Raw genomic sequence first — 144,179 nt, 5'->3', positions numbered from 1 at the left:
GGCTGTCAATTCGGAAATCTCCTGATGTATGTTATTGTGGCTAATCCTTTGGTTTGCGGCATGTCCTCGTTCCGTTGTCTTTCCCTGAGGCATCTGTTGATGAAATTGCGCGGATATCCGTTTTTGGCGAATTCATTGTATAGGTATTCTTCTTCCTCTGTTTGCAGTTCTGGTGTTCTGCAGTGTGTTGTGGCCCTTTTGAACAGTGTCTTGATACAACTTCTTTTGTATGTGTTGGGGTGGTTGCTTTCGTAGTTCAGGACTTGGTCTGTGGGTGTGGCTTTCCTGTATACCTTTGTGGTGAATTCTCCATAAGGTGTTCTCCGTACCATCACATCTCAGAATGAGAGTCGGTTGTTCTTTTCTTCCTCTCTAGTGAATCGGATTCCTGTGAGTGTGGCGTTGATGATCCAGTGTGTGTTTCAGTTTAGCAACAGCCTGACATAGCCATACTCACGGGATCATATCTTATGGAAATGACAAAAATTAACATAGACGAAGGAGTCCCTCACTGATTACCATGTAACGTCGTTCCTCGTCTGAATCAGTCCTCCTCCACGTTAAACAACACTTGGAGAAAGCACTGACTGTGGCAAGGGCACGAAGTGTATTCTGACCGGGAGATTTCAAAGTCGACCATCAAGAGTGGTTTTGGCAAAATATACGACTGATGACGCTGGACGGGACCTAAAGGACATAGCTACTAGATTGGAACTGCAGCAGATGGTGAGGGAAAGAACGAGAGGGTAAAAAAAAATACCTGACCAATCTACTAACTGCAGATGTATCTGTCCATGACAGTATTGGTAAAAGTGACCATCACACTGTCCTTGTGGAGACAACGTCTATTAGCGTCCATAAGATCCTGTGGACCATCAATAGCAGCAGAACTATACTCCTGCACAATCTGTAATGTCACGACCCAGCATGTCCCCCACTCAACCATTACCATCAAACCAGAGGATTAACCCTTGTTCAATGGAGCATGCAGGAGAGCATGCCTGGAGCAGAACCAAGAATATATAAAAATAAAATGTTCATCTGCTGAAGCTTCCAAACAGAAATACTTCGTGCCAGACAACATAAACAGCAAGGGACAGACAGAGCTTAGCGATCACGGAACCAATGCGTCAGAATTAAGCTCTGCAGTCCTCATAATCCGATCGTGAATGGTGGCGGACGATTAAACAACTCACGGAGTCGGAGTCTCCATAAATATCCCCAACCCCAATGATGGAAGAGCACAGCACATCAGTGCAAAATATAAGTCTGAAGCTTTCGTTGCAATCTTCAGTCAGAATTTTTGAGTGGATGATCCATTTCGGCCTCCTCCGGTGGTCCCCATCATTACAAATAGCATTCTTCAGCAAATTCGATTAACTGATATCAAGAAACGGTGAAGGCACTGGATACTACCATGGCTATGGGCCCTGATAACATGCCGGCAATAGCCCTGAAGACTTGTGCTCCAGAACATCCCATTCCCCTAGCCAAGCTGTTCCCGTATGTTTGCAAATCGACAATGGGGAAAAAACTGCTCAAGTATGTTCTGTACTTAAAACGCAGGATAACTTCGACCCGTCCAAATACCGCCTAATCAGTCTACTCTCTATCATCAGTAATGATGTAAGGTGTCATCAGCAGTGCTATCAAGCAGCACCTGCTCAAAACTAACCTGCTCAGTGACGCCGAGTTTGGGGTTTGCCAGGGTCAGTCAGCTCCTGAACTCGTCATAGCCTTGGTTCAAACATAGAAAAGGAACTGAATTCCACCCCGGGACATCAAGGCTACATTCTGCCAAATGTGACATCAAGGACCCCAAGCAAAAACGGTGTCGCAGGCCAACATGGCATAATTGGAGTCATACCTGACAGGTAGGAAAATGGTCTTTGTTGTTGGAGGTCAGTCATCTCAGCTCCAGAACATCACTGCAGTAGTTCCTTAGGATAATGTCCTAGGTCCAAACATCTTCAGCTGCATCTAATAACAGAAAAGTTATTAGACCTTCCTTCCATCATAAGGTCGGAAGTGGAGATATTCGATGATGACTGCACAATATTCAGCACCATTCGCAAATGCTCAGATAAGGAAGCAGTCCATGCACAAAGCAACAAGGTCTGGACAATATCCAGGCTTGGGCTGACAAGTGGCAAGTAACATTTGCGCCACATAAATTCAGACAATGACTGTCATCAACAAGAAACAATATAACCACTTTGTATTCAGCAGCATAATCATCTCTAAACTCCCCCACTATCAATATCCTGGGGGTATCATTGACCAGAAACTCAACCAGACCTTCCACATGAATATGAGAGCAGATTAGAGGCTAAGAGTACTCCACGACTGACTCACCTCCTGACTACCCAAAGCCTGTACATCATCTAAAAGGCACAAGTCAGGAATGAGTTGGAATATCCTCACTTGCCTGAATGGTGGCAGCCCCAACAACACTGAAGATTTTTGACACAATCCAGGACAGACCAGCTCATTTGATTTGCACCACATCCACAAGCATTCACTCACTTCACCATAGTCACTCAGAAGCAGCAGTGTGCACTATCTGCAAGACACAATGGAGAAATTCCCCAAAGATCCTCAGACAGCTCCTTCCAATCTCACGAATACTTCCATCTGGAATGACAAGGCCAGTAGACGTTTGGGAACCCCACCATCTTCACATTCCCCTCCAAACCAGTCAACATCCTGATTTGGAAATATATCGTCTTTCCTTCACTGTTGCTGCGTGAAAACCCTGGAATTCCCTCCTTAATCACTAGTGGGTCATTGCCCAGCAGGTAGATTGCAGCAGTTCGAGAAGGCAGCTCAGCACCACCTTCTCAAGAGCAACTGGGGACGGGCAAGAAATGCTGGACACATCCAGCGATGCCCACATTCAAAAAAAGACTTTAAAAAAAACTAGTTCCAAGTTGAGCATCTCGATGGGACAGGTTATCTGGTTTGAACATGAACAGGAAAGCAATGTTTCTAATATTGAACATTTTAGACTTTTCTGTTATTAAAAGGGTGTTCAGTATTCGATGACTTATTGTTGCTGAGTGCTGTGATAAATTGCATCTGTTTTGTTTAAATCAACAATACTGGCGTAACAGGATCAATCTATCAAAAATACCAGACAGAAAATGTCAATCATCGTCGGGAGAATGTACTCTCGCCAGATGAGACTCGCTGATAGCAGCTTATATTCAAAATATTAATGGTTTACTGGCTGACACTGAATCTTTCCAATGTCCATATCGCAGGGGTCCCATTGACCAGAACGTGAAGTCAAATCAACATACAAATACAAGGGTTACAAGAGCAGGTCAGATACTTACAATTCTGTACTGAATAATAGACCCCATGACCTAAACGGCATGAGATATAGCAACAGATTTAGGCCATTCAGCCCGTTCCTTCACTCTGACATTGTCATTTTCTCTATGAAAAGTGGAAATATTTTCTACACACTGACTGTATCAATCTTTGCAGTAATGCATTAGTTTCAATCAGACCCCCCAACCCCCCTAACAATTCTTCTAAATTCCATCGAAGACACACACTGCCGCTCATATGACAAGCCGTCATTCCCAGAATGGATCACCTCCAACACCAGCAGATCTGTCTCCAGAGATAGTGTCCAAAACAGCTCACAATTGGCCAAATGCCGTCTATCCATAGCCCGTTACATTCTCAGCAGTATGTCTCCGGTCTTGCATTCTTGCTCTTTTGAAATGAATGCGGACGTTGCTTCTGCTTACCTAACTGCCAACTGAACATGCACATTAACCATAAGAGAGGACGAGTGCTTCAAAATTCTTTTCTGCTTCAGAATTAATGGATCCTATTAGAACATAGTGTCTCCTCTATTCCGCCTACCAAAGTGCATATTCTCACACGTTCCATATTGTTCCATCAGCCACGTGTTTTCCACAGACCTAAATTGTTCAAGCTTTTCTGCAGCTTCCCCACTTCCTCAATATTATTTGCAAACTTAGTAAATCTGCCCTCAAGTCCTTTGTTCAGTTTGTTCATACATAATACTTCTCCTGGCTCCCTAAGGACCGTTCACCATCTCCAAGACACAACAGTCAAGATGCTTGACTCCATTCAGGTTGAAGCATTGGCTTGACTTGAATGACACTTGTAAAGTCTTCACTCCCTGCCTCGCTGACTCTCAGTAGAAGCACATCCTACCCCCTTTTGTTGTGAGTTTACTTCATTATGGCGCACAATCCCAGTCTATTGATGTCACTCCGTCTCAACACTAACTGAGTGGTGCTCACACCAACCATGTCGCTGTGTATTGATGACGATGGAGGGAGGTCGGCGAGGGGATGTCTATGACGAATAACTGTGTGACAGCCAGGCTGAAACCTGTAACGACAGCCTCGGATGTACCTGTGCCTGCTGTCACCGCTGCAGGCATGATCACTCTTCCTGCAGGTCAAATCAAGGAAAGCAACGGGCCTGGATAGTGTTCCCGGCTGAGCATCAGATCCTGTGAGGACCAACTGGCAGAAGTATTCACATATAATTTCAGCCTTTCCCTCCCACAAGCTGAAGTCCCAACCTGCTTCAAGAAGACCAACATCAACCTTGTAAGTGAGAAAGCTCATGCTTTAATGACTTGATTATCGCCCAGTGGCTCTAACCACTATAAATATGGAGTGATTTGAAAGGCTGGTTATGGCCCACATCGCCTCCAATCTCCCAGCCTGACTATATCCCTTTTAATATGCTGACTGATGTAACGGGTCCATAACAGATGCCATATCCCAAGCCCTGCATTCATCCCAAGGACATCTGGACAACAAAGACACCTACACCAGACTCCTGCTCATTGACGACAGCTTCACCTTAAACATCATTATCCCCTCCAGACTGATCTCAAAATTCCGTGGCCTGAGTCGCGGCTTCCCTGCACACCGACGGCTGTGTCCTCACCCTCGACTGTACTCCCTGAACACCAAGAGATGTGCCCTCAGCCCCCAACTGTACTCCCTGTACACACACAGCTATGTCCTCGGCCCGCTACTGTACTCCCTGTACACACATGGCTGTGTCCTCAGCCCCTACTCTACACCTTGTACACCCACAGCTGTGCCCTCAGCCCCTTACTGTACTCATTATACGCCATAGCTGTGTCCTCGGCCCCCTACTGTACTCCCTGTACACACACGCTGTGTCCTCAGCCCACTACTGTGCTCCCTGTACACACACGACTGTGTCCCTCTGTTCCATACTGTACTCGCTGTACACCCACGGCAGTACTTGTAGCCCCCTACTGTACTCCCTGTACACCCACGGCTGTGTCCTCAGCCCACTACTGTGCTCCCTGTACACACACGACTGTGTCCCTCTGTTCCCTACTGTACTCGCTGTACACCTACGGCAGTACTTGCAGCCCCCTACTGTACTCCCTGTACACCCACGGCTGTGTCCTCAGCCCCCTACTGTACTCTCTATGCACACACGGCTGTGTCCTCAGACCACTACTCTACTCCCTGTACACATACGATTGTGTCCGCATCCCCTACTGTACATCCTGTACACACACGGCTGTGTCATCAGCCCCCTACTGTACTCCTGTCCAGACAGGGCTGCGTCATCAGCCCGCTACTGTACTCCCTGTACACAGATGGCTTTGTCATCAGCCTCTTATTGTACTCCTGTATAAACACGGTTGTTTCATCAGCCGCCTACTGTACTCCCTGTACACACACGGGTTTGTCCTCAGCCCCCTACTGTACTCCGTTACACATGTGGCTGTGTTGCCAAATTCCAAACAATGCCAACTATAATTTTGTTGCTGGCATCACCAAAGCAAGGAGTGATTTAAAACAACGATGTGTCTGAACACAGAAAGGAGACAGTGGGTTTGATGGCATGGTGGAATGATAATAACCTCCCTCTCAAATTCAGCAAAAGTAAAGAACTGATCATTGACTTTAGAACGAAAGGAGGGGAACAAGGCCATTATCTACATCAACGGTCGAGACAGTGCAGAGCGTCAAGTCCCTCGGAGTGATGACAACTGGTAAACTACCCTGGACTTCTCACATAGGTGTGACAGTCAAGATGGTTCAAAAACGTCTCTCCTTCCTCACTTGGCTCAGGATTTTTATCATGCGCTGCTTCTACAGATGCACTATTGTGAACGGCGTGTCCGGGTGCGTGATGGCCTGGAACGGCAACACTCTCCACAGGAACATCAGAAACTACAGAAGATTGTGTTCACAGCCCAGACTATGACGGACTCCAATTTACCAACCATTGACTCTACTTACACGGCTCGTTGCAGCAGAAAGGCTGCCAACATCTATCCAAGATTACTGAGGGAAGGGAGAGAAGAAATAGTTAGGGCCTGGACCGATATCTTTGTAACATCCTTGAACACAACTGAGGTCAAGGAGGACTGGGAAGTTTCTAATCCCCTTGTTAAAGAAGGGTAGCATGAATAATCCAGTTAGTAATAGACCGGTGAGCCTGACGTCTGGGGTAGGGAAACACCGAGAGAAATGCTGAGGGATAGGATCTATTCTCATTTGGATGAAAATGGTCTTATCAGTGAGAGGCAACATGGTTTAGTGCAGGGAAGGTCAGGTCTTACCAACTTAATAGAATTATTTGAGGAAGTGACAAAGTTGTTTGATGAGGGAGGGGCTGTAGATGTCATGTACATGGACTTCAGGAAGAAGTTTGTTAAGATTTCCCATGGTCGGGTTATGGAGAAAGTGAAGTCACGTGGTGTCCAGGGTGTGCTAGCTACATGGATAAAGAACTGGCTTGGCAACAGGGGACAGAGCATAGTAGAGGAAGGGTGTTTCTCAAAATTGAGAACGTGACCAGTGGTTTTTATTTAAGATGTTTCCAGAAAGATACATGAATGGGCAGGGAGTGTATGGATACAGACCTTTAGAAAATAGGAGACAGGTTGAGATAGAGGATTTGGATCGGCGCAGGCTTGGACCGCCGAATGGCCTGTGCCTGTACTGGAATGTTCTTTGTTCAGACATTACTAAAGTCCCATCATATCCTTGTAATGATCTCCCACAACCTGCTCCATCAGGAATCCTGAAGAAGGACTTATGCCCGAAACGTCGATTCTCCTGTTCCCTGGATGCTGCCTGACCTGCTGCGCTTTTCCAGCAACACATTTTCAGCTCTCTCCAGTCATCACCCCAGCTCCTCCCATTCAGCCGAGCTCCCCTTGACCCTATCCCCAGCTCCCTGTGACCATTGTCTCTCACAGTTTCTCTCACACTGTCTATTTCCCTCTGTTTTCCTTTTCCCTGTCTTCTGTTTCTTTCCCTGAACCTATTCTCTTCCCTTCTCCCTGCACATGCGACTGTTTGTTTCCTTGTTTTGTTTCCTTTCTCTCTTTGACTGACTGTCCATCTGTTTGCCTCGCTGTGTTTTCTCTCTCTCTCCTTCCCTTTGTTTCTGTCTCTTTCTCCTTCGTTGTCAGGGTGATGGCTTCTCTATTCGTTTGAAGCATATGATGGTTCATTGGTTCGATGTTGGCAATAGAATACACTCAGCAGGGTTTTGGTATAGAGGACATAATTTAAAATTATCAGTTAAATTTCAATTGTTGTCAAAACAGCAGCCAGAACGTGGGTATCCATTTAACAGCCAATTGTTACATCTAACTATATTGAAACCGCCCGTCTCCCAGTGCTCTGCATACTGGCAACTCAAAGCATTCTATTAGGGTGCATAATGACCTGACATGGTAAGTACTCTGCCTAGGACCATAAGAAACTGCAGACGGTTGTGTGCACAGCCCAGCCCATCAGGGAAGACCACCTTCCGTCATTTATACTTGGCATTGTCGCAGAAAGGCTGGCAACATCAAAGATCTCTCACAAACCGGTCATGATCTCCGACAACCTCTTTCAAAAGGGAGGGGACTTAGAGGTTTGAAAACATGGACCAGCATGCTCAGGAACACTTCCTTCCCTACCATTATTAGACTGAAAAATTGACATCTCTCACTTTTCAAATAATGTTAATCTTGCTAATGTCGATCTTAATTTGCACACCTCCTGTGAAGCTGTAAACTTGCATGCCTCACTCTGTCCATGGAACCTGTGATGTGTGATTTCTTGTTTACGGTCATGTGCCTGCACTACCCGCAAAACAAACCATTCCATTGTACATTTGACTAAAATAAATGAAATCAAATCAGATCAAACACGTGGACTGCAGTGGCACAAGGTCTTCTCAAGGGCAACTGGAAAAATGAACGAATGCTGCCCCAGTCAGAATTCTTCTTCTGTGAATGGCATCTGGAGAATAGGAAGGAAATCACGGTTTGTTTGTGATATTCATAAATGATGATGGTGATAATGTGGAAGATGGATGGCAGTGAAATGAAAACTAATGTTGGGATGACACAAATATTAGCTGGGTGGTTCACAGTGAGGAAGAAAGGGTTAGCCTCAGGACGATATAAACAGATGATTTCTACATCCAGATTAATGGCCAATGAAGTTTAACACTGATAAATGTGAGATAATGCACATCTGAATGAACAAGACAAGTGAGTACTCAAACTGTCAAAGGCGAGAGATAAATTTGCTCCTTTTTCATTGCAGCGGGGAAGTTGAAGAGGGATCCTGGTGCATGTGTACAAGAGCATAAGGGGAATTTATAGGATGATCAGACTGCAGCTGTTTCCCTAACTCGAAGCATCAAAAACAAAGGGAAACATACTTACAGTGAAAGGCAGGGGATTGAGAGAGGATTTTTGAGTCTGTTTTGAACTGAGAGGGTGGCACACACATAGAATATCAAATTCTTACGGTGTGGAAATAGGCTCTTCGGCCCAACAAATCCACACTGACCCTCCAAAGAGTAACCCACCAAAACACGTTCCTCCTATATTTATCCCTGACTAATGCACCTCACCTACACTTCCCTGAACACTATGGGCAATTAAGCATGGCCAATTCACCTGAGCTGAATATCGTTGGATTGTGGGAGGAAACCGGAGTACCGAGAGGAAACCACGAAGATACAAGGAGATTGTACAAAACCCATACAGGCAGTGTCCGAGGCTGAAATCAAACCTGGGTCCCCAGCGCTCTAAGGCAGGAGTGCGAACCAAGGAGCCTCCGTTCTTCCCCTGGTGACATGTGTCTGGAATGCATTGCCTAGGCGGGTGATTGAGCAGGTAATCTCACAAACTTTTTAAAACGCCTTTGGATATGCACTTGTTAGTGCAGGCTTGCATTTTCATTCAATGATTCTATGTGGTGGCAACCATGAACTCTCTGATGTATTCTGAAGCAATAGCGAATGGTAGTTCCTGGTTTGCTCCATTGATAATCAGTAAGTGAGCCTCCAGTGAAGTGCTGGTGTTATCTCCCACTTTCTATTCAGGTGTTTCGGTTTCCTTGAGTTGGTAGTCTAATTTCCTGTGTCGATGATGTCAATTTCTGCCCTTTTTCCCAGAGGTTGGTAGATGGAGTCAAAATTGATGTCTTTATTGATGGAGTTCAGGTTGGAATGCCATGTTTCTAGGAATTCTTGTTCTTGTCTCTGTTTGGCCTGTCCTAGGATGGACATGCAGACCTAGTCAAAGTGGCGTACTTCCTCATCAGAACGTAAGAAATTAGTGTTGGAGTCATGTCTTTTGTGGCCAGTTGATGTTAATATATCCTGGTGACCAGTTTTGTTTGTTTTCCGTTGTAGTGTTTGTTATAGTTCATGCAAGGCTTACTTTTCCTGGACCCGAACAGACAAGGATGTGAATTTATTGTGGTGCTCAAACGTATGGAAAAAGTTACAGTGTAGAAAAAGAACGCTCTATTATTTGGTATCACATCATCAAGGACTTCTAATTTCAAGGTTGTCAGCAAAAGAGCTAGGAGTGAAATAAGGAAAAATGCCCTTATTTAGGGAGTTGCTACGAGTTGGAATTGACTGGCTGGGAAAGTTGTGAATGAAGCTTCAAAAGAGAACTGGATATGTATTTGGAAATTATGAATTTAACGGGCAATAGAGAGAGGGCTGGCAAATCGGCGGTGCTTGGGAGACATTTTTGGAGCTGATTCATACATATTAGCCAATGACCTCCTCCTGTATTTTAAAGGGAGACTGTGTTCGTGAGTTGGAGCTGGGCAGCACAGTGGCTCTGTTGTTAGCTCTGCTGCCTCACAGCACCAGGGACCAGAGTTCAAAACCTGCCTCGGTCTGTGCGGAGTTTGCACATTCTCCCCGTGTCTGCGTGGCTTTCCTCTGGGTGCTGTGGCTTTCTCTCACAGTCCAAACATGTGCAGGTTAGATGAATTGGTGATGCTGAATTTCCCTTAGCGTTTGGTGTAGGGGAATGGGTCTCGCTGGGCTGCTCTCGACTTGTTGGGCTGTAGGGCCTGTTCCCACACTGTAGGTAATCTAATCTAGGATGCGGTCAGGGTCATCCGAAATACTGAGAACTTCATAGATAAGTGCTAAAGTGTGGTGGCCATACCCAAGACACGCCGCTAGTTATGTTCCTTTCATGTCTGTAATTTTCCAGTCTAACGTTCATCTACCTGAGTTCATTCGCTGTGTTCCTGATGAAGGACTTTTGCCCGAAACGTCGGATTTTACTGCTCCGCGGATGGTGCCTGATCTGTTGTGCCTCTTCCAGCACCACTAATCCAGAATCAGGTTTCCATCATCTGCAGTCATCGTTTTTACCCAGCCTTACCTCTCAGTTCTGTTGTATTTAAATAAACACAATTTCATCCAACAGGCTTACCTTGCTTCCTGTCGTGTTCCAGGCAGAGAGTAGAAGGGCGACCACCAGGAATGGCAAAGGGAGAAGACAGGGAATGCAGGAATCCCCTGTGGCAATTCCTCTATAAACAAGGATAACGTTTTGGATTGTTGAGGGTGATGACCGTTCAGGGGAAAGCAGCAGTAGCCAGGTTGCTGGTATTATCACTGGCTGTGGGGCACAGCGGGAAAGAGTAAAGGTAAACAGGACGTTCGAGACAGGAGGGTCGATTGTTAAAGAGGGACAGAAGGAGATTCTGTGGCCACAAATGGGAAGCCAGGATGGTGGGTAACCTCCCAGGTGCTCGGGTCCAGGATGTCTCCAAGTCGCTGCAGAACACTCACAAAGGAGAGGGTGAGCAGACAGAAATCATTATTCACGTTGGCAAAAATGGTACCCGTAGAATAGGGACGAGCTCCTTCAGTGTGATTGCTGAGAGCTAAGAGAAACATCGTTTTAAAAAAAACCTTGACAGTGGTATGTCCTGAGAGGGAGATTACCGTCAGAGACTTGCACTAGGGGGCACAATATCTTGGCGGCCGGTTTTGGTCGTGTTACAAGGGAGCATTTAAAATAGATTGGCAGGGGCTGGCATCCTCCAGAGCAGGGAGGTAAGCGCGAGGCTGGAAGAAGATACCGTAATCACAGAACAGTAACATTATGCTGGAAAACGACAGAGAGAAAGTATTGCCTTTTGGATTAAATTGGAACTATTTCGATGGAAGAAGGCCAACAGGTAATGCCGATGAACTCAGGGCGTGGGTAGGTAGATGGGACTGGTATATTGTAGTCATTACACAAACATGGCTAAGTGATGGATAGGATTGACAGCTTAACGTGCCAGTGTACATATGCTTTAAACAAGACACAGATGGTGGAAGGAGGGGAGGGAAGTTGCATTTCTGATTAAGGGGAGTACAACAGCAGTAATCAGAGATAAAATTACTGATGGATCACCCAGTCAGGCTTTGTGGGTGGAGTTAAGAAATAGGAAGTGGTTGGTGACGTGATTGGGGTTGTACTATAAGCCCCCAAATAGTCAAAAGGAACGAGAGTAACAAATATGCAGGGAGAGAGAAGAGACCTGCAGGAGCAAAAGGAATATCATAATAGGGGGTTTTAATTTTTCTAACATAGACTGGAATTGCCTGAGCGTAAAGGGATTTTAGATTAGATTAGATAAAATAAGATTAGATTAGATTAGATTAGATTAGATTAGATTAGATTAGATTAGATTAGATTAAATTACATTACATTACTTACAGTGTGGAAACAGGCCCTTCGACCCAACAAGTCCACACTGATTCGCCGAAGCGCAACCCACCTAGACCCATTCCCCTATATTTACGCCTGCCCCTAACAATACGGGCAATTTAGCATGTCCAATTCACCTAACCTGCACATTTTTTTGACTGTGGGAGGAAATCGGAGCACCCGGAGGAAACCTCTGCAGACAGGGGGAGAATGTGCAAACTCCACACAGTCTATGGCCTGAGGCGGGAATTGAACCCAGGTCTCTAGTGTTGTGAGGCGCTGTGATGACCTAAAATCTGTAAATGCATCAGGAATGCTTCCTCAAGCAGTACATCGAGTGTCCTTCTCGGGAAGGTACAAAATTCGAAATTGTCTGAGGAAATATGGCAGGAAAGGTGATTGAATTAATAGTGGAGGAGCACTTTGGGACAGTAATATTAATCTGCAAATAGTTATGGAGAGGGACAAAACTGGTCCACAGGTTTATGTTCAAACTTGGGGCATGGCTCAGGTCCAGGCAGCTGGGATCAAGGGAATCCCTGGAGGTATATAAGAGATACTGGAGTCTATGGAAGAACGAAATCAGTAGGTTGAGAAAGGGGCAATAACGACCATTGGCTGAGAAGATTACGATGAATCCAAAAAGGTTCTTGAAATATATTAAAAGAAAAGCAATAGCTACAGAGAAAATAAGACTCCTCGAAGATCAAAGTGGGCAAGTATGTGTGAAACCATAAGAGATGTGTGAAGTCCTCAACGAATATTTCTACTCTATGGTTACCGTGGAGAAATACATGAAGACTTGGGAACTTTAGGAAGTTAGTAGTGATATCTTAGGGACAACCAATATCACAGTAGAGAAGATATGGGACGCAATTTCACTTTCATGTCCAATTCTTTGTAGCCCTGCAATCTCTGATGTGTCAAAATCCATTGACACCCGTTCGCACCCCCCAAAAATTTCAGTGATGTAGCCTCCCCCAACTGTCTGGTCCCAACCGTCACTACCCTCTGAGAGAAGGTGACATACCCCACACATATACCTTGGCCTATTGACATGGATAGAAGATATGAACAGAGCGTAAAGTGACGGGCCCTGATATCACGGCAATATGTGATTGAGCAAGATGTCAAGGAGACTGATTAAAATTGAACTTGATGGGAATTAGTTGTAAACTCCCCGCTGGTGGGGTCATTCAGAACACAATGTGGCTGGTGGACATCAGTCCTCTCGGTCCCTGGATATCTCTGTGGGCAATCCTCAGGGTAGCTTCTTCGGCACAAACATCTTCAGTTGCTTCATCAATGTTTTTCCCTCTGCCATACTATCAGAGGTAGGGATGTTCTGTGAAGATTATACAATGTTCATAACGATGAGTCACCTCCTCGGGTACTAAAGTATAATATCTGGACAACATTCAAGTTTGTGCTGTTCATGTACAGGTAACATTGATCAAAAACACTGCTGGACACTAAACATTTTCACGGTTAAAAAAAAGGAACCGCTACAGCAACTCTAGCTAGTTTCACAGTAGTATAAGAAAGCCATTCAACCCATCAGATCTATTGGATAACAACAGGCTCAATACATTCCCTCTCTCCGGCCTGTCCCACAAGAAGACAATTTTTAAAAAAGCAGCAGATATTGGAATCCAAAATAGACATACAGGAGGCTGTAAAAACAGAATAAGCAAGACAGCGTCAAGACGTTGAGAAATCAACGCCTAGGATATAACGCTTTGTCAGGACTGTGGTTAGGGGTAAGCGGGGCCTATAGATAAAGGGGCAATGAGTGAGGAGGAGGCAGACTGGCGAGATGGGCATAAGTGAACGCAGATAAAGGGTGTCAGCTGGTTGGTGATGAGAGGACTGAATAAAGTTGGTAGCTGGTTGAAGGGTTGATCAGAGAAAGGGAAAGGAGGGGAAAGCCTGGGAAGGGAGTCGGAGAATTGGAAGGCACGCTATTTGAAATTGGAGAATTCAGTGTTGAGTCCCCGGGGTGGAGGCTGCACAGGTGACAGATGAGGTCTTGTTCCTCCAATTTATGGTTTGGTCCATTGTGGCAATGGAGGAGGTCAAGGATGGCCATGTCAGAAAGGGATTGGGAGGGAGAATTGAAATACAAAGTGACTGGGAGGTCAGGTCAGCCCTTAGAAGCCTAATTGCGATACTCAGCAAAACATTCACTTCATTTGCATTTGGTCTTCCTGATGCAATGAAGACCACATCGGGTTCATCAGATGGAGTTCACGAGGTTTGGATCCCACCACCTGGCACATCTCCCACAAGACTGTCCCCTTCATTATTGTGCCACACTCCCCAACAATCACTGCAACAGCCCTCAGGTACCTTCTCCTGCAACCGCAAAAGGTGCATCACCTGCTGGCACACCATCTCCTCGACTTTCTTGTAGGGCTTCAAACAGTGCTTGCAGTTCAGAAAGAGGTTCACCTGCCTCTCTTCCAACTAATTTACTGCATCAGGTGCTCCCGATGTGGTCTTCTCTACATCGGGGAGACCGAACATAAACTGAAGGCACATATCACTGAGCATCACAGCCGGGCCTGCAGTGGCCAACCTTATCTCTCAGTTACCGCCCAATTGAATTCCTCTTCCCAATCCCTTTCCGACATAACCACCCCTGGCCTCTTCAGTTGCTTTGGTGAGGCAGACCATAAATTGGAGGAACAACACTTCATTTGACTGGCAAGCCTACGACCTGGAAAACGCAACATTGAATTTTCCAATTTGAAATAACCTTACTACCCTTGACATTACTCCTTTTTCTGCCTATAATCCTCCATTCCATTCCAGCTAACGACCCCGCCTTCCAGCTCCCAACTGGACTCATCTCTCCCATCGCCCAACCAGGTTGCATTCACCACTTGTGTCTACGTATCCGTACCTCACCATTCCGCTGCTCTCCCCACCCCAACCACTCCCTTCCCTCTTTATCTGCAGCTCCCACTACCCCCCACTCCCAGTCCTGAAGAACTGTTACACCTTAAATGTTGACTTTCATACCTCATGATGCTGTCTGGCTTGCTGTGTTCTTCCCGCCTCCTGTAACTCAGGAAGATAGAGTCGAGTCAGCACAACATGCTGGTCGGCAGGAACCATGGGTTGCCCATTGAAGTCCTTGAACGTCTGCCCTCGGGTCAGGAGGAAGAGCACGTGAACAGAAGAGGTCATTCAGTCCCTCCTAAAAGTTACACTGAAATACGAGGATGTCTTTCATGCTGCAAAATGACAAACCAATGAAGCAGATACTGCACAGACAGACTGCTCCATGTTGTCCCTCCAGGCTCCATTGCTATTGGGACACATGTGTTCTGTTAACATGGTTTGCTGACCATGAGGAGGGAAAGTGATTGGTTTGTACCAAGTCCCAAGGAGGCATCTTCCATCTTCGAGATGTCATGGACTAGGCTAGACCACTCAAAACATTCTTAAGCAGGCAGACCAGAGCATAACTTTGCAAATTGTTTCGGTAAGTGTACAATGAAATTTACCTGGAGTACTTTAGCTAGGTTGACTACCCGATTTTAAAACAGACAAAAACTGTATTCATAAAATTACGGAATGAAACACAAAGAGAAGAATAACGAACGCCGACAGAATTCAATCTATTCAGCTGGACTTATTTATATTGTTTCGGAATATACACAATTGTTCCAATAAGCAAACTGCCAATAAAAAAACCCAGTACAAATGGAACACATGCTTCCAGGTTGAATTTGAAGGTCAGAAAAGAGAAGGAGTTTCCACATAGCTCCCTGTTGAACTTCCCAGTTCAAGACTCAGCTGAAAAGTGCTCATCTCAGCTCAGCTAGTTCAGCTAAAAGAGCTCACAACTCCCTCGTTCATCATACAATTCACTTATAAAGAACAACCACTTTGGCCTGAAGTCTCATCTGTTTACATTTTCTGGAAATAGTCTCTCAGGAGTGCATATCTCCTCATCCCTCAGCGTTACAGACTGAGAAGATCCTGTGTCCCTTAATATTGGAACCTCCTTACCAATTACTACTGGCCTATGTGAATAAACTTTACCCTTGCATGTATATTTGTTAAGCAGATCTAGCACATCTTCCTTGATCAACCTCTGATCATCCTGTACATTCTGAGGCAGTTGTCTCACTTCCCTTGTGTTATTTGTTATTTTCCAACCAAACCCCCAGGTCTGGCTGGTTGTCCTACATCTGGTTTTCTCCTAGCCCACCAACACTGTGATTTTGTGTCGCCCACTTTATTACAATGAAAACACCGGAGCCTTTGAACTTCTTTATCCCCATCAAGGGTTTCTTGTTTGACCCTGTGGTAAATGATCCTAATGATCTTCACTGTGATCTACTCTTCCCTTTCCACGTGAGGATATCTCTTTGCTCCAATTTGTATTCTGCATGGACTGAAATTGAGTCCAGAAGCCAAGCCGAGTTTATGGACTCGTTCATAATTATCAGCCACTTCAGCTGCTAACCTTGATGTTATCACTCTCTGCTCTTCCACAGGAGTTCGCATTACTTCAGGCAGTGAATTTTTGAAATCATCCAAAATTCTTTGCTCTCTAAGGGCATCATAGGTTTGCTTTATTTTTAAAGCTCTTATCCATCTGTCAAAATTACTCTGTTTGATCCATCAAACCCAACCGAGGTTTTACCAGGATCCTTCCGAAGATTCCTGAAAGGCTGCCAATAACCTTTTGGTACAAGCTCACTTAAAATGGCTATTTTTCACCTCCCCATACTCCCCAGGTACCTCCTCTGATAGGGATGCGAATACCTCACTAGCTCTACCTTCAAGTTTCGTTTAGATCATTAAACCCACATTGCCTCTGCCCACTGCATTTGTTTATCCACCTTTTCAAATGAGTTAAAAAAGACTTCCACATCCTTCTCATCAAATTTAGGCAATGCTTACTCATCCTCACTCTCTTCCTGACTAAGTATAACCGCAGCCTTTAACTCCAGACTTTTACGCTGACTTTCCTTTTGAAGTGTCAGTTTTGTTTTGTCTTTTCAAAAGCTCTGTCTTTCTTTCTCCTCTGATGGTCTTTTTTGTCTCTCTTCTCCTGTTCTCTTTTTTCTCTGTTCTGCTGCTCTCTCTTTCCCCCTCTTCTTTCTTTAATCGTAATTCAAACTGTTTCATTTCTGCTGCCCTTTCCTGATCTCTCGCCGCTAACTCATGCTGCTTCGTTTGCAATTGAATTCTTGCTCGCTCTGTAGATTCTGATGGTTTCTTCAGCCAGTTTAATTGATGATCTCCTGCTGCAATTATCTCTCCTTTCCTCACAGAAGTAGTCAGTTCCAATTCCAGCTTCTCTGCTAATTCTTTTAACTTTACTTATTAACCTGTTGTAAATCTTCCAAAGTCACTGCGTCCACATCCAGAAAACTTTTGGCGAGTGAAAGAGCCATTACTATCTCAAGCTTTGTCTACTCAACGAAACCAATTCCCGAAATAAAGGCACTAGCACCTACCACTCGCTGTTTAAAATCCCACAAAGAGCCCTCAAACTGTGATGGACCCGACTATACCACTTAAAACTTTCTTAAGCAGGCAGCTGCGAGCATAACTTTGCAACTTGTTTTGATAAGTTTCAATGAAAATTACCCGGAGTAAGATAGCTAGGTTGTATACTAGATTTTAAAACAAACAATACCTTTATATTCGCAAAATTATGCAAGAAACACAAAGAACAACTAAAAGAACCCCGACAAAATTCAACTTATCCAACTACAGTTAATTATGCTGTTCCGAATACACACAACAGTCCCAATAAGCAAATTCCCTTTAAAACCCAGTAGAAATGTAACACACGCTTGCAGTTTGAAGTTGAAGAGCAAAAAAGACAGAGAGTATCCACACAGCTCCCTGTTGAATTTCCCAGTTCAAGACTCAACTAAAAACGGCTCAGCTCAGCTAGATCAGCTATAACAGCTGACCACTCCTTTTTCATTATCTCGGTCACTTCAAAGGCATGACCAATTTGTTCCGAAGTCTTAATCTGTTTACATATATACAGAAGGCCTTGGAAATCCTTTTCATCTATGTACCAAACCAGACTGACCGGAGTCAGGTCCTGTTTTATTGCCACTCTGAAAGAAATCACGGACACTGTCTTCTTGAGCCAAGGAACAGCTTTTAGCAAAACAAGACGAGCTTCATGATAGAGAAGTCAGGCTCGTGTTCTGTATGGAGGTCAGAAGCTGGTGGGAATGGTTCACGGAATCAGAGGGTAGCTGCTAACAGATTTGTGAACAACATCATGTTCAATACAGGGTCACATATCAACTGCACTTTGAGACGATGAGAGTTCATTCAGAACCTGGAGATCGCTCGCTACCAATATGGGATCTCCACAGAGCCACATAAACTATCATAGTTTCATAGAATCCTACAGCATGGAGACAAGTCCTTTAGCCCAAACTGGTTCATGTTGACCAAAATGTTCATCCATGCTCACCCCGTTTCCCTGCACCTGGCCCATATCCTTCTAACCCTTTCCTATCTAAATATTGCCCAAATGCAAAGACATGTATCGCACAAAACATGTTATAGTTGTTTTCGAAATAATGAATGTTGGTCCATAACGCTCAAGTTTTAATGCAATCAGTTTTTACTCTTTTGTAGCATTGCAGATTAAGGTGTCTTCACTCTTATACTTTAATCACTTTGCATGATGGACACCACACATTTAATGTGCTGATTACTTAATGCTCCATATGAATTCTGTCAGTTACTGATGGTCAAGGACATCCACATCCTTCTCTCAAAGAGAACTTCCAACTTCTTCGTCTTCTCATAAATACAAAATGAGAAGGATGATATGTTTTGTCAATATATTTCTTTGCCTTATGATACAAAGCCACACCAACGGCAACATCACCATTGCCAGTGGAGATGGTTGGAGATGCTGAGGAGGTGATGGCCGAGTTGGATTGTCTCTGGAATATTAATCCCGTGACCCAGGTGATGACCCAGACACCAGATTTGAAACCAATCACAGCAAATGTTGGAATTTGAATTCAATAGACTATCAGGAATCACAAATCAAATAAAACAATGAAAATATTGTCGATTGTCATACCTGGCACCCTCATTCCCTCCAGAGAAGTAAATCTACCATCTTCACTTGGTCAGGCCTACGTGTGACTCCAGACCCACAGCAAGGTGATTAACACTCAGTTGCAGTTTGAAATGGCCTAGCCAGCCACTCAGTTATATCACTCAATATAAACTCTCAAAGAAAAGAAACTAGACCGATGTAAGCATTGACGACTCACAGCCCACAGACTGCATTGGGTCAGGAAGGCAGCTCACCAACACCTTGTCAAGGACAATGAAGAAGGGGAATTATATATTATCTCTGCATCTGTTAATGACGAAAAGTGGATTATCACACTCAGTGAAGGCAGGCAAAAGGACATAACTCACTTTAAGCAGTGACTTTGATGTATAACGTAAATGGTCACGATTTTCAGCAATATGGAAACAGGAGAAAAATAAATAAGATTAATCTCTTTTTTTATTTCCATCCCAGCAGATCATCAATAATCCCTTTGTTTGCTTCTTTCTCTCTATCTCTCTCGTTGTCTCGACCCGGGGCTGCCAAATCTGCTCAGTTTAATTGGCACTTCCACGTTCTTTTTATTTCTGATCTCAAGCATCATTCTTTGTTTTATTTAACCTTTAATGGTGTTATAAAATGGGATGTCTGCATCACTGAAAGGGGCAGCATTGTTTGACCTCACTAAATACCCGTTACTGTGTGGTCATTATTTCAAGCAGTGTAGAGCCAAGCACATTGCTGTGGGTCTGACGCCAGACTGAAACCAGACCAGGTAATAATGCTGGATTTCATTAGCAAAGCGCACCATTGAGATGAATAAACTTATTGACAAAGGGTTGGTGATGTTATGGTTGATATTAGTGAAATTCGCTTTTATTTCGAAATCCTGTCATTTGGATTTAGGTTCTGACGACATCTGTGGTAGGGTGTGAAACAGTGTCTTTCTTGTAAAGCCTGTGGCTGTGAATTGCATGGCCAGGGACATTAGTATTCTATCACAGTGTCGCTATCATGAATTTACTTCAGAGACACGAACAAGGTTGTGATACAAATACTTTCAACTGAAAGAGTGCTTAGAAAAGAGCTGGAACGATGAAACATGAATTTAGCAAGGCATAGTTCATAGTTTATTTAGCAATAGCACTAACGCCAGATGGGTACTGGGGATATTATGGAGCGAGTAGGGGATAGATTTCGTGATGGAGTGAATACCGAGACATAAAACAATTCAGGGCAAAATAGGAAATCATGATTGTGAACTGACTTGTTCTCAGATGTTTGTGAGGAAGGTGCTTGGGGGCGCAGTGGTGGAGTACTGATAATGAATGGAGTTAGCAATTGAAACTGAAAACAATAGTTTCCGTAGTTGCAAAATATAGGTAACAGAAATAGCAATGAAGTTCACCATGGTTTATGAGATTAATATTTGGAAAGAGATGGGAACACTTACCAGGAACACCAACAATAGCGAGCATGGGATAGTAACCTGCCTGAATAATCATCAGTACACCTAATATCCGCCACGGTAATTTTGACCAATACACGGAGAGATAATAAAAACCATAGGATAGACCTCTGTCCATTGTTGGAACATTCCAGTCTAATGTTCTCAGATTCTGATCCATTGTTGTAAAATTCCAGTTTAATGCTCTCAGATTCGGATCCATTGTTGTAAAATTCCAGTCTATGGCTCTCAGATTCTGATCTCTCTTCTCCCTGACTCTGTAGCTGTTCATCCCTGTTCGTCTCGGATTGATGCATCTGCCGCGACAATGGAATACACATTGGAATAACACCCTTATTAATTGGAGAGGGAAATCCTGCAGTGACATAATTAGAAACCATGCAGACTGACATCAATCACAGAACAAACAGTTCTAGTTAACCCCTTTAGGTACGGTAACTGGACAGGATTGAATGTTGACATCGCTGTCGATTGGTCTCATTTCCCATCATGATTTGCTCTTCTGAAGTCAGTTGTGAGGGAGAATGCCGGATGTTCCCTTATTGCAGGTAGAAAATTTTGCTGTTGTGTCTGCAATGTTGTAACCACCTGAACCCACATCCCTGCTCCCACCAAAAACAAAACGCAATCAAGACGTTGTTACGGTGCTAATCTCTCCTCCAGTACACCAGGCAACAACCAATGGATTTACTGTGGGCATATTTCCACTCCAATACACAGGAGGTGTGGATTTGCCTGGGCTTTTCTCTTATTGCTCGAATGAGGCAATGTTGTATCTTCAACATACAATGCGTTTCAGCACTGCTTTATGTAAATTCACAAACACATTAATACACTTTATTGACTTCAAAGCAGGAAGTCTTACATTTTCTTTTGCGTTCACTACAAAGCCAAATGTGATTTCTTTTGTCACAAAGCTGGTCCCTTTACAAGGTTTTGTTGTAATTGATTTTTATTTTCTAGAGAAGTTCTAAAAGACCCAAGGTTCCAACATGCCTGAATTTTGAATATTTCATTTGTGCCCTTTTGTTTATACCTAACAGATAATTCTTCAGGCAGAAGGCTTTCAAGTATTTAAAATAAAACTGATACAATCAAGGGTGCGTGGACAGCTTTCTGGCTGCACAGGTCAGTTCACTTCGGGGGTTAGCTGAGTCAGGTTCACTGTTGAAACTGGACGCTGCCCCATCAATCTGCCCTTCTGAATTTGTAACATTGAAGCTTTTTGTGTCGTTTTTACTATTTATGCTAAAGAGTTTGTTTATTGGGATTGTTGCAAGCATTTTGGAACAGTATCTTTAAGTCGGGATAGCCTGTCGGTTTCAGATAGGATGAATCATTCGGAACTGTGTTCACAGTTCATTGTGTTTCATTCCATAATTTGGAAATAAGTGTTGTTTAGTTAAAACTCGGCAGCGTGACCAGCAAATTCCCTCATCGAATATGCACCATTCACCTACCTTTAAATATCACAGTTACGGTCTGGCGACGTGCTTAAAAAAGTTTTCAGGGGCCTGGTCTGGTCCTTAACAATGTACAACAACCTTATTAATTAAAACCCAAGGAATAAAGTGTCAGGGATGGAACGAATCTGATATTGGCTGGGTGAAAGAAAGAACTGGAATAAGTGGCTGAGCATACTTGAGGGGAGTACAGTAACAGCAACCAGTCACGATTATTCAACCTTTACTTTTTCTCACAAATGGAATGAACATCAATGCAGAGTGAGAGAAAAGGTGACACTTGGGAGATGGAAAGCTGAAAAATAATGTGAATAGAAAAGGCAATTTGAAATATGATGGATTGAATTATATTTTACAGATAGACTGTTTAATCACAGGCGATACAGCTTGATAAGATTGTTTATACCTGAAGAGGATAATCAGAATTTAAAAGCAGACACATAACATAATGCATGAGGCTAAAGGGAGTTACATCAAATAAGACTGGGTAAGTTGCTCATGTCGAGTTGGTACAGAGATGATGGACTGAATGACCACCATCTTTGCTGTAATTATTCTGAGAAATGTATTAAAAGCTTTCATAACCTGAGGGGACAAGCTTATTATTAAAGAACACGGACGATGTCATCTTCAATAATCCATTCCTGTTGTTTCATTAAGTGTATCTATTTCTAAAATGTCTTTTAAATCAAAATAAATTTGTTGAGATTTGCGCATTTAAGTAGATATTGGAAAAATGTTATTTTTGTATCTTAAAGAAGAAACAGAGTCTAGTTTATTACGCGTGTCACCGGCACAAGCAACGGGAACAGGTGTGGAGCAAATTGTTCAAATATAACATCTAGACCCACCCAGTAAAGTAACACATTAGAGATAATGGAAATTAAAAATACCAGCACAAAATGGCAGAGAAGTGCAATATATGAAGTAGGATCTGGAGAGAGAAACAATATTAACATATTGTGGCTGATATGAACCTGTACTGACAAGTCATAATGGACTCAAAATAGATAACCCTGTTTTTGTCTGTTCCAAAGCTGCCAGAACTGCTGAGTTTCTCTCAAACACTTTCACTTGGCGTAATGGTAGGACACAGAGAGTAATGGTGGGTGATTGTTTTTCAGACTGAGGCCTGTGATCAGCAGTGCTACACAAAGGTTGCTTCAGGGTTTTCATTGTTCGATCACTTATGTAAATGATTGGGATAAGAATATATAAAAAAATTGTTAGTAAGTTCGCGGATGACGACGAAAACCGGTGGCACAGTAGACAGTGAAGAAGGCTTTCTAAGATTACAAAAGAATCTTGATCAAATGGCAGATGGAGTTCAATCTGAATGATTGCGAGGTGAAGACAATAGTGTGTGTTTGCCGCTGTCTGATTCACTGGGAACGGAATGATTTTATTCCCCATCTGCGTTAGTACAACACAAAGATGTCCTCCTTAATCTTTGAGAGGCCTTGCCCTCTTCCGAGTTACCCTCTTCGTCTTAATGTATCTGTACAACATTTTTATATTACCCTTAACCTTATCTGTCAATGCTATCTCATATCCCCTTTTTGCTTTCTTTATTTCTCTCTAAGTAATGTCCTGTTCGCTTTATATTGTTTAAGAGATTCAATTGAATAAAGTTGTCTACATCTAAATTAAGATTCGCTTTTATTCTTGAGAAAAGTCTCAATAACTTTAGTCGTCCATTGCTCCTTAATCTTACCAGATTTACCCTTCACTCTAACACGAACATAATGCCTCTTAACTCTCATTGTCATACTTTTGAACACGTCCCAGTCGTCACACGTTGTTATCACCTACTAACAGTCTCCTCCAATCAAACTTCAAAGGTTCTTGTCTCACGCCATTAAAATTTATGGCACACCCAAAGTATTCCCACACATTTACTTCAGTCACCTACGCTGCTATTGCACAAAAGAAGGTCTAGATTTGTTCTTTCTCTAATAGGAACAACCACAGATTGAGAAAGATAATTTTCTTGGACACATTTGACAAATTCTTCACCATCCAAATCTTTAACACTAAGGTAGTCACAGTCAACGTTTGGAAATTTGTAATCCCACATTCTTACAACCGTATTAAATTTACATATAACTGGGATCTCCCTACATATTTGTTATTAATTTCTTCCTTACTATGGGGGAGCAAAGAGTACAATTCCATCAACGTGTTCTTTCCTTTCTGACTTTTAATTTCTACCAATATATTTTCACCGGATATTTGTCACAAATGAGCATGTAGCACAATCTCTTCGAAGCGATCTTTTCTTTTTAGTTTTTAATTTCTGCCTATATATTTTAATTGGATGGGTTTTTCGAAATACTTTCCATAGTTAAAGCAATAATTCATTCGTTAACCAAAATTGCCAGGCCAGCACACCCACCACTCCCCTACCCCATGTCTCATTTTCTATCCTTTCTATAGCATCTAACACCTGGAAGATTGAATTACCACTCTTGAACATCTCTCAGCCAAGTTTCTATAATAGCTATGACGTCCCAATCCCACGATCTGAAACACGGGCTGAGTCGATCAGCCTTCCTTGTAAAACCCCTTGCACTGAAGTAAATGCATTCTAGTTATTCAGAATTACTATATCATCTGATTCTCTCATCTTTCTTTTCGAATTGGCATGTTCCCATCACATTCAAACTTTCGCCATCCATCCTACCATTTACACTGCTACTTTGAGTACATCCACTTACCTTGCCAGTCTTTATGGTGTGAGCAAATGCCCCAGCTAAGATATTGGTGGCTTTCCCGTTTAGATTAGACCAATCCTTTTGAACGGGTGTGTTCTATTCCAAAAGACATTCCAAACTCCCAAAAACCTGAATCCGTCAAAAACGGATTTTCATGCCATTGATTTTGCTCCTTTAACCTTTTTTCCCTTCCCTGCTTGAATTTGGCTTTGGGACCAAAACAGAAATAACTATTTTACGGTTTTATTTTTAATACTCTACATCATCTCTTAATTCACTCCGGACTGTTTAAATCTTTTCCCAAAAATGTCATTCATACCAATATATACGATTATTTCTGGCTTCAAAATCACACCTTGAACAATATGATTGAAACTTACAGAGATGTTCATAATCCTAGCACAGGGAAACCAATAAACCATTAAAAATTTCGCTCACTGCCACAGAATCTCCTGTCTATGTCCCTGGCAGGAGAGTCCCCTGTTGCAATTATCATTTTAAATCTTCTCAAATGCTGGCTAACCTAAGAATTGTTCCAACAGTCCAATAACCGATGGCTCTTCCATTTTCCTCAGAGAGACTACCCCCTTCAACAGTACCAAAAACTGAACACCTGCTTGATAGAGGAATAGCCTTCAAAGATTTTTGAACTCTCTTCTTACATTTCCTGACAGTAAAGCATCTTTCTGTTTGATTTTTCAGGATAACAACGTCCAACCATCTCCCTCTCTACCTTACATATGGCCTTATTATCATTATACCTATTAACAGAATTTTTCACAACATTAAAATAGAAAAATATATCTGTATACATATCAAACATACAAAAATAATCAACTGCTTAGAAAATTAACTCAACAAAACGATTCCTGTTCAATAAATTCCTCGAAGAAGAAACGTCTTCTCCAGAGCTGAATGCGTGTAGGACTTTCCAGAATGAATACACATTATCCAATTTAAAATAGACTTTGAGAGATCCAAGATGGCGGCGACCCAGCAACTCTGAGTCTGCAGTGCTGCCCCCAAGACTTGGGCAAAGTGGGTCGCGCAACCCCACCACACTCAACAAATCATTTAAAATAGCTTTCACTTAATGCAATTAGTTGTTTAGTATTGAATTTAAACAATTTGATCTCCACTGAAAATGACAAAAGGGATGGGACCCCGTAGCTCTCAGCGAGTAGGCGCCCCTCCCCCACCATCTCTAGCTCGAGCAGAGACGTCTGCAGCCACCACGGGGGACTTACCTACGGTGGCGAGCCTCGTGGAAATCATCTCCAAACTGGATGCGAAGATCGACGCTTTTATTGAAGAATCCCGAAGCCGATGGGACTCACTCTCGGCCGCGCTGCAAAATCACGTCCGAGACATTCATGAAATCGAGCGCCGAGTCGGAGGGGCGGAGCTAAAGGCCGCGACCACCGAAACTACAGCACAATCGGCCGTGGATCGGGTTCGGACTCTCGAACAGCGAGTCCGGACCTTAGCAAACCACATTGACAAACAACGGGAAGAGGAAGGCCAGCTTACAGCGTTTCTTGAACAGTGGCTTCAACAGCTTTTAAATCTGGAGGCTGGATCAGGCCAGGTAATGGTGGAATGGGCCTTCTGGGTTCCAATACGCGGGCCCGGCTTAAATCAACGCCCCCGCCCAGTCTTGTTCAAGCTGCAGAGCAAGAGGGAGAGGCAGATACTCTTACAAGCATCCAAAAATCTTGGAAAAGATCCTCAAGCCATGATCTATAAAGTATCCAAACTCATGTTATTCCAGAACTTTTCCCCAGCTCTGGTCCGAAAGATGAGGCGAAGAAGTGTTGAAGGACTTATATCTTCAGTAACTCCTTGCGCTACTCAGCGATGCTACGCTTTAAGCATGAAGGATCTGTGTATAACTTCGGATCGCCGGAAAAGGCCAAGGAATTTTTGGACTCTCTTAGATACATTGTAAAAGATAACCGATGTTGGTTTGCGTTCCCCCCACTCCAGTTTACACCCCCCTCCCTTTTTTGTATATATTCATCCCTTTATTTACCTTACTTTTTAATATTATCTTGCGGGGGTGGGGAGAGGGATTTATTTATTTGTTCTCTACTTTACGATTTTCTCCCCCCTTGTTCTTCTTTTTTATTCGGCTGGGGGGTCTAGTTAATTTTGCTGGGGAGAGGTGGTTACGTTTCTCTATTTTACTTCTGTCCCTAGGAGCCGGGTTGTTTTCCCTTTTTCTTTTGTGTTATTATATTTAATTATTACTTGTTGAGGTTGAAATTTTATAGTTATATATGTTTACACATGGTATTAACATTACAAATATGTCCAAGTGTTGGTGTGGGTGTGGGGTGGGTAGGGTGTCAGTGTTCACTCTAGCTCTGTAATATCTGTGAATTTTCCTCATCCTATTGAGGAGCGCCTGGGTCAAAGCAGGGGCACTGCTTGGGAGCGAATATGATGGACCTTTGGAAAGGAAGTGATACCCCTGGGAACAAGGGGGAGAATCTCCATTTAAATACGTTTCTTTGTAAATTGAGAAATAGTTTTTTTTATTATATTGCTGTGAGTGTATTAGAGAGCCTTTATTTTTGTGCATTTTATATGCTCTATGCTCGGGATGTTCTGGATAGGGTTTCCCCTCCCGAGGGTCTCGGATTTGCCTGGACGATTATGGTTGATCGATCGGTTAAGTGGTGCACCTGAAATGTCAAGGGGAGTAATTCACCAATCCAAAGGAAAAAAATATTATCAAACGCCAAGAAATAAAGTGTTGATACAGCTTTCCTACAGGAGACACACTTATTGGATAAAGAACACTTCAAATTACAACAGTGTGGATTTGATCAGGCCTTTTTTTCCTTCTTTTAGCTCAAAAAGCAGGGTAGTTATTATTCTTATTCGGAATAATTTCCCTTTCAAAATCCTACTTCAGACAAAAGATGAATCTGGACGATATATTCTGATTAAAGCTCTTATAAATGGAGATGAAAATTGGGATTTTAAATATGTATTGACCCCAAGCACATCCTTTTAAATTTAATACGGAAGCCTTCTCAAAATTGATGCATCTCGGTGCTCGTCATACAATTATAGGAGACTTTAATTGTATTATGGATCCGGAAATAGATAGGATTACCAAGAGTATTGTAGGCGTTTCTCTCAGATCCAGACAATTGTTGGATTTGAACAAAAAAATAGGACTAGTTGATATATGGAGATGCCTTCATCCACAGTATAGAGATTTTTCTTTTTACTCTAATCCACATAAATGCTATACCAGAATCGATATGACTTTTGTCCCCTCCATTTTTAAAAAATCCATACCATTCTGTTAAATAGGCAATATAGCAATTTCCGATCTGAATATATGGAAATCAAGGTGAGGAACAATGAAACATCCCCCCGGTTTTGGCATATGGACCCCTTCCTGATGACAGATAGTAAAATTGTAAGGTTCTTCTCTCAAGAATTTAAAACATTTTTCGAAATTAATTTAGTTACAGCTAGCACCCCATCAATGATGTGGGAGACCATCAAAGCTTACGCGCGAGGTTTGATCATCTCATACTCAGCGACCCAGAAAAAAAAATAAGGGAGAACAACATCGTCTGCTTGAAGCTCGTTTTAAAGTGGCTGAAACAGCATACGGTGACAGACCTTCTATTATCAAATTGCAAAGGATTCCGGCCCTTAGGACAGCTCTAGACATCACGCTTACCCACACGGTTGAGAGGGAAATATTATTTGCAAAAAAAAGGTTATATGAATTTGGCGATAAACCAGGTAGATGCTTAGCATTTCTTGCAAAGACAAAGAAGGCCCCTCAAACTATCACGTCTGTCAAGGAGAGCACGGGTATTTTGACTCATGATCATAAAAGGATTAACACAATCTTCCGAAAATTTTATTCTGATTTATATAAATCGCAGAATTGTGAAGGCAGGACTAGGAAGATGTAATCATTTTTTTTTAAATTGACCTATCTGGATCTAACTCCGGAACAGGTATCGGTCTTAAATGTTCCCCTAACAATCCAGGAAATACTTGTCGCAATCAAGCAACTTCCGAGCGGTAAGGCACCCGGCCCAGATGGTTTTCAGGCTGAATTCTATAAAGAATTTACAGAAATATTGGCTTATGGACATGCATAACTACTCATACCATCAGGGCTGTCTCCTGCCTTTGCTGAAAGAGGCAAATAACTCTCTTCTCCTTAAAAAAGGAAAGAACCCAGAAGATTGTGTCATACAGATCAATATCCCTGCTAAATGTGGATTTTAAAATCCTCTCTGAAACATTAGCATTGAGGCTAGAAAGGGTATTGCCATATATCATAAAGGAGCATCAGTCGGAGTTCATTGAGGGCCGTAGATCATCCAATAATGTGAGAAGGGTTTTAAATATGATTCAAGCCTTCCATCAGGGAAAGATACCAAGAGTAGTAGTCTCATTAGACACGGAAAAGGCATTCGATAGAGTTGAATGGGCATATTTGTTTTACATATTGGAAATGTTTCGCGGTGGAAAGGTGTTTACCAAATGGGTCTCAACACTGTATAGTGATCCCAAAACAGTTGCGATTACCAATGGATTAGGCTCGAATAGCTTCAGTTTGAATAGGGGCTGCCATCAGGGATGTCCTCTCTCGCCATTGCCATTTACGCTAATAATTGAGCCACGAGCAGAAGCCATTTCCGGGCTGACCTTAATTTCACGGCCTCGAGGATTGGTACAGGTAAACATAAAATTACCCTTTATGCAGATGATGTTCTCCTATTCCTCAGTAATTCCTATTCCTCTGATGTCCGTGCCTCGCTTAATCCAAGTTATTAATATGTTTAGTGCATTCTCAGGCTATAAAATTAATTTCTCAAAATCGGAGGCTATGCCAATGGGTGGCCTTGCTAGGATAACCCACTTAGTGGAAGGATCCCAGTTTCCCTTTCGGTTGTCCCTGGAGGGTTTCTGATATTTAGTCATTTTCATTATCCTAGTATTTGGTCAGTTATACAAGGCTAACTTTGTGCATTTACTGTAAACGATAAGTCAGGACCTCCAGGGATGGGGAGACCTTTCAATTGCCTGGCTAGGTAGAATAGCACTAAATAAAATTAATGTTCTGCCCCGTCTCCTATACCCGATGAGAATGCTTCCAGTGATGCTGCCGAGGCTGGCACTACGTAAAATACATGTCTGGTTCGGTTCCTTCATCTGGAATCATAGTAGGCCCCTCATTAAGCTGAAGTTTCCACAGCCAAGGGGAGGATTTGATTTACCAGATTTTAGGAAATACCAGTTACGTTCCCTATTAAGTTACATAGCCGATTGTGTCTTGTCTGACCCGCAATCAATCTGGCTGGACTTCGAGGCTTCTCAAGTGAAATGCCCACTTATTAACCTTTTATTTTCAGACAAGAGGAAAATCATTACAGACCACTGCAAAAATCCTATAATACTAAACACAATTAAAGCTTGGACTATAATGCGGCAAAATGAGGGCAACTCACGTAAAACATCCCCACTATGCTCCGATAGTGGGAGCATGGGGATTTCAACTTGGGTTTACAGATGCCACTTTCAATGTCTGGAGATCCAGGGGTATCTATTGTTTCGGGGATCTAGTTATAGAAGTGGTCCTGATGTCTCTTGAACAACTGCATCAGAAATCGGATTAACTAATGGATACTTCCAAATTCGAGATTATATACAGAAGAAGACTACGTTCTTAGATAGTCTTTAGAAATCAGATAGAGAATGTCGAGTGCTACGGCCAATGGGGGTATCTTCCATAAGTAAAATTTATCTTTTACTACATGATGAAGTATCGGGAGATATGGGCAATCTGCATAAAACATGGGATCAGGATCTGGGACTAGAAATCTGTATAGAAACGTGGAATGACATTTGGGAAAACGCCAGCAAAATCACCATCTGCAACAGAACTCAGGCTATTTAGCTGAAGATACTTCATAGGGCCCATATCGTACCGGATCGATTGGCAACATTTAAGGCAGGAGCATCTCCAATGTGTCCCAAATGTAAAATAGAGGTGGGCACTCTTGTCCATTGCCTATGCACTTGTCATAAGATCCATAAATATTGGACTAAAGTAGCAAGTCCTCTGACAGAAATCTTAGGAAGGGAAATTAGAGTGCACCCTGTATCTCTCCTTTTGGGCTTTTCGAAATTACCCCCATCTCCCCCCCCCCCCCCCCCCCCCCAACCCCCCGTCCTCGGATATGCACGGGAAGAGATTATTTTCTATTCTCTGTTTCTGTGCAAGGAAAAATATTTTGGTAAACTGGGTGGCTGAGGGCCCCCGGACTTTCAAATTGGTTCAGATTAATTATGGAATGTATTCCCCTTGACTTCCTTATAAATATGGTTCACCTAAAGAGCAAATTATTCCATAAAATATGGCAGCCCTTCTTGAATTATATAAATACAGATATTTCGACCATCCTGACAAGGGCTTTTATTTAATTGAGATGGCGAACCTGGCTGGTCCGGGGCCACTTGGGAGAAGAACCCCGCGCGAATGCGGGTTTTGTTACATTTGATGTTATTACATTCTCAGCATGTATCTCACTACCCAATTTCTGTGTTATCCGTTGTTTATTTTTTTCTTTTTCTTATCAGAACAATGTAAGAGAATTAATTATACCCTCTGGGTCTTTGTTGGTTAGATTAGTAGTTAGTTGAGTTTTTTTTTCTCTCGGTATTTTTCTTTTGTTAAATTTTGGTTATTATTTATTTAAGATTCAATGTTTATACTTCGGATTTTTATTTTTATTTTGTAAACTTATAAAACTGTTAGATTTTCAATTGAAATATCTATGAAAAATAGACTTTAGTTTTTGAAACAAATAATACTTCTGCATTTTTAAAAAAAGGAAGCCTTTCAGAACATATGTAGATTTTCCTATTTGTTTTCGTCGACCACCTTAAAAAGTTCGTTAAAACAATGTTCGTGTGAATTTTTTTTTGTTTGTTTTTGTTTGTTTTTGAATGTTAATCATCAAAATGGAAAAAAATCGTTTATTAATATACTATATGAATTGCATTAAATGCAAAAAAAAACTACAATAAATCTTTAACTATTCCTGCAATCCCAGGAGCATCTGCAAGATCCATACTGCTCTAAGAACATTTATTCAACCTTTATTTTAAAGTTTGAAGAAGAGTGGGAATATGTTCTAATAAATTGCTTCCAATTCAAGGTAGTCTTGGCGATATGATTTGATCTCCTACTGGGTGTATGTGCAGCATCTAATTGAATAATTATTCTCATGTCTCCAGATCTTTCAAACAATCATATGAGTCTATGTCCATCCTGCAGATGAAAAATTCCTTCAGCACTGAAGGACATTATGCAGGGAATGTTACAAAGAACATTATCCAGGTCCAAGTCAAATACAAATCTTACAGAGGAAGTCAGTTCAACCTAGTCCAATATTAAACACAAGTAAGCGTTAGAAGTAAAACATACAGAGACGAACAGTATAAAAGGAGACTTCTGCTCCATGTCCAAAAAAAACCTGTGGCTCTCTCAGAAAAAAAGATCTCAACTGCATCACACTGTAAATTCAACAAAATAGGAAGAACAAGTGACTCGGAATCTTAATTCATCTTCTTTGAACAACATCTGAAGAACAGGAGAAATAAAACAAGTCTTATCTGTGAGCTACATAAATGATGATGATGAGAATGTGAGGGATGGATTTTGGGGGGAATGATAAATAATGTTATGGATGACACAATTATTAGATGGGTGAGGAGGAACATGTCAGCTTAAAGATTATAAAAACGGTTTGTTCAGGTGGCTAGATCAATGGCTGATGAGATTTGACTGATAAATGCGATGAAATAAATTTTAGAAGAAGAAGACAAGAGAGAGTACTCTAACGATGATGAGGGGTTGGACGTTTTTGAAGCAGAGGAGGTTGAGAGGGCTTCCTGATTGAGGTGTTTCAGAGTATGAGGTTTATGGACAGTTTGAATAAAGAGCATCTCTTCCCCTTACTCGAGGGCTCAATCAGGGACTTACCTCGGGAGTCGGGCCTCCATTTGCTGAAAGGTGTGAGGGAGAAGTGAAGGACTTCTGGGAAGACATATGTTTATGTGGTTGCGTTACCTGAAACACTACTCAGGTCGTGTCTCCCACCCATCTTCCTCCACTAACCAAAAGAAGGTTCTGTGTGCCAGATTTGTAAGGTAACAAGTTTACTTTTTATTCCTTATTTTTTCAACAGTCTCTTTGGGAATTTAGAATAGTGGGAATGGAGAGTAGGGCAGCTGAATGTTCCTCCTGCAAAATGTGGGAGGGAAAGGTCATCACGAGTGTCCCTGCTGACCACATCTGCGGGAAGTGAACCTATCGCCAGCTCGTCGAAAACCGCGTTAGGGAACTGGAGCTGGAGCTGGATGAGCTTCGGACCATTCGGGAGGCACATGGAGGTATTAAGAGGAGTTACAGCGAGGTAGTCACCCCTACCATACAAGAAAAAGGTAGATGGGTTACAGTCAGTAGACAGAAAGGGAACCGGCAGGCAGTGCAGGGATCCCTTTTGGCCATTCCCCTCAACAATAAGTATATCGTTTTCGATACTGTTGGGGGACGACTTACCGGTGGGAAACAGAGAACTCTGACAAAGAGTCTGTCCCTGCTGCTCTAAAAGGAAAGGGGAAAAGGAGCAGAGCAGCATTCATTGGAGACTCCATGGTTAGGGGGACAGATAAGAGGTTCTGCGGGGACAAGAGAGACTCACGGTTAGTGTGTTGCCTCCCAGGTGCCAGGGATGTCTCTCATCGTGTTTTTTGGATCCTTGAAGGGGAGGGGAAGCAGCCCCAAGTCGTGGGCCACATGGGCACCAACGACATAGTTAGGAAGAGAGATGGGAATTAAAGGCAGAAATTCAGAGAGCTCGGATGGAAGCTTAGAGCTAGGATGAAAAGTGTTGTTGTCTCTGGTTTGTTGACCATGCCACGTGATAGTGAGGCAAGGAATAGGGTGAGACAGAAGTTGAATACGTGACTACAGGGATGGTGCAGGAGTAAGAGTTTTGGATTTTTGTATAATTGGGGCTTTTTCTGGGGTAGATGGGACCTCTACAAGCAGGATGGTCTTCATCTGAATCAGAGAGATACCAATATCCTGGGGGGAGTTTCGCTCAGGCTATTGGGGTGGGTTTAAACTAATCAGCAAGATGATGGTAACCAAAATTCAAGTTCGTGTATAGAAAAGGTTGAAAGGAGGGATGTCCGAAATCAAGTGTCAGGGACGCAAGATGGCTTCATCAAGCAAGAATTTGGTTTGAGGTGTGTCTACCTCAACGCCAGGAGCATCCGGAATAAGGTGGGTGAACTTGCAGCATGGATTTCTACCTGGGACTTCGATGTTGTGACCATTCGGAGAGATAGATAGAGCAGGGACAGGAATAGTTGTTGCGGGTTCCAGGATTTAGATGTTTCAGTAAGAAGAGAGAAGATGGTAAAAAGGTGTGGGGGGTGGGGGGTGAGACATTGTTGGTCAAAGACACTATCACAGTTGCAGAAAAGATGTTTCGGGACTCGTCAACTGAGGTAGTATGGGCTGAGTATAGAAAAGGAAAGGAGGTCAGCCTGTTGGGAGTTTTCTGTATGCCTCCGAATAGTCCCAGAGATGTAGAGGAAAGGATAGCAAAGATGATTCTCGATAGGAGTGAGAGGGACAGGGTAGTTGTTATGGGGGGCTTCAACTTTCCAATTATTGACTGGGAACACGAGAGTACGAATACTATAGATGGGTCAGTTTTTGTCCAGTGTGTGCAAGAGAGCTTCCTGACACTGTATGTCGACTGGCCAGCAAGGGGCGAAGCTACATTAGATTTGGTACTGGGTAATGAGGCCGGCCAGGTGTTAGACTTGGAAGTATGTGAGCACTTTGGTGACAGCGATCACAATTCCGTTATGTTTACTTTAGTGATAGAAAGGTATAGGTGTATAGCACTGGGCAAGAGTTACAGCTGGGGAAAAGGCAATTACATTGCGATTAGGCAAGGTTTCAGAAGCATATGATGGGGAAGGAAGTTGCAGGGAATGAGCACATTAGAAATATGGAGCTTATTCAACTAAAGCCTCCTGTGTGTCCCAGATAAATATGTAACTGTCAGGCAGGAAAGAAGCTGTAGACCGCAGGAGCTGTGGTGTACGAAGGAAGTGGAATCTCTGGTCATGAGGAAGAAGAAGGTTTATGTTAGGATGAGATGTGAAGTCTAAGTTAAGGCGCTTGAGGGTTACAAGGCAGCCAGGAAAGACCTAAAGATAGAACTTAGTATAGCCAGAAGGAGACATGAGAAGTTGTTAACGGAAAGGATCAGTGTAAACACAAAGGCTTTCTATAGTTATTTAAGGAATAAATGAATGACGAGAGTAAGATTAGGGTCAACCTAGGAAGTAGTGGGAAATTTTGTGTGGAATCAGAGGGTCCACTATGCCAGATTGGATTTATCATAGAACCCTCTTGGAAGTCAGGTAGGCGATTGCCGAGCCTGGAGCATTGATCTTTAAAGCGTCATTGTTTACAGGAATAGTGCCAGAAGACTGGAGGACAGCAAATGTGGTTCCCATGTTCAAGAAGGGGAGTAGAGACAACCCAAGCAATTATAGACCAGTGAACCTTACTTCATTTGTTGGTAAAGTGTTAGAAAAGGTTATAAGAGATCGGTTTTAAAATCATCTAGAAAAGAATAATTTAATTAGGGATGGGCAGCACGATTTTGTGAAGGGTAGGTCATGCCTCACAAGCCTTATTGAGTTCTTTGGGAATGTGACCAAACAGGTAGATGTGAGTAAACCAGTTGATGTGATGTATATGGATTTCAGCAAGGCGTTCGATAAGGTCCCCAGAGTAGGCTATTGCAGGGCTTTTGCCCTGATGAAGGGCTTTTGCCCGAAACGTCGATTTTTCCTGTCCTCGGATGCTGCCTGAATTGCTGTGCTCTTCCAGCACCACTGATCCAGAATCTGGTTTCCAGCATCTGCAGTCATTGTTTTTACCTCGTTGATTTTAACCCTACTGTGAATTCTCTTGCAAGGATGCCTGCCTTGAAGAAGTTTTCCTCCTCTCTCTCCAAGAATCTCAGGGAGTCTCTCTCCCACTTCTACTCCCAGGTCATTTCCCCTTCCTGATGAAGGGCTTTTGCCCGAAACGTCGATTTTTCCTGTCCTCGGATGCTGCCTGAATTGCTGTGCTCTTCCAGCACCACTGATCCAGAATATTGCACAAAATGCGGAAGAATGGTATTGTGGGTGATATAGTATTTTGGATCAATAATTGGCTTGCTGAAAGAAGACAAAGGGTGGTGGTTGATGGGAAATGATCACCCTAGAGTCCAATTACCAATGGTGTACCACAAGGGTCGGTGTTGGGTCTACTGCTGTTCGTCATTTTTATAAACGACCTGGATGAGGGTGGAGAAAGGTGGGTTAATAAATTTGCAGACGATGCGAAGGACGGTGGTGCTGTGGATCGTGACGAAGGTTGTTGTAGGTTACAGTGAGACATAGATAAGCTGCAGAGCTGGGTTGAAGGGTGTCAAATGGAGTTTAATGCGCACAAGTGTGAGGTATTCACTTTGGTTGGAGTAACTGGAATGCAAAGTACTAGGATAATGGTATGATTCTTGGTAGAGTAGATGAGCAGAGAGATCTCGGTGTCCAGGTGCACAGATCCTTGCAAGTTGCCACCCAGGTCGACAGGATTGTTAAGAAGACAGACAGTGTTTTAGCTTTTATTAATGTAGGGATCAATTTCCGGAACCTTGAGGTTATGCTACAGCTGTACAAAACTTTGAGGCGGCCGCACTTGCAGTATTGTGTTCAGTTCTGGACATTGCATTATAAGAAGGATGTGTAAGCATTGGAATGGGTGCAGAGGAGATTTACTAGGATGTTGCCTCGTATGTGGAGGGAATGTCTTACGAGGAAAGGTTGAGAGACTTGAGGCTGTTTTCGGTCGAGAGAAGAAGGTTGAGAGTTGAACTAACAGAGACATACAAGATAATCGGAGGGTAAGATCGGGTGGACAGGGAGAGCCTTTTTCCAAGTATGGTGACAGTGAGCACGAAGGGGCATAGCTTTAAATTGAGGGGTAAGAGATATAGGACAGATGTCATAGGTAGTTTCTTTATTCAGAGAGTAGTAAGGCAATGGAATGCTTTGCCTGCAACGGTAGTAGATTCGCCAACCTTAAGTACGTTTAAATCGTCATTGGACAAGCATATGGAATAGAGTTGGTTGGATGGGCTTCGGATTGGTATGACAGGTCGACGCAACATCGAGGGCCGAAGGGCGTGAACTGCGCTGTAACGTTCTATGTTCTAAGAAGGGACACAATTTTGAAGTGAAAGTGATCTCACTATTAAACTGTAAAGCTTAATTGCAGATTTATGTTTAATTTAGATTCCAGCATCCGCCGGCATTTGAACCCGAGTTCCTAGAACCTGATCTGGATCGCTGCATCAGCAGTTGGCGATAATTCCACCAGGACATGTGTTTCATCTTATCATAGTCTTCTTGGTTAGGTATGGATGACGTTTTATCTTTTCAGAATTACTATTCCATTCAGGAATTAACTTTAACTGATGTGTTTTTACTATCTTCCTAAATATTTGCTACTGGTCTTCAAATATTCTGCCCTTTAATGATTATTATTTCCGAGTGCACTCAGGCCCATCCTTCCTCAGGCCTGTATAATTATCACTGCCCGACACTAAAACTCTCGCAAATGACTTTGTCTTCAATCTTTGAATCTGAATGTGAAACTCCAGCATGTTACGGTCACTCTTTCCAAGGGGATCCTCTACTACTAGATGATTTCTCACTCCTTCCTCATTGTTCACATCAAATCTAAAAGCCAGTTCTCTGGTTGGTTTCCATGACTTGCTGTTCTAAGAACCAATCCCTCATACATTCTGGGAATCGTTATTTGAGGCTGTACTTGCCAAATTGAGTAATAACGTCAACATGCATACACAGATTGCGCACTCTTGTGCCCTTCTCACAAGCCATTGTTATTCCCTGATTTTTGAAACTATATTTGGAGTTTGGGGCATGAAATTACTCCTCGAAACAGATTTCGTTCCATGTGCTTCATGTGGATCCAAAATGATTTGTCATCTTGTGCTAATGTCATTTCTTAATGCAGCCTTGATATCATTCGTAATCAATGCAGCAACTCAACCTGCTGTTCCTTCTTGTCTGAATAATGAGTACCCTTGGATATGTCACTTCCCAACAATGACCTTCCAGTAACTACTTTCCTGCAAGCCCCACCATGCCATATCTTTTTATCTCTGTTTGTGCTCTCAGCTCATTCATTTTTTCCCCTAATATTCCATACATATAGGTACAAGGTATTTATATACGTTCTATTTGAATTGTTTACCTCCTTTAATACTTGTGGCGCAAAACACTTTCCACACACTCCATTCTTACTTTTTGATCTCCGATAATACAGAACCTATCATTTCCACTCACATTTTTAAAATTGCTATGATCATTTTCCTCAGCATGGTCATTAGACTGACCCTGCCTGTCTATTCTATTGGATTCTACTTTCCGCTCACTTAACGTCCAGCTGCTGTGATTCTCAGCCTCCTACATCATTTATTTAAATCCACCCGAGATGCATTATCAAACTTCCCTGCCAGGATGTTGGTGTCCTCCAGTTAAAATGGCACCCTATCCTTTTTTTACAGGTCCCACTTACCCTAGACGAAATCCCAATGATCCAAAAATCTGAAACCGTTTTTTTCCTGAACCAGGTCTTCAACCACATATTAAAGTTTTCTATCGTCATCTTCCTTATCTCACTTTCACCTAGCACGAGGAGTAATCCGAAAATTACAACCCTGGATATCCTGCTTTTCCATTCAGGCCGATCTCCCTACACTCCCCTTGCAGGATCTTGTCATTTTTCCTACCAATGCCATTGGTACCAATGTGTACCAAAGCTGCTGGCTGTTAACCGTCCCCTTCAGTATGCCCTGAGCATGCTTGGAGGCATCCCTGATCCTCGCCCCAAAGACACTTCTTACGAAGAACGCATAGCATTGTCGAGTCCCTACATTGTGGAAATAGGCCATTTGTCCCAACATGCCCACACTGACTCTCCAAAGAGTAACCCAACCAGACCCATTCGCCTACTCTCACACTCTACATTTACCCCTGACTAATGCACCTAACCGACACATCGCTGAACACGATGAGCGTAGTAACCTGGCCCGAGCCAGTTCCCCGCCATATGTTGATTCTTCTTTCGCACCACAGATACTGCCAGAACTACTGAGCGCTCCCAACAACTTCTGGATTGTCACCAATGATAATCACATACTGATCAAAATTTATCCAACTCAGATTAGAAAAATAAACTGAATTTATCTTCTCAATAGAAAACCAAATATTTCGTCGAACAAGAATCACAGTAAGTAGCCATTAAATTATTTTTGTTTCGCATATGATTATCATTGTTCACTTTGCGAATCCATCAATGAAAGAGATTTTTTCATGTTTTGTGCATTATCGTTTCAGAGGAATTGGGGGGGTGGGGCCAGCTGGTTGCCGGGAAGGTTAATTTCCCACTAAAAAGGGGCTTACCTGGAGCATCAGGCCTGCATTTGCAGTTGCAGTAACAGCGAGAAGTGAAGTGGGAGTGGACGAATTGTTGGCTGGGAAGGTAAATGAACGGATGTATTTGGGCAGCGATTCAACCAGAGACACTACATGTGTAATGTCTCCGAACTCGAACTCCTCTTCTTACCAAAACAAAAGGAGTCTGTACAGTGTTGATAAGATGCTTCTCTTCTTTTTTTTATAAATCCTGTGATTCGTTAAAGAAAAACCCTTCCTTTTCTATTTATCTAATTTAAGAACAAGTTAAGCTTTCGAGTAAATGTGGCAGGAGATTTCATCCTCTTTTCATCCTCGCTCTCCACTGGAGTCGTACCCGAGGACTGGAGAGAGGGAAATGTAATTTCTCTCTTCAAGAAAGGAAATAGCGAAATTCCCGGCAATTACAGACCAGTAAGTCTCACGTCCGTCGTCTTCAAGGTGTTAGAAAGGATTCTGTGGGATAGGATTTATAACCATCTGGAAGAGCATGGCTTGTTTAAATGCAGTCAACACGGCTTTGTCAGGGACAGGTCATGCCTCACAAACTTTATCGAGTTTTTTGAGGATGTGACGAGAAATGTTGATGAGGGTCAATCTGTGGATGTGGTGTATATGGACTTCAGCAAGGCATTTGATAAGGTTCCCCATGGTAGGCTTATTCAGAAGGGCTGGAGGAATGGGATTCAGGGGAACATAGCTGTCTGGATACAGAATTGGCTGGCCAACAGAAGACAGCGAGTGGTAGTACAAGGAAAATCTTCTGCCTGTAAGTTTGTGGTGAGTGGTGTTCCACAGGGCTCTGTCCCTGGGCCTCTATCGTTTGTAATTTTTATTAATGACTTGGATGAGGGAATTGATGGGTCAGCAATTTTGCAGATGACACATACGTTGGAGGTGTCGTTGACAGTATAGCGGGCTGTTGTAGGCTGCAGCGGGACATTGACAGGATGTAGAGATGGGTTGAGAGGTGGCACATGGAGTTCAACCTGGAAAAATACCATGGCTGGTTCTGTTGTTCAGAAGGGCAGGAAAAAATACTGGACAGGTGAAGTCATTGAGGATGTAATGGTATAGGGAGTAGATAGGTATTTCTCTGGTCGAAGCCTAGACTCCTGAATGGTATGCTGCCTTCCAGCTGCAAGGGACAGGATGCCTCGGATTGACTGCAGAACATTCTGAAGGGGAAGGGTGAACAGCCAGTTTTCATGGTGCATGTAGGCACTGATGATATAGGTTTAAAAAATCATCATGAGTTCCGACAAACAGAATTAAGGGAGGTAGGCACTAAGTTAAAAAGTAGGACCTCTGAGGTTGTGATCTCAAGATTGCTTCCAATGCCACGTGCTAGTCCGGTTTAGAAATTTAAAAATAGACAGGAGGGACGGGTTCTGATTTTTGGGACATTGGGACAAGTTATCTGGGAGATGGGACAATTACAAATTGGACAGTCTACACCTGGGCCAGAATGGAACTAATGTCCTTCGGGGTACTTTTGCTCATGCTGCTTCGGAGGGTTTAAACTAATGTCGTAGAGGGAATAAAAACCAAATGAGGAAGTTAGTCGACAGGAAGGAAATAGCAACTGCAGCCTGTAAGGAAATAGTTAGCGAAGTGTGCGTGAGTAAGGGTAAGAGTAGGCGGGGAGTAGATGATGAACACAAAGGGACAGTTTGTCTGCGGTGCATATGTTTTAATGCAAGAAGTGTAGTATGTGCAGATAAACACAGGGCTTGTGTTAGTACGTGGGATTTGATATTATTGCTATTACAGATACTTGGTTGAGGGAAAGGCATGATTGGCAAATAAATATCCCAGGATATCAATGCTTCAGGCGAAATGAAGAGAGAGGTAAAAGGGTTATAGGAGTTGCATGGCTGGTCAAAGAGGATACCACAGCTGTGCTGAAGGAGGGCACTATGGAGGACTCGAACGTGAGGTAATAAGAGCAGAGCTCAGAAATAGGAAGTGTGCAGTAACAATATTGGGGATGTACTGGAGGCCTCCCAACAGTGAGCGTGAGATACTAGTACAAATATGTATACAGAACATGGAAATATGTGGGAGCAACATGGTGTTTGTTGGTGATAGGCGATTTTGTTTTTGCAACATTGACTGGGATTCAGTTAAAGTTAGAGGACTAGATGGAGCAGAATTTGTAAGGAGCTTCCAGCAGGGTTTTTTGAGCAGTACGTAAATAGTACAACTGAAGGAGGGTCCAATTTTGTCTTGTTATTGGCAAATAAGCATGGCCATGTGGTTAAAGTTTCAGTTGGGTATTTATTTTTGACTATGATCACAATTCCATACTTTTTAGAATACGCAAGGGCAAAGACGAGAGTGGTCATAAAGGAAGAGTGCTACATTGGGGGAAGGCCAATTATACTAAATTCAGCAGAAGTTCTGGAATATAGATTGGGAGAGGTTGTTTGAAGGTACATCCACATTTGATACGTGGGAAGCCTTTAAGGCCAGGTTGATTAGATTTGAGGTCATATATATTTCTGTGGAAATGAAGGGTAAGAATGTCAAGATTAGGGAACCATGGATGACAGGTGAAACTGTGAGACTAGCTTAGAGGAAAATGGAAGTATACATAAGGCCCAGGCGACTGAAGGCAAACAAAGCTAGGGAAGAATTTCGGGAATGTAGGACCAATCTGAAACAAGGAATTCAGAGGGGGGCTAAATAGGGTCTTTAGATACATTTAGCAAACAAGGTTATGGAAAATCCCAAAGACTTTTATTCATATATAAGGAGCAAGAGGGTAACTAGAGGAAGGGTTGGACCACTCAAGGACAAAGGAGGAAAGTTATGCGTGGAGTCAGAGACAATGGGTGAGATTCTTAATGAGTACTTCGTATTGGTATTCACCAAGGAGAAATGTTGAGGTTAGGTATGGATGCTTGATTACTCTAGGTCAAATCGAAATAAGTAGAGAGGAAGTGTTGGTTATTCTAAAAGGCATTAAGGTTGCCAAGTCCCCAGATCCGGATGGAATCTATCACAGATTTTGAGGGAATGGGGAGAGGAAACAGGTGGAACCAAAGCAGACTTCTTTGCAGCATCTTTGAACACGGGTGAAATCCCGGAGGACGGGAAAGTTGCTAATGATGTTCCCTTGTTTAAGAATGTTGATCCTGATGTTAGTGGCAAGGACGCTTCCGGAGAAAATTCTGAGGGATAGGATGTATTCACAGTTGGAAGAATATCAGTGATAGGCAACATTGTTTTGTGCAGGGTAAGACATGCCTTGCCAACTTAACAGAACCCATTGAGGAAGTGACAAAGTTGCTTGTTGAGGGAAGGCCTGTAGATGCCATGTACATGGACTTTAGTAAGGCGTTTGATAGGGTTCCCCATGGTAGGCTGATTGCGAATGCGAACTCGCATAGGGTCCAGGCTGTACTAGTTGATGGACAGAGAAGTGGCTGGGTCACAGCTCATGGAGGTTAGTAGTGGAAGGGTGTTTCTGAAAATAGAGACCTGTGACCAGTAGTGCTCAACAGTGATCCGTGCTGGGATCACTGTTGTTTTCGATATAGAGAAGTGATCTGGGCGATGGTAGAGATGGCTTGATTAGCAAGTTTGCAGAAGACATGAAGATTGGTGGAGTAGCATATAGTGAAGTGGACTGTCAGAGAATAATGAACAATATCGATGGATTGTAGAGTAGGGCAGAGAAATAGCAGATGGAATTCAATCCGGGCAAATGCGAGCTGAGGCACTTTAGAAGATCTAATTCAAGAGCGAAATTTACAGAAAATTGAAAAGTGCTGGGATAAATTGATGTGCAGAGATTTCTGGGTGTTCAGGTCCATTGTTCCATGAAAATGGAAACGCCGTTCTACAGTGTGGTGAAGAGGACATATCAATGGGGTATTGAGTACAAGCGTTGGCAGGTTATGTTACAGTGTTACAGTTGTATAAGACCTTGGTTCCCCACATTTGGAATACTGCCTACAGACATGGTTGCCACATTGCAAAAAGGATGTGGATGCTTTGGAGAGGGTGCAGAAGAGGTTCACCAGCTATGGTGGGTGCTCGCAGTGAAGGGATTTTGAGTAGATCAGCGTTATTTTCGTTAGAAATATGGAGGTCTATCTGGGAACTTGATTGAGCTCGACAAAATCATGAGAAATATAAACAGGATGGAGAGCAAGATTCTTTCCTCCCAGAGTGGGGAGCTCAATTACAATGGGTTCAAAGTAAGAGGGGAAAAGTCTAGGTGAGAAATGCGTGGAAAGGTTCTTTGTGCAGAGGCTGATGGGTATCTGGAACACGTTGCCAGCAGAGATGGTAGAGGCAGTCACGATAACATCATTTAAGATATACGTGGACAGATATATAAATGGGCAGGGGGCAAAGTTGATACAGACCCTTAGAAAATATGTGCCAGGCTTTTGTAGATGATCTAGATTGGCGCAGGCTTGGTGGGCCGAAGGACCGGGTCTTGTGCTGTAATTTTGTTTGTTCTTTGAAATCAGACAACATGGAATCTTTGTACATTTTCTAAATCATATGGGAATGTAATTGCATCTCGTTCTTTCATTTCACTCCACTTGCACAGGATCGTACACAATACATACATACAAGGGTACACCCCAAAGACACAGACACAGATACACATGCAAACAAACATAACCACATAGACCCATACACACACACACACACGCACGCAATACATTACTTTGTCGAAGAATATCAATAACATTATCAATAATTAGAATGATATCTGGAATTGAGAATCAAGGAAGGATGAGAGAAATTGTCTTATTCTATTTGAAAATACCATTATCTGAAGTTACTAAGGTAAACATCATACAACACCAGGTTATATTCCAACAGATATATTTGGAAGCACTAGCTTTGAAAGCTCTGCTACTTCATCAGGTGTTTGTGGAGTGTAAGATCGTAAGACACAAACTTTATAGCAAAATATTAGAGTGTCATTCAACTGAAATAGTATAATGAACAAACCTGGATTTTAAGACTTTCATCTTTTAGAATGGGTTGCAGTTTTCAGTTCATGAATATGTAAATCCCAAAACTGCATTGAAGTCATCTTCTCAAGATAACCTAAGGTTCTACAACAAAAGGCGAAATCCCAGCTCAGACAATGCATTGAAGATGGAAGGTCAGACTCTGCCTTCGTCCCAATCTTGAGTTAAATTGGCTAGACTGGGCGGCACAATAGCACAGTGGTTCGCAGTGCTGTCTCACAGCGCTACTGACCCGCGTTCAATTCCTCCCTCAAGCGACTCTTTGTGTGAAGTTTGAACATTCTCTGCGTGGGTTTCCTCCCACAATCCAGCAATGAGCAGGTTAGGTGAATTGACCTGGCTAAATTACCTGTCGTGTTAGGTGAATGGGTCTCGGGGGATGGTGGGGGGAGGGGGGGGGGTGGGGCTGCAGGTCGGTGTGGACTCGTTGGGCTGAGTGGAGTGTTTCTACACTGTTAGTAATTTAATCTACTTCCGCAGTGGAATTAGCAAAATATTTCATGCAATGACTGCCTGCAGTGTGTGCAATTCTGAGCACACATATGTCTCAAAATATAATGATATTATGCTAATGTGGTGGTTAATATAGCTTGTAAATTTTCCAATGCCTCCTGGCACTATTCTGTCCAACGATATTTCATCTTTTTCTTTAGTAAATCTGTCAGTAGTGCCCCCATACTGCTGAAATGTGGAACAAACTTCCCGTCGAATCTGCTCAGTCCCAAAGGTCGAAGCACTTATTTCTCCATGCTCAAGGAAATTCCTCCATTGCTTTTGTGGTTGTATTCCTTGGGATCATCCTTCCATGGTCCATGTTATGTCCCAAGAATGACACAAATTATGTTTTCTTTAAGTTTATTTCCAGTTTTGTTTTTAGGAATCACTCAAAGAGTTTTGCCCCGTGTGATCTTTCCATGAATGGCCAAAGATTACCACATCATCACTTTAAACTGGACTATTTCTTAATCTGGCCACAAGTATGTTCATGAGGTTTTGGAATGTGGCTGGTGTGGTCTTCATTCCAAAGGGCAATACGTTGAATTGATCCAGTCCATTTAGGTTTACAAATGCAGAAACGTCTTTCGCTTTCTCTTTTAATGGTACCTGTTTGTAACAATGCAGTAAATCAACTTTGTGATGTAACTGGCTTTTCTAACTTTCTCTACATTGTCCTCCAAACTGCGTATTGGCTATGAGAGCGATTTTGTTAAGACGTTGACCTTCCAATAGTACAAAGAAAATTTATAAATTCCATCAGCTATGGGAACTAACAGGATCAGCGAACTCCACGCCACTCTGCATTGGTTTAATGATGTCTTCATTGAGCATCGCATTCACTCTCTTCTGGACCTGTTGGGCTTTGAAAGGATTAAGCCAGTAAAGGTATTGTTTTACTGGAACAGTATTCGCTACTTCTACGTCATGCACTCTGGTATTATTCCTCCCATGTTTTCTGCGTATGCCAGCATACTGCTGCAACAAACCTTTCAACAGTGTTCTTTGCTCCTGAGACAGATAGCTAATTCTTCCACTCCATTCTTTCAGGACATCTTCTTACTTAACACCGAGGCACATAAAACTCCATTACATCTGGATTTGATTCCTTACTCGGCAGGACAATAAACAACACCTGGTACTCCAATTTCATGTCTCTATTATCGTAAGGTTTCAACATATTCAGATGGCATTACCGCTACAGCCTTTTTTCTGTCCAGCATCTTTATCAGATAGTTTGCCTGACTCAACTTTTTATCAATTTGGTAGGGATCACTAAACCTGCCTTTCAAGGTACTACTGGTAACAATACTAATACATTATCTCTACGGGAAAACGTATGAATTCTATAGTTTCTATCTGCCAACTGCTTCATTCTACGCTGTGCCCTACTCATTTGCTGTTTAGTTAACCCGTCTTCCTGATTTAATTGTTCCATCACCACTGCTACATAATCCAAGTGTGAGATCTCTGACTTCGATCCTATCAGATTTTTAGTTTCAAAGGCACTCTTAATTTCTGTCCAAATATTATCTCAAAAGGAGTAAACTGAGTAGATTAACTTGGAGCAGCTCTCATGGCAATCCATAAAGTTTGATACCTTTATCCCAATCATTCAGTGTATCCTGACTTATATTGTCTTCAGGGTCAATGCCACCTTTCCAAGACTCCCTGGGACTTTCGATGACACGGACTTGATTCAAAGTGTTGTATGCTAACCAAGACCTCCTTAAAAGTTTCAGCAGTGGAATCTGTCTGGGTAACCCATACCGGGTAAAGAAAGCTACCAACTCCTCCACCATCCTTTTTGTCTTAATACTCCGGAATGGAATTGCCACCGCAATCTAGTAGACATATACATTATGGTTAGCAAGTGCTGATTCCAAATCTTAGCTCTAGGAACGGGTCCGCCACAATCAATCATACCCATGTGAAAAAATCTTCTACTGATTGTATTACTGCCTGTAGCATACCTAACATTAGGCATCTGCGACATGTGTGGCAATATTTACTCACATCCTTGTGCATGCCAGGACAATAGAAGTGCTTTTGTACTTTAGCCTGAGTCCTCTTCATATCTAGGTAACCTCCTTCTGGTAATTCATGTTCTACTCCTAACACCTTTTGTCTGTATGCGACACACAACACAATCTGGTGCACCTCTGCCTATTTCACCTCTGCACTAAAGTGCTGGGGTCTCTACTTTTGTATTAGGCTTCTATCCTTCATGTCATAACCCTCAGGAATACGTTCTGATTCCTTTCCTGAGTTTACATCATAATATATATATCTTGTCATCTTTCTGTTGCAAGTCTCTTAGCCTTTCTGAACTAAACACTTCTGTCTAACCCACTGCCTGTGAAGGGTTTTCCTGTACCATTACATCAAACAGGGTGTCAGCTAACTTCTTCGTCTTTCTGTTTAGTTTTTCGTTTTGCTGAAACTGATGACAGTGGCTTCTTATTACGTCACAGACTGGAAAACCTCCATGGCATTCTTCTTACAATCCTTAGTTCTCTGATATTCCGTTGTCTTCTCCACTGCAAGAGTTGTCACTCCCACCTTGGATCCTGCTAAATAATTCCCAAGAACAAATTGTATTCCTGAAACCGACATTTTGCCACAGTTGCTTCCCCAGTCTTGATTTGGCTCTCCAAACTGATCTTACACAGGGGAACGCTAACATTCTGCCTATTTATTCAACAAATTATGACCTTCTTGGATAACAAGTTGGAAAGCGTGAAAATATTTTCATCTCTTACTATCAGAGACTGACCAGATCCCATACCTCGTGAAATACTAACTTGTTTCCTTTCTCTTCCTGTTCTTTCTGAGTAAACTTTTCCCACAGCGATAAAGTTTTTACAGAGATGTGCAACTAACTCAATATCCCACCCCTCCAAGGCTGTGCACTCTCCTGCAGCTTCTCGGCTTTTCTTTCAGTCTCCTTCACTACTTTTCCTAATACCATTGGATTAGCCTCTTTTCCCACATATTTTCCCACAATGTCATTCTTCCATGACAACCACTGTGACTTTACGTGTCCCATCTTACAACCGTGGAAACACCTGAAGCCTTTCATTTTCTTGGAATTCTTTTCATTACCAATGGAGAACTGTTACCAGTGTGCTCGACTCTGTGATGTATAATGAAGGATCTCCCCTGCTTCCAATTTCTGTCCCTCAAAGGGATGAAAACCGTGTCAGAAACTAAATTTCACGTCATGCCTCAATGCACATTTCTCGGGCGTCTCTGCTGATCTTCTCATTTTTTTTTAAAATTTCTGTTCATCACATAAGTTCTCTGGAAATGAGTTTATGAACCCTTCCATCAGTATAAACTCTCTTGACTATATTTTCATTCTCTGAACTTGATTTTCCTGACTAATTTGCAACTACTGAAGTTCACATTCTCTCTCCCTTTCTCTTTCTTCTTAGTCTCTCTCTCTCTTTGCTCAGCTAAGAAACTTCTCTCTTTTCTTTCTCTCACTCTTTTCAGTCTTTTACTCCATCTCGATTCAGTCTCCTTTTTTCTCTCTCTCACTTCTTTCTTCTCTATATCTTTTTGCTCAGCTAATATCCTTCTCTCCCTTTCTTTTTCTTCTAATTCCGTTTAGCTCATACACAGTTTACGCTTTTCTAACTCTGCTGCACTTCTTTTACTCTGATACACCTCAGTGTTTGACCAAGTCCATTTCAATTTCCTCATGTCCCTGCTCTAATCCCAAATTAATTTGCTAATTCCAAAAGAATATCCTTCCTCTATCTTTCTAACCTTCCTTGGCAATGTTGGGAAGCATCTTCAAACCTCAGAACCTCTTTAACAACGTTCAGAGCCAATTCACTCTCTTTTAATTTAACCAACCACATGTAATCAAAATGAAACAAATTATTTCACTTACGTATCATATAAAGATTTACGACACTAATCATCAAGTGTTTAAATCTGCTGGGATCTTTGATACCCCAATTCTGTTCAAACCTGTACAAATCCCAGAGCACAGCAATTCAGGCAGCATCCGAGGACAGGCAATATCGACGTTTCGGGCAAAAGCCCTTCATCAGGAATAAAGGCAGAGAGCCTGAAGCATGGAGAGATAAGCTAGAGGAGGGTGGGGGTGGGAGAGAGTGGCATAGAGTACAATAGGTCAGTGGGGAAGGAGATGAAGGTGATAGGTCAGGGAGGAGAGGGTGGAGTGGATAGGTGGAAAAGGAGCTGGGAGGTCGGACAAGTCCGGACAGGTCAGGGGATCGAGTTTCTGGAGGTTCGAAGCTAGGATGAGGTGGGGGAAGGGGAAATGAGGAAACTGTTAAAATCCACATTGATGCCCTGGGGTTGAAGTGTTCCGAGGCGGAAGATGAGGCGTTCTTCCTCCAGGCGTCTGGTGGTGAGGGAGCGGCGGTGGAGGAGGCCCAGCACCTCCATATCCTCGGCAGAGTGGGAGGGGGAGTTGAAATGTTGAGCCACTGGGCGATGTGGTTGATTGGTGCGGGTGTCTCGGAGATGTTCCCTAAAGCGCTCTGCTAGGAGGCGTCCAGTCTCCCCAATGTAGAGGAGACCGCATCGGGAGCAACGGATACAATAGATGATATTAGTGGATGTGCAGGTAAAACTTTGATGGATGTGGAAAGCTCCTTTGGGGCCTTGGATGGAGGTGAGGGAGAAGGTGTGGGCGCAGGTTTTACAGTTCCTGTGGTGGCGCCTGGAGGAAGAACGCCTCATCTTCCGCCTCGGAACACTTCAACCCCAGGGCATCAATGTGGATTTTAACAGTTTCCTCATTTCCCCTTCCCCCACCTCATCCTAGCTTCTAACCTCCAGAAACTCGATCCCCTGACCTGTCCGGACTTGTCCGACCTGCCCAGCTCCTTTTCCACCTATCCACTCCACCCTCTCCTCCCTGACCTATCACCTTCATCTCCTTCCCCACTGACCTATTGTACTCTATGCCACTCTCTCCCACCCCCACCCTCCTCTAGCTTATCTCTCCATGCTTCAGGCTCTCTGCCTTTATTCCTGATGAAGGGCTTTTGCCCGAAACGTCGATTTTGCCTGTCCTCGGATGCTGCCTGAATTGCTGTGCTCTTCCAGCACCACTGATCCAGAATCTGGTTTCCAGCATCTGCAGTCATTGTTTTTACCTCGTTGATTTTAACCCTACTGCGAATCCTCTTGCAAGGATGCCTGCCTTGAAGAAGTTTTCCTCCTCTCTCTACAAGAATCTCAGGGAGTCTCTCTCTCATTGCAACTCCCAGGTCATTTCCTCAGCCCTGAAACTCTTCAACCATGTCCTGAAACAAACTCGGTATCACAGCCACATTTGCTTCCTCAGTGCCTGTCTCCGTAACCAACTCACCCCACACGGACTCCGGACCACCTTTAAACCAGCAGAGTTCGGACCCGAACAGGACAAACAGTGCAGATTACAGATTCAAAAACACCACCAACGGTTCTCCATCAAGATCCTCCGCTCCACGCTTGCAGCAATGCGCCGGTACCTAACCTCTCTACAGTCTGCCCTGCCTCAGCTGAGGGCCACACTCTCTCAGAATTGCAAAGGACCCACTCTGTACTACATCCTCAGGAGAATTCATACTCTCAACAAACAGTATTTCAATTCCATCTCAAACATCAAAAACTGTAAGTACAACAAACTTTTATCTACCCAGCTCCATAACCAGCGCTCCTTGAACATTCCAGAAGATTCCCCTGGCCTCGGAAACGCCATTAGCCATGCGGCTGATGCAGCTACCACCCCCACGCTGATTGATGATGTCACTTCTGCCCCCATCATGGCCACTCCCACAGCCATTTCCGGCCCTCACATCATCGCCGATGCCACACCCTCAGTGACTTCCGCCACCCCTACTGCCGTGTCTGCCACCACTTCCGCCCCCACCAACGCCACTCACCTGCATTCTGCTGACACGCCCCCCACAGACCCCACTGTCACTATCCCCACCCCCCAGAACCCTGAGGGGAACACTACCCCTGCTCATGACTCTACCCCCATTCCCCCCACCATCACACCCACTCCAGGTACTGGCTCCGACCCCACTCCCAGCTCTACACCCACACCAGCTCCCAGCTCCCAGCCCTGCCGAGTTTTCACCATCCCCCCAGACCTCCCCCTCACTGAGGACGAACGATCAGTCCTCAGCAAAGGACTCACCTTCGTCCCCGTCCGTCCACGCATCAATGAATTTAAAACACGCCGTGACATCGAACAATTCTTCCGTCGCCTCCGCCTCCGAGCTTACTTTCACAATCAGGACTCCCGCCCACCTTCTGAGGACCCCTTCGCCCACCTCCAACACACTGCATCCACCTGGACACCCCGCGCTGGCCTATTACCTGCCCTCGACCTCTTCATTTCCAACTGCCGCCGGGACATTAACCGCCTCAACCTGTCGACCCCCCTCCCCCACTCCAACCTCTCACCCTCACAACGCGCAGCCCTCCAATCCCTCTGCTCCAATCCTGACCTCACCATCAAGCCAGCAGACAAAGGGGGCGCAGTGGTAGTCTGGCGCACTGACCTCTACATCGCTGAAGCCAAACGCCAACTCGAGGACACCTCTTCCTACCGCCCCCTTGACCATGACCACACCCCCATCAACAAACCATCATCTCCCAGACCATACAGAACCTCATCACCTCAGGAGATCTCCCACCCACAGCTTCCAACCTCATAGTCCGGGAACCCCGCACTGCCCGGTTCTACCTCCTTCCCAAGATCCACAAGCCTGACCACCCTGGCCGACCCATTGTCTCAGCATGCTCCTGCCCCACTGAACTCATCTCTACCTACCTCGACACTGTCCTATCCCCCCTAGTCCAGGAACTCCCCACATACGTTCGAGACACCACCCACGCCCTCCACCTCCTCCAAGACTTCCGTTTCCCCGGCCCCCAACACCTCATCTTCACCATGGATATCCAATCCCTCTACACCTCCATCCGCCATGACCAGGGCCTCCAAGCCCTCCGTTTTTTCCTCCCCAGACGTTCCCAACAGTACCCCTCCACCGACACTCTCATTCGTTTGGCCGAACTGGTCCTCACCCTTAACAATTTCTCCTTTGAATCCTCCCACTTCCTCCAGACCAAAGGGGTAGCCATGGGCACACGTATGGGCCCCAGCTATGCCTGTCTCTTTGTTGGCTACGTAGAGCAGTTGATCTTCCGTAATTACACCGGCACCACTCCCCACCTCTTCCTCCGCTACATTGATGACTGCATTGGCGCCACCTCGTGCTCCCGCGAGGAGGTTGAGCAATTCATCAACTTCACCAACACATTCCACCCTGACCTTAAATTTACCTGGACCATCTCTGACACCTCCCTCCCCTTCCTGGACCTCTCCATCTCCATCAGTGACGACCGACTTGACACTGACATCTTCTAAAAACCCACCGACTCCCACAGCTACCTGGATTACACCTCTTCCCACCCTACCTCTTGCAAAAATGCCATCCCGTATTCCCAATTCCTCCGCCTCCGCCGTATCTGCTCCCAGGAGGAGCGGTTCCACCATAGAACACACCAGATGGCCTCTTCTTTAGAGACCGCAATTTCCCTTCCCACGTGGTTAAAGATGCCCTCCAACGCATCTCATCCACATCCCGCACCTCCGCCCTCAGACCCAACCCCTCCAACCGCAACAAGGACAGAACGCCCCTGGTGCTCACCTTCCACCCTACCAACCTTCGCATAAACCAAATCATCCGCCGACATTTCCGCCACCTCCAAACAGACCCCACCACCAGGGATATATTTCCCTCCCCACCCCTCTCCGCCTTCCGCAAAGACCGTTCCCTCCGTGACTACCTGGTCAGGTCCACGCCCCCCTACGACCCACCCTCCCATCCTGGCACTTTCCCCTGCCACTGCAGGAACTGTAAAACCTGCGCCCACACCTCCTCCCTCACCTCCATCCAAGGCCCCAAAGGAGCTTTCCACATCCATCAAAGTTTTACCTGCACATCCACTAATATCATCTATTGTATCCGTTGCTCCCGATGCGGTCTCCTCTACATTGGGGAGACTGGACGCCTCCTAGCAGAGCGCTTTAGGGAACATCTCCGAGACACCCGCACCAATCAACCACATCGCCCAGTGGCTCAACATTTCAACTCCCCCTCCCACTCTGCCGAGGATATGGAGGTGCTGGGCCTCCTCCACCGCCGCTCCCTCACCACCAGACGCCTGGAGGAAGAACGCCTCATCTTCCGCCTCGGAACACTTCAACCCCAGGGCATCAATGTGGATTTTAACAGTTTCCTCATTTCCCCTTCCCCCACCTCATCCTAGCTTCTAACCTCCAGAAACTCGATCCCCTGACCTGTCCGGACTTGTCCGACCTGCCCAGCTCCTTTTCCACCTATCCACTCCACCCTCTCCTCCCTGACCTATCACCTTCATCTCCTTCCCCACTGACCTATTGTACTCTATGCCACTCTCTCCCACCCCCACCCTCCTCTAGCTTATCTCTCCATGCTTCAGGCTCTCTGCCTTTATTCCTGATGAAGGGCTTTTGCCCGAAACGTCGATATTGCCTGTCCTCGGATGCTGCCTGAATTGCTGTGCTCTTCCAGCACCACTGATCCAGAATCTGTACAAATCCCAGACGAGTCCCCAATCTGTTAAAATGCAGAGGTCGAACCACTACTAAATAAAGTTCGCAGAAACGTTCGCCTCACCTTGTCATCTGTTCAAAGTGTGAGGGACTGAAAGGGAATACGTAATTTCCACTATTTAAAGAAAAGTAACAGTTTTGTTTCCGAACCGAACACTAAACAAAACTATGAAGAAACTGAACATTGCTTCCCTTAACTGAGCACAACCCTATTGACATGCTATTCCAATAACATGCAATAAATATTACATTAACTTAATCACATGTCTACACAGTCTCTGCCTTCTCTGCTGTAATCAATCTCCTACTCATTGATTTCATTCGGTCGTCTTAATACTTTTTACTAAGCGAAAGTGAGAGCTGCAGACGTTTGAGATTAGAGTCCAGAGTGTTGTGCTGATGAAGGGCTTTTGCCCGAAATGTTGAATCTCCTGCTTCTCGGATGTCACCTGACCTGCTGTGCTTTTCCAGCTCCACACTCTCGACTTATTTCTTTTTACTCTGAATATGTTTTACAGCAAAAGGTATCTTTTTGATAGACTTCACTCTGATTTCTTTGAGCGCAAGATTTTAGATAGGCAGTTAGTTCTTTGACTCTGCAGCAGTTGCTCTGTTATTCCGTGGCAGTAGCTGTAACCAATTTTCAAAAGGCTCACTTTTTTTTATACCCCCAACGTCTTTCCCTGTCACTGGTCTGATGTCATCAAAACAATAAATTCAAACTCGATTGGGTTTTAATATCCCGGGCATAGTTTAAACTATTTGGTTAAACTTGGATTGTTGTCAAAACAGCAACCAACACTCAGGTATCCCTTTAACATCCAATTGTTGCATGCATCCATTTTGTAACAGCTAATCTCCCAGCCTTTCCATTTGGGCAGCTGAGCCTGCAATTTAATTTTTCTTCAATATTCAGAAAACAATGTTCATTTTAAATTGGATCTACGTGCTTTGACTTCGTTACAAATACCATTTAATAACACAAATGATTAACGAAGATTAACTTTCGAAGTGCATATTGAATTATTGTCATTTTTAAATTGTTTACAATTAGCTAAAGCTCATACATTTCAGTGAGAAATTAAATTTGTTAATTATATTTTAATTCATAAGAACGCTAAATCTGTTTTATTGTTGAATTGTTTGCTCACTGTGAATATGTAATGGTTTAGGGGCAAACAACTTTCGAAATGTTAGAGTGAGAATGTATGCATTTGAATACTGACGTTGAATATTCAACTGTGATTGTACAAAAATGAGGCAAATATTCAATACAAAATAACACGTAGTTTTCTTTTATTTTTGCATCATAAAGTATTGCACTGAGTTTATGTTTTAGTTCCAAACATATCGTAACAATGCAGTTGTTCTCAGAGATAATGCAAGCATTGTTATGTGAAATAGTCGGAGCTCACTTGGTATTGTTGTCCCCAATTTACAAAATACAGGACATATGTTATTATTGTTCATATCGGGAAACTCATCACTTGCCGTCACGACCTACATAATTAATAGATTCCAAAGGATCTGAATTTAGGCATAGTGCAACTGGAACTCACAGTTGTCTGTAATCTGAGTGACACACTGGTCTGCTCTTCAACCTGTCCAGAGACAACCTGGGTCAGGGCAGTCATTCAAACATACTTTCACAAAAAAAGATCATTTGCAGCCCATCCTGGACAGGTGAATACTAACCAATAGCTATCGCTGGTCTCAGTGTAGACACAAATGTTGTCCAAATTAGGTACCGATGACTGACCAGCAATCAGGTCTTCGAGATTTATCTTCAGTCTCAGCCTGCTCCAGGGAGCAGATGTATGGGCACGTCTTGCCAGAACACACTGCACAAGCCACTTGACAGCATCTGGCCTGCCTCCTACATTACACATATTTGCACCCTGCACAAAACCCAGGATGAAGAAATTCACAATTTTACTGTTTCCAGTAGCACACTGTGTCTCACAGTAAACATTCTAAAGCAATAAGCAGTGTATGTCAACTTCACATTCATCAGTGTCAAAATAAAATTGAACTTCTGTGCAGATGGCCAAAGATTAATACAACGGTCTCCCAACCTGCTTTTGAATGGGTTTCGATCGAGATCAGTTCTGCAGACTGCACCGAGGGAAACAGCAGCAACTGCCAAGCCGAGAACCACTTTAACAACTGAACTGTGTGGATTTTGTCTGACGTATGTCACTACACACTCACTGTACTGACACTCAGTTGAATGTAACAATGGGCACCATAAGTGCAAGTCTCGGCCTAACACCCCTCCCGAGCTTTCTCATCTCACTCCCTCCCCCGTTCACCAATTGATGTGAATCCACTACCTGGGAGAAACAGTCTGTGCTTAATCACAGTTGGTCCACTCCATAATGGGCTGTTCAAACCACTCACTGACTGTTTTTCATTTCAGGGCGACATATGGTGCTGACTTCCTGAGCCAGTTTGATTCCCGATGTCCTGGGGATCAGGGAATGGAAAACACAGGAAGCCAGTCACCATTTTCTGTGAGAAATGCCACATGATGAGAGGCAGGTTTGCATTACTAGAGGGAGAGTGATTATTGTTCACAAAGGGTCAGCACAAGCCGGTACCCTGCACACGCCAGCACCATCGTTGGGAGCTCATCTCATGCACTTATGGAGAGACTTAATCAACGCGGCCCATTATTGAGGGCTGTCCCATCTGCACACTGGGGGGGTGGGTCGGGAAATTAATCACCAGAAACTCATGGTATGTGGAGGTGATCGCTCAGTTTGGGAAAGTGGCATTTAATGCATCAATTTAAAATATATATATATATATATAATTCAACAAATATTGCTTCTTACAGTCTTAGATTTACAGTTTTGGTTCATAGATTGGGAAGCCTGACAACAAACAGTGAATGGTTATAGAACTCCGAAGTACAGACGAGGTACAGACTGTTCCTGGTGTTATCTTCCAGGCTAGATGTACTTTACCTTGGTGCTAGGATTATTTCATGTCAGACAGATGTGATAAGGGAATAGACTGACATGTGAAATTTTGACATTTTTGCCATCAGAGATGTGGTTGGAGGAAGTCAGGATTGGCAACTCTATATTCTGTAGCATAGGAACTACAAGCAGGAATTGGTGTTGTTTTATTAATTAAGGAATCAATTACTGCTGTTAAGAGGGGCAATATCTTGGACAGGCCTTCAACTGAGACTTCGAGGATAGCGTTTGGAATAAAAAGATGACAGATAATTGCTAGGGTCATACTATCGATCCCCAGTTAGAAGAAAATACATGAGTCAATGTGTAACCAATTGCTGTCGTGTATAAAACAATGAGATGGTAATTCTGTTTATGCTTTTCAATATCCGACATTTATTGGGACAGTCACTTACTTTAAAGACTGGACAAATATGTTGAAATCTATTGCTGAGAGCTTCTTATATCAGCATGAAGCATATACAACAAGGGATGGTGCATTGTTGGACCCAATCTAATCTAGACCCACTTGCCAGCACCTGGCCCATATTCCTCCAAATCCTTCCTCCTCATATACACATCCAGATATCTTTTAAATGTTGCAAAACTAATTCTGGGTAAAACTGTAGTCGAACAGCGTGGAGTGGGGAGGGGTGTACGTACTCGAAATGGATTTGATGAGAATATCAGCCCATATTTTACAATCTAAGATCCAATGAAGGAAACCAGCCCACCGAACCTTAAACATCTGCAAATATTTAGAGCTGAATAACAAAGTAAAGAGAAGCTTAAAGCAGCTATAAAGTGAGCAGATGAATGGAATCCCTGTAAGAAGGTAGAAAGTGTAACACTGAAATTAAGGAGATCAATAGCAAAGCAAAAATGGGGCGTGATAAAACATCAGTGGGTGTTCTATCGCTATACCTGGGGAAGTGGATAACTCGGGAAAGAATGGAGGAGTATTAGGGATCAAGGAAACAACTTGTGCGCGGATCCAGACAATATGTTAAATACGTCCTTCATATCAGTCTTGAGTTTGGAGGAAGGCTTTTTGGAATAGTGAAGAGTAGCAGAATAAAAAGTGGATTCATCCCCAGATCTGGATAAGCTGTATCTTAACTGACATGGGAAAAGAAGGTGGAAGTTACAGGCTCTGACCCTCTTTTTTTCACTGTGCTTTGCCACAGAGGATGTGCGATAGAACAGGATTGCAATCAATTGTAGGTTCAACAAGGAGTGCTAGAAACAAACGAGAGAATTGAAACTACCAAATCTCATATCAGTGAGAGAGAAACAATTATACAAGATTCTGAAAGCTATTGAGCCTGGATCATTAAGTATCTTCAAGGCTGAGAGGCATATGTTTAATCAATGAATCAAAGGTTATGAGGACAATGCAGGAAAATGGAGTTGAGGATTATCAGAACAAACATCATTGAACTGAAAGGCAGGACATACTCGGTGAGCTGCTGGGCCTACTGTTGTTGCTATGTCTTATGGTATCCAGTCTGCTACTATCCCTGTGTTCGCAGGAACAACCGCTCTCTGAGACACAGTTCAGAATGCAGCTGACTAATTCAAGGAATTTATAAATAATATACCGATAGCCATAAATACGTTTAAATCAGGAAGCCAATTAGTATTTTATAACTTTAAATGAAATGTAGTCTCATTTTTTGAAACACTAGGGAACACAGGCCGAGTTTGTCATGGCCCTCTTTGAGAGAATTTTCCTTGGAAGTAGTCTATTGAACCTGCTTGCCATCCCTCTGTGGCAATAATATATTTACTGAGATAAAGAATCATAACTGCAAATAGTCCTTCATATACAATCTGGCCAAGCTCCTGCTCAAGTGAAGCAAGATGTCACTCATCCTGTGCTGAAATCCTCTGACAACAGAAGTTCACATACCACTGACATTCCAACTAGTTTGCTGCAGCTGTATGTTAGACGCCAGCAACTTATAGACAAGGTTTATTTAAAACTTAGGTTTATTTAAAACTGTACTTTCCAACATTTTAAGATTTAAGAATTATACTGCACAACAATTTCGCCAAAAAGTTGGATAACATTCTGTTTCCACATGATAGACATTTGCACTGATCTTGCCCATGTGGACACCTATTCAATCTTCATAAATCTTAACAGCTTCCTTACTGCACTCGTTCCCACACAAGAATCCTACACTCTGTTTACTGTCTTTTCACTAGTAAGTAATCCGTCAAGTACATTCGTAATGCTAGAATTGGTAGGGCGCAGGAGGCCCAGTGTGCATTCACAGGCTCTTCACATGCGCATCATTACCTCCACCCATTATCATGCCTTTCCACTGTATCCTCCCTGACTCATCTTTAATACAATCTACTTATTTTACTTCTTTCTCTGAAAAGCAATATAACAATCTTTGTTGAAGAACAATCTCCTCTCAGTAAATATTCTCAACTGAAGAAAAGGCAATGGATTAAGTACATCACCCCGGCATTCAAATTGACCCTCTGCAGCTTCTCTCGTCAAGTTTGACTTGATACCCTTCAGGTTACCCACTCTACATCTGTCTTGTTCCCTGTTTTGGTTGGTGTTGTCCAGTTCTTTGTTTATACCTTATTTACTGAGATTGAAACCTTTTTGCAAAGAAAAGGTCGTGACAGACTTGAGCCAAAGGCAGGTAAACCAGAGTTAGGCAACAAATCAATTATAATCTCCTTAAATTGCGGAACAGGTACAAAGGGTTCAACAACCTCTTCCTGTTCCTATGGTCTTGTGTTCTATGTTGAAATGACATGGTGACCATACTGCCAATTCCAAATTCATTTCAACAGATAAATGACGAATTAAATCAGATGGAGTCGCTGATCGCGACAAAATGAATTCATATTGCTAAAATAAATCTAGAAACATACCCGGAAACGTAATGCTGTCCATGTATAAGGAAGGGTGCATTTGCTGTCTAACTTGGTTGCCACCACATCCACACCATTCACTGCCTCCACCATTAACTCTCAATGGAAGCAGTGAATCTAACAAGATACATTGTGGATATTTACCAAAGTTCATTCGAAAACACTTTCCAAGCCATGACGATCTGCAACATCAAGGGCAACAAATCCATGGAAACACCACCCCCTGCAAGTTACACATAAAGTCCGTGACTGTCCTGACACGGAAATACATCTCTCTTGCATGGGTTTCACTTGATGAATATCCAGGCTTTCTTTCCCTCAAATTATTGTGGGTGTCCCTGCACCAAATTGACTGCAAATGCTCAAGTGGGCAGCGCACCACCACCTTGTCCAGAACAACAGTCTATGTGTAGTTAATGATGGCCCAGACAGCAGTGGCTGATACCTATCAATCAATAATGCACTAATGTTTCAACAGCTTGCAATCTGGGTTTCACTGTTGGAATAAACTTGGTCTATATTTTTGAGTTTCAGGAAATGGATACGTGATTTGATTGTAATATAAAAGATTTTGAATTGCAAGGGCTGGATTGGGCAGATGCTGAAATATTATTTCTGTGGGTCAGGGAGTCCAAAACACGATAACAGGGTCTTGGGATAACGGGCAATTTATTTGGCTCTGAGAGGATGTGAAATCAAAGGATATTAGAGTGTTCAGTATTCGCCATCTTAAGAATGGTAGATGCATTGTGAATGAAAACAGTGAAAAGCTCAGACATAGGAGCAGCTCAAGGTTAGAGGAGCTTACAGAAATAGGGAGATATAAGAGCAGGGGGATGTCACAGATATAGGAAAGCTGTAATAGAACAGAGAGATTGCCTGGATAGTGACGGGTTTACGGGCTGGATGTTAGAGAAGGCTGTAGGTGCTGGAAGAGTTTACAACAATAGGGATGACAGGAGGAGCTTGAGGTTTTTATAGCGATAGCGAGGTATGTAATTCCGAGAGTGAGTTCCAGCCCTGTGGATCGACGTGAGATGCTGGAGATGCTGGAGATCAGTTGGGGTGGATGAGTGGAAATATTACAGAAATAGGGAGGTGTGTAGTGACTGTAGGAGATTACAGAGATGGGGAGTGTTGTTGGGGCTGGACGAGATTGCAGAGATCGGGAGACTTGTAGGGGGCTGTTGAATGTTACAGAGATTGGGAAATGTGTCGAGTTTTGACTAGGATACAGAAATTGGGAGGGTCTGCAGGAGCGTACAGAGATAGGCAGGTGTACTTTGGATGGAGTGACATTTTTGCCATCAGAGATATGGTTGAAGGAGATCAGGATTGACAACTTAATATTCTGTAGTACAGGAACTGTAGGCTGGACAAAATTTGGTTTTACTAAGTAAGGATTCAATTACTGCAGTAAAGAGGGATGATGTTGTGGAAGGGTCTTCAATTGAGGCTTCGTGGATAGAGACTGGAATACAAAGTGGGCGGCACGGTGGCACAGTGGTAAGCACTGCTGTCTCACACCGCCAGAGACCCGGGTTCATTTCCCGCCTCAGGCGACTGACTGTGTGGAGTTTGCACGTTCTCCCCGTGCCTGCGTGGGATTCCTCCGGGTGCTCCGGTTTGCTCCCACAGTCCAAAGATGTGCAGGTCAGGTGAATTGGTCATTCTAAATTGCCCGTAGGGTTAGGTAAGGGGTACATGTAGGGGTATGGGTGGGTTGCGCTTCAGCGGGGCGGTGTGGACTTGTTGGGCCGAAGGGCCTGTTTCCACACTGTAAGTAATCTAATCTAATCTAAAGATGACAGATACATTGCTGTGGTCATATTAAGACGCCCAATTAGAAGAAAGTACAGGAGCTATTGTGTCACCAATTACTGTCGTATATAAAACAATAAGAAGGTAATTCTATTTATGCTTTTCAATATCCAACATTTATTGGGTAGTCATGTGCTTTTAAACGGAGACAAGTATGATGAAATTTATTGCTGAGAACTTCTCATATCAACAAGTAGAAGATACAACAATGCATTGCTGGGTCTTATTGTGGAGAAAGAAGCCAGTCATATGTTCGAGGCAGGATTAGGAGAGAATTTTAGGACCAATGACCATAACATCATATATTTAAGTTCCTTAAAGAAAAGGCAAAAAAAAAAAATCTTCAAAATATAAGGTTTTGGATTGGGTAGGCAGAGTTGATTAGAATTTCGGATCTGGCCAAAGTTGTCTGGGTACATTTACTTCTGGGTAAAGCTGTCTTCGAACAGCGTGGAGTGGGGACGAGTGCACATGCTCAAAATGGAATTGATGAGAGTATGGGCCCAATATGTTACAATCTAAGATCAAGCTTAGGAAATCGATCCCAGAGACACGCTGACGTCTGCAAATATTCAGAGCTGAATAACAAAGTAAAGAGTAGCTTTAATCAGCTATAAAGTGAGCAGATCAATGGATTCCCTTAGTAATGTAGAAAGTGCAGCGCTAAAGTTAAGGACATCAGTAGAAGAGAATAAAGATGGTGTGATAAAACATTTGCGGGTAAGATTAGTCAGAAGCACAAGATACTCTATCCACATATCTGGGGAAGAGGATAACATGGGAAAGAATGGCAATTATTATGGATCAAGGAGTCAGCCTGTGCACAGAGCCAGAAAATACGTGAAACACGTATTTCATATCCGTCTTCACTTGGGCGAAGGCGTACCTGCATTCAGGGAGAGTGACTGTGTGACCCTTTAACAGATTGTTAGAGATTGGGAGGAAGAACTGGAAGTTTTTACAGAGTAAAGAGTGGACAAATCCCCAGGTCTGTATTAACTTTACCTTAAACTGATATGAAAGAAGAGGGAGATAATAACAGGCTCTGAGCTTTATTTATTTGTTGTGCTTTTGAACAGCGTGGAGGTACGATAAGAGAGGTCGGCCTCTAATTTCAATTCAACAAAGTGTGCTAGAAATACACAAGACAAATAAAGAGTACCAAGTCTCATATTAGTGAGGGAAACAAATACCGAAGACTTTGAAAATATGTTCAAGGCGTAGAGACATATTTTTATTCAGTCAGTAAATCATAGGTGACGGGGAAAATGCAGGAAAGTGGAGTTGGGGATTATAAGAACAAACATCATTGAACTGAAAAGCAGAACATACTCGGTGAGCTGCTGGGCATACTTTGTTCCTATGCCTTATGGTATCCAGTCTGCTTCTGTTCCTGTGTTTGTGATAACATCAACCTGCCTCCCATTGGAGTGAGACACAGTTCAGAATACAACTAAATTTATAAATGGTACACGAATAGCCAGAAATTAGTTAGAATCAGGAATCTAATCAGTATTCTGCAACTTCCAATGAAAATAACTTTCATTTCTTGAAACACCAGGGAACACAAGCCAAGTTTATCATGGACCTCTTTGATAGCATTGTCCTTGGTAGAAGCTTATTGAACCTTCCCTTTCCTCTCTCTATGGCAATAAAATATTTACAGAGAGAAAGAACCAAAACTGGACAGATTCCTCCAGGTGCAGTCTGGCCAAGTTCCTCTCCAATTGAAGCAAGACATCTCTTCTCTTGTGCTGACACACTCTGACAATGAAGGTTCGCATTCCACTGTCGTTCCAAATAGCTTGCTGCACCTGTAAGCTAGACATCAGCAGCTTATGGGCAAGGAAACTTTCGGTTTTATTTATAGCTATACTTTTCAACGTTTCACAATTAACGAAATATCATTTCCATTAATTTCTTCAAAAAAGTGGATAACTTCACGTTTCTGCACCATATGTCAGTTTTAATGACCTTGCCCATGTGGAGGCCCGTTTAATTTTCATAAATATTTACAGCTTCCCCACCGCACACATTCCCACACAAAAATTAACTGTAAATTCTTCACTCCGTTTCCTGTCTTTTCGTAAATAATTAAACCATACAAGTTCATTCATAATTATAGTATTGTTAGAGTAAAGAAGGCCATAATGTTGTTACTGGCTCTTGAAATGAGCTTTATTACCTCCACCCAATTTCCCACTTTTCCTTTGCAACCTCCTTGACACATGCCAAACACAATCTAAATCTTTTATTTCTTACTTTGAAAAGCTGCATGATTATCTTTGTTGAAGAAAATATTCTCAACTGAAGCAAAAGCAAGAAGTGAAGGATATTATTCCATCATCAAATTGTCCCTCAACAGCCTGCTGTCGTCAACACTGCGTTGACACGTTTTGGTTATCCACTCAATATCCTTCTTGTTGCCTGTTTTGGTTGGTATTGTTTCGTTCTTTGTTTACACCTGAATACCTGAGGTAGAAACCCTTTTGCGAAGGAAGGGTCGTGACAGATTTGGGCCAAAAGCAGGCAAAATGAGTTATGTAACAAATCAGTTATAATCTCCTTAAATTGTGGAACAGGCGCAAGGGGTTCAACAACCGCATCCTGTCCTGATCATATTGTGTTCCAAATTGCAATGGCACAGCGACCATGCAGCCAATTACAAACTCATTTCAGCAGATAATTGTTTATTTAAATTACATGGATTCACTGAAAGAAACAAATTGAAGTCGTATTGCCAAAAAGTAGCTAAGACCATAACTCAAACAGCTATGCTGCCCATGTATAAGAAAGGGTACATGTGTAGTTCAGCTTGATTGCCACGACATCCACAACATTCACTACTTCCACTATGAACTATTAATGGAAACAGTGTGTTCCAGTTACAAGATACATTGCAGATATTTAGCGAAGTCCATTCGACAGCACCTTCCAAGCCTTGATCATCTGAAGTAGCAAGGGCAACAGATCTACAGAAACACTAACTTTGCAAGTTACCATTCCGACTGGGAACTATATCTCAGTCTCACGGGTGTCACTCGATGAATATGCTCGATGAATATGCTGCCTTTCATTCCCTAACATTATTGTGGGTGACCTTGCACCAAAGTGACTGCAACAGTTCAAATGGGCAGTGCACGGCCACCATGTCCAGAACAACAATGTATGGGCAATAAATGATGGCCCAGCCAGCAATGTCTGATACCTATCAATGAATAATACAATAATGTTTCACTGTTTGGCATCTGAGTTTCCCTTGCTGCGTTTGTGACTAGATTTAGTCGATATTCTTGAGTCTCAGGAAATGGAGAAGTGATTTGATTGAGGTGCAAAAGGTTCTGAGTGGAGAGAGATTGATAAGGCAGATGCTGAGAAACTATGCCTGTGGGTTTGGGAATCCAAAACATGATGACAAGATCTCACGATAAGGGGCAACTTATCTGGGACTAAGATGATGTGAAAACAAATCCCTAAAATGGTCTCAGCGTTTTCAGTATTCGCCATTCCAAAGATTGTGGATGCACTGTCAATGAATTCAGCGAAAACTTCACAGAGATATGGAGGAGCTTCAGGTTAAATGAGGTTACAGTGAATGGAGCAATAGTTTCAGGAGGGTGTCACAGGTGTGGGGAAGCTGCAACAGAACAGGGATATTCCCGAGATACGGACGGGCGTATGTGCTAGAAGACTTTACAAACTTCGTGAAGGCTGTAGGGGCTGTAAGCGTTTCCAAAGGGAAGGAGGAGCGGAGAAGTTTGTGGAGTTTATAGCGAGAGGGTTTTATGTAATTGTCAGAGTGGGTTCCAGAGATTTAGAAGGATATCCGTGATGAAGGAAGTCACGATGATATGAAGGACTGAAGATGCTGCAGGACATTAGATAGATCAATAGGGGTGGAGGGCTGGAATATGTATGCGTTGGTGGAGGTTATGCAGATAAGAATAGGTTTAGGTATTGGAGGATGTCAGCGATATAGGGAGGTGTGGAGAGGCTAGAGGAGGTGACAGAGGTCAGGAAGACAGTCGATGATGGATGACGTTCATGGAGGTATGGATGGGTAGAGCGACTGGAGGAGTTTTACAAAAATAGAGAAGGATGAAGTGGGTAGAGGAGGTTACAGAGATGAAGAGGGCTGTAGTGTCTAGGTGTGGTTACTGAATGGGGAAAGATATAAGTGTTTCTAGAACATAGTACAATACAGCGCAGAACAGGCCCTTTGCTCCTCGATGTTATACCGACCTGCGAACCAATCTAAGAAACTCATCCTACACAATCTCATCATCATCCATAGGCATATCCAAGGATTGTTTAAATCCGCCTAATGTGGCTGAGTTAAGTACATTGGAAGGCAAGGCATTACACGCTATTACCACTTTCTGATTAAAGAACCTGCCTCTGACATCAATCTTAATCCTATGTCCCCTCGTACAACCTGATATCATCATCTGAGGGAAAAGGCTTTAACTGTCTACTCTAGCAAATCTTTTGATCATCTTTTATGTCTCTATAAAATGCCCTTTAGCCTTCTTATCTCCAAGTGAAACAGACCCAGGTCTCTCAGCTTCTCCACATAAAGACCTTCCCTCAAGAGCAGGCAACATCCTGGTAAATCTCCTCTGCACCTTTTCCAATGCTTCCACATCATTCCTGTAATGGGGCGACCAGATCTGTACACAATATTCCCAAGTGAGGCCGCACTAGCGGTTTGTATATTTGCAGCGTGACATTTCGGCTCCGGAAATCAATCCCTCTGCCAATAAGACCTAACACACCGTTTGCCTTCTTAACAGCATTACAACCTGGGTGGCAACTTTCAGGGATCTATGTACATGGACACTAAGATCCCTCTGCACATCCACACCACCAGGAATCTTTCCATTGATCCAGTATTCTGCCTTCCTGGTATTCTTCCCAAAGTGAATCACCTCGTGTTTATCCATTGAACTCTATTTGCCACCTCTCAGCCCAATTCTGCAGTTTATCCAAGACCCCCTGCAACCCGCAAATTATTTCCATACTGTTCACTACTCCTCCGACTTTAGTATCATCTGCAGACTTACTAAGCCATCCATGTATGCCTGCATCTAAGTCATGTATAAAAATGACAAACAACAGTGCTCCCAAACAGATCCTTGTGGCATACCACTAGAAACCGAATATTTTCCATCAATCACCACGCGCTGCCTTCTTACAGAAAGCCAGTTTCTAATCCAAACTGCTAACTCACACTCGTTTCCATGCCTCTGCATTTTCTCCAACAGCCTAATATGTGGAACCTTATCAAAGGTTATACCGAAGTCCATGTAAACCACGTCAACTGTCCTACCCTCATCTACATGCGTGGTTACCTTCTCAAATCCCTCAATGAGGTTTGTGAGATACGACCTGCCATTGAGGAAACCATGTTGACAATTTGCAGTCAAATTGTTGCTTGCTAGATGATCATAAATCCTATCTCTTATAATCCTTTCCAAATCTTTTCCTACACAGACAATAGACTCACTGGTCTATAATTGCCTGGGTCATCTGTTCTGCCTTTCTTGAACAAAGGGACACCATTTGCAATCCTCCAGTCCTCTGGTACTAAACCTGTAGACAATAAAGACTCAAATATCAAAGCCAAAAGCTCCAACAACTCCTCCCTAGCGCACCAGAGAATGCTCGAATAAATCCCATCCGACTCAGGTGACGTTTTCACCTTCAACCCTTCTAGAATTGATAAAACATCTTCCTTATTAACCTAGATTCTTTCAATTAAATATCTCGTATCTCATTCACCTTCTCTATAATATTTACCTTTTCCTGAGAGAAAACCAATGAGAAATGTTCGTTTAGCACCTCTCCAATCTCCACAGAATCCACACTCAAATTCCCACTTGTGTCTTTGACTGGCTCTATTCCTACCCTAGTTATCCTTTTCTTCCTAACGTACCTATACAAAGCTTTAGGATTCTCTTTTATTCGACATGCTAAAGACTACAAATGTCTTCTCTTTGCTCTTCTTAACTATCTCTTTAAATCCTTCCGAGTTAATCTGTAATTCTCCATCGTCTCATCGTCACATCGTCATATCAGCCTCCTTCTTCTGCTTAACAATCGATGTGATTTCTGTAGTAAACCACGGTTCCCTTAAATTATCACTTCCTCCTTGCCTGATAGGGGCATGCTATTCAAGGACACGCGATGTATGTTCTCCAAACGAGCTTCACATTTCGATTTTCACCATCCCCTGCATTTTGCTACCCCACTCTATGCATCCTAAGTCCTGCCTAATCGTATTACAGGTGCCCTTCCCCCATTGATAACTCGTGCCCTATGGCATATACCTATCCCTTTCAATCACTAAACTAAACGTGTTCATGGAGGTTATATACATAAGAAAACGTAGAGTTACTAGAGAACGCCAGAAAAAATGGGGCGGTATAGAGAGGCTGGATAAGGTTACAGAGATCAGGAGAGTCTAGTGGTTGGATGAGGTTTACAAACGTCGGAAGCGGGGAGTGGCTGGACGAGGTTACAGTGACAGGGTATATGGGAGAGCAGCTTAGAGAGACATGTAGGGTTTGTAGGGGCTGGAGTAAGTCACAGATAAAGGGAGATATGTAGATGATGAAGGAGATTATAGAGATAGGGAGGGATATAGGGTTTGGAGGTGGTGAGAAGAATAACGAGGGTGCAAATTTTAGAGTCGGTGAGAGAGATAAGGAGAGATTTGAGTTTGGAGGAGGATGCAGAGTTAGGGAGAGGTGAAAGCGTTGGAAAATATTAGAGAGATAGAGAATGGTATTGGATTTGAAGGAGGTTAGAGAGGTAGGGAGTGGTGTAGGTTTTGGTGATGATTAGAGAGATAGGGAGGGGTGTTGGTTTTGGCGGTGATTAGAGAGATATGGAGGGATCTGGGTTTAGAGGAAGTCGCAGAGATAAGGAGGGGTGAAGGAGGTGGAGAATATTGGAGAGATAGGGAGGTGCGTAGTGTTTGGAGAAGGTCAGAAAAACAGGGACTGCTTAACGTTTGGAAGATTTTAGAGAGTTAGAGAGGGGAGTAGGGTTTGGAGTCGGTTCAAGAGGTAAGGAGGGATGTCAGATTTGGAGGAGGTTAGAGATACAAGGATTGGTGTTGGATTTGGAGGATATCAGAGAAATAGGGAGGGATGCAGGTTTTGGAGGAGTTTAGAGAGATAGGGAGAGATGCAGAGTTTGGAGGAAGTTAGAGAGATAAGGAAGGATCTGGGTTTTCGGGAGATTGCAGAGATAGGGAGTGTTATGGGGGTGAGAGAGATAGAGAGGGGTGTAGGGTTTGGAAGTTTGCAGAGAGATAGGGACGGGTGTAGGAGGTTTCTGTGTCAGTGTTTGATCTGACACCGTGAGGCTGAGGGAAGGGAGTCAAAAGAATGTTTCTGTGTCATTGTTTGATCTGACACCGTGAGACTGAGTGAGGGGAGTCAGCAGGAGGTTTCCGTGTAAGTGTTTGATCTGACACCGTGAGGCAGGGGGAGGGGAGTCAGCAGGAGGTTTCCGTGTCAGTGTTTGATCTGGCACCGTGAGACTGAGGGAGGGGAGTCAGCAGGAGGTTTCCGTGTCAGTATTTGATCTGACACCGTGAGACTGAGGGAGGGGAGTCAGCAGGAGGTTTCCGTGTCAGTATTTGATCTGACACCGTGAGGCTGAGGGAGGGGAGTCAGCAGGAGGTTTCCGTGTCAGTGTTTGATCTGACACCGTGAGGCTGAGGGAGGGGAGTCAAGCCAGGGCTACAGTCTTGTTAAATAGAGAAAACAGGAATGCCTGCCTATAGTAGCACTAAATACATCTCAGAATGAGATGACGTTACTAAATTGGTCCACTTACTCACCACATGGTATAAATAGCAAATGATACACAGATCTAACCAAAGAATCAGACCTAATCTCTACAATCCGGGTGAATGGTGGTGGACAATCACACAACTCACCAGAAGAGGAGAATCCACAAATACCACCTTCCTCAAAGATTGAATAGTCCAGCACAATAATAGAAAAGCTCAGGCTAAAACTTTCACAACAATGTTCAGACAGAAATATCGATGGGATGATCTATTTTAATCTCCTCCAGATGCAGTCTTCAGCTAAGCCGATTCACTGTGTGTGGCATTTACAATCATCTGGAGAATGCAAAGTCTGTGGGCCCCGGTAACATTCCATTCAGGCTGTTCCTGCTGGGATACAGCACTGGTATCTCCCTGACAATGTGGAAAACTATCAGGGTGTGTCCTGTACACACACAGACAAAACATAAGACGATCAATGACTGCGCCTTTGCTCTAATCCCTGTAATTAATAAAGGGATGGCAGATGTCACATACAGTGGGATCAAACAGCACTTCCTCAGCAGTAACCTGCTCGCTAAAGCTCAGTTTGGGCTCTCATCTCCTGGGCTCATTGAAGCCTTGGTTTAACGATGTACAAGAGAACATAGCTGAAATCTAAAGGTGGGGTGACAGTGACTGCACTTTTAACTTGATCATAACTGCATTTGACCAAATGTCGTAGCCAGGATTAATGGCAAACCTGGAGCAAATGCGAATCGTCTGCAGTGGCATAAGTTACAGCTGGTACAAAGGAACGTGGCTGGGGTTGGTGCAGAACAGCCATCTCAGCTCCGCCGCCGTTCCCCAGGGGCGGGGTTTCTGGGCAAGCCTGTAGATCAGAAATGGAAATGTAGGGCACCATACCCCGACAGGGTGATAGGGTTGTTCTCTCGTTAGAAGAAACGACTGGTGGTAGTTTTACTGGACGGTCATCATGCCTCAAGTGAGGGAGAGCTTGAGTAGGACAGCCCTTTTCAGGCACCTCAGTCAGTGCATGCATTGAACCCAAACTGTTGGCATTAATCTGCATTACAATCCAGCCGTCCAACTGATTGAGCTACCCAAGTACTTGCTCAGCTCCTTGTGGTAGAAATTGTAATATTATCCCATTCAGATATGTTGTTAGACACCTCTGGAGCAGGTGGAACTAGAATCACGCTTCCTAGCTCAGAGAGAGGGACAGCATCAGTGAGCTATAAGAGTTCTCTCTGCCCTAGGCCCAATAATTTTCAGCTGCTTCATAAATGACCATCTCTACTCAAGTGAAGGAACAACTGAGAATGTTTGCCAATGACTGGATAATGTTCAACACGATTTGTGATTTACTCAGATACTGAAGCAGTCCTTGTCCAAATGTAACAAGGACCTGGGAATATGAAAGCGTGAGCTTAACAGTGACAAGTACAATTTCCGTTGCACACATGCCAGACAACGATTATCTCTAACAATGGAAAATAAAACAATATGCTCTAACATTCAATGCCACTACCAGCACTGAACTCGCCACGACCAATATCACAGGGATTACTATTAACCAGAACTGGACAGAGCATATAATTTCATTAGCCATTCCTGTAAAGGGCTTATGCTATAACGTCGATTCTCCTGTACTTCAGATGCTACCTGACCTGTTGTACTTTACCAGCACCACACTTCGACGCATATAAGTTAATTGGCTGCAAGAATATCCCAAGGGCTAGGAATCCTCCATGAATAACGTCACTCATGATATCAAAAAACCTGCACACCATCTATAAGACACAAATTGAATGTGTGTGCGATGAAATATCCGCTCCCTCCCCATTTACCTGTGTGCATGCAGCTTCACCCCTCATCCACTGACACACAGGAGCAGCAATACCTGCCATCTACACGGTGCTCTGCAGAAGTTTATTCAAGGCGTCGTACAACGTACCTCTGAAACCATGGCCGTCAAGAAGGACAAGGGAAGCAAATACTTGGGATCATCATCATGTTCGCTTTCCGTTCCAAGCCACCAACCATCCTGATTGGGAAGTATATTGCCATGTCTTCAGTGTCACTGTTTCAAGCTCACTCCCCAATGGTATTGGATGTTTCACCCACTCATGGACTGCAGTGGGTCAATGCGGCAGCTCACTCCCAGCTTCTCAAGGGCAACAAGGGATGAACAATAAATACTGGCCCAATCATATTCCATGAATAAATGAAAATGAAAGAATTGTCCCCATACCTGCCCAATGTTGGACACTGTGCTTTGGGTGTCGTGAGCTCAGGCTGGTTGGGTCCATGCAGTCACTGGTTTGTTGTAAACAGCTGAAGGTATAATCTGTCAGACTCTCAGAGGCATGGCCGACATACCGAGCACCACACAGACACTGCCATTCACATCCTATAATACTGAGCTCTGAGATAGTTAGAAGCAATTCAAAATGTACTCATATCTGACTGCAACATGTTTAAACAGACAGTGATATTCCTGCCGTGAAAATGATTATGAGTGAGTATTAGCAGGGAGAATGTGAGGACTGCAGATGCTGGAGATCAGAGTCAAAAAGTGTGATTCTGAAAAAAAAACACAGCCGTTCAGGCAGCATCTGAGGAGTAAGAGAGTCGACTATGAGTTCACAATATTAATATAATGGAAAATAAATGTATATTTTGAAAGTTATTGCTATTAATAATAATGTAGTCTTGGATGTGGTAATGACATTCATCATTTCGATGCTCCTTACTTTGAGTTGTGCACTGTTTTCATCATATTGTTGTTATAAATGTGTGCTGAGTAAATGGATGGATTTTGAGCTCATTGGACAATCTAAATTTTGGTATTATGTAAGGATGTCAGAGCTTCAATAAGGAGACTTTGCAGTTAATACTTAGAACAATGCTGCAAACAGTTACACAGAGGTTTCCAGCTCAAGTCACACACAAGTCGTTGGGCTGCGATGATGCTGGCCATCAATTGAGTTGCACAATTCTGTTTGGATACTGACATTGTGGGGCTAACATACAATGGATATGATTTATGCGGGAATCAATGTAAGATGCCATGTGCTACAGGAGTCCATCACCTTTACAACACATTCATTCAGGATCGGGTTCAAGGTGCAGAATTACAGAGTTTAGGTGGCACACAAGAACAGATATACTTGCAAGACATGGTTGTTTACAGGTCGTTGTTATAAATATTGAACTGCGCCTGGACCAGCGCCATGTGCTATTCCATTGACCAGTCTGCCCCACACACATATCCCCGTTGTTCAGGTATGTCTCTAAGCAGTCTATTGTGAGGGATTGTGTTAGTAAATGCGCAGCTCCAGTTTGGAAACTCTCGGCACAGATTGTGAAGATGGCCAGTGTATTGGAGGTCGTGATGAGGTCCATTAACACTGTGACTTTTCTCAAAGTCATTTCCAATAGTTTTTTTTTGCCTATAAAATGATCTAAACATGAAACGGGTGCTTACTACAGTCACTGATTTGTGTAATAGTTAGCTGCGTACTCTGGTAATTGAATTAATATTCACTTCAATTATTTTCAACTGAAAAACAATGATGTTTGCGTTTTTTAAAGATATGGAAGAAACAAAGTGATATTAACTCTTCATTATACAATATGTAAAAGTGACCTGTTATATATTTCCAACGGACTAATCAAGCAACAGTCAGATATTGTCTGTGACGCATGATTCTGTGAACAGGACTACATCCCAGGGAACATCCCAGGACACAGCCAGGCAGAGGTGGACAGCTCCTTGGTAAATAGACAACACAGTGCTCAGCATTGATGCTGGATCCTGTGGCTTCGGAGGGTTGGTGTGGACTGGTTGGGCCGAAGGGCCTGTTTCCACACTGCAAGGAATCTAATCTACTCTCCAAGGTTCAAGTCAGGAATATGATGGAATAATCAATTGTCTGAATGAGTGCAGCTCCAACAGTATTCTAGTATGGACTTACGAGCAACCGGCAACACAGTTGTGTCCAGAAGATCATGTCACACAAACTTGATTGAATATTTTGAGGAAGCAAATGAATTGATTGATGGGGCCCGGGGCTGGTTGTTGGCCGTCTGGACCTTAGCAAGGCCTTTGATATGGATCCTTATGGCAGGTTCATACAGACGGTGCAGTGAAATGGGATCAGCGGTCAATTAGTAAGATGGATAGAGAATTGCTTGGTCATTGAAGACAGAGTAGTGGTGGAACAGTGGTTTTGTGACTGGAGATCTGTAAATAGCTTGGCGGAGTTGTAGATTGTGAGGATGATTGCCAGAGAATACAGCCGGATATAGGTCAGCTGCAGACTTCGACAGAGAAAACACCAATGTAACTTTATCTGGACAGTTGCGAGGTGATGCGTTTGAGAAGGTCTAATGCAGGAGACAAGTATAAAGTGGATGGAAAAACTACTGGCTACATCAACATCTGAAGGGATATAGGTGTACAGTTCCACAGGTTCCTGAAAGTGGTAACATGGGTTGATAGGGTGATCAAGAAGCCTGATGGTAAACTTGCATATATGCATCAGAGCATACAATATGAAAATTAGCAGGTCATATTGCAGCTGTAGAGAAACTTAGTTCGGGCACATTTAGAATATTGTGTACAGTACTGGTTGCCACATCAGCAGAACCCATGTGGAGGTGTTGGATAGGGTATGGAAAAATTTTACCAGGATGTTGTCTGGTTGGAAGGGTATTAGCCCGAATGAAAAATTGAACAAGCATGGTTTGTTTGCACCTGGGCATCATTGGCTAAGGGGCAACCTGATAGATATTTACAAAATTCTCAGAGGCATAGATATAAATACAGTTAGAAGCGTTTTTTTGTCCCAGAGTAGAAATATCAATTACTCAGGGCCATAGGTTTTCGATGAAAGGGAGAAAGTTCGAGAGATATAATCGGCAATTCTTTTTTTTTGCTTTTCCAGACAGAATGTGCACTGATAGAAGGGAAAAAGCTAATATAGCAAGGTTTAAGAGGGATCTTGGCACAAATATGAGTTAGGAGGGAACAGAATGACATAGAGAGTGTCGGAGCAAAAACTTTCTTTTTAACTTTAGAACGGCATCACGTGCCAGTGCGGGATTGCTGCGATGAAGGGCCTATTCCTGTGCTGGCCTTTTCTTTAAAACAAGATTTGAGTGCAGGAATGGCAAGATGTTGACTCAATGATTACTGATGATCAACAGCCACAATCAGTGGATCTCTCCTCAACAACTTGCAGCTTCACATACTCCCTCTGACTGTGGGCGAACTTAATATAGAGAATTGGACGTGAAAGTCCGAGCTGGTAACTGGTGACTCCATCTCGCCCCTCGCTCCTGCGGCCATCTATCTTGGACACAACATCTCGCGGGACACTGCACAGACAGAAAGCTGCATGTACTCCACATGCTCCAATGTTGGCATCTGTCACATGCCAGCCTCACCATGCCAAGGCAGCACATCTCCAACTCACTGACAGTACGCTTCTGTACTTCAATTCTGCAGACTAGGGTGCACTGACAACTCTCATTGCAATGCTGCTGCAAGGACACTGTGCTCAGGGTCACATACCTAGCTCATGGACTGTCCCACTGGTCTGCTCACTCCGTGTTTGTACACAGTCAAAACTGCTGCAATGACACTGTGCTCAGGGACAGACACCCAGCTCATAGCCTGTCTCTCAGGGCTGCTCACTCCGCGTTTGTGCAAACTCAATGCTGCTATAAAGACACTGTGCTCAGGGACACACACCCAGCTCACGGACTGTCCCCCTAGGCTTCTCAGTCCGTGTTTGTACACAATCAATGCTGCTGCAATGACAGTCTGGTCAGGGAGACCCATCCAGCTCATGGCCTGTCCCTCTGGGCTGCTCACTCCGTGTTTGTACACACCCATTTTGAACTGACTTTATTGCTCACAGAATTATTGTCCTGCCTAGCCCTGCCCTAAGCAGTGTTTCCCCTCAGCCACAGCTATCAGGGTCATCCGCCTGCTTATTGTCTTGGTGTTTAGTACAGACACAAACCCAGAAAGCTGAATATCATTGTCCACAGTCAGTCACAGTGCCGAGCACACTCAGTCAAGGGGTGTCTCAGATCCCAGTCCGGGAGTTTGGACACAGTCAGACAGCTTCTCGTTGTTGTTAGGGTCAGGATCCTTCCCCTTTGCGGGGGTGAGGAGCTGAATGCTGGGCAGCCCCCATCCCTCTTGGCTCTTTCTGCTCTCTTGTGGGGTGGTTTCTTTCGAAATGTGAGAATTACCAAGCGGTATTAAGGGAGGTGGAATTGTTTGTTACAGCTAGTACAGCTGGGGGAAAGGTAGCGAGGTGTCCTGTGTGAGTGAGTTGGCAGCACAGACACCAGGCAGAGTTGGGGAGAGGGACAGAGAAGACTTTAGAGAGATGTCAAGAGAAGGTGCTGTATTCAGTGAAAGTGGGAGAACATGAGCCTTTGTGGGAGGTGGGTGCAGTAGCAGAGAGAGAGTGAGGGTTAGGTCAAAAAGTTCACATGGTGGCACTTAACATGGTGGAGTGGAGAAAGTCACTGACCTCCTTCCTAACCGCTGGGCATTCACCCAGAAGGCTGGCACCTCACTGACACAGGGGTCAACCTCGGACCAAGCTGGCAGTGTCTGGTGTCGTGGCCTCCCTGCCAGTCCTGGAGGAAGGTAATGTCCCTCTCCTGCACCATGCCATCCAATATAACCTTAGGGGCTTGTCCACAAAGTGTGGCCCCAGTTCTACCCCCTCTGCTATCTCCTGGCCAGTTTCGGTTTGACAATCTAAGAGTATAATCACTTTTTAAAGATGACACCTGGAACAGGGTGGCTGGTGCACTCTGAGATATCCAGACAGTGGGCAGTTGTTATGACAAGGGAAAAATCATCACGTTAGTGCTAGATGAGAGGAAGACCATGTGGGCAGGGAAGGTAGTTAACGAGGCAGATTGGGGATGGTATTATGAGAAAATGCAATTCATCTTGTGGAGAGAAACCCTCCATGAAACTCGAATAAAATGAGACTTGACAAATCATAAGATAGTGTAGGCCTCAGTCTGTCTGAATCAAAATAGGGATGCAGTGTGATATATTGGGAGCAACAAACTTGGAGCAGGGAATTATACAGGATATTCAAATCGTGACAAAAGGGGTAACACAATGGTCCAGTCTGTTAAAAAGAGCCAGGGAAAATCCCTATCCTTATACTTATCTGCATTATCCAAATCTTATAGATGCAGGAATGGTGCCAGAAGACAGGAGAATGGCGAACACCGTTATTTTCTTTAGTGTGGAGCAAGGGACTGACTGAATAGGTGGAGGCTGGAATTCTGAGAGAGTGGATAAACGGTCACTGAGAAATTCCCAGGGATTCCAGGACAGTCGGTCTGGATTTGTTCAAGGAAGATCGTATGTAATTAATCTGACTGTGTCGATTTGAGGCACTAACCTGTAAATGCATGTGACTTACTTGGATTTGACGAGAGATCCCATGGAAGTCAATTTGAAAACAGAAACTATGGCGTCCAGGTGAATGGACCAAACAACCCAGAGAAGTGCAAGGCAAGGCATTTGGGGACATCAACAATAGTGGGAAGTATACAATAAATGAGAGTGCGGTCAGTGTGGGCTGACAAATAAAGATAGCTGGAAACATCAATAACTTCGTTAATGCAGCAAATGGCACTATTACCTCTATCAGCCAAAGTGCAGAATTTACGAGCAGGAAGCTGATGTTGGAATTATCTAAATAATGAGTTCAGTCACAGCCTGGGGACTGGGTGCAGCTCTGGTCACCCCATTACATGGAAGGATGGAATTGGACTGGAGAGGGTACAGAGGAGATCCGTTACCCTGTGACTGTAGAAGTGCAGTTATGGGGAAAGATTGGAATGGAGGATGCTGACAGGAGATTTGATTGGGGTGCACATATTGTTAGGAGCTTGGGTAGAAAGGGAGAGAATACCTTGTTCCTGTTGCAGAGCTCAGTTACCAGTGGTGAATATTTAATGTAATTCGTTGAAATATTAGAGAAGTGATGAGGAAAATTGTTACTTCTCCCAGAGTATGGTCGGAATCTTGGAGTCACACATGGAAGCGGAGTAGAAGCAGAAACTCTCAAACCATTATATAAAAAAGGAGACGGTATGTGCACCCGACGTCCAAAAGTATCTGGGGAGACAGAACGAGGGCTTCAAAAAGCAACGTTACTTCTTGTCCAATGCAGACAGTGGACAGTGTGATCTCCTCTATACTGCTATTTTCTGAAATTTTCAAAGGTTACCAATATCTGCTAACCACTGAGTCACTAGTCCAACCTGAAATTGTAATTATATTCACGGCAACCACTTCCTCTGGAATCCCATTCCACACGTGAACCACTGTCTGTGTAAAAGTTAAAAAAAATCCCACACATCTTTTGAAAGCCTTCCTCTCCTCCCCTTAAAAAGTATGTACCCAAACTAGAATCGCGCACCTCCTGGAATGCGCACCTGCTGTTCACATTATCTTTCATCCCCCCCATAATTTTATAAACCTCTAATAAGATCACCCCTCAACCTCCTGGGCTCCAGTGAAAGAAGTCCCAGCCTATCCAGCCTCTGCTTATAATTCAAATCATTTATTCCGCTCAACGTCCTTGCAAATCTCTTCTGAACCTGGTCCAGTTTAATAATATCCTTCCTCGAATGGAACAAACAGAACTAGACACATTATTCCAGAAGAGGTCTTAACAACATCCTTTACAACCTCAACGTGACGTCCGAACTCCGAGACTGAAAGGTCTGAGCATTGAAAGTAAGCGTGTTAAACACCACCTTCACCATCCTGTCGACATGTGACACACGCTTCAAAGACCTAAACCCCTCAGTCTCTTTGTTTGATATCACTATTGAAGGCCCAAGTTTTAATCGATGTAAGTCGTGCCATCGTTTATTTCTTCAAGCTGTAATATTTGACATTTATTCCATTCCAAAAATCAAAAAAAGACTTTGAGTATAAAGGCAGTTGAAATATACTTAAGAGGGAAATAAGTAAGGCAACAAGGGGACAGGACACAACTTTGGCAAATAGGGTTAAGGATAATCCAAATGTTTTTTATAAATATATTAAGAATAAAAGGGTCACCAGAGAGAGAATAGGGCTCCTCAAAGATCAGCAAGGCAGCCTATATGTGGAGCTGCAAGTGTTGGGGGAGATGTTCACCGAGTATTTGGACTCAGTGTTTTACTGTGGAGAAGGAATGGATGATGTAGAATGTGGGGACACAAATGGTGAAATCTTGAAAAATGTCTGTATTACAGAGGAGGTGGTACTGGATGTCTTGAAACACAGAGAGGTGGATAAACCCCAGGACCTCATCCAGTGTAGCCTAAAACTCAGTGGGAAGCTGGTGAAGTGATTGCTGGGTCCCTTGCTGAGATGTTTGTAAAATTGATAGTCATAGCTGTGGTGCCAGAATAATGGGGGTTGGTTAATATGGTGGTATTATTTAATGTAGGTGGTTTGGACAAGCTCGGGAACTGAAGATGCATGAGCCTGACGTCAAAGCCAAACAAGTTGTTGGAAAGAAACCCTGAGGGACAGGATTTGCATGTATTTGAAAAACCAAGGGCTGATTAGGGATAAAAGAGGGAAAAATAATGACTGCAGATGCTGGAAACCAGATTCTGGATCAGTGGTGCTGGAAGAGCACAGCAATTCAGGCAGCATCCGAGGAGCTTCGAAATCGACGTTTCGGGCAAAATCCCTTCATCGGGAATAATCAGGAATAGTCAGCATGGCTTTGTGTGTGGGAAATCATGTGCCACGTACTTGATTGAGCTGTGTTTTGAAGATGTAACAAAGAGGATCGATGAAGGCAGAGTGGTAGATGTGATCTGTATGGACTTCAGAAGGCGTTTGACAAGGTGCCGCCATGGGAGACTGGTTAGCAAGGTTAGGTCTCACGGAATTCAGGGAGAACTAGCCATTTAGATACAGACTGGCTCAAAGGTATAAGACAGAGGATGGTGGTGGAAGATTGTTTTTCAGACTGGAGGCCTGTGACCGGTTGAGTGCCACAAGGATCGGTGCTGGGTCCACTACTTCTCATCATTAAAATAAATGATCTGGATGTGAACATAGGAGGGATATTTAGTAAGTTTGCAGATGACATAAAAATTGGAGGTGTCGTGGACAGTGAAGAAGGCTACCTCGGATTAAAATGGGATCTTGTTCAGATGGGCGAATGGGTTGAGGATTGGCTGATGGTGTTTAATTTAGATAAATGCGAGGTGCTGCATTTTGGAAAAGCAAAGCTTAGAAGAACTGATGCACTTAATGGACAGGTCCTCGGCAGTGTTGCTGAACAAATAGATCTCGCAGTGCAGGTTCATAATTCCATGAAACTAGAGGTGCAGGTAGATACGATGGTGAAGGTGTTTGGTAAGATTTCCTTTATTGATCAGAACATTGAGTACAAGAGGTCATGTTGCGGCTGTTCAGGACATTGGTTTGGCCACGCTTGCAATATTGTGTGCAATTCTGTGCTCCACCTGTCAGAAGGATGTTGTGTGACTTGAAAGGTTCAAAAAAGATTTACAAGGATGCTGCCATGGTCAGAGGGTTTGAGCTGTATGGAGACGCTGAATAGGCTGGACCTGTTTTCCCTGGAGTGTCGGAGGCTGAGGGGTGAACTTTGACGTTTATAAAATCATGAGAGGCATGTATCAGACAGATAGACAATGTATTTTCACTGGGGTGGTGGAGTCTAGACTAGAGGGTATTCGATGGAAGTGAGAGGGGAAAGATATAAAAGGGTCCTAAGGGCCAACTGTTTCACGCGAAGGTGGTGAATTTAAGGAATGAGCTGGCAGATAAAGATGTGAAGGCTGGTACAATTGCAACATTTAATAGGCATCCAGGTGGGTGTATGAATAGCAAGGGTTTAGAGGGATATCGGCCAAGTGCTGGAAAATGGGACGAGATTAGTTTCGGATATCTAGTCGGCATGGACAGGTTTTACCGAAGGGTCTGTTTCCGTGCTGTATGTCGATGACTCACATCCGGGGATCAGCTCAGTGGGTTTCAGTCTCTTAAAAGGTAAGTCTTAATCAGTTTTATTTTTAGAATTCCGCAACATTCAGTAGGGTAAGGGTTTATTTGTTTAAGTACTGTCTTATGATGTTTTGGTTGAATGATTTAAATATAAAATACAGGTACTAATGTATTCGAGATTAGTCTTTTGTGAAGCTGTGAGACTCTGCCTTTTTCTGGGTCTGTAGATTAAGGTGCAGAGATGGCCATTCGTACAGGGACGTGCTCTTCCTATTGGATATCAGAGATTAGGGAGAGTTTTAATGATCCTGCTGATAGTCTGCAGGAAGTGAGGATGCAAATCCTCTTGGATCGCATGGATCAGATGCAGCGGTGGTTGATGTTAATGAAGAATTACAAGAGTCAGCGTATGTGATAGCTGACAGTTCCAGGCTGGAAAACTGCAGATCCAGTCAGGTAGCTGGGTTATGTCTCGGAAAGGTAGGATAGGGAGGTAGATAGAGCAGGAGTCACCTGTGGGTATTCCTATCTCAAACAAGTATAGTGTTCTGGAAAATGTAGGTGGTCATAGACTCTCGGGGGAATATAGCACTGACAGCTAAGTTACTGGTACTGAGACTGTCTCTAATGTATGGAGAAGTATATCAGGTTCCAGGTTATCAATGATGATTCGGGACTGGTATAGGGCACAGAATGCTGATAGTGAGACACCAGAATGAGGTGGTCCCTCCCTGGTGCCAGGGTCAAGGATGTCTCAGAGAGGGAGTAGACTATTCTCAAAGGGGAGAATGACCTCTGGGAGGTCGTTGTACATTGGTACCAATGACATAGGATGGCGATGGCATGGGATCCTGCCGAGAGAACACAGCAAATTAGCCTGGAAAGGTAGGTCTTCGTTGTTCTGGATTACTCCCGATGCTACATGCTAGTGAGAGGATAAATAGCAGGATGGAGTAGATGAATGAGTGGCGAAGGAGCTGGTGTAGGATTCACATTTTTGGATCATTGTAATCTCCTGTGGAGTAGAGTTGACGTGCACAAGAAAGATGGATTGTACCTGAATTGGAAGATGTCTTGGAATTGGTGGGCGGCACGGTGGTACAGTGGTTAGCACTGCTGCCTCGCAGCGTCAGAGACCCGGGTTCAATTCCCGCCTCAGGCGACTGACTGTGTGGAGTTTGCACGTTCTCCCCGTGTCTGCGTGGGTTTCCTCCGGGTGCTCCGGTTTCCTCCCACAGTCCAAAGATGTGCAGGTCAGGTGAATTGGCCATGCTAAATTGCCTGTAGTGTTAGGTAAGGGGTAAATGTAGGGGTATGGGTGGGTTGCGCTTCGGTGGGTCGGTGTGGACTTGTTGGGCCGAAGGGCCTGTTTCCACACTGTAAGTAATCTAATCTAATATCCATGCATAGAGAATTGCTAGTGCTATTCGGGAGGCATTAGACCAGTGAGGGAGTCGGGGGTAAACCCAAAGAGAGCGTGAGAAAAGAGGTAAGTCTGAGGCTGGTGCAGTTCAGAAGACAAACAGTCAAGGCAGGCAAGGGAAAGACAGAGAACGAGATGTGACTGACCAGTTAAACTGCACTTATTTCAATGCTAGAGACCTGACAGGGAAGCCAGATGAACTCAGGGTATGGTTTTGAATGTGGCACTGGGATATCATGAGTGTTATGTAAACGAGGCTGAGGGATGGATAGGACTGACATCGGAATGTTGCAGGTTATAGATGCAAAAGGAAGGATAGGAACGGGGACATGAGAGGAGGCGGAGTGGCTTTTTTGATTAGGGACAGCATGACATTTGTGCTTAGGGAGGATATTTTTGGGAGTCCAGTAAAGTTATTTGAGTGGAACTGGGAAATAAGAAAGGGATGACCACCTTGTTGGAAGTATCTGCGTAGGTTTCGTCCGAGGGTTGTGGTTTCCTCCCACTATCTAAATATATGCAGGTTGGGTGGATGATCAAGGCGAAACTGCCCAGTGTTCAGGCATGTGCAAGCTCGCTGGATTATCCATGGGAAATGCAGCATTACATGGCTCGGGTGGGAGTCTCTGAGAGTCAGTGTGGATGTTATGGGCTGAATGGGCTGAATGGGCTACTTCCCCACTGTTGTAATACTCTGAAAATTCCACTCGTTTTAAAAGATCGAAAAGGTAGTGTTCTAAATTAGACAAACGCGAATTTTGACGGTACAAGGCGAGAACTTTTATTATTTATTTGCTATTCCCAGGTAATGGGACGGCTGGAAAGTGGGAACATCAAAACGAAAGGAGAGGAGCAGGAGTAGGTTATCTGGCCCCTCAAGCCTGCTCTGCCATTCAGCAAGGTCATGGCTGATATTTTCGTGGCCTCAGCTCCACTTTCCTGCTCTTTCATCATCACCCTTAATTCCTTTCCTTTCGTAAATCTACCTTTTGACCTAAAGACATTCAAGATTAAAGCCTCAACTGCTGCATTCAGCAGGGAATGCCACAGATTCACAACCCTTTAATTGAAGAAGTTCATCATCAACTCAGTCCTAAAACTGATACACCCTGAATTTGACGCTATGCTCCCTAGTTTGCTCAGTCCCCAGTGGAAATAACATCCCTGCTTCTATCTTATCTACTCCCTTCATAATTTTATTTTTTCTTTCGGATACAACCTTCAATTCTTCGAAATTCCAATGTGTATCGTCCCAGCCTATTTAATCTTTCGTCATAAGGCAACCCTCGCAACTCCAGGCTCAAACTAGTGATTCTGCTATGCACTCCCTCCAGTGCCAATAGATCCTTCCTTAAGTAAGGAGACCTAACCTGTACACAGTACCCCAGGTGTGGCCCTTCCAGCACCCTGTACAGCTGCAGCATAACCATCCCTGTAGCAATGAAGGACAATATTCCCTTTGCTGCCTTAATTACGTGCTGCACCTGCAAACCAACTTCCTGTGATTCATGCACAAGGACACCCAGCACCTTCTGCACAGCAGCATGCTGCAAGTTTTCACCATTTCATCATCCATTTTGCTGTTAGTCCGACCAAAATGCATGACCTCACCTTTCCCAATATTGTCCTCCATCTGCCAGATCCTTACCCACTCACCTCACCTATCCTTATCCCTGTGTAGACTTACAGTTGCCTCTGCACACATTGCTCTTCCTCACCTTAATGTCAAATGTGAACTCTGACACCTGGTCCTCAACTCCAAAACATCTGTGTGAATTGTGAACAATTGTAGTCCCAACACTCGTCAAACATCCATTTATCTCCACTCTTTACTTTTTGTCAGTTAATCAATCCTGTATCCATGCAAATACATGAGCCAGAATGCCGTGCATCATATACAACAATCTTTTTTGTGGCATCTTGTTGAATGCCTTCTGGAAATCCAGCTACACCACAACCACTGAATCTCCGTTGTCCAACGCGCTCGTAATATCCTACAATTATTCGAGTAAATAATTAAACATGAGCTACGTTTCATGAATCCATGCTGTGTCTGCTCGATGAGACAATTTCTATCCAGATAGCTCACTAATTTTCCTTGAGAGATTCAGGCATTTTCTCCATTACAGAAATTAAGATAAGAGGTCAGTTTTAAAATATTGGCATCACATTTGCAGCTTTCCAGTCTCTCAGAACAAGAGTCCAGCAACGTTTCGTGACCTATCACGAGTGCAGTTGCTATTTACACTCTGCCATCTCTTCTCGCCCCCGGCATGCATTCCATCACGGCCAGGAGACCTATCTACGTTTAGGCTGTTAACTTTCCCGACACAACCTCTTTTCTGACCTCTGTCCTCATCTGCCATTGCCTCCATAGGTCTGTAGCACACAGGGAGTATATTCCTGTTAAGGCCAAGGCTGATAAATGTAGAGAATGCTGACTGTCGAGAGAAATTGAGGATCTAGTCAAGAAAATGAAGGAGTGATATGGCAGGTATAGACAGCTGGGTTTGAGTGAATCCCTGGAGGAGTACGGGGGCAGTAGGAGCATACTGGTGGAAAACTAGGAGGGCTAAAACGGGACATGAGATAGCTTTGGGAAATAGATTTAGGGAAAATCCAAAGAGATTCTACAAATACATCAAGGACAAAAGAGGAACCAGACAGAGAATAGGGACTCTCAATGATCAGCAAGGCTGGCTGTGGAAGTGCAGGAGATGGGAGAGATAATACCCGAGGATTTCATGTCAGCTTTTACTGAAATCGGATATGGAAGTGAGAGGACTTGAAAGCATAAATAGTGTTCACTTGACATGTGCCCTTAGTTAGGAGGAGGTACTGGATCTTGTATAATGCATCAAGATTGATAAATCCCTAGTACATGATCAGGTGAATCTTAGAATCTTGTGGGAAGCTAGGGAACTGATTTCTTGGCTGCTTGCTGAGGTATTTGCATCACCGATGGTCACAGGTAAGGTGCTGCATGACAGGTGCCATTATTCGAGAAACATGATGAGGAAAGGTCAGAGATACAAATAGACCGGTGAGCCTGAAGTCAAGTAAGTTGTTCGAAGTGCTTCTCAGAGATAGGATTTAGATGTAATTGGAAAGGCAAGAAATGATTAGGGACATTCAGCATGGCTTTGTGCATGGAAATCACTGACTTGCACTTCAGAAAATCATTCAACAAGGTTCTACAGAACAGACTGGTTAACAAATTACACACCATGGGATACAGAGAGAACTAGCAATTTGGATACAAAATTGGCTGGAAGGTTGGAGGCAGAGGGTTCTGGTGGAGGGTTGTTTTTCGGACTGGAGGCCTGTGACGAGCAATATGCTGTAAGGATCTGTGCTGAGTCCACTGCTTTCACCATTTATATAAATGATTCCTATGTGAATATATGGGGTATGGTTAGTAGGTTTACAGTAGACATCAAAATTGGAGGTGTAGTGGAAAAGGAAGAAGGTTACCTCAGAGTACAATGGGACTTCAATCAAATGGGCTGATGAGTGGCAGATAGAGTGCCGTTGAAATAAATGTGAGGTGCTGCATTTTGGAAAAGCATATCAGGGCAGGAATTATTCAACAATGGGAAGGTCCTGGTGAGTGTTGCTGAACGAAGATATTTTGGAGTGCAGGGTCATAATTTCTTGAAAGTAGAACCAGAGATAAGCAGGGTAGTGAAGAAGGTGTTTAGTATACCTGCATTTATTGGTCAGTGCATTGAGTACAGGAGTTGCAACATTATTTTGTGGCTCTAGAGGACATTGATTCTGCCACTTCTGGAATTCTGCCTTCAGTCCTGGTCTCCCAGCTGTAGGAGTGATATTGTGAAACTTGAAAGGATTCCGAAAATATGTGGAAAGGTGTTGCCAGGGTTGAGGTTTGGAGCTACAGGGAGATGCTGAATAGTCTGTTGTCCCTGAAACATCGGATGCTGAGAGATTATCTTAGAAATTGATAAAATCGTGAAGTGCATGGATAGGGTGAAGAACAAGGATCTTTTCCCATGGTTAACTGAATCCAACACTAGAGGGCACAGGCTTAAGGTGTGAGGGAAAAGATTTAAAAGGGATCTGAGGGACAATGTTTTCAAGTTGCACGTGATACGTGTATGGAATGAGCTGTCAGAGGAAGTGTGGAAGCTGGTGCAATTACAGTAGCTAAAAGGCATTTGATTGGATACGTGATTAGCAAAGGTTTAGAAGGATATGGGCCAAGTGTTGGCAAATGGGACGAGATTAATTTAGGATATATGGGCGGCATGCACGCGTTGGACCAAAGGGTCTGTTTTTGTGCTGTACATCTCTATGAAACTAATAAAATAAAACTAAGGTAGGTTTCTCTTTTCTGCTACTTTCAGGTAAGTGGCGAATAATTTAGGATAAAAATGTGAAGAGTATTTTACTGAGTACGTTCTGAGCATCTAGAACAGTTTGAGCCACAGCTGGCTGCAGATTGATCAGTTACTTTCAAAACAGATTTGGAATTTAAATTTTTGAGGATAAATTTGGAGGACCACGGGTAAATGTGAGGGGAGTTTGGACAGGTTTGCAGCATCTCCAGAGGGAGAGAGTACAGCCCCAATGGGATGAATAGCGCCCAACCCCTTTGCTCTTTGATACTGTCCCATTCACTGTGAGTGATGAAGCTCATCCCAGGGTAGAACCACAGACATGTACAGCACTGAAACAGACCCTTCGGTCAAACTCGTCCATGCCAACCAGATATCCCAAAATAACGTAGTCCAATATGGCAGCAGTTGGTCCATATCCCTCTACACCCTTCCTATTCATATAGCCATCCAGATGCCTTTCAAATGGTATAACTGTATCAACTGCCACCACTTGCCCTGACAGAAGATTCCATACACACACCACTCTCTACATGAAAAACGTTGTTCCTTAGATCCCTTTTTTTAATCTTTTCCCTCCCACCTTAAACCTATGCTCTCTCGTTCTAGATTCCCAAACCCAGGGAAAATACCTTGTCGATTTATCCTACCCAAGCCCCTCATGATTTTATAAACCTCCATGTGGCCACCCCTCAGCCTCCTGCACTCCTGGGAGGATCCCGCCACCTGTGTCACAATTGGTCCTTGCCGATTGACAGCAGCTTCAGACCAATGGGAGATTTGGTGTGATCCACATACAATGGGAGTGGATGAGGAGTGGGGCCAGTAGATCAAAACGTGACCATGAGCTGTGCAGGTCCGGTGTCAATGTGAGGTGGTAGGGGGAGGTGGTCGGGGGTGTCGTGCCCCAGTGAGTGTGGAGGAAGTGGGAGAGACAGCAGAGACTGGGAGAGAAATTGAGTTTGCGTACTGGGAGAATTTATAACCACACGATGTTGGCTCCTAGACCTGAATTGCAAGCTCCCGCTAATTGAAAACCAAAAGAACTGTGGATGCTGTAAATCAGAAACAACAACCAGAAGATCCTGGAAAAGCTCAGCAGATCTGGCAGCATCTGTGAAGAAAAATCAGAGTTAAAAATTCGGATCTGATGAACCTTCCTCAGAACTGAATTTACTGAGAAAAAATGTCGGTTTACATGCAGAAGGCAGGGTTTAAGGAGGAAATGATAGATGGGATCAGAGACGAAAGAGAGAGATAGGAACAGTTGGACAAACGAGTGGATAATGATCTGGCTGGGGCAGGATGAATAGCTATTTATGGGGACTGTTAGCGGCTACCTATAGGTAATATGTAATGGCAGGCTGTGTAGTAACAAGGCCTGGTCTATGAGTGGGGGCTAGGACACGAGGACGGGGAAGACTTTGGGCCTAAAATTATGGAATCCAATATTGAGGCCGAAAGGTTGAAGAGTCCCCAGGTACAAAATGAGGTGTTGTTCTTCCAGCTTCTGTTAAAGTGTGTCGCTGGAGAAGTACCGCAGTTCAGACAGTATCCAAAGAGCAGCTGAATTGACATATTGGACCTGAGCCCTTCATCAGGAATGTGACGGTTGGGGTGGAGGGCTGACAGATAATAGCGTCGGTGTGGGGCGTGGTGGGAAGGTAGTTGGGAAGATGATAGGACAATGCATGTTGGGGGGCTAATAGTGAGAGTGTGGAGTGGTAAATTGGGAAGGACAATGGACAGGTGGGGCAGTTCAGGAGGGCGGTGATGAGTTGGAGGGTTGGATCTGGGATAAGGTCGGGAGAGAAGATGAGGAAACCTTGATGCCGTGTTGCTAAAGGGTCGCTCCATCCCCACTTATTTATTCTTTTACCCCAATCTCCTGTAGTCCAAAGATGTGTAGATTAGGTGAATTGGCCAGGCTTAATTTCCTGTCCTGTTCAGGGATGTGTAGGTGAGGTGCATTAGTCAGGAGAAATGTAGAATAATAGAGTAGGGGAATGGGTCTGGGTGGGCTACTCTTTGGAGGGTCAGTGTGGATTTGTTGGTCCGAATGACCTCTTTCCACACTGTAGAGATTCGAACTTTCCCAGCTTCCATCGGTTCTGAGGAAGGGACATTTGACCCGGAATTACCCTTGGTGTGTGGAGCTGGAAACGGGAAAGGGGGAGAGTGGCAGCGGAAACCGGATGAAATGCCTCAGTTCAGACTGGGAGTGTTTAATTACACTCTGTACAGGTCGCTAGTCCTGAATTAGATACTCTTGGTCCCAAGTTTGCCGCAAATGGGAAAGTGGCTGAGGGCCTCAGGCAGTGATGGGTTATGGCCACCATCTTTGTTTGGGGCAAGGAACAGAAAGGCACATGCTCGTGTCCTCTTCCTGGGTGGGAGAGGGGCGATTTGAAGAGGAGCATATTCACATCAAACACATACCAGAGAAATATTTGTATGTACTATTCATCCTGCACTGACTGTGAGTTTTGTTTTGTGAATTCTTTTTACAGGATATTATTTGAGAATAATTGACACCGGGACCTCAAAAGCAAGTTTCTACAGTCAGCAGAGTCAGTAGGATCTGAATATCATTGGCATTTAACTGTGGAAAAAGAAAGGTTTGACTGTTCTGTGAGAAAATGTCTCCAATATTTTTGGCAAGCAAAGAGGAGAAATATGTTCAATTTTATGTTTGGACCACCCTTGGGAGATTTGGCCTGAGAAAGAGTACAGTTTTATCCAAATTATACTTCGTATATTTGTAAGACCTATTAGGTTTATTCCCAATCGCCCCACTTCATGATATTATCCTGTAACTCCCTATTTTCAACTCCCTGCAAACTTCTCATTAAAATCCCTTATGAACTCAAATTTCAACACATTTTCAGGTGGAATGTTCCAGATTCTGACAACTGTCTGTTCATTCAGAAACTGCTGAAGTCGATGTTGAGTCTGTGGTTACAAGGGGCTGAAATTCACATGGTCCCAATGGGAACAGCGAATTTGTGAGTGACACCTGCGGAGGATTTGTTAGGTTTTTAAAATGTAACGTATCATTTTAATTAAAGTTCGGGGCTTTTGATTATAATAGAAATGTTAAAGGGAAGGAAGGTGGCTAGCTATTGTGGGCGACACGTTGGCACTGCTGCTTCACAGCGCCAGAGACCCGGGTTCAGTTCCCATCTCAGGCGACCGACTGTGTGGAGTTTGCAAATTCTCCCCATTTTGCCAGTTCCATTGGTGAGGTTTTAATTAGTCTGGCAGTGGGATGGGAACGAAAGTGTTGACTTCGATAGGTCAGAATCAGGACAGCGAATGGGAGGTAGAATATTAGTGATCGAGTCAAAAGAAAGCTTAACGAAAAGATTATTATACGCGGATTGAGTTCCTCTGCATACATCAGTCCTGACATCCCAGGAATGAGAGTGAACAAAATGTTGTGCTGTACAGCTCTATGTCTCCAAGTGCTTCAGCAAAATGGTGGTAATCTGCAATAAAAACAAAACGTGCTGGAGATCCTCAGCAGGTCGGGCAGCATTTGAAATGGTGACCGATGCAGGAAACATTGCAGCCTTGAAGAAGTGTTGAGATGATCACACCAAGCACTACAATATCATTTACACGCTGTGTCCCAGAACGTGGGACTAGAATAAATAGGTGCTTGATGACCAGCATGAATAAGGTAGGGCTGGAAAGTTGATGTTCCGTGTCAGGATTATTCATCAGGACTGACAAAGTGTCATGACACAATACGTCAACTTTCCTGCTCCTTTGATGCTGCTTGACCTGCTGCACTTCCCCAAGTCCACATTGCATAGACTCTGATTTCCAGTATCTGCAGTCCTTAACTATCTCCGCATCTCAGGAGTCAGTCTGGTGACCCTCATTTACTCTCTCACAATCACCAAGGCTCTTCCAGAAAGGGATCCCTGCTCCTCTCCTCTATCCTCTCACTAGGAAGGTCAGCCATCATTTACATTCTCCACTGCTTCCCAATCCTGCCTACTTCTGAGAAGAGGGAATCACAGAGAAATACAGAATAAAATGGGGTCAGAGTCTCAGTTGTAAAACTGTATGAATACACTGTCTCCATCTTCTCCATATTGGTCATCAAACACATGCCTGGTGTGATCATCTAAACACTTCTTCAAGGCTGCAACGTTTCCTGCATCTGTCACCATTTCAGATGCTGCCAGACCTGCTGAGGATCTCCAGCACGTATTGTTTTTATTGTAGATTTCCACCATTTGGCTGAAGCACTTAGAGTCATAGAGTTGTACATCACGGAAACAGACCATTCAGTCCAACGCGTCCATATCAACCAGATATCCTAAACTGATCAGTCCCATTTGGGAGAGTTGGAATACATCACTCTGAACACTTTCTATTCATGTACCCCTCCAGATGCCTTTTAAATTTTGTAATCCTCCATGCATTCATTCCTCCTCTGGCAGCTCATTCCATACACACAGCAACCTCCGAGTGAAATGTTTGCCCGTCAGGTCACTTTCAAGTCTTTCCCCTCTCATCTTAAACCCAATGCCCTGTAGTTTTGAACTCCCCAACACTGGGTGGAAACAAAGACTTTGACTATTAACCCTGTCTGTTCTCCTCTACAAAAGTAAACCCTCAGTCTCTGACGCTTCAGGGAAAAAGCACAGCCTCTTCAACCTCTCCTTTTAACTCCACAGTCATAAAAAAAGCCTTGTAGATATTTTCTAAAACCGTTCAAGTGTAACAAAACAAAGTCATAGAATGTTTGGAATAGAAACACACAGATAATGGAAGCCCACGCAGACACACAGAGGGAGAATGTGCAAACACCACATAGAGAGTGAAATCGAACCCGGGTCCTTTTTTTGATCAGTGCACTGACCAAGACAGGTCAGCGTCCCAAATGCAACATTCAGCATCTGATCTCCCTGAAACTCTACTTCTGAGGAACTATGCAATTTTTCTTAGTCCTTCAGAGGGATTGAAGTGGATGGGGAAAAAACAGCAGCAAGGTTGAGTTGTAGATCTATAAAATAACTATGTCTCCTCCCTACTCTTTCTGCCACCCCAACATTGGAGGGAAAACACCTTGTCTGTTTACCCTATCCCTGCCCCTCCTGATTTTAAAAACCTCCTATAAGGTCAACCCTCAGCCTCTGACAAACCAGGGAAAACAGCCTATTCAACCTCTCCCTGTATCTCAAATCCTCCAATCCTGGTAACATCCGTGTAATCCTTTTCTGGCGCCTTTCAAGTTTCACAATATTGTTTTGATAGGAAGGAGACCAGAATTGCACGCAATATTCCAAAAGTTGTCTAACCCAAGTCCTTTGTAGCCTCAAAATGATCTCCCAACTCCTGTACACAATACCCTGACCATTAAAGGAAAGCATACTAAAAGCCTTCTTCACTATCCTATCTAGCTGTAAATCCGTTTTCAAGGAGATTGGAACATGCACTCCAAGGACACTTTGTTCAGCAACGCTCCCGAGGACCTTACCATTAACTGTATGAGACCTGCTAAGTTTTGAGTTTCGTAAATGCAGCACCTCACATTAAACTCCATCTACCACTCCCCAGACCATTCGTCCATCAGGTTAAAGTCCGGTTGTTTTCAGAGGTCATCTTTTTCACTGTCCACTACACTTCCCATTTTGGTGTCACATGTAAAATTATTAACATCTCCTTTGTTCACATCCCAATCGTTTATATAAATGACGAAAAGGAGTGGACCAAGCACCGATCCTTGTGATACTCCACTGGTCACAGGCGTGCAATCTGAAAGCAACCTTCCATCACCACCCTCTGCCTTCTACCTTTGAGTCAGTTCTGTATCGAATTGGCTAGTTCTCCCTGTATTCCATGAGATCTAACTTTGCTAATGAGTCTCCCTTGGGGAACCTTGCCGAACGCCTTATTGAAGTCCATGTAGGTCACGCCCAGCGCTCTGCCCTCACTCATCATTTTTCTTACTACCACAGACAAAGTGGGCGGCATGGTGGCAGAGTGGTTAGCACTGCTGCCTCACAGCGCCAGAGACCCGAGTTCAATTCCCGCCTCAGGCGACTGACTGTGTGGACTTTGCACGTTCTCCCCGTGTCTGCGTGGGTTTCCTCCGGGTGCTCCGGTTTCCTTCCACCGTCCAAAGATGTGCAGGTCAGGTGAATTGGTCATGCTAAATTACACATCGTGTTTGGTAAGGGGTAAATGTAGGGGTATGGGTGGGTTACGCTTCGGCGGGTCGGTTTGGACTTGTTGGGCCGAAGCGCCTGTTTCCACACTGTAATGTAATCTAAAAAAAATCCAATCTACTTCAAAACAAACATTCTATCCCGGAAAACAGAACAGTACAGCCCCCGAATAATTGGCCTACCATGTCTCTGCAGATCATAATACTATTCCAAACTGATTCCGTCTGCCTGTATATGATCCATATTCCTGCCAACCCATGCCTGCTTATGTGTCTGCGCAAATGCCTCTTGAATGTTGTGATTGCTGCTGCTTTTACCATCTCCGAGGAGAGTACGTTGTAGTCACCTACCACCTTCTGCACAACAAACCTGCCTGACACAACTCCCTTTAAACTTTCACAGATGTTGGAAATGCTCAACAGGTCATGCAACATCGGTCAAGAAAAATCAACTAACGTCTCGGGGCCGGTCACCCTTTCTCAGAAAATTTAACTCTAATTTCGCTTCACAGATGCTACACATCTGCTAAGCTTTTCCAGATTTTTTTTCTTTATGGTTGACAGCATCTGCAGCTGTTACCAGGGTTTGAGGATTTGAGCTTCAGGAAGAGGCTGAGTAGGCTGTTTTCCCTGGAGCATCAGAGGCTGATGGGTGACCTTATACAGATTTATAAAATCAGGAGGGACGTGGATAGGGTAAACAGATGAGGTCTTTTCCTGTGGTGGGGAGTCCAGAACTAGGCGTCAAGGAGGGTGGCGGGGACAGAGGGGGTGAGGTGGCTGAGGGGGGAGACAGGGGAGTACGGTGTGGGGGTAGAAAAAGGCGCTGGACGGGGCGGACAAAGAAAGGGAGGGGGGGACAAAGGGGCGCAGGTGGTGTCTGAGGTGGCAGACAGCGAGGGGGGCTATGGGAAACACGGGGTGTCAGTCAGGGGTCAACAGAGCGGGATTGGCGGGATGGAGAATAATTTTATAGATCTTTGCCTCAACCCTGTTCACGTTTTCTCCTCGATCCCTGCATCCCTCTTAAGGGCTCATAACAACTGCATAGATTCTGCAAAGTAGAGTTTCGTGGAGATCAGGTGTTGAACCTGGCGTTTGGGACGCTGACCTTTATTGGTCAGGGCACTGATCAGTAAAGGGACGCTGGTTCGATTCCACTTTGTGTGGTGTTTGCACATTCTCCCTGTGTGTATCTGCGTCTGCTTCTCTGGATGGTGTGGTTTCCTCCCAAAATCCAAAGATGTGCTTGTTAGGAGGATAAGCTGTGAGAATTGCTCGGTTACATGGAAGCTGTTCGATGGTTGGTAAGGTCTCATGGGCCGAATGGCCTCTTTCAACACTATAGGGATTCTGTTACTGATGTCATGTTGTAACTGTATAGGGCATTGGTGAGGCCAACTTTAAAATACTGCATTCAATTGCATTCTTCCTGATTTCAGAAAGATGTTACCAGGGTAGAACTCAACCTCACAATGGCAAATGACAAATGACAAACAAGTAGACCTTAGAGTGTGAATTGATACTTCCTTGAAAGTAGGTTGAAAGTAGACAGGTCAGTGAAGGTGGTGTTTGTTATGCCAGCTGTCATTGAGCAGCGCACTGAGTATTACAGTTGGGAGATCATGTTTTGATTGTTCAGTTTATTGGGTCGGCCAATTTTGGAATGTCATCAAATAAAGAAAAGCAGACTAACTACCTTCTTCACTATCCTATCTACCTGCGACACTACTTTCAAGGAATTATTAATCTGCACTCCAAGGTCTCTTTGTGTGGCAACACTCCCTGGGACCTTACCATTAAGTGTATCAGTCCTGCTAAATTTTGCTTTTCCAAAACGCAGTACCTCACATTTATCTAAATTAAACTCTATCTGCCACTCAGACCATTCGCCCATCTGATCAAGATCCCGTTTTATCCAGAGGTAATCTTTTTTCACTGTCCACTACACCTCCAATTTTGGTGTCGCGTGCAAACTTACTAACTATACCTCTTATGTTCACATTCAAATCATTGATGTAAATGACGAAAGGGAGTGGATCCAGCACCGATCCTTGTGACACTGCACTGGTCACAGGCCTCCAATCTGAAAAGCATCCCTCTGCTACCACCCTCTACATTCTAACTTTGAGCCAATTCTGTTTTCAAATGGCTAGTTGTCTTGTATTCTGAGATCTAACCATGCTAACCAGTCTCCCATGAGGAATCTTGTCGAACGCCTTACTGAACTTCATGTAGAACATGTCCACCGCTCTGCCCTCATCAATCCTCTCAGTTAATTTTTAAGAAACCTCAGTTAAGTTCATGAGACAAGATCTCCCACGCACAAAGCTGTTATTAATATCCAGGACATAACTCTGAACATTGGGGTCTGTGTCACCCAGCAATAGGTGTTAATATTCTGGATAAAGTTCAAGTACACCAGGTTTGTGTTGGTGACTGTGTTTTGAGTCTTGATAATAACATCAACACAGGTGAGTTCCTTTAGTAAGGCAGTTCCTATATCCCTAACCCACTCCCACCTGCTCTGTCTCCTCCATCCCCACCGTAGACAGTATGTGGGAGAAGTTCATGGGGTTTCCATGTGAGTGACATTGAGAACAGCTTCCCTTCTTTGCACTAGCCCACCAAGAAATGGTGCTAGTGTCCTTACTTCTGGACGAGGAAGATCGGGTTCAGAGTTGAGTAACAGCATCTTTGAAGAGGCTGATTAAAAAACATGGCCAAGCCACCAGGCCATACTGTCTCCCATCTGTCCCCGCCTGAGCCTTCAGACAGAATCTTCCTGTAGGTTCTCTCCTGTCAGACTCTCCCATTGCTGTTTGTCCAGGATCCCCTCATGCTGCTGCACTGATCCCGTATAATTGTCTTACGAATCTTGTATTAACAATGGTGATTGGTTTTCTTGTTGTAGGGTACTGAAAGGGTGGATTTGCGGTTGGGCATTGGAACTTCATTTTCAGGTCGGCATGGATCAAGTAAATATCATTGGTCTTTTCGTGTGGAAGGAAAGGTGTGCATTATATCCGTGAGTGAATATTTCAAATATCAGTGTGACTGGAAAAAGTACTGAGACAAAGCCAAGTCCATGTTAGTGTGATGACTGCGGAGAGAGATTTCATTTGTTTTTAAATGTCTAGAAGAACATGGCACATTTCCCAGGAACAATTAAGCCACAGATTTATTTTGTATGCGGACAAGTCTTTAATTTACCATGCAACGCGAAAGACAAAAGAATACCTGCATAATGGAAAAAAAGAGATGAAAATAGGATTGTTGTAAATAAGTTAATTCTTGATCATGTATTGTACTCCATTGGCGTTGTCACGTCCGTTCCAGCGCTGGAAATTTAATGAATGCAATGTAGGTTTTGGTTACTAAACTGTAAACAGTGCAGAAGAAATGTACAAGGATGGTCCCAGGGTTAAAGACTTGGAGTGATTAGGAGAAGTTCCACAATCGAGGACTTTTTTTTGGTAAAAGCAGAGGAAACCAAGGGAGGGGGGGAATCTTTTATCGAAGTGTATAAGATCACAACAGGCATGGGTAAGGTGAGTGCATTCAGTCTTTTTCCCAGGGAATCAAGGACTGGAGGTCATCAGTTTAAGTTTAGAGGAGAAAGCATAAAAGGGAAGCTAAGGGTGTTATCTGTATGGAATAAGCTGCCATTGGGAGTGGTTGACGCAAACTCGTTCACAATATGAAAAAGGCATTTGGACAAATACATAGATAGCAAAGAGTCAGAAGCATATGGACAAAGGTAAATGGGGTTAGCATGGATGGACATTTTGGTCAGCATGGGCCAGTTTGGGCCAAATGGCTTGTGTCTGCTCTCGGAGACTGTGACTCTAAGTGCATTCACTATTTCTCCCGCTATCTCTGACAGTACCCAGTGATGTATTCCATCTGGGCAAGGACACTTGTCTACATTTAGCTCCATTAGCTTGCCCAACTCCAACTCTGTCGTGATAATGGTTTACTTCTTGGTCCTCACCTTCTTCAGTCTCCTTATCAATAGCTGGCATGTTATTCGTATCCTCACTGTGAAGACTGACTGCTGTGTACTCATATTCCTGAACCCTGCTGGATAGCAATAACTGGGCACAGAACTCTGAGAGGTCTTCTTTGAGTCTTTTATTGATGAGACATGCCAGTTACATGGATAGTGTACATGCAAAACACCTCCAGGCAGTATCATGTAACTGTCTGCCTGTCTGATGTATGGCTCTCATTCTTATACATTTGCGATTTGTGCTTTTCATTGGAGGCTGTCTATCAGTTTTATCTCCAAGGCAACAGCGGTTAAAAAGTGGAGTTCAGTTCAACACTTTGTGGTTAAACCACACACTGCTCCCCCACGCCCTCGTTGCTCACTCAAGTACCTGACAGATGCTTCAGTTTCAGTGGGGTTGCCGATCAGGCTTCTGATGTGGAGGGGCCGGTGTGGGAGTGGGGTGGACAAAGTTAAAAACCACACAACACCAGTTTGTTTGGAAGTACAAACTTTTGGACTGTGTTGTGATTTTTAGCTTTATCAGGATTATCTCTATTGTAACAGTAGAGTACTTCAACAATTATAAACCATATGTTCCCTATACAATAGTTTCCCCACCAGCAGTGTAAACTGCTATTCCGGCCCTGTGGATAGCTACTAATCACTTTTTTTACCCCCAGTCCAATCCAGCTTTCTGTTGATCTTTTTACGTTTTTCCAATCTCCGAGTTTCTCGCTGATCTTTGCCAATTTGCTTGCCTTTTCTTTCAATTTGTTAGACTCCCTTATTTCCTTCGACACCCATGGCAGATTACCCCTTTCCCTACAATTCTTCTTTTTCACGGATACATGCTTTTTCTGAACACTTTGAAAAATTGCTTTGATATTCCCCCACTGTCCGTCAACTGTCCCACCGTTGCTTCCTGTCTACATTAGCCAACTTCTCCCTCTTCCTATTGTAGTCTCCTTTGTTTAAGCACAAGATCTTGGGACTGGATTTAATCTTCCCGCTTTCCATCTGTATTCTAAATTCAACCAGACTTATTACATGCCTTTTGTCAGATTATGAGATGAGGTGATATTTTCTGGGTCTTTTGGTTTTCATTATCAGTGACCTTGGCTTTGTAATAAAGTACAGGATAGATATTCTGAACTGATTATTCTGGACGCTGTGAATGTACTACAGAGTCTAAAAGTCTAAATCACTGTCTCCCCTGATTTAAAATTGCAAAATCATTATCTCCTATAAGATTCCTCACTATGTAAGTTTGGAATGCTAATCCACCTGACTATCCTGCTTTTTCCAAAAATCTCTTTTGGTGAAGGGGGTGAGTTTTGGATTCAGCTTTCCAGTTATCACCATAAGAAGATAATCACTGGGCACAGGAGAGGCAATGCCGCCCGTCGAACCAGCTCCACCATTTAATACGATGATGATTGAGCTCACCTCGGTCTCAGCTGGAATTTTCCCGCCTGCTCACTCTCACCCTTCAACTCATTTCAAAGTAAAAATCTGTATCTTTTCATTAAATTTGCTCATTGTCCTGGCATCCACCACATTTTGAATAGCGAATTCCTCAGATTCACAACACATTAACATAAGTACATTCTTCTTCATGAGAATAGAATAGACTCCGTATAGTGCAGAAAGAGGGCATTCGTCCATCGAGTTCACAATAACCCGATAAGGTGCATCCCGTTCGGACCCATCCATTCCCCGTAACCCTGCATTTCCCGTGGCTAATTGCCAAACTAGCACATGCATGGAAAGTGGGCAATTTAGCATGTGGGCAATTTTCCACCTAACCTGCACGTCTTTGGACTGTGGGTGGGAACTGGAGCACCCAGAGGAAACCGACGCAGATATGGGGAGAACATGTAAACTCCACACAGTCGCCGAAGGCTGGAATCAAACACGGGTCCCTGACGTCGCGAGGCAGCAGTGCTAACCACTCATCTACCACTGCTTAAAATCTGTAGCTCCTTGTTAAACTCCCTACCTCCTAATTGGCTGATTCTATATTGCACACATCAGAAATCAGGTTATGGAAACGGATGGCTCCGTTAAACCCAATGACAGCCCACATTTCCTGTGTTCCTGTATGGGGATTTGATAAACAACACCCTCCAGCCCACATTATCATTCACTTTCCAGAGATGGGGCAGAATGTGGGCAGGTTTTGGAGCATGTGCTTTTGGGTAACTAACGGAAAGTATTTCACACTGGAATTGGCTGGAGAAGTAGCATATTAGCTTTTACTATTGACCTGCCGGGGAGGTAAGGTAGCACCACACCCACGTGGGACCAAGTTCCATCTCCCATTCTCCCAGCCTGAAGGTTCATCTTCTGTCGAGGATCTGCCACCTTCCTTTCTGTTTAATTTTGTTTCATTCTGTTGTTACATTATTGACTTGCAACAACTGAAGAGAAAGGAAATGAACCCAGAAAGGGTGCAGAGTCTAACCAGGGACGGGAAGTGGTGGCATGGATCTGTTTATCAGCAACTCCATGAGAATGGGGAAGGTGTACATTAGGGGTAGCAGAGTGAGAATGGCACGAGAGAGGAAGTGGGCTGGAGGGTTACAGCTTTAGGGGAAAAAACGGAAAACAGATATGCCAGCGAAACGAGAATTGTCTGTTCTGAATTTCTAACCTGTACATATTCCTTTATACAGGGTACTAGATGGTGAAGATTCACAGACTGAAATCTCACAATTACTTGCAGATCATGATTAAGTTAACCAGCATTTGACGAACCAAAGAGAGTCAATCGGCCAAAATCCTGCAACTCTCTCCCTCCCAGCATTGTCGGTCTATCTGCGCCAAATGGACTGCGAATGGTTCAAGACGGCAGCTCACTGCCATCTGCTCAAGAGTAACTAGAGATGGGAAATAAATGCTGAGCCAGTGATGCCCATATCCTGGAAATGGTTTCTATCTCTAATTGCTGAATCCCAGTTGATGCTCCTGCAAGACGATGAGGGTCGCTGAGTGAATCCTCCATATTACCCCTGCCTGCACACACAGTATCACAGCAACGTCATGAGAACTAACGGCAGTGAAGCTAAAGGAGGACTTAGATATAGTTCTTAGCGGTAAAGGCATCAAAGGAGAATGGAACACAGCAGGAACAGGAGACTGAAATGTATGGTCAGCTGTTTCCCATTGAATGATGGCACAGGATCGAAAGGCCGCATGCCCCCCTCCTTCTCCTATCTCCCAGGTATGTATATAGCCATGGAGTCCGGGTAGGAAGAAGTAGGCAGGACAGGGACTCTTCAGGAGAATGCACTTTCACATCAGTTTTCAATGAGTGATCGTTTGGTGGATTTGATTTGACTTTTGTCTTTAACACAAGGTTTGTGAATTTGGTTTTAAAATATTGCAGCTGTTCATTCCACAATAAATCAAACTTAAAAGAAAATAAATGAAACTATCTGAATATAACTTTGAAAGTTTTAAAACTTTCAAACGCCCTGTAAAGCAAAATCCTGTCTACTCCCGGACACCATCACTTTTCAGTTACTCAAACTCCAGGGAAATATTCCCTCCCTGTCAGACCCTTTGGTTTGATTTAATTGCTTTTCAGTTGTCATTCTGTGAGCTGTGACGCGTTATTTTTTCCCCTTTTCTTCTACTCAGACGTGTTATCACACACAGCTGAGCAACCTTTCCACCATCAACATCATAATTACGCCATTCTGCTTTTTGCTAATGTATAAACACGAACAGTAAACGACCCGTATAACCAAAGAAAGCCCATTATGGGCAAAGCTAACCATTACAAGTGACACAGTGGGAAAGAACTAAATCAAAGTAGAGTTGGGCATGAGGGGGCAGCGGTGGAGATAAAGCACTGCATCCCCTGCGGATGCCCACCTCTATCTAAAAGCATCGATAGCATTGATACAGACCACATGTTCCTTCTCTCAGGAAACCCTGCTGTGTATCCTTTATCTTCAATCATAGAATAGAATTCCGACAATGTGACAGGAGAGCATTGGCCCATCAAATCTCACCGACTACTTGAAGAATATCCCGCCCAAAGCACTCCAACCCTGTGACACTGCATTTCCCATGGCTGATCCACCTAGTTTCTACATTCCTGGATATTGTACAATTTAGTACGACCGATCCACGTAACCACATCTTTGGACTGTGGGAGGAAGCCAGAGCATCTGGAGGGGGCCCACACTATCATAGGGGAATTTGCAAACTCCACACAGGCCGTTGACCAAGGCTGGACTCCAATCTTGTACCTCGTGCTGTGAAACAGCAGTGCTACCATCATAATTTAAATCAAGACAGATGATCCCTGTTCATTGTCACGTCGATGTTTGTGGAGACTTATTGCTCAGAGAGACATCCTGAGGTTCAGAAAGTAGTGATTATAAATTTAGTCAACACCAGCCCACTTAATATGATTAACAACCCCAACATCAATACTCCAACAGTGCCATCATCTACCAGGTCCAGTTCTGATTCTGATGACAAGTAACTCCAGAATAAGAGTCCTGCAGTGATGTGTGAACTCTAAACCATACGGAGCAGGTGGATGACCACTTCCCTGTATGCACTCACTGGTCTCTCACTCGTGGTGAAGACTCAGCAAATACCTTGCCACACAGTATGTTAAACAGCTCCTACCCAATGTGTACACGCTGGGATCTCAGTGGGTGGGATGAATCACTAAGTCCCTTCTCGCTCACTGGGGTCTCAGTGGGCAGGATGAATAACTGAAACATTTCTCACACACTGACCATCTTAATGGCCTCTCCCCTGTGTGGGCTCGCGGGGGTCTCAGCAGGTGGTGCATTTGAGTGAAGCCCACCCCACACTGGGAACAAGTGAATGTCTTTCCCCAGAGTGAGCTCGCTTGTATTTCAGCCGATCAGAGGACTGAGTGAATACTTTCCCATACACGGAGCAGGTGAATGACCACTCCCCAGTGGGAATGCACTGTTGTCTCCACATTTGGGAGATTTGAACGAATCCTTTCTTACATGGAGCAAGTGAAGGGTCTCATATCTCTGTGACCTCTCCAGTGCCTCAGTAGATTGTAAGATTGAATAAATCCCTTCTCATACGTGGGGCAGGTGAACAGCCTCTCCCCAGTGTGACTGTGTCCGTGTGTGTCCCGTTGGGAGGGGTAACTGATTCCTTCCCACAATTCCAACATTTACACAGCCTCACCCTGGTCCTGTCATATCGTTGTCTTCCCAGATCACATGACCAGTTAAATATTCGACCACAGGCACAATATGAGAATGGTTTCTCTGGACTGGGATTGTTGTTTTCCCCTTCCATATTACCTGAAACAATCAGGACCTGCAGAATTGGGTGACTCTCAGATCGATTTAAAGTCTGAATTTCCCATCTGGGAACCCTTTCGCTGTAAAACAAGTTTATCTCTGTCATTATTGCAGTAAAATTGCAGGACGAATTGAGAACAGTTTCCAACTAACTATATAAATGGTTTCTGCACAGGATCTGATTTCCCTGCTCTCCAAGTTAACATCAATCTCTCTCTCACACACACGCACACAATGTCTCCATCCCTTTCAATGACAGCAGCAATGACAGGGCTGTGGAACAGCTGGAGTTCTCACTGTTTTCAGAGGCTGTCACCAATTTTCCTGCTTTCAGCACCGAGAGTGTCAGAGAGCTTGAGGGGTCTGCAAACACCCAGAGGAATAGGATCCATTACAAACTTGAAATTACCCAGGCCCGACGATGCGTCTATCTGAAGTACATCACTTGTGGCTCTGGTACTGGGATAATTCAAACCCACAGTTTGTCAGAAACTGAAACTTAAATACAGCGCGTCAGGGGCTCGGTCCAACTATCTGTCATTAAGATGCACTCAGTACAGAATCTCTTCTATAAAACCATTTCATCAAATCCTCCCTGTCAATCTGGCCAAATCTTCAACTTTGCATTCATCATCCATTCCCCCCAGCTAATGTGAACATTTTGTTTTCATCTACCTTATCTACACCAATCATAAGCCCATAAGTTCAGTCACATCTCCGTTCAACTCCAGTTGCTCCATCGTATCATAAATCATTCAGTCCTGAAATTCTCTGGGGAATGAATAAGCTTATCACCTCTCAGGACCCGCCCATCTTTAACAATGTGTGATGCTCTCTGTTGTGAATATATCTGGTCTTCCTCGGCCAGGAGGAGAGCTAATGTGAGTTTCGGAAATAATAGAGGGGGTGCTGGAGGAACCCAATAGGACTGTCAGCTTTTGGGAGAGAGAAATAATATTCATGTTTAGAGATAGTTTCTTACTCTCTTTTTATTACTCTTTTCTCTCTGCACTGATAGCGATGGATTCTGGAAGCATCTCTCACCGAGGTTTGCAAGGATGGATATACAGACAAAAACATCGATCAAAGTGAATTATTTCTCAGTCTGATTTCTCACCTGGACTGACACTATCTTTAGTAAACTTGCCTGAATACTGACAGAGGATTCGCAGAAAGGAAACACCAAACAAAGATCTCATCAAAATCTGACACGATTGATCGATTCATGTGAAACTGAATATGATTGACCTTTGAGTAAGTGTTGAATTATCACTCACTGCATATAATTTCTCCATCATATCCTCCCTGATGATCTGAACTAAAGTCTTATATTTGCATCCCATGATCCATTTCGTTTCAGTTAATGTGAACACCTTGTTTTTATCTACATTGCCTAAACCAACAGTAAATTTGACACTCTGTCAAATCACCATTCAGCTTCAATGAAACCTTCACATTATGAGTGTCTCAATTTGAAACATTTTGGGAAAGGTACCAGTCTGTCTCCTCTCAGGGACCCTGCCATCCTTCCCGATGTGTGGGTGATCTGCCCCCTCTCAGGGACCCTGCCATCCTTTCCCATGTGTGGGTGATCTGTCCCCTCTCAGGGACACGGCTATACTTCTCAATATGTGATTGATCTGCCTCCTCTCAGGGATTCTGCCATCATTCCCACTGTGTGGGTGATTTTCCACCTCTCATGGACCCTAACATCCTTCACAATGCGTGGGTGATCTGCCCCCGCTCAAGGACCCTGCCATCCTTCCCAATGTGTGGGTGATCTGTGCCTCACAGGGACCCTGCCATCCTTCCCAATGTGTGGGTGACCTGCCCCCTCTCAGGGACCCTGCCATCCTTCCCAATGTGTGGGTGATCTGCCCCCTCTCACAGACCACGCCATTCTTTGCAATGTGCGGGTAAACTGCCCCACTCTCAGGGTCCTGCCATTCTTCACAATGTGTGGATAATCTGCCCCTCCCCCCCCCCTCAGGAACACTGACATCCTTCCAAATGTGTGGGTAATCTGCCCCTTTTTCAGGGACCCTGCCATTCTTCCAAATGTGTGGGTGATCTGGCCCACTCTCAGGGACCCTGTCATCGTTCCCAATGTGTTGTTGATCTGCTCCCTCGCAGGGACTCTGCCATTCTTCGCAATGTGTGGGTGATCGGCCCCTTTTTCAGGGACCCTGCCATTCTTCCCAATGTGTGGGTGATCTATCCCCCTCTCAGGGATCTTGCCATCCTTCCCAGTGTGTGAGTGATCTGCCCCCCTCAGGGACACTGACATCCTTCCAAATGTGTGGGTAATCTGCCCCTTTTTCAGGGACCCTGCCATTCTTCCAAATGTGTGTGTGATCTGTCCCACTCTCAAGGACCCTGTCATCGTTCCCAATGTGTTGTTGATCTGCTACCTCGCAGGCACTCTGCCATTCTTCGCAATGTGTGGGTGATCTGCCACCTCTCAGGGACCCTGCTTTCCTTCCCAATGTGTGGGTGATCTGCAACCCACTCACGGACTCCGCCATTCTTTGCCAATGTGTGCGTGATCCGCCCCCTCTCAGGGACCCTGCCACCCTTTCCAATGTGTGGGTGATCTGCCTCCTCTCACAGACCCGGCCATCCTTCCCAAAATCCGGTTAATCTGCCCGCATATCAGGGAACCTGCCATTCTTCCCAATGTGCGGGTAATCTGCCCCCTCTCACGGACCCCGCCATTCTTTGCAATGTGTGGGTAATCTGCCCACTCTCAGGGACCCTGCAATCCTTCCCAATGTATGGTGATCTGCCCGCATCTCAGGGAACCTGCCATTCTTCGCAATGTGCGAGTGATCTGACCCCTCTCAGGGACCCTGCCATTTTTCCCAATGTGTGGGTGATCTGTCCTCTCCTGAAGGACCCTGCCATCCTTCCCAATGTGTGGGTGATCTGTCCTCCTCTCAGGGACCCTGCCCTTCTTCCCAATGTGTGGTTAATCTGCCCGCCTCACGGGCCCCGCCATCCTTCACAATGTGTGGGTTATCTGTCTCTTCTCAGGGACCCTGCCATCCTTCCGAATGTATGGGTGCACTACCTCGTCTCAGGGATCCTGCCATTATTCACAATGCGTGGTTGATAAGCCCCTTCTCAGAGAACATGCCATCCTTCCCAATGTGTGGGTGTTATGCCCGCTCTCGGGTACCCTACGTTTCTTCCCAATGTGTGTGTGGTCTCTGATTTGCCCAGATCCCAACTGCTTTCTGTTCCTCTGGGTGATGTGTTGGAGATGTAGTAAAGAGTGAAGAAGTTTACTCAGAGTACAACACGATCTTGACCATCTGGGCCAATGCGCTGAGAAGTGGCAGATGGAGTTTAATTGAGATAAATGTGAGCTGCTGCATTTTGGGAAAGCAAATTTTAGCAGGATTAATACACTTAACGGCAAGGTCCTGTTAAGTGTTGCTGGACAAAGAGACCTTTTTCATAACACCTTGAAAGTGGAGTCACAGGTAGATAGGACAGTAAACAAAGCTTTTGGAATGCTTTCCTTTAATGCTCAGAGTACTGAGTACAGGGATAGGTGGTCAAGCTGTCGCTGTACAGGACATTGGTTTGGCCAGTTTTGGAATATTGTGTGCAAATCTGTTCTCCTTCCTATTGGAAGGATGCTGTGAAACGTGAAAGTGTTCAGAAAATTTACAAGGATGTTGCCAGGGTTGGTGGATTCGAGATATCGGGAGAGGCTGAACAGGCTGGGAGTGTTTTCCCTAGAGTGTCGGAGGCTGGGGGGGTGACCTTATAGAGGTTTACAAAATCACGAGGGGCATGGATAAGATAAATAGACAAAGTATCTTCCCTGTGGTGGGGGAGTCCAGAACTGGAGGGCATAGGTTTAGGGTGAAAGAGGAACGATATAAAATAGACCAAAAGGACAATGTTTTCTCACAGAGGGCGGTACGTGTATGGAATGAGCTGCCAGATGAAGCGGTGGAGGCTAGAATGATTGCAACTTTTAAAAGGCATCTGGATGGGTAAATGATTAGGAGGGACTAGATTGGGTTGGGATGTCTGGTCGGCATGGACAACTTGTATCGAAGGGTCTGTTCCCATGCTGTATACATCTCTTTGACTCTATGGCGTCATGCAGTGACAGTAGCACAGTGACATCATCTGCTCCCTGGGGACTTCTTCAATTGTGAGATTTTTCTCTAAGTCCAGTACTTCTGATATCTATCCAGCTGCAGGCTTCTCAGTGAATTTCAAGTTGACAACAGTGATGTTGTTTAGTATTTGTGATAATTCTTCAGTAATTTGGAGTTTTTAGTGCTGTGCCTGTTCACTGTGAGAGGTTCTGTTGCTGTAAAGCTGGTGTATCTCCTTTAATGTGGATCTGAATCCATTTCAATATATAGCTCTGTTTCACTTCTGCCTTCCATCCATCTTTAATATTGTGAGTACCTGTCTGTTTAATCCTTCTCGTCACTTTATCAAATTGTGTCTGTATGATGTTTCTACTGCATTACTTTGACCATACGCTATACATTTCGAAGTTTTACTTTCCAACAGTATGTTTCACGGTCAGGAATTGTTCGTGCCACAGCCCTTTACTGTTCTGCTTAGTGCCTATATTAACCAAAAGGCTCAGCACCATGTCTACTCTCTCTCATTAATGCAGCATATCCTGAAACATTACCTATGGATTCCTCTCCATAGAGCTCAGTAAATATTGTCAATCCTTACTTAGCTCTGAAGAAATTGACGACTGATCTTCCTGAGCTACTGCGGTCTGCGTGGTGAAAGTGAAACTGCAATGCTGTTAGGTAAGGAGTTATCAAATTATCATGAACGACTAGTGACACTTGTCCAAATGAACAACAAGTCATATGTTTCATGTATTTGATACAATGCAACAATATCTGACGACCTTGTATCAGAACAATATTTGACACCAAGCACACATGGTGTTATTAGGACAACTGTCCAGAATCTGTGTCAAAGAGGTAGAGTTCTAAGGAGTATCCTGAACAATCAAAGAGATCCTAAACATAGGGAGGTTTAGGGAGTAAATTAACGATCTTATTGCTTTGGAAACTAAAATCATGCAAAAGGTGCAAAAATGGGAGAGTTAAAATTGGAGATCCACAGGAGTTGTAATTCAGGGTTGAGCAAATATTTTGGAGGTAAAAATCAAAAGAACTATGGATGCTGGAAATTATAAACACAAACAGGAATTGCAGGAGAGACTCAGTAGGTTTGTCAGCATCAGTGGACTGAAAGCAGAATTATCATTTCAAATCCGGTGTCCCTTCTTCAGATGGATCTCAGAGGGTTGTTGGTCTGGTGGAGATTATCAAGAGAGGGAGGTGTGCTGTCAAAATTTCAAATTAAAGGAATGTTAGAATGTTGGTTCTGTGTCACCCGGAAATGTGTGCATTAGTGAGCACAGGGTGAACAGCATACACACGCAGCAGACTATTGGGTGATCTATTATTACAGGGAAGTGGCATGTGGGAGGATAGCTGGGAGTGTGCTTGTGGAGTTAAGCCTAGAGGGAACAAAAGACTGAATAAGCAGACGAACTGAGATGTTACTGAGGTTCAAATGTATAAGATCTTTGTGATGATGGTGGGTATGTGTTTAGAATCTCGCCGTGGATTGAAATATTCCTCCATGGCTGTGAACAGTCTGATTCAGCCTCCACCAGAAACATAGGACAGAGAACACAAAACATCACAGTGCATTAGGCCCTTGATGTTCTGCTGACTTATAGGTTAGATAGGCTTCAGATTGGTTTCATAATATTCCATTCTCGCTTATATGTCTATGCAATGAGCATTTAATCTCATAAAGTTGGCTAGTCTACTAATATTGCAGGCAGTGCTTTCCACGACATTACTACTTTCTTAGAAAACAAACTACCACTGACAACTGTCCCAAATCTATTACCCCTCAGTGTAAAGCTATGTCCCCTCACACGAGCCATTCACCATCTGAGGAACATGGCTCTCACTGTCCACCTGATCTAAACCTCTGATATGCTGAGATGTCTCAATTACATCACCCCTCAACCTTCTTCTCTCCAGCGACATCAGCCTCAAGTCCCTCAACCTTTTTGTCAGTTTTTCCCTCCATACCAGGCAACCTTTTTGTAAATTTCCTCTGAACTCTTTCCAAAGCTTCCAAATCCTTCCAAGAATGCGGAAAACAAAACTGCATGCGATAGCCCAAGTGTGGCAGCATCAGAGCTCTATCCAGATACAACATGACCTCATGGTTCCGAAACTCGACCCTTCACTAATAAAAGCTAAGATACCATATGCCATCTTAACAGCCCTATCAACTAGGGTGGCAACTTTAAGAAATCTATGTACGTGGACACCCAGATCTCTCTGCTCATCTACAGTACCAAGAAAAATACAATTTGCCCAATACTTTATTCTGTTTCGTCCTTCCAAAGTGAATCACGTCACACTTTTCCTCATTAAACCCCATTTCCCTTATCTCTGTCCAGCTCTACAGATTATCTAGTTCCCTTTGTAACCTACACCAGTCTTCGTCTCTAACCAAAATTGTACTGCCGTTAGTGTCATCCGAAAATTTACTAACGCATGCCGCTATAAATGACATCCAAATCATTTATAAAAATGACAAACAGCAGTCGACCTAGATCTTTGCTGCACACCACGATTAACTGAGTTCCAGGATGAACATTGTCCATCAACCACCACGCTCTGTCTTCTTTCAGCTCGTCAATTTCTAAACAAAACATTAAATCGTCCTTAATCCCACGGCTCCATATTTTGTGCAGTAGCTTACCATGTGGTACCTTATCAAATGTCTTATGAAATCGATACATACCACATCAATTGCTTTACCCTCATCCACCTGATTGGTCACCTTATCAAAGAACTTAATAAGGCTTGCGACGATCAACCTCCCCTTCACAAAACTGAGTTGACTATCCCTAATCAACTTATTCATTTCTCGATGATTTTAAATCTAATCCGTTATAACCTTTTCCAACACGTTATAGACCAGTGAGCCTTACTTCGGTCTTGGTTAATTACCAGGATTGTCCCAACTCCCCTTCTTGGTCTTCTGGTACTAATCCCGTAGACAATGACGACATGAAGATGAAAGCCAAAGGCTTGGTCATCTCCTCCCCAGCTTCCCAGAGAATCTTAGGATAAATCCCATCCAGCCCACACTTTTAAGAATTGCTAACACCTCTTTCTTGTGAACCTCAATTCCATCTAGTCTAGTGGCCTGTTTCTCAGTATTCTCCTCGATAACAACGTCTTTTTCCAAAGTGGACACTCATGAAAAATATTCATTTCACGCTTCTCCTTATCTGCTCTAACTCCATGCACAACCTCCACTACTATCCTTGATTGGCCCTAATCTTACTCTAGAGATTCTTTTATCCTCTGTATACCTATAGAAAGCTTTAGGCTTTTATCTCAGCCTATCCACCAACATCTTCTCATATCCCCTCCTTGCTCCTCTTAGCTTCCTCTTTAGGTATTTCCTGTCCATCTTTGTAACTCTCACTCACCCTAACTAAGCCTTCACATCTCATCCTAATAGAAACCTTCTTCTTCCCCTTGTCATGTGATTAAACTTCCATCTAAACAATGGCTCCTGTGCTCGTCAACTTCCTCCCTGTCTGGCAGGAGCATACGTATCAAGTATACGCATTAGTCGTTCCTTGAAGCTCTATATTTCAATTGTGCCCATCTCCTGCCCTTTGCTTCCTCATCCTATACATCCTAAATCTTGTCTAACTACATCGTAATTTATTTTCCCCTTGCTGTAGCTCTTGCCCTCCGGTGTGTGTCTCCCCTTTGCATTGCTAAATTAAACACAACTGAATTGTGGTCACGATCACCAACGTGCTCACCTACCTCCAAATGTAACTCCTGGTTGAGTTCATGACCTAGTACCAAATCTAATGTAATCTCGCCCCTTGTTGACCTGTCCACGTACACAATGAACAAAAACTGATCCATCTAAATTACCTGAACTATCGTCTCCCAGTCAATATTCGGGATGTTGATGTCCCCCATAACAGCTATACTGGCATTCTCACTCTTACTGAGAATCACATTTGTTATCTTTTTCTCGAAATCTCTGGAAATATTTGGAAGCCAATCGATAACGCCCAACAGGGTGACCTCTCCCTTCCTGCTTCTTTCTTCATCCCATGCTACCTAAGGTGACGAGTCCTCAAATTTCTTCTGTGCAGCCCGAACACTGTTCTTGACTAACAGTGTCACACCATCCGCATCTTTTACTATCTTCTCTGTTCTTACTGAAACATCTAAATCGTGAAAACTGCAACATATATTCATGTCTCTGCTCTACCCATGTCTCCGAAATGGCCACATAATCTAAACCCCAGGTACCGACCCATGCTGCAAGTTCACCCAACTTATTCTGGATGCTGAACACTTCAAAACAAACTTTTGCTTGTTGGTGCCTTCTTGTGACGCGGAAACCTTATTTCAGATCTCCCTACTTTCAACTTCCTTTATATTCGAACTCCAATTTGGGTTCCAACGCACCTGCTGAATTAGATTAAGGGAGAGGATGGAGTCAGAGGTGATGGACAATAGTTTCGCACTCATCCTGGATTGACATTCAACATGGTCTAATTAAATTATAATTGAAGACACTCCTTTACTGGCTGGAGCAGAGTTGGCAGCAGAACTGTGTGAACAAACTTACATCTTTATTGAGACAAATTGAAGTTTATCTGTTATGAAACATACTACACTGAAACCTTAGAGAGCTATTTACAAATCAGTGCAGGTTATACTGCTCATTGCTAATAACTACAAATTTAAAAATAAACCGTGAAGGATTCTGGGTAATCAAAGATTGAGGACGGGAATAAAAATTGGTTGTAACAGGCTGCTCCTTTTTTGAGGTATTTGAGGTTTTGGGGGTGATGTCCGCCAATTCCAGGAGCAGCAATTACTGTTTTATATGCTGTTGCATTGTCTTGGAACTTGGGAAAAAATGCGTCAAACAACAGCATTTTTAAAAGGGAGAGGAAGAGACAAAGGCAGCACATGGTGAGGTCAGTGCGGGACAGAGAGAGAGAGATAGAAATCCACGCTGCTGAGTGACACAGCATTGAATCTGCGCAGTTACTGCCTTTGCTGTTTGACTTCATGTATCGCTGAACATCGGAGTGCATTTGGGAAAATTAGCAAAGAGTGAAATTCACAACTGATCTTGGAGGAACCTATTTCGGAGAGGTCACAACACAGGGACAGAAAAGTGAAAAGATGAAAGTGTGGCCTTGGGCCTTACGGTAAATTTGTAAGAGTGAATGGAGTTGATTCTTTCTTGACTTTTTTGAGCTATGTCTCCTGATTAAACTTAAAAAAATGCTATAAGTATCAAGGTAGCCTGGAGCAGTGATTTGCAGAGGAATAAGACTGTGCTACTTTCCAGGCCTCCAGATTGGAAGAAACAAAAATGACCCTCAGTAGAATGACCTGTTCTTCCTGTCGGATGTGGGAGCTAAGAGAGAGTTTACATGTTAGTGAGGGTTATATCTGCAATAAATGCTGGTGGTTGTGATTCCTATCAGATCGAATTAAATGGTTGGAGCGACGGTTGGAGGCAATGAGGAATTTACAAAAGCAAAGGGATGTGATGGATGGAAGTGAAAGGAAGGGTCGCATTCCATGCTGCACATCTCTTTGACTCTTTGACGCAGACAGCTATTTACAATTCAGTCCGGGTTATACTGCTCATGTCAATAACTCCAAATTGCAGGGTAAACTCAGAGAGCTATTTACAGTTCAGTGCAGGGTGTATTACTCATTTCAATAACTAATAACTGCAGTGTAAAATCAGATATCTATTACACTTCCGTACAGGGTATACTGCTCATGTCAATAACTACATATTGGAGGGTAAACTCAGACAGATATTTAAGTTCAGTGAAGGGCATACCGCTAATGTTAATAATTACAAACAACAAAGCAAAATCAGAGAGATCTTTACAGTTCAGTACGTATACTGCTCATGTCAATAATGACAAACTGCAGGGAAAATGCACACAGATACTCACAATTCATGGGAGGATATACTGTCCATGTTAACAATTAGAAAGTACAGTGTAAACCCAGACAGCTGTTCACTGTTCAGTGCAGCTTACACTGCTCATGTCAACAACTACCAGCTACAGGGTAAACTCAGACAGGTACTTACAGTTCAATGCAGGATGCATTGCTCGTTTTAATAACTTCAAACTACAAGGTAAACTCAGAGAGCAATTTATAGTTCAGTGCAGGTTATGCTGCTCATGTTAATAACCAAACATTACATGGTAAACCGAGAGAGCTATTTGCAGTTCAGCGTAGGATATACTGCTGATATCAACAACAATAAACGTCAGCGTAAACTAAGGCAAGTGTTAACTTCTAATTGCAATGTTTACTGCTCTAGTTAATAACAAAAACATTACAGGGTAAACTCAGATAGCTATTTATACGAGAGAAAGGTATAAAACTCATGTCAATAACTAAACATTTACAGGGTAACTCGGAGAGACGTTTCCACTACAGTAAGACATACCGCTCATGTCAATATCTAAACATTTACAGGGTAAACAAAGATAGATATCGACACTACAGTAAGGTATACCGGTCATGTCAAAATTTGAACATTTACATTGTAACATAGACATCTATTTGCAATACAGTAAGGTATACCTCTCATGTCAATAGCTAAACATTTACACGGTAACTCAGAGAGTTATTCACACTACAGTAATGTATACCGCTAATGTAAATAACTGTACATTTACAGGGTAACTCCGATAAATATTTACACTACAGTAAGAGAGACTGCTCATGTCAATAACTAAACATTTACAGGGTAACTCAGAGAGCTATTTACACGACAGTAATGTACACCGCTCATGTCAATATCAAAACATTTACAGGGTAACTCAGATAGCTATTTGCACTCAGTAAGGTATCAGGCTTATGTCAATAACGAAACATTTAGCGGGTAACACCGATAGATATTTACACTACAGTAAGGTATACTGCTCATGTCAATATCTAAATATTTACAGGGTAACTCAGATAGATACTTACACTACAGTAAGGTATACCGCTCATGTCAATAACTAAACATTTACAGTGTAACTCAGAGAGCTATTTTAACGACAGTAACGTGTAGTGCTCATGTAATAAGTAAACATGTACAGGGTATCTCTGATAGATATTTAAACTAAAGTAAGTAATACCGCTCATGTCAATAACTAAACATTTACAGGGTAACAGAGATAGATAATTACACTACAGTAAGTTACACCGTTCATGTTAATAACTAGACATTTACAGGGTAACTCAGATATTTACACTACATTGAGGTATACCACTGGTATAAATAACTAAACATGTACAGGGTAACTGAGAGAGCTATTTACAGTACAGTAAGTTATACCACTCAAGTTAATAACTAACCATTAACAGGGTAACTCAGATAGATAGTTACATTTCATTTAGGTGTACAGTTCATGTCCATAAGTGAACAGTTATAAGGTAACTGAGATAGATATTTACTCTACAATTAGGTATACCGCTCATTACAATAACTGAACATATACAGGGTACCTATGATAGATATTTACGCTACAGTACGGTATACCGCTCATGTCAGTGTCTAAACATTTACAGGGTAAACACAGATAGATATTGACACTACGGTAAGGTATACCAGTTATGTTAATAACTAAACATTTACAGGGTAACTCAGAGAGCTATTTACACTGCAGTAAGGTAAACCGCTCATGTCAATATCTAAACATTTACAGGGTAACACAGATAGCTATTTACACTACAATAAGGTATACTGCTCATGTAATAACTAAACATTTGCAGGGTAACTCAGAGAGCTATTTACACGACAGTAAGGTATACCGCTCATTTCAAAATCTAAACTATTTACACTACAGTAAGGAAAACCGCTCATGTCAATATCTAAACATTTACCGGGTAAGTCAGAGGGCTATTTAAACAATAGTAAGGTATAGCGCTCATGTCAATATCTAAATATTAACAGGGTAACTCATTTCCATATTTACACGACAGTAAGGTATGCCGCTCATGACAATATCTAACCATTTACAGGGCAACACAGATAGATATTGACAGTACAGTAAGGCATACCGCGCATGTCAATAATTAAAAATTTACAGGGTAACTCGGAGAGCTATCTACACTACAGTAAAGTGTCCCGTTCATGTCAATATCTCAACATTTGCAGGGTAACTCAGGTAGCTATTTACTCTACAGTAAGGTATACCGCTCATGTCCACAACTAAAAATTTACAGCGTAACTCAGACAGCTATTTATACTCCAGTAAGTTATACCGCTCATGTCAATTACTAAACATTTACCGCATACTCAGATAGAAATTTACACTACAGTAAGTTATACTACTCATGTCAACACCTAAACGTTTACAGGATAACTCAGAGAGCTTTTTCCACTACAGTAATGTATAACACTCATGTAAATAACTATACATTTAGATGGTAACTCAGATAAATATTTACACTACAGTAAGGTATACCACTCATGCCAATAACTAAACATTTACAGGGTAACTCAGATAGATATTTACACTACAGTAAGGTGTAACACACATGTCAATAACTAAACATTTACAGGGTAACGCAGATAGATATTTACACTGCAGTAAGGTATACCGCTCATGTCGATAACTAAGCATTTACAGGGTAACTCAGATAGCTAATTACACTGCAGAAAGTTATACCACTCATGTAATAACTAAACATTTACAGGGTAACCCAAAGAGCTATTTACACTACAGTAATGTACACCGCTCATGTCAATATCTAAACATTTAAAAGGTAACTCAGATAGCTATTTACACTACAGCAAGATATACTGCTCATATCAATATCTGAACATTTAGAGGGCAATTCAGAGAGCTATTTACACTACAGTAAGATATTCTGGTGGTGTAATAACTAAACATTTAAAGAGTACCTCATAGAGCTATTGACACTTTTTGGGGAGATTTCACTGGGGTGTTTAATGTAGGGCTAGGGAGGGTGACACTAGTTCTGCAACAGACACTTCTAGTTCCAGCTCTGAAATGGTTAACAACAGCCAAGCGAGCTGCTGCTGGCGACTGCATGACTACCTGGCTGGGGCTTGTAAGGGATATGCATAATGTTAATTAAATCTTGGAGCCTGTAAATACCAGCCAGTATCAATTGCCCCATCGAAGCTCGGGATTAATAAAGAAACCGATCGGAATCTGTAACTGTTAGACAAGTGTGAATTGCTCTATCAGAACCTGTAACTGTTAAGTGTGAATGGCTCTATTTAAGTCTAAAGTTGATAAGTGCAATTGTCAATTTAGTTAAACTGAAACTATTGAAAATGGCTAGCCTGTCAGACGCATAGTAATTCCTTGAAACAATGAACTAATGAATACGGGATCGGAACCGCTCCCGGGGATGGCTGAGCCATTGTCAAGCACAGCAGGAGCTGGACAGGCACTTCGATGCGGCCAATAGGAGGACGGATCCCCAGCGCGCGCAGATGAATGGACCAATGGGGAAGGCGAACTGACCGGGGATTCCAGGCAGCGCTAAGTATAATTGTGTCAAGTTTGAACGAGAAGGGAGAACGCCTTCTCCAACGAATGCATGCTTGTAGATTCGTTGTACCAGTTAAGATTCTGTGAATAAACGGCTGTCTGCGTCTAACCATAGTTGCCAGTGTGAGTCTCTCCTTCCGAAAGAACACGCAAAGACAGGACCCCGCGGGTCCGTCTTAACACACTACAGGAAAGTATGCGACTCACGTCAATATCTCAACAGTTACAGGTTACCATAGACAGCTGTTGACACTACAGTACGGTATACTGCTCATGTAATAACTAAACATTTAAAGAGTACCGCAGATAGCTATTTACACTACAGTAAGGTTTACCGCTCATATCAATGTCTAAACATTTACAGGGTAATTCAGAGAGCTATTTACACGACAGTAAGGTATGCTGCTCATGTAAAGATCTAAACATTTACAGTGTAACTCAGATAGATATTTACACTGCAGTAAGTTACACACTCGTGTATTAACTAAACATTTACAATGTAACTCAGAGTGCTATTTACACGACAGAATGTTATACCGCTTATGTCAATATCTGAACTTATTCTGGGTATCTCAGATACCTATTTAAACTACAATATGTTATACTGCTCATGTCAATATCTAAACATTTACAGGGTAACTCAGAGATCTATTTACACTACAGTAAATTATACCACTCATGTCAATATTCAAAATTTTATCAGGGTAACTCAGATAGATAATTACACTACAGTAAGGTATAATGCTCATGTCAATAACGGAACATTTTCAGTGTAACTCAGAGAGTAATTCAAAAAACAGTAACGTGTAGTGCTCATGTCATAAGTTAACATGCACCGGATATCTCTGATAGATATTTACACTAAAGTAAGGTATACCGCTCATGTCAATAAATAAATATTTACAGGATAACTCAGAGAGATATTTACACTACAGTAAGGTATACCACTCATGGCAATATCTAAACATTTTCAGGGTAACTCAGAGAGCTATTTACACGACAATAAAGTATACTGCTAATGTCAATATCTAAATGTTTTCAGGGTAACTGAGATAGATATCTACACTACAGTAAGGTATAACGCACATGTCAATAACTAAATATTTACAGGGAAACTCAGATAGCTCTTTACACTATAGCAATGTTCACAGCTCATGTCAATATCTAAACATTTAAAAGGTATCTCAGATAGATATTTACACTACAGTAAGATATAGTGCTCATGTCAATATCTAAACATTTACAGGGTAATTCAGAGAGCTATTTACACTACAGTAAAGTATACCGCTCATGTCAATATCTCAATATTTTCAGAGTAACTCAGGTAGCTATTTATACTACAGTAAGGTATACCACTCATGTCAACATCTAAACATTTACTGGATAAGTCAGAGAGCTATTTACACTACAGTAATGTATACTACTCATGTAAATAACTGTACATTTACAGGGTCACTCCGATAAATATTTTCACTACAGTAAGATATACCGCTCATGTCAATAACTAAACATTTACAGGGTAACTGAGATAGAGAATTACACTACAGTAAGGTATAACGCACATGTCAATAACTAAACATTTACTGTGTAACTCAGAGAGCTATTTACTTTACAGTAAGATATAGTGCTCATGTAATACCTAAACATTTATAGGGTAACTCAGATAGCTATTTACACTGCAGGACGGTATATTACTCATGTAATAACTAAGCATTTACAGGGTAACTCAGAGAGCTATTTACACTGCAGGAAGGTATACAGCTCATGTCAATATCTAAACATTTACAGGGTAACTCAGAGAGCTATTTACAACTCAGAAAGGTATACCACTCATGACAATTTCTAAACATTTACATAGAAACTCAGGTAGCAATTTACACTACAGTAATGTACACCGTTCATTTCAATATCTAAACATTTAAAAGATAACTCGGATAGTTATTTACACGACTGCAAGAGAAAGTGCTCATGTAAATTTGTAAACATTTAGAGGTCAACTCAGAGAGCTATTTCCACTGCAGTAAGGTATACCAGTCGTGTAATGTCTAAACATTTACAGAGCACCTCAAAGAGCTATGTACATTGCAGGAAAGTATGCGACTCATGTCAATATCTAAACATTTACAGGGTAACTTAGATAGCTATTTACACTACAGTACGGCACAGTGCTCATGCAATAACTAAACATTTAAAGTGTTCCTCAGATGGAGATTTACACCGCAATAAGGTTCACCACGCATGTAATATCTAAACATTTACAGGGTAACTCAGAGAGCTACTTACAGTACAGTATGGTAAACTGCTCATTTCAATATCTAAGCATTTACAGGGCAACTCAGAAAGCTATTTGCACGACAATAAGGTGTACCGCTCATGTCAACGTCTAAACATTTACAGGGGAACTCAGATAGCTATTTGCACTACAGTAAGATATACCGCTCATGTCAACATCTAAACATTTGCAGGGTAACACAGATAGCTATTTACACTGCAGTATTTATAGTGCTCATGTCAATATCTGAACTTTTACAGGGTAACTCAGAGAGATATTTACACAACAGTAAGGTATACTGCTCATGTCAATATCAAAACTTTTACAGTGTAAATCAGGTAGCTATTTACACTGCAGTCAGGTATACCACTCATGTAATAACTTAGCATTTACAGGGTAAAATAGAGCGCTATTTATAGTACAGTATGGTGTCCCGCTCATGTCAATATATTAACATTTACAGGGCAACTCAGAGAGCTATTTACAGGATAATAAGGTATACCGCTCATGTCAATATCTAAACATTTACAGGGAAACTCAGAAATCTATTTACACTACAGTAAGGTTTATCGCTCGTTTAATAACTAAATATTTGCAGTGTAACCCAGAGAGCTATTTATGCTACAGGAAAGTATACGGCTCGTGTCAATATCTAAATACTTACTGTGTAACTCAGATAGATACTTTCACTACAGTAAGGTATACCGCTAATGTCAATAACTAAACATTTAAAGTGCAACTCCGAAAGATATTTTCACCACAGTAAGGTACACCACTCTTGTCAATATCTCAACATTTACATTGCAACTCAGATAGCTATTTACAGTGCATTAAGGTATACTGCTCATGTCAAGAACTAAACATATACGGGGTAAGTCGGAGAGCTATTTACACTGCAGTAAGGTATACCACTCATGCCAATAACTAAACATGTACAGCGTAACTCAGAGAGCTATTTACACAACAGTAAGCTATACCGCTCATGTCAATATCTGAACGTTTACAGGGTAACTCAGACAGCTATTTTCACTAGAGTCAGATATACCGCTCATGTCAAAAACTAAACATTTACAAGGTAATTGATATAGATAATGACACTACAGTTAGGTATAACACACATGTCAATAACTAAACATTTACAGGGTAACTGAGATAGAGAATTACACTACAGTAAGGTATAACGCACATGTCAATAACTAAACATTTACTGTGTAACTCAGAGAGCTATTTACTTTACAGTAAGATATAGTGCTCATGTAATACCTAAACATTTATAGGGTAACTCAGATAGCTATTTACACTGCAGGACGGTATATTACTCATGTAATAACTAAGCATTTACAGGGTAACTCAGAGAGCTATTTACACTGCAGGAAGGTATACAGCTCATGTCAATATCTAAACATTTACAGGGTAACTCAGAGAGCTATTTACAACTCAGAAAGGTATACCACTCATGACAATTTCTAAACATTTACATAGAAACTCAGGTAGCAATTTACACTACAGTAATGTACACCGTTCATTTCAATATCTAAACATTTAAAAGATAACTCGGATAGTTATTTACACGACTGCAAGAGAAAGTGCTCATGTAAATTTGTAAACATTTAGAGGTCAACTCAGAGAGCTATTTCCACTGCAGTAAGGTATACCAGTCGTGTAATGTCTAAACATTTACAGAGCACCTCAAAGAGCTATGTACATTGCAGGAAAGTATGCGACTCATGTCAATATCTAAACATTTACAGGGTAACTTAGATAGCTATTTGCACCACAGTACGGCACAGTGCTCATGCAATAACTAAACATTTAAAGTGTTCCTCAGATGGAGATTTACACCGCAATAAGGTTCACCACGCATGTAATATCTAAACATTTACAGGGTAACTCAGAGAGCTACTTACAGTACAGTATGGTAAACTGCTCATTTCAATATCTAAGCATTTACAGGGCAACTCAGAAAGCTATTTGCACGACAATAAGGTGTACCGCTCATGTCAACGTCTAAACATTTACAGGGGAACTCAGATAGCTATTTGCACTACAGTAAGATATACCGCTCATGTCAACATCTAAACATTTGCAGGGTAACACAGATAGCTATTTACACTGCAGTATTTATAGTGCTCATGTCAATATCTGAACTTTTACAGGGTAACTCAGAGAGATATTTACACAACAGTAAGGTATACTGCTCATGTCAATATCAAAACTTTTACAGTGTAAATCAGGTAGCTATTTACACTGCAGTAAGGTATACCACTCATGTAATAACTTAGCATTTACAGGGTAAAATAGAGCGCTATTTATAGTACAGTATGGTGTCCCGCTCATGTCAATATATTAACATTTACAGGGCAACTCAGAGAGCTATTTACAGGATAGTAAGGTATACCGCTCATGTCAATATCTAAACATTTACAGGGAAACTCAGAAAGCTATTTACACTACAGTAAGGTATATCGCTCGTTTAATAACTAAATATTTGCAGTGTAACCCAGAGAGCTATTTATGCTACAGGAAAGTATATGGCTCGTGTCAATATCTAAATACTTACTGTGTAACTCAGATAGATACTTTCACTACAGTAAGGTATACCGCTAATGTCAATAACTAAACATTTAAAGTGCAACTCCGAAAGATATTTTCACCACAGTAAGGTACACCACTCTTGTCAATATCTCAACATTTACATTGCAACTCAGATAGCTATTTACAGTGCATTAAGGTATACTGCTCATGTCAAGAACTAAACATATACGGGGTAAGTCGGAGGGCTATTTACACTGCAGTAAGGTATACCACTCATGCCAATAACTAAACATGTACAGCGTAACTCAGAGAGCTATTTACACAACAGTAAGCTATACCGCTCATGTCAATATCTGAACGTTTACAGGGTAACTCAGACAGCTATTTTCACTAGAGTCAGATATACCGCTCATGTCAAAAACTAAACATTTACAAGGTAATTGATATAGATAATGACACTACAGTTAGGTATAACACACATGTCAATAACTAAACATTTACAGGGTAACTCAGACAGCGATTTACAGTACAGTTAGCTATAACGCTCATGTTAATAATTAAACAATTACTGGGTAACTCAGAGAGCTATTTATAATACATGAGATATGCCGGTCATGCAGTAACTAAACATTTACAGTATAGCTCAGATACAGATGCACACTACAGAAAGGTATACCGCTCATGTCAATAACTAAACATTTAAGGGTAACTCAGATAGATTTTTGCACTACAGTAAGATATACCGCTCATGTCAACATCTAAACATTTACAGGGTAACTCAGAGAGCTATTTACACTGCAGTCACGTATGCCACTCATGTCAATAGCTAAACATTCATAGCGGAACTCAGATAGATATTTCCACTACAGTAAGGTATACCGCTCATGTGAATAACTAAACATTTACAGGGTAACTCAGATAGCTATTTAAAGTACAGTAAGGTATACCGCTCATGTTAATAACTGAATATTTTGCAGGGTAACTCGGAGAGCTATTTACACTGCAGTACGTTATACCACTCATGTAAGAACTAAACGTGTATAGGGTAACTCAGAAGCTATTTACACTACAATGAGGTGTACCGCACATGTAATAAGTAAACATTTACAGGGTAACTCAGAGAGCTATTTACACTACAGTAAGGTATACCGCTCATGTCAATATCTAAACATTTACAGGGTAACTCAGACAGCAATTTTCACTACAGTAAAGTATACCGCTCATGTCAAAAACTAAGCATTTACAGGGTAACTGAGACAGATAATCTAACTACAGTAAGGTATGACGCACGGGTCAATAACGAAACATTTACTGCGTAACTCATAGATATTTACGCTACAGTGAGGTATAAGCTCATGTCAATAACTAAACATTTACAGGTTAACTCAGAAGCTCTTTACAGTACAGAAAAGGTATAAAGCTCATGTTAATAACAAAACATTTTACAGGGTAACTCAGAGAGCTATTTACACTACAGTGAGTTGTACCTCTTATGTAATAACTAAACATTTACAGTATAACACAGACACAGATTTACACTACAGTAAGGTATACCGCTCATGTCAATATCTGAACATTTACAGGGTATCTCAGAGAGCTATTAACACTACAGTAAGGTACATCTCTGATGTCAATAACTATACATTTACAGGGTAACTAAGAGAGCTATTTATACTACGTTAAGGTATACCACTCATGTCAATAAATAAACATTTACAGGGTAACTCAGGTAGATATTTACACGACAGTAAGGTATACCGCTCATGTTAAATAATTTAACATTTACAAGGTACCTCAGAGAGCTATTTATACTACAATAAGGTATACCTCGCATGTCAATATCTAAACAATTACAGGGAACAGGAACAGATATTTACACTACAATAATGTAATGTGCACATGTCAATAATTAAACATTTACAGGGTGCTCAGATAGATATTTACACTACAGTTAGATATACCGCTCATGTCAAGAATTAAACATTTACAGGGTTACTGAGAGATATTTACAGTACGGTAAGATATACCACTCATGTCAATAACTAAACATTTACAAGGTAACTCAGACAGCTATTTATACTGCATTAAGGTATACCACTCATGTAATAACTAAGCATTAATAGGGTAACTCAAAGAGGTATTTACACAACAGTGAGGTATCCCACTTGTGTAATAACTAAACATTTACAGGGCAACTCAGAAAGATATTTACACCACAGTAAGATATACCGCTCATGTCAATATCTAAACATTTACATTGCAACTCAGATAGCTTTTTACAGTACATTAAGGTATACTGCTCATGTCAATAGCTTTTACATGTACAGCGTAGCTCAGAGAGCTATTTACACTGCAGTAATCTACACCGCTCATGTCAATACCTTAGCATTTACAGGGTAACTCACAGAGCTATTTTCACTACAGTCAGGTATACCGCTCATGTAAAAAACTAAATATTTACAGGGTAACTGAGATAGATAATTACACTACAGTAAGGTATAACACACATGTCAATAACTAAACATTTACAAGGTAACTCAGATAGCAATTTACAGTACAGTAAGGTGTAACGCTCATATTGATAACTAAACATTTGCAGGGTAACTCAGAGAGCTGTTTATAATACAGTGTGGTATATCGGTTCATGCAATAACTAAAAATTTGCAGTATAACTCAGATAGAGATTGACACTACAGTAACGTATACTGCTCATGTCAATAACTAAACATTTAAGGGTAACTCAGATAGATATTTACACCACAGTAAGGGATACCGCTCATGTCAATAACTAAACATTATAGGGAAACTCTGATAGATATTTACACAACAAGAAGGTATACCGCTCATGTCAATATCTAAACATTTACAGGGTAACTCAGAGAGCTATTTACACGACAGTAAGGTATACCGTTCATGTCAGTAACTAAACATTACAGGGTAACTCAGATAGATATTTACACTACAGTAAGGTAGACTGGTCATGTCAATAAGTAAACATTTACATGGTCACTCAGATAGGTATTTAAAGTAGAGTAAGTTACACCACTCATGTTAATAACTAAACATTTACAGGGTAACTCGGAGAGCTATTTACACTGCAGTAAGGTATACCACTCATGTAATAATTCAACGTGTATAGGGTAACTCAGACAGCAATTTTCACTACAGTAAGGTATACCGCTCATATCAATAACGGAACATTTGCTGGGTAACTCAGATAGCTATTTACAGTACAGACAAGGTATAAAGCTCATGTTAATAACTAATCATTTTGCAGGATTACTCAGAGAGCTATTTACGCTACATTAAGATCAAAACGAAGCATTTACAGGGTAACTGAGACAGATAGTTTCACTACAATAAGGTATAACGCGTATGTCAATAACAAACCATTTACTGGGTAACTCAGATAGCTATTTACAGTACAGAAAAGGTATAAAGCTCATGGTAATATCTAAACATTTTACAGGGTAACTCAGAGAGCTATTTAAGCTACATTAAGGTATACCACTCATGTCAACAACTAAACATTTACAGTGTAACTCAGATAGATATTTACACGACAGTAAGGTAATACGCACATGTCAATAATTAAACATTTACAGGGTATTCAGATAGATATTTACACTACAGTAAGAGAAACCGCACATGTCAAGAACGAAACATTTACAGGGTAAATCAGAGAGCTATTTACAGAACGGCAAGGGATACCACTATGTCAATAACTACACATTTACAGTGTAACTCAGAGAGCTATTTACTGTAGAGTAAGGTATACCGCTCATGTTAATAACTAAACATTTACAGGGTAACTCAGAGAGCTATTTACACGACAGTGAGTTATAACGCTCATGTAATAACTAAACATTTCCAGGGTAACTCAGATAGAGATTTACACTGCAGGAAGGTATACCACTTATGTCAATAACTAAACATTTACAGGGTAACTCAGATAGATGTTTACACTACAGTAAAGTAGACTGCTCATGACAATATCTAAACATTTACAGGGAAACTCAGAGACGTATTTACACTACAGTAAGTTATACCACTCATGTCACTATCCAAACATTTGCAGGGTAAATCAGAGATAAATTTTCACTAGAGTAAGATAGACCTCTCATGTCAATATCTAATTATTTACAGGGTAACTCAGAGACCTATTTACACTCGAGTAAGGTATACTGCTCACGTCAATATCTAAAGATTTAGAGGGTAACTCAGAAAACAATTTACACCACAGTAAGATATCCCACTCATGTCAATCTCGAAACATTCACAGGGTAACGCAGATAGAAATTTACACTGCAGTAAGGTATTCCGCTCATGTTAATAACTTAACATTTACAGGGTATCTCAGAGAACTATTTACACTAGAGTAAGGTATGCTGCTCATGTCAATATCTAAAGATTTAGAGGCTAACTCAGAAAACAATTTACACCACAGTAAGATATCCCGCTCATGTCAATCTCTAAATATTCACAGGCTACCGCAGATAGAAATTTACACTGCAGTAAGGTATTCCGCTCATGTCAATAACTTAACATTTCCAGAGTAACTCAGAGTGCTATTTATTCTTCAGTAAGGTATAACTCTCATGTCAATATCTAAACATTACAGGGTAACTGAGATAGATATTTACACTACAGTAAGTTATAACGCACATTTCAATAACTAAACATTTACAGGGTATCTCAGATAGATATTTACACTAGAGTAAGATATACCTCTCATGTCAATATCTGAACATTTACAGGGTAACTCAGAGAGCTATTTACACTGCAGTAAGGTACACCGCTCATGTCAACATCGAAACAATTACAGGGTAACTCAGAGAGCTATTAACACTACAGTATGGTATATCGCTCATGTCAGTAACTAAACATTTACAGGGTAACTCAGAAAGATATTGACACCACAGTAAGGTATACCGCTCCTGTCAATATCTAAGCATTTACATTGCAACTTTGATAGCTATTTACAGTACAGCAAGGTACACTGCTCATGTCAATAATTAAACATTTACAGGGTAACCCAGAGAGCTATTTACATTACAGGAAGGTATACCGCTTATGTCAATATCTAAACATTTACAGGGTAATTCAGAGAGCGATTTACACTACAGGAAGGCATAGCGCTCATGTCAATAACTAAACATTTTCAGGGTAACTGAGACAGCTATTGTCGCTACAGTAAGGTATACCGCTCATGTCAAAAACTAAACATCTATAATGTAATTCAGATAGATAATTTGATTACAGTAAGATAAAACACCACAGTGAGGTATTCCGCTCATGTCATGAACTAAACATTTACTGGGTAACTCAGAGAGCTATTTATACCATAGTGAGATGCACTGCTCATGTAATAACTAAAAGATTACCTTATAAGTCAGAGAGCTATTTACCCTCCAGTCAGGTATACCGCTAATGTCAAAAATCTAAACTTTTACAGGGTAACTCAGATAGCTATTTACACTACAGTAAGATATACCGCTAATGTCAATATCTAAACATTTACAGGGCAACTCAGAGAGGTATTTACACTGCAGTAAGGTATTCCGCACATCTCAATAACTTACCATTTCTAGGGTAACTCAGAGAGCTATTTATTCTTCAGTAAGGTATACCTCTCATGTCAATATCTAAATATTTACAGGGTAACTGAAACAGATATATACACTACAATAATGTAATACGCAGATGTCAATAATTAAACATTTACAGGGAGCTCAGATAGATATTTACACTACAGTTAGATATAACGCTCATGTCAATAACTAAACATTTACAGGGTAACTCAGACAGCTATTTTCAGTACAGTCAGGTGTACCGCTCATGTCAAAAACTAAATATTTACAAGGTAGCTGAGATAGATAATTACACTACAGTAAGGTATAACACACACGTCAATAACTAAACATTTACAGGGTACCTCAGATAGCTATTTACAGTACAGTAAGGTATAACACTCATGTTGATAACTAAACATTTGCAGGGTAACTCAGAGAGCTATTTATTATACAGTGTGGTGAACCGGTTCATGCAATAACTAAAAATTTGCAGTACAACACAGATAGAGATTTACACTACAGTAAGGTATACTGCTCATGTCAATATCTAAACATTTACAGGGTAACTCAGATAGATATTTACACTACAGTCAGGGATACCGCTCATGTCAATAACGAAACATTTACAGGGTAACTCAGATAGATATTTAAAGTACTGTAAGGTGTACCGCTCATGTTAATAACTAAACATTTGCAGGGTAACTCGGAGAGCTATTTACACTGCAGTAAGCTATACCACTCATGTAATAACTAAACGTGTATAGGGTAACTCAGATAGCAATTTTCACTACAGTAAAGTATACCTCTCATGCCAATAACGGAACATTTCCTGGGTAACTCAGATAGATATTTACACTGCAGTAAGGTATTCCGCTCATCCCAATAACTTAACATTTATATGGTAACTCAGAGAGCTATTTATACTTGTGTAAGGTATACCTCTCATGTCAATATCTATACATTACAGGGTAACTGTGATAGATATTTACAATACACTAAGTTATAACGCACATGTCAATAATTAAACATTTGCAGGGTAACTCAGATAGATATTTACACCAAAGTAAGATATACTGCTCATGTCAATAAGTAAATATTTACAGGGTACGTCAGAGAGCTATTTACAGTATGGTAATGTTTCCCGCTCATGTTAATAACTAAACATTTTCAGGATAATTCAGAGAGCTACTTACACTACAGTGAGGTATAACGCTCATGAAATAATTAAACATTTACAGGGTAACTCAAATTGAGATTTACACTCCAGTAAGGTAAGCCGCTCATGTCAATAACTAAACATTTGCAGGGTAACTCAGGTAGATATTTACACTATAGTACGGTATACTGCACATGTCAATATCTGAACCTTTCCAGGGTATCTCAGAGGGCTATTTATACTACAGGAAGCTATGCCGCTAATGTCAAAATCTAAACATTTTAAAGGTAACTCAGATAGCTATTTACACTACAGTAAGATATACCGCTCCTGACAATATCTAAACATTTTCAGGGTTACTGGGATAGCTATTTGCACTATGGTAACCTATAACGCACATGTCAATAACTAAACCTTTACAGGGTAACTCAGATACATATTTACGCTTCAGGAAGGTTATTCGCTCATGTCACTATCTAAATATTTACAGGGTAACTCAGAGAGCTACTTACACTACAGTAAGGTATGCCACTCATGTCAATAACTAAACATTTATAGGGTAACTCAGATAGATATTTACACGACAGTAAGGTATACCGCTGTTGTTAAATAACTTAACATTTACAGGGTAACTGAGACAGATATTTACACTATAATAATGGAATACGCACATGTCAATAATTAAACATTTACAGGGTGCTCAGATAGATATTTACACTACAGTAAGATATACCGCTCATGTCAAGAACTAAACATTTACATGGTTACTCAGAGAGATATTTACAGTACGGTAAGGTATACCACTTATGTAAAAACTAAACATTTCCACGGTACCTCAGAGAGCTATTTACACTACAATAAGATATACTGTTCATGTCAATATCTAAACATTTACAGGGTAACTCAGAGAGTTATTTACATTACAGTATGGTATACCGCTCATGTCAATAACTAAACATTTACAGGGTAACTCATATAGATATTTACACTGCAGTAAGGTATTCCGCTCACCTGAATAACTTAACATTTATAGGGTAACTCAGAGGGCTATTTATTCTTCAGTAAGGTATACCTCTCATGTCAATATCTAAACATTTCAGGGTAACTGTGATAGATATGTACAATACACTAAGTTATAACGCACATGTCAATAATTAAACAGTTGCAGGGTAACTCAGATAGATATTTACACAAAGTAAGATATACCGCTCATGTCAATAAGTAAACATTTACAGGGTAACTCAGAGAGCTATTTACAGTATGGTAATGTAGACCGCTCATGTCAATAACTAAACATTTACAGGGTAACTCAGAAAGCTATTTACAGTACAGTAAGGTATACTGCTCGTGTTAATCACTAAACATTTTCAGGATAACTCAGAGAGCTATTCACACTACAGTGATGTAGAACGCTCATGAAATAACTGAACATTTACAGGGTAACTCAAATTGAGATTTCCACTCCAGTAAGGTGAACCGCTAATGTCAATAACTAAACATTTATAGGGTAGCTCAGATAGATATTCACACTATAGTACGGTATACTGCACATGTCAATATCTGAACCTTTACAGGGTATCTCATAGAGCTATTTACACTACAGGAAGGTATAACGCTCATGTCAATATCTAAACATTTCAAAGGTAACTCAGATAGATATTTACACTACAGTAATACATACCGCTCCTGACAATACCTATACATTTTCAGGGTTACTGAGATAGCTATTTGCGCTACGGTAACTTATAACACACATGTCAATAACTAAACCTTTACAGGGTAACTCAGATAGATATTTGCACTACAGTAAGGGATACCGCTCATTTCAATATCTAAACAATTACTGGGTAAATCAGTGAGCTGCTTACACTACAGTAAGGTATACCGCTCATGTCAATAACTAGGCATGACAGGGGAACTCAGATAGATATTTACACTACAGTAAGGTATACCGCTCATGTTAATATCTAAACATTTATAACGTGGTAAGTCAGAGAGCTATTTACACTACAGTAAGGTATAACGCTCATTTCAATAACTAAACATGTACAGCGTAACTCAGAGAGCTATTTACACTACAGTAAGGTATACCGCTCATGTCAATAACTAAACATGTACAGCGTAACTCAGAGAGCTCTTTACACTACAGGAAGGTATACCGCTCATACCTAAACATTTACAGGGTAACTCAGACTGCTATTTTCACGACCGTCAGGTATACCGCTCATGTCGAGAACTAAATATTTACAGGGTAACTCAGACAGCTATTTAAAGTACAGTAAGGTATACTGCTCATGTTAATAACTAAACATTTACAGTGTAACTCGGAGAGCTATTTACACTGCAGTAATTATTCCACTCATGTAATAACTAAACGTGTACAGTGTAACTCAAAAGCTATTTGCACTACAGTGAGGTATACCACTCATGTAATAACTAAACATTTCCAGGGTAACTCAGAGAATCTTTACACTGCAGTAAGGTATACCACTCATGTCAATATCTGAACATATACAGGGTAACTCAGACAGCAAATTTCACTGCAGTAAGGTATACCGCTCATGTCAAAAACTAAGCATTTACAGGGTAACTGAGGCAGATAATTTCACTGCAGTAAGGTATACGCACATCTCAATAATGAAACATTTAGTGGGTAACTCAGATAGCTATTTACAGTACAGAAAAGGTATAAAGCTCATGTTAATAACTAAACATTTTACAGGGTTACTCAGAGAGCTATTTACGCTGCATGATGGTCAAAAACTAAGCATTTACAGGGTAACTGTGACAGATAGTTTCACTACAGTAAGGTATAACGCACATGTCAATAAAGAAACATTTACTGGGTAACTCGAATAGCTATTTACAGTACAGAAAAGGTATAAAGCTCATGTCAATAAAGAAACATTTACTGGGTAACTCAGATCACTATTTACAGTACAGAAAAGGTATAAAGCTCATATTAATAACTAAACATTTTACAGGGTAACTCAGAGAGCTATGTACGCTACATTAAGGTATACCACTCATGTCAACAACTAAACATTTACAGGGGAACTCAGATAGATATTTACACGACAGTAAGGTATACCACTCATGTTAAATAATTTAACATTTACAGGGTTACTCGGAGGGCGAATTATACAACCATAAGGTATACCTCTCATGTCAATATCTCAATATTTGCAGGGTAACTGAGACAGATATTTGCACTACAGTAAGGTAATACGCACATATCAATAATTAAACATTTACAGAGTATTCAGATAAGTATTTACACTACAGTAAGATATACCGCACATGTCAAGAACAAAACATTTACAGGGTAAATCAGAGAGGTATTTACATTACGGAAAGGGATACCACTATGTCAATAACTAAACATTTACAGGGTAACTCAGAGAGCTATTTACAGTAGAGTAAGGTATACCGTTCATGTTAATAACTAAACATTTACAGGGTAACTCAGATAGAGATTTACACTGCAGGAAGGTATACCACATATGTCAATAACTAAACAGTTACAGGGTAACTCAGAGAGCTATTTACCCTCCAGTAAGGTATACCACATATGTCAATATCTAAACATTTACAGGGTAACTGAGACAGATATTTACACTACAATAATGTAATACTCACATGTCAATAATTAAACATATACAGGGTGCTCAGATAGATGTTTACACTTCAGTAAGATATACCGCTCATGTCAAGAACTAAACATTTACAGGGTTACTCAGAGAGATATTTACAGTACGGTAAGGTGTGCCACTCATTTCAATAACTTAACATTTACAAAGTACCTCAGAGAGCTATTTACACTGCATTAAGGTATACCAATCATGTAATAGCTAGTCATTAATAGGGTAACTCAAAGAGGTTTTTACACAACAGTGAGGTATCCCACTTGTGTAATAACTAAACATTTACAGGGTAACTCAGAAAGATATTTTCACCACAGTAAGGTATACCGCTCATGTCAATATCTGAACATTTACATTGCAACTCAGATAGCTATTTACAGTACATTAAGGTATACTGCTCATGTCAATAACTAAGCATATACGTGGTAAGTCAGAGAGCGAGTTACACTACAGTAAGGTATACCGCTCCTGTCAATGACTAAACATGTACAGCGTAACTCAGAGAGCTATTTACACTAGCGTAAGGTATACCGCTCATGTCAATACCTAAACATTTACAGGGTAACTCGGACAGCTATTTTCACTACAGTCAGGTATACCGCTCATGTCAAAAACTAAATATTTACAGTGTTACTGAGATAGATAATTACACTACAGTAAGGTATAACACACATGTCAATAACTAAACATTTACAGGGTAACTCAGATAGCTATTTACAGTACAGTAAGTTATACTACTCATGTCAATAACTAAACATTTACAGGTAATTCAGGGACATATTTATACTAGAGTAATGTATACCGCTCATGTCAATATCTAAAGATTTAGAGGGTAACTAAGAAAACAATTTACACCACATTAAGATATCCCGCTCATGTCAATCTCTAAACATTCACAGGATAACGCAGATAGAAATGTACATTGCAGTAAGGTATTCCGCTCATTTTAATAACTTAACATTTATATGGTATCTCAGAGAGCTATTTATACTTCAGTAAGGTATAACTCTCATGTCAATATCTGTGCATTACAGGGTAACTGTGATAGATATTGACAATACAGTAAGTTATAACGCACATGTCAAAACAAAACATGGCAGGGTAACTCAGATAAATACTTACACCAAAGTAAGATGTACCGCTCAAGTCAATAAGTAAACATTTACAGGGTAACTCAGAGAGCTATTTACAATATGGTAATGTGTACCGCTCATGTCAATAACTAAGCCTTTCCAGGGTAACTCGGTAAGCTATTTACACTACAGTGAGGTGCAGCGCTCATGAAATAACTAAACATTTACAGGGTAACTCAAATTGAGATTTTCACTACAGTAAGGTAAACCGCTCGTGTCAATAACTAAACATTTATAGGGTAACTCAGATAGATAATTACACTACAGTACGGTATACTGCTCATGTCAATATCTGAACCGTTACAGGGTATCTCAGGGAGCTATTTACACTTCAGTAAGATATACCGCTCATGTCAATATCTAAAAATTTTCAGGGTTACTGAGATAGCTATTTGCACTACGGTAAGTTATAACGCACATGTCAATAACTAAAACTTTACAGGGTAACTCAGATAGATATTTGCACTACAGTAAGGGATACCGCTCATTTCAATATCTAAACAATTACTGGGTAAATCAGTGAGCTGCTTACACTACAGTAAGGTATACCGCTCATGTCAATAACTAGGCATGACAGGGGAACTCAGATAGATATTTACACTACAGTAAGGTATACCGCTCATGTTAATATCTAAACATTTATAACGTGGTAAGTCAGAGAGCTATTTACACTACAGTAAGGTATAACGCTCATTTCAATAACTAAACATGTACAGCGTAACTCAGAGAGCTATTTACACTACAGTAAGGTATACCGCTCATGTCAATAACTAAACATGTACAGCGTAACTCAGAGAGCTCTTTACACTACAGGAAGGTATACCGCTCATACCTAAACATTTACAGGGTAACTCAGACTGCTATTTTCACGACCGTCAGGTATACCGCTCATGTCGAGAACTAAATATTTACAGGGTAACTCAGACAGCTATTTAAAGTACAGTAAGGTATACTGCTCATGTTAATAACTAAACATTTACAGTGTAACTCGGAGAGCTATTTACACTGCAGTAATTATTCCACTCATGTAATAACTAAACGTGTACAGTGTAACTCAAAAGCTATTTGCACTACAGTGAGGTATACCACTCATGTAATAACTAAACATTTCCAGGGTAACTCAGAGAATCTTTACACTGCAGTAAGGTATACCACTCATGTCAATATCTGAACATATACAGGGTAACTCAGACAGCAAATTTCACTGCAGTAAGGTATACCGCTCATGTCAAAAACTAAGCATTTACAGGGTAACTGAGGCAGATAATTTCACTGCAGTAAGGTATACGCACATCTCAATAATGAAACATTTAGTGGGTAACTCAGATAGCTATTTACAGTACAGAAAAGGTATAAAGCTCATGTTAATAACTAAACATTTTACAGGGTTACTCAGAGAGCTATTTACGCTGCATGATGGTCAAAAACTAAGCATTTACAGGGTAACTGTGACAGATAGTTTCACTACAGTAAGGTATAACGCACATGTCAATAAAGAAACATTTACTGGGTAACTCGAATAGCTATTTACAGTACAGAAAAGGTATAAAGCTCATGTCAATAAAGAAACATTTACTGGGTAACTCAGATCACTATTTACAGTACAGAAAAGGTATAAAGCTCATATTAATAACTAAACATTTTACAGGGTAACTCAGAGAGCTATGTACGCTACATTAAGGTATACCACTCATGTCAACAACTAAACATTTACAGGGGAACTCAGATAGATATTTACACGACAGTAAGGTATACCACTCATGTTAAATAATTTAACATTTACAGGGTTACTCGGAGGGCGAATTATACAACCATAAGGTATACCTCTCATGTCAATATCTCAATATTTGCAGGGTAACTGAGACAGATATTTGCACTACAGTAAGGTAATACGCACATATCAATAATTAAACATTTACAGAGTATTCAGATAAGTATTTACACTACAGTAAGATATACCGCACATGTCAAGAACAAAACATTTACAGGGTAAATCAGAGAGGTATTTACATTACGGAAAGGGATACCACTATGTCAATAACTAAACATTTACAGGGTAACTCAGAGAGCTATTTACAGTAGAGTAAGGTATACCGTTCATGTTAATAACTAAACATTTACAGGGTAACTCAGATAGAGATTTACACTGCAGGAAGGTATACCACATATGTCAATAACTAAACAGTTACAGGGTAACTCAGAGAGCTATTTACCCTCCAGTAAGGTATACCACATATGTCAATATCTAAACATTTACAGGGTAACTGAGACAGATATTTACACTACAATAATGTAATACTCACATGTCAATAATTAAACATATACAGGGTGCTCAGATAGATGTTTACACTTCAGTAAGATATACCGCTCATGTCAAGAACTAAACATTTACAGGGTTACTCAGAGAGATATTTACAGTACGGTAAGGTGTGCCACTCATTTCAATAACTTAACATTTACAAAGTACCTCAGAGAGCTATTTACACTGCATTAAGGTATACCAATCATGTAATAGCTAGTCATTAATAGGGTAACTCAAAGAGGTTTTTACACAACAGTGAGGTATCCCACTTGTGTAATAACTAAACATTTACAGGGTAACTCAGAAAGATATTTTCACCACAGTAAGGTATACCGCTCATGTCAATATCTGAACATTTACATTGCAACTCAGATAGCTATTTACAGTACATTAAGGTATACTGCTCATGTCAATAACTAAGCATATACGTGGTAAGTCAGAGAGCGAGTTACACTACAGTAAGGTATACCGCTCCTGTCAATGACTAAACATGTACAGCGTAACTCAGAGAGCTATTTACACTAGCGTAAGGTATACCGCTCATGTCAATACCTAAACATTTACAGGGTAACTCGGACAGCTATTTTCACTACAGTCAGGTATACCGCTCATGTCAAAAACTAAATATTTACAGTGTTACTGAGATAGATAATTACACTACAGTAAGGTATAACACACATGTCAATAACTAAACATTTACAGGGTAACTCAGATAGCTATTTACAGTACAGTAAGTTATACTACTCATGTCAATAACTAAACATTTACAGGTAATTCAGGGACATATTTATACTAGAGTAATGTATACCGCTCATGTCAATATCTAAAGATTTAGAGGGTAACTAAGAAAACAATTTACACCACATTAAGATATCCCGCTCATGTCAATCTCTAAACATTCACAGGATAACGCAGATAGAAATGTACATTGCAGTAAGGTATTCCGCTCATTTTAATAACTTAACATTTATATGGTATCTCAGAGAGCTATTTATACTTCAGTAAGGTATAACTCTCATGTCAATATCTGTGCATTACAGGGTAACTGTGATAGATATTGACAATACAGTAAGTTATAACGCACATGTCAAAACAAAACATGGCAGGGTAACTCAGATAAATACTTACACCAAAGTAAGATGTACCGCTCAAGTCAATAAGTAAACATTTACAGGGTAACTCAGAGAGCTATTTACAATATGGTAATGTGTACCGCTCATGTCAATAACTAAGCCTTTCCAGGGTAACTCGGTAAGCTATTTACACTACAGTGAGGTGCAGCGCTCATGAAATAACTAAACATTTACAGGGTAACTCAAATTGAGATTTTCACTACAGTAAGGTAAACCGCTCGTGTCAATAACTAAACATTTATAGGGTAACTCAGATAGATAATTACACTACAGTACGGTATACTGCTCATGTCAATATCTGAACCGTTACAGGGTATCTCAGGGAGCTATTTACACTTCAGTAAGATATACCGCTCATGTCAATATCTAAAAATTTTCAGGGTTACTGAGATAGCTATTTGCACTACGGTAAGTTATAACGCACATGTCAATAACTAAAACTTTACAGGGTAACTCAGATAGATATTTACACTTCAGTAAGGTATACCGCTCATGTCACTATCTAAATATTTACAGGGTAACTCAGAGAGCTATTTACACTACAGTATGGTATACTGCTCATGTCAATAACTTAACATTTACAGGGTATCTCAGAAAGATGTTTACACCACAGGAAGTCATAACGCTCATGTCAATATCTAAACACTTACCTTGCAACTTTGATAGCTTTTATGCAGTACAGTAAGCTGTAATGCTCATGTCAGTAACTAAATATTTACAGGGAACCCAGAGAGCTGTTTACACTACAGTAAAGTTTTCCACTCAAGTCAATACCTAAACATGTGCAGCGTAATTCAGCGAGCTATTTACACTGCAGTAAGGGATCACACGCATGTCAATAACTAAATAGATGCAGGGTAACTCAGACACCTATTTTCACTTCAGTTAGTTATAACGTTCATGTCAATATCTAAACCTTAATAGATTAATTGAGATTGATATTTACACTGCAGTGAGTTATCCCGCTCATGTCATTCACCAAACATTTACAGGGTAACTCAGATAAATATTTAAACTACAGTAATGTATCCCCCTCATGTTAATAACTAAACATTTACAGGGTAGGTCAGAGAGCTATTTACAGTACAGTAAGTTATACCACTCATGTTAATAACTAAACATTACAGGGGAACTCAGATAGATATTTACGGTACAGTAAGGTATACCGCTCATGTAATAACTAAACATTTACAGTGTAACTCAAAGAGCGATTTACACTACAGTAAGGCATATCTCTTATGTCAATATCTAAACATTTACAGGATGAGTCAGAGAGCTATTTTCACCACAGTGAAGTAGACCTCTCATGTCAATCTCTAAACATTCACAGTGTACCTCAGAGAGCTATTTTCTCGACAGTAAGGTATACCGCTCGTGTAATAACTAAATATTTACAAGGTAACTCAGACAGATATTTATACTACAGTCAGGTATACCGCTCATGTGAATAACTAAATATTTACAGGGTAACTGAGATAGATAGGTAAAACGCACATGTCAATAACTAAACATTTGCAAGGAAACTGAAACAGATATATACATTACAGTAAGGTATACCGCTCATGTAATAACTAAACATTTACAGTGTTAGATAGAGATAGAGATTTACACTACAGTAAGATATACGGCTCATGTCAATATCTAAACATTTTCAGAATAACTCAGAGGACTATATGCACTACAATATATATACCACTCATGCTTATATCTAAACATATAAGGGAAACTCAGGTAGCTATTTACACTACAGTAAGGTATACTGTTCATGTAATAACTAAACATTTACAGTGTCTCTCAGGGATCTATTTACACTACAGAAGCGTATACCAATCATGTCATAACTAAACATTTACAGTGTAACTCAGATAGATATGTACTCTACAGTAAGATATACTGCTCATCTCAATTTCTAAACATTTAATGGTTAAGTCAGAGAGCTATTTACACTACTATAAGGTATACCAATCATGTAATATCTAAACATTTACAGGGTAACTCAGATAGATATTTTTACCATAGTAAGGTATACCGCTGATGTCAATATCTAAACTTTACTGGGCAACGTAGAGAGCTATTTACATTACAGTAAGGTACAGCGCGATTGTCAATAACTAAACATTTACAGGGTAACTCACAGAGCTATTTACACAACATTCTCACACACGCATTCTCTCTCTCTCACACACACACATGCGCATTCTCGCTCTCACCCACGCATTGTCTCTCACTCACACACACGCATTCTCGCTCTCTCACACGCGCATTCTCTCACACACACACATTCTCTCTCACACACGCATTCTCTCTCTCACAAGCATTCTCTCTCTCAAGCACACACACATTCTCGCTCTTGCACTCACGCATTCTCTCTCTGTCACACTCATGTATTCTCCGTCTCTCACAACGCATTCTCTCTCTCATACGCATTCTCTCTCACACACACGCATTCTCTCACTCTCTCGTACATGCGTATTTTCTGTCTCACGCACGCATTTTCTCTCACGCACACACGCATTCTCTCTCTCTCTCACACACACACGCATTCTCTCTCTCTCACATGCACGCATTCTCTCTCACACACACATTCTCTCTCTCACACACACTCATTCTCTCTCACACACGCATTCTCTCTTCTCCCACACGCATTGTCTCTCTCACACACACTCATTCTCTCTCACACACGCATTCTATCTCACCCTCGCATTGTCTCTCTCATGCACACACGCATTCTCGCTCTCTCACACTCATGTATTCTCTGTCTCTCACAACGCATTCTCTCTCTCACACGCATTCTCTCTCTCACACACGCATTCTCTCACACTCTCGGACATGCGTATTGTCTGTCTCACGCATGCATTTTCTCTCACGCACACACGCATTCTCTCTCTCTCTCACACACGCATTCTCTCTCTCTCACATGCACGCATTCTCTCTCACACACACATTCTCTCTCTCACACACACTCATTCTCTCTCACACACGCATTCTCTCTTCTCCCACACGCATTGTCTCTCTCACACACACACATTCTCACTCACACATGCATTCTCTCTCACCCTCGCATTGTCTCTCTCACGCACACACGCATTCTCTCTCTCACACACGCATTGACTCTCACACGCACATATGCATTCTCTCCCTCTCGCACACACGCATTCTCTCACTTGCACACACTCATTTTCTCCCTCACACACACGCAATGTGTCTCTCATGCACACGCATTCTCTCTTTGTCGCACACAAGCATTCTCTCTCTCTCTCAAACACAGTCATTTTCTCTCTCACACACATGTATTCTCTCTCTCAAGCACACGCATTCTCTCTCTCACGCAACCGCACATTCTCGCTCTCGCACACGAATTCCCTCTCTCTCACACGCATTCTCTCTCTCAAGCATACATGCATTTTCTCTCTCTCACATGCTTTCTCTCTCTCTCTCAAGCACACAGGGTTTGTCTCTCTCACATGCATTCTCTCTCTCACGCACACACGTATTCTCTCTCTCATGCACATACACATTCTCCCTTTCTCTCGCGAGCGCATTATCTCTCTCTCACACATTCTCATTTTCTCTACCACACACTCGTGCACACGCATTCTCTCTCTTATGCACACATGCATTTCCTCTCTCTCGTACATGCGTATTCTCTGTCTCACACAAGCATTCACTCTCACACGTACATGCACATTCTCTCTCACACACACACACGCTTTCTCTCTCACACACACGCATTCTCGCGCTCTCTCTTGAACATGTGCATTCCCTTGCTCTCACGTACACACGAATTCCCTCTCTCTCACACGCATTCTCGCTCTCAAGCACACAGGCATTCTCTCTCATGCACACACGCATTCTCCCTTTCTCTCGCCAGTGCATTATCTCTCTCACACACACACTCATTTTCTCTATCACACACACACGTGCACACGCATTCACTCACTTATGCACACATGAATTTCCTCTCTCTCTTACATGCGTATTCTCTGTCTCACACAAGCATTCACTCTCACACGTACATACACATTCTCTCTCACACACACACACGCATTCTCGCTCTCTCTCTTGCACATGCGCATTCTCTCTCTAACACGAACACACGCATTCTCTCTCTCACACATGCGCATTCTCCCACTGACCCACGCATTGTCTTTCTCATGTACACATGCATTCTCTCTCTCACACACGCATTCTCTCTTTCTCACACACATGCATTCTCTCTCTCACACACACGCATTCCCTCTCTCTCACTCACACACGCATTCCCTCTCTCTCACACGCATTCTCTCTCTCAAGCACACACACATTCTCTCTCTTGCACTCACGCACTCATGTATTCTCTGTCTCTCACAACGCATTCTCTCTCTCACATGCATTCTCTCCCACACACGCATTCTCTCACTCTCTCGTACATGTGTATTCCCTGCCTCATGCACGCATTTTCTCTCACGCACACACACATTCTCTCTCTCTCACACGTGCATTCTCACTCTAACACACACATTCTTTCTCGCACATGCGCATTCTCTCTCTCACGCACACACGAATTCCCTCTCTCTCACATGCATTTTCTCTCTCAAGCACACGCACATTCTCTCTCTTGCACTCATGCATTCTCTCTCTCACACGCGCATTCTCTCACACACATTCTCTCTCACACACGCATGCCCTCTCTCTCACACGCATTCTCTCTCTCACGCACACACACATTCTCTCTCTTTTACTCACGCATTCTCTCTCTCACACTCATGTATTCTCTGTCTCTCACAACGCATTCTCTCTCTCACATGCATTCTCTCTCACACTCGCATTCTCTCACTCTCTCGTACATGCGTATTCTCTGTCTCACGCACACATTTTCTATCATGCACACACGCATTCTCTCTCTCTCTCACACACGCATTCTCACTCGAACACACATTCTCTCTCGCACATGCGCATTCTCTCTCTCACGCACACACAAATTCCCTCTCTCTCACATGCATTTTCTCTCTCAAGCACACGCGCATTCTCTCTCTTGCACTCACGCATTCTCTCTCTGACACATGCATTCTCTCTCACATGCACATACATATTCTCTCTCTCTCTCACACAGATGCATTCGCTCTCACACATACGCACGCATTCTCTCTCTCACATACGCATTCTCTCTCTGTCACACATGTGCATTCTCTCTCTCACATGGACACATGCTTTCTCTCTCTCACACATGCATTCTCTCTCTCTCGCACATGGGTTTTCTCTCACTGACCCACGCATTGACTCTCTCACATACACACGCATTCTTTCTCTCTCACACACGCATTCTTCCTCTGACACGAATGCATTTTCTCTCACGCAGGCATTCTCTCTCTCTCTTGCACATGCCCATTCTCTATCTCACGCACACACGCATTCTCTCTCTCACACACGCATTCACTCTCACACGCACATACACATTCTCTCACGCACACACGCATTCTCTCTCTCTCGCACTCACAATCTCTGTCTCGCACAGATGAATTCCCTCTCTCTCAAACGCATTCTCTCTCTCAAGCATACAAGCATTCTCTCTGTCTCACACACATTCTCACTCTCTCACACACGCATTCTCTCTCTCAAACACACGCATTCTCTCTCGCGCACTCACGCATTCGCTCTCTCACAAACACATTCTCTCTCTCCCATACACATTTTCTCTCTCACGAACGCATTCTCTCTCACACAGGCATTCTCTCTCTTCTACATGCATCTTCTCTGTCTCACCCACGCATTGTCTCTCTCAAGCACACACGAATTCCCTCTCTCTCACCTGCATTCTCTCCCTCAAGCACACACACATTCTATCTCTCTAACAAACGCATTCTCTCTCACACATGCATTCTGTCTTTCTCGTACATGTGTATTCTCTGTCTTACACACGCATTGTCTCTCTCACGCCAATGCATTCTCTCTCGCTCATGCACGTATTCCATCTCACACACACACATCTTCCCTCTTGCGCACATGCATTCTCTCTCTGTCAAACTCATTCTCTCTCTCATGCACACACGCATTCTCTCTCTCACACACACACACGCATTGTCTCTCTCACACAGATATTCTCTCTCACTTTTGCACGTGCCCATACTCTGTCTCACCCATGCATTGTCTCTCACACACACTCATTCTCTCTCTCACACACACGCATTTTTCCCTCACACACACACATTCTCTCTCACACACACAGTCTCTCTCTCTCTCGCACATGCCCATTCTCTCTCACACACACGCATTGTCTCTCTCACAAACACATACTCATTCTCTCTCACACACGCATTCTATCTCACCCTCGCATTGTCTCTCTCATGCACACACGCATTCTCGCTCTCTCACACTCATGTATTCTCTGTCTCTCACAACGCATTCTCTCTCTCACACGCATTCTCTCTCTCACACACGCATTCTCTCACACTCTCGGACATGCGTATTGTCTGTCTCACGCATGCATTTTCTCTCACGCACACACGCATTCTCTCTCTCTCTCACACACGCATTCTCTCTCTCTCACATGCACGCATTCTCTCTCACACACACATTCTCTCTCTCACACACACTCATTCTCTCTCACACACGCATTCTCTCTTCTCCCACACGCATTGTCTCTCTCACACACACACATTCTCACTCACACATGCATTCTCTCTCACCCTCGCATTGTCTCTCTCACGCACACACGCATTCTCTCTCTCACACACGCATTGACTCTCACACGCACATATGCATTCTCTCCCTCTCGCACACACGCATTCTCTCACTTGCACACACTCATTTTCTCCCTCACACACACGCAATGTGTCTCTCATGCACACGCATTCTCTCTTTGTCGCACACAAGCATTCTCTCTCTCTCTCAAACACAGTCATTTTCTCTCTCACACACATGTATTCTCTCTCTCAAGCACACGCATTCTCTCTCTCACGCAACCGCACATTCTCGCTCTCGCACACGAATTCCCTCTCTCTCACACGCATTCTCTCTCTCAAGCATACATGCATTTTCTCTCTCTCACATGCTTTCTCTCTCTCTCTCAAGCACACAGGGTTTGTCTCTCTCACATGCATTCTCTCTCTCACGCACACACGTATTCTCTCTCTCATGCACATACACATTCTCCCTTTCTCTCGCGAGCGCATTATCTCTCTCTCACACATTCTCATTTTCTCTACCACACACTCGTGCACACGCATTCTCTCTCTTATGCACACATGCATTTCCTCTCTCTCGTACATGCGTATTCTCTGTCTCACACAAGCATTCACTCTCACACGTACATGCACATTCTCTCTCACACACACACACGCTTTCTCTCTCACACACACGCATTCTCGCGCTCTCTCTTGAACATGTGCATTCTCTTGCTCTCACGTACACACGAATTCCCTCTCTCTCACACGCATTCTCGCTCTCAAGCACACAGGCATTCTCTCTCATGCACACACGCATTCTCCCTTTCTCTCGCCAGTGCATTATCTCTCTCACACACACACTCATTTTCTCTATCACACACACACGTGCACACGCATTCACTCACTTATGCACACATGAATTTCCTCTCTCTCTTACATGCGTATTCTCTGTCTCACACAAGCATTCACTCTCACACGTACATACACATTCTCTCTCACACACACACACGCATTCTCGCTCTCTCTCTTGCACATGCGCATTCTCTCTCTAACACGAACACACGCATTCTCTCTCTCACACATGCGCATTCTCCCACTGACCCACGCATTGTCTTTCTCATGTACACATGCATTCTCTCTCTCACACACGCATTCTCTCTTTCTCACACACATGCATTCTCTCTCTCACACACACGCATTCCCTCTCTCTCACTCACACACGCATTCCCTCTCTCTCACACGCATTCTCTCTCTCAAGCACACACACATTCTCTCTCTTGCACTCACGCACTCATGTATTCTCTGTCTCTCACAACGCATTCTCTCTCTCACACGCATTCTCTCCCACACACGCATTCTCTCACTCTCTCGTACATGTGTATTCCCTGCCTCATGCACGCATTTTCTCTCACGCACACACACATTCTCTCTCTCTCACACGTGCATTCTCACTCTAACACACACATTCTTTCTCGCACATGCGCATTCTCTCTCTCACGCACACACGAATTCCCTCTCTCTCACATGCATTTTCTCTCTCAAGCACACGCACATTCTCTCTCTTGCACTCATGCATTCTCTCTCTCACACGCGCATTCTCTCACACACATTCTCTCTCACACACGCATGCCCTCTCTCTCACACGCATTCTCTCTCTCACGCACACACACATTCTCTCTCTTTTACTCACGCATTCTCTCTCTCACACTCATGTATTCTCTGTCTCTCACAACGCATTCTCTCTCTCACATGCATTCTCTCTCACACTCGCATTCTCTCACTCTCTCGTACATGCGTATTCTCTGTCTCACGCACACATTTTCTATCATGCACACACGCATTCTCTCTCTCTCTCACACACGCATTCTCACTCGAACACACATTCTCTCTCGCACATGCGCATTCTCTCTCTCACGCACACACAAATTCCCTCTCTCTCACATGCATTTTCTCTCTCAAGCACACGCGCATTCTCTCTCTTGCACTCACGCATTCTCTCTCTGACACATGCATTCTCTCTCACATGCACATACATATTCTCTCTCTCTCTCACACAGATGCATTCGCTCTCACACATACGCACGCATTCTCTCTCTCACATACGCATTCTCTCTCTGTCACACATGTGCATTCTCTCTCTCACATGGACACATGCTTTCTCTCTCTCACACATGCATTCTCTCTCTCTCGCACATGGGTTTTCTCTCACTGACCCACGCATTGACTCTCTCACATACACACGCATTCTTTCTCTCTCACACACGCATTCTTCCTCTGACACGAATGCATTTTCTCTCACGCAGGCATTCTCTCTCTCTCTTGCACATGCCCATTCTCTATCTCACGCACACACGCATTCTCTCTCTCACACACGCATTCACTCTCACACGCACATACACATTCTCTCACGCACACACGCATTCTCTCTCTCTCGCACTCACAATCTCTGTCTCGCACAGATGAATTCCCTCTCTCTCAAACGCATTCTCTCTCTCAAGCATACAAGCATTCTCTCTGTCTCACACACATTCTCACTCTCTCACACACGCATTCTCTCTCTCAAACACACGCATTCTCTCTCGCGCACTCACGCATTCGCTCTCTCACAAACACATTCTCTCTCTCCCATACACATTTTCTCTCTCACGAACGCATTCTCTCTCACACAGGCATTCTCTCTCTTCTACATGCATCTTCTCTGTCTCACCCACGCATTGTCTCTCTCAAGCACACACGAATTCCCTCTCTCTCACCTGCATTCTCTCCCTCAAGCACACACACATTCTATCTCTCTAACAAACGCATTCTCTCTCACACATGCATTCTGTCTTTCTC

The sequence above is a fragment of the Chiloscyllium plagiosum genome, unplaced genomic scaffold (assembly GCF_037043375.1).
Source record: "Chiloscyllium plagiosum isolate Xiang-an unplaced genomic scaffold, Cpla_swu_hap1 HiC_scaffold_14, whole genome shotgun sequence".
Classification (NCBI taxonomy): Eukaryota; Metazoa; Chordata; class Chondrichthyes; order Orectolobiformes; family Hemiscylliidae; genus Chiloscyllium; species Chiloscyllium plagiosum.
Note: the sequence above shows the minus strand (reverse complement) of the source record.